At 37.6% G+C, this 144,179-nt stretch overlaps 1 protein-coding gene across 1 annotated transcript; it reads right to left on the reverse strand.

Moving 5' to 3' along the window:
* Nucleotides 1–25,144: 25,144 nt before the first annotated feature.
* TFAP2D (transcription factor AP-2 delta) lies at nt 25,145–82,225 on the reverse strand. Its single transcript, XM_012760837.2, has 8 exons — nt 81,659–82,225; nt 80,101–80,598; nt 76,476–76,536; nt 66,591–66,756; nt 66,295–66,413; nt 49,893–50,034; nt 44,617–44,730; nt 25,145–25,532 (listed from the first exon to the last, which is right to left on the reverse strand). Exons 1-8 carry the CDS (start codon nt 81,695–81,697, stop codon nt 25,313–25,315), a joined length of 1,359 nt encoding a protein of 452 aa, XP_012616291.1. The 5' UTR covers nt 81,698–82,225; the 3' UTR covers nt 25,145–25,312.
* Between the last annotated feature and the right edge of the window lie 61,954 nt (nt 82,226–144,179).

A 144,179-nucleotide genomic window follows, 5' to 3' on the forward strand; every position in this document is an offset into this window, starting at 1 on the left:
TATGGTCCTTAGTAAATACGTATTGAATAACTGAGGATTTTTAAGCTTAGCCAATAAATTTTGCTCTTTATTAAAAAGGGCCATGGGTATATAAGCTGATTTTCCCATATCTTCGAGAAGGCATTTTACAATTAGGTGGAAGGAATAAGTTCTAGTGTTCCATTGTACAGTTCGGTGTCTATAGTTAACAGTAATATGCCATATACTTTAAAATCGCTAGAAAAGAGGATTTTGAATGTTCTCACCATAAATAAATGATCAGTGTTTGAGGTGATGGATACGCTTAATTACCTTGAATTCATCATTATGAATATGTATAGATGTATCGAAACATTACACTATGCCCTATAAATATGTACAAAAAGTATGTGTCAATATGTACAATAGTATATGTCAATTAAGAATAAAATAACTTTAAAGAAAGGTGTCATAAGAAGTTTAACTCTGATTGTGAGAAACAAATACAAATAATATAAGAATGTTTACAACACAGCAATGTATGCATAAAAATATATGAAGCACCTGTTTCTTTCATGTTCTTTTAAAAAAAATTCATACTCTTAATTAGCAGGTAAAATGAGCCTTTAGTGAACAGCTTAGTAAAATTGCTTTTTTGCATGTTTGTTAAATTAAGCACATTTTTAAACATTAAAAGAGTTCATTTTTTAAAAGGAAAACATAGTTTATGTTGAGAAGTGAAGAAGTCTCTATAAGTGTAACTTTGTTGCTATTTAAATTTCTATATTCACATGGCCTGTTTGCTTAGAGTACAGCAAATTGAAAACCAGAGAATGAGGACTAGATTCTTTTACCTATCAACTTTCTGCAAACATTTTGCCTCTATTAATAATTCATCATTCTTGATAGACAAAGGCACTCCCAGATGGAAATCTTTACTGGGATAGGAATTCAGTGTAATTTTTAGAAAATCGGAGAGCACATGCAGCTAGCTGGAAAGTACTAACTAGTACCATGGAAAATGACCTGAGGGTAACTGGAAATCCCCTCAAATTTTCCAACGTAAAGTCATAAAAATCTGTTTCACCAGAGGGTTTATGAATGAACCATATAATTTTGTGGCTCGCAAATAACGACAGCTTCCCATTTGTTATTTACTTATACAGGTTGAAGCAGCAGACACATGAAGAAAGATCTGAGGAATAACATTTTGATCCTTTGGAGGAACCACATCAAATAGTTGAGGCAACCTGGGGTGTAAACATTCTGTATGGGAGGACACATTGTGGAATGGCTCGTGGAATAATAGGGATTGAAGACATGTTGGAAAAAAACAAAAGACATCTCTCCTAATGTCATTGAAACTGCAGGGAAGGCAGCTTGTGTTGCCTGAGAAAGCTCTGTGAGTCGGGAATGGCAACTCTAACATATTGTGGTCTCTGGATCTTACATTGCTTCTAAATAATGATCCGTGAGAACAAATTGATTTTCAATTATTCTATGTATTTGGGACATATGGATTCATACATTAAATAATAAGTTCAAACAGGGTAGTCTGGGTTCAGATCTAGGTAAATCTTGGGATTGCCCCATAAGTTCAAGTGTGAGTATGGAGACAGAAAAACCTCACCGTAATACCCATTCTGATTGTGTACACAATTTCTGTTAGGTAGGGAAACGAGAAGCCACCTTATGGCCCACATCTAACCCACCTGGTCATGAATAGGTGAAAACAAACAAAAAAAAGAGCTAGAGAAGATGTGGAGCATGCGAAGAAAGGGCATCTTTCTCTCCTTTCCAATGCTCCAGTGAGATTCCATTTTCTCCCAGCTGGTCACATTTTCTTGGGCCTCCTTCATCTTCTCAATCAGCCTTCCCATCTTCTCCTCCAAACCAATTCTTCCCTTACCCTGAACTTTCTGGTTGTACTTGAGCTACCTCAAGGAGATGGATATGCTCTTTCATGTTTCTTTCTCTCCTCCGACTCATTTTTCTCTCCTCTGACTCATTTCTCAGCAAATGGATCAAAGAGTACTCCTTGAAACCCACTAACCCTGTAAGGTCTTGAGGTGACCCTGTTCTGTGTGATTAGCTCATCTCAGATGAGTTGTTTTTAGGGGAGTTCTTTAGGGGAAAACTGTCTAGTGATTTCTATGGAGATTTTGCCAGTGTTAGAAAGTAATTTTGATATTGAATCTAAATATGCTTCAATAAAGTAAGAAATGTGATTTAAACTGATAATCCGGCTTGTGCAGTGGCCCACACCTGTAATCCTAGCACTCTGGGAGGCCTTGGCGGGAGAATCGCTTGAAGTTAGGGGTTAGCGACCAGCCTGAGTAAGAGGAAGACCCTATCTCTACTAAACACAGAAAAAAATTAACCAGATGTGGTGGTATGCCCCTGTAGTCCAAGCTACTTGGGAGGCTGAGGCAGGAGGATTGATTGAGCCCAGGTGTTTGAGGTTGCAGTGAGCTATGATGACATCACTGCACTCTAGCTGGGGCAACAGAGTGATACTCTGTCTCAAAAGCAAACAGACAAAAACACACAAAAACCCAATAATCCTTAACACAACACTTATACATATCCATAAATATTGGTCTAAAATTCATAAGCATTTTCTAGCCTACACAGATTTCACTTTTACCAAGAAGAGAAAGGCAAAAGAAAGGAAGACAGAGACAGAGAGAGAGGGAGGGAGAGAGACAGACACTATGGGCAGGAGGGAGGGAATGGGGAGCAGAAAAGAAAATCAAGGAATCTAAATAATCTCAATCCTGGGAATGCTGCCCTCTGAGTTTGACCTTATTTCTCTGCTCTCAGGTGGTAGTTGTCAAACTTTAAGATGCTTTAACAGAGAGTACAAATTGAATACAAATTCTCATGCTCCACCTTCAGAAATACCACTTCAGTTGATTCAGCAGGAGTAGGGTCTAGGAACTTTCCTTTTAAACAAAGACTTCAGAAAAGACTTCAGACTTCAGAAAATTCAGATTCAGGTGGTCCTGTGAAATTTTGCAGGGGGTGTTGAATACGTGCATTAAACTTCCTTTTGAATAAATATGATCATATGACCATTTCCAATTAATCCTGGAAATTCAGGGTTAATTACTTTCATGAAGGAGAAAGAAAGGATGTCTGAGTCAAGGAAAGGGATGAAAAACCTTTGTCAGGTGTCATGATGTCTAATAACCTACTAGATGAGACATACTGTAGTTATTTTTCTGTTGTGCTTTTTCAACTGATGTAAGTGATTTGATCGGATTTAGGACCATCTGAGCTCACAAAATAATGAGTTTGGAATTTCTCATAAAACTTTTAAGAGGTGGGGCTAATCAGATAGCAAGTTTAGCAAGTTATATCAGAAGCATGGTAGAAATGACAAACCCATCTAACAATGGGTTCTAGGGTCCAGTTTTAATGTTTCCTTGGGCGAATCTCTGAAGTGCTCTGGGAATCATTATTCTTATCTCTAAAACAAAGGGTGTGGAAAAGATGGTCTTTTGCTTCTCTTCTAGAGGTGAATTCTGCAGAATGACTTTGTGGTGGCCTTTTTGAGTAATGGGCAAATGTCAGGTAGTCCGTAAGCACCAAGTTGCTAAGGGAAAAAAATACTAGCAACACTTTTATTCAGCACCTACTAAGTACCAGGATATACACTTTATGCTTTATATGTATTTTCCCCAATACTCCCCCAAACCCAGCCATCTATATTTCTTTATTATCATTTTATAAATTATGAAAATATGATTCAGTAATGATAAGCAGCATAATGTAGAGTTTAAGAGCAGGAATTCTAGAGTCTTTAGCCCTGGGCTTGAATCCTGACTCCATTCCTTAATAACTCTGTGACTAACTATGGGAAAGGTATTTAACATTCTCTGTGACTTAGTTTCCTCATTTCTAAAATGAGGATTATAATAATGCTTCCCTCAGGGGGTGGTAATGCATGGTACATATTATGCAAGTGTTTGCTCTAACATTTAGTAAATGCTTTGTAAGAGCTGAGATTCAAACCCAAGTTGTTTGAATCTGGAACCTATGCTAATTCCTAGCCCAATGATCGAAATAAATTGGCTGAGCCAGTGTTCGAGTCCAAACAAACCCAGTGAGTCAAGATGCATCATTTGGACTCAAAAATAAATATCAAAGGTAATTAGCATGGGAGGATAGAACATATTCCCAAACTAGGATTGATGAACTGTTTAAGCCTATATATATATATATATATATATATATATATATATATATATATACACATATATATATATATATATATTTTTTTTTTTTTTTTTTTGAGACAGAGTCTCTCTTGTCACTTTGTTGCCCAGGCTAGAGTGAGTGCCATGGCATCAGCCTAGCTCGCAGCAACCTCAAACTTCTGGGCTCAAGCAATCCTACTGCCTCAGCTTCCCAAGTAGCTAAGACTACAGGCATGCGCCACCATGCCCGGCTAATTTTTTCTATATATTTTTAGTTGGCCAATTAATTTCTTTCTATTTTTTTTAGTAGAGACGGGGTCTGGCTGTTGCTCAGGCTGGTTTCGAACTCCTGACCTCGAGCAATCTGCCCGCCTCGGCTTCCCAGAGTGCTAAGATTACAGGCATGAGCTACTGCGCCTGACTGTAAGCCATTATATTTCACATAAAATTTGTGGAAAGTTTGAATTAAAACCATGATTCAAATAAAGTCATGCTATGATAAAACATAGCATCCACATTATAAGAAAATCCACACATACACAATAACACACACTGTCACTTTCAGTATATTTATAAAGTTGGAGTTAAAACTTTTACTTTAAAGTTAAGTAAACTAAGGCATAGAGTAGTGAAATTATTTACTGAATGCTGCATTAAGTGCTCTCATGGACTTTACAGTCCAGAAAAGCTCATAAGTGGATAGAGAAATGTAGTAAAGAATTGTAATGTCGTGATAAGGTCTTCAGTTCCTCGCCCATTTATTCTTTGTTTATTTATCTGACACCAATTTGTCTGTATTCTAACCTAGATTTCGTCCCTTTATTGAGCAGCTTCATTGTATTAATTATCTGCATGTCGGTAGGAGCCACCCTTCCATTTTCCCTAGTCATTAAATGCTTATCATTTTTAAAGTGTTATCCTACTTTTATTTTGCAGGTTTGTAAAAGTTCAACTTAGTCCTGTAATAGAACTAATATAGTTGTAGTGTATAGATACCCAGTTTTGTCTGTGAATAATATTATCTATCTATCTATCTATCTATCTATCTATCTATCATCTATCTATCAATCATCTGGTAGATTGGGCGACAGGTGATAAATTGCCTATTTATTAAATGAATTAGAGGGAGTCCCCATTTCCTCCACTTGCTCCAGCGATAGTGTTGATGAACGAAAAACTCACTCCCTCTTCCAGCAGAGGGCAGTAGAATACACTCTGTCGCTGACCAAGGTGTTGGGAATTACTGTTGATATTTTGAAAGGAAGTACACATATTTCAGATATGTTTGAAGGTAGAGTAATGTGAGAGTTTTGGTAAAAAAAAAAAATTATAGAAAAATGGAGGGTTACATTAATTCTTGTTATAAATCAGAATAAAAAATTATTTCTCGTTTGTTAACATTTTTCTTCTTCAGAGAATTGGTAAATTGGTCAGTGACTCAGAAGTGCTCATTACCACAATATCCTATACTTTGTACTTATCTTTGTTAATTATCATTTATATTTAAATAATACGAATACCATATTTCCTTGTGGAATGGGTTATAGAGAACATAAATCAGCCCGTATGTTTACTAGTTTATTAAGTAAGGTAAATCTGTGCCTTACAGTTACTAAAATACATAGTAGTTAGATAAACCTGTGTGTCTTATAATTATTAATATATTTATTAGGTAACTATTTAATAAAACATTAAAAATAACTTTAAAGAAACATTTTTAGAGCAGAGATTTTTTTTAGAGCTCTATTTGTATAGATAATTTTTTTCCCCAAACTTGTTTGCTCATGCCATTCCTGTAAACATGTTAGGATATGTATGCAGGAAACTTTCCCAGTATTCAGCCTTTGATCTCACCACCTGTTTGATCACATTTCATAGCCAGACACTCACATGTGTATATCTCCATCATCCACACAATCCACACAGCCCTTGTTCCTCCTTCCACTGTGATTATTGCTGTGTATGTGTCAATTTTCAATTTGGAAGAAAGAAACTAAAGGAATTAAGAAAATCTAAACATTTCTCCAGATTAGAACTCCTGGAGGTATCCCAGTGTTGAAGACTGACAGACAATGCCAGCTATTTGTAGCTGAGCTACTTCTTAGCCATGATGAAGGTGAAACTGGAATTTGGGGAAATAATGGGCAGAAAAGAAGAATGGGTCACAATAAAAGAGACAGGAAGAATTTGCTGAGCAAAGCCACATACACAGCCATTTTTAATAGCTATCCTGGATAAGACTCATATCATCTCAAATATTGTTATTTTTTGGAGGACTAAGGCTAGATTGTATTATATCTATGGTTCATTCCAACTCAAAATTGTCTAAATAGCTTCCCTTTTTCTGAGTGGTTTGATGTGACAATCTTCATCGTTATAACAATAACTGTTTCTTCTGTCCCAGGCATTGTTGAAATAAGAGAGATGAGATCCCTGATCTCATGGGCTTTACAATCCAGCAGGGCTCATAAATGAACAGAGAATTATAATAAAGAGAATTATAGTGTTGCCTCTCTATTCTTTATTTATTTGGCTAATAGTTATTGATGACGTTCTCTGTGTCAGGTACCCTGATCTCACGGACAAGATACAGGAAATAAATCACTAAACAAATAGATAATTTCAGACAGTGGCAAGTGCTATGAAAAGAAGTGAACAGTATAATATGATACGGAATGAGTAGTAGAAGCAGGATAGTGTGCTCTGATTGCACCTAACCTGGATTTAGGTGGTGAGGGATATCAGAGAATACTTACCAGAGGATGTGATATGTAAACTAAGACCTGGAGGATTCTTAAGTGTAAGAGTTTAATGTTTAAAGGGGAATGTGGTGGGTGAAGAGCATTTCGGGCAAGGAGGATAGTATGTGTGAGATGTAGATGGCATGACTTGCTCTCTCAGGTTGCTGAAAATGTTCCAGATCTGCCCAGGATCTCAGAGTGAGTGTGATGGGTGGTGAGGCTGCAGAGAGTGGCAGAACAACAACGGAAATAAAGCATCTCTAAGCTCTGTTAAAGTATTCAAACTTTGTCCCAGGAGCATGGGGGAACCAATATTCATTAAAATGAAATTGCTTTAAGTTCTAAAAAGTATTTTTCAAATATGCTTTGGTACAGGGCCCCATTTTCTATTTTGTAAATTCTTCCTTTTGGAATGGAAGAAAATTATTTTTATAAAAAAACCTGCGTTAAACATGTGTTTTCCAAAGAATACTTCTAATTTCAATAATTTATCCACCAATATTTAGGTGAACACTTCATGTCCAGGCACTGCTTTAGGTGACAGGAACAAAACGGATTAAATTCTCCCACACAGGGAGGTACATTTGAGGGCATAAATGAGCAGAGAATTCTTTTATTTAGAGAATAATTATTTAGAGAATAAAAGGTTTTATCAAGAGCTGTGAAGGGGCTGAGATTCTACTTTACTTGCAAGCTGACAAGTTAGCTTGCTACAGTTTCGTTTAAATTGACAGAAGACACGAGACTCCTAGATCAGAGACAAACAACGTTATTACTCCTGGTATTAACAGTAGCCAGAGTGTAAACATTTGTGTAAGTTCCCAGTTTTCACAGGACGACGTGAAGACCACCAGTTGATACCTAAACATGCGGTGAATTGTGTCGGAAGAGAAGAAACCTCAGTTTATGGAATGCAAATCTTTTATAATGCGTAATAAACAAAAGCATAACTAACTATCCTCTGCTCCAGAGGGAGATATCATCTCTACCCATGTAAGCAAGCCTGCCTTTTGCTCCAGACGGAGAGACTTTTCAGAATGCAAACTTCTTCGGAAAGACAACTCAAAACAGAAATAGTCAGTGCAAAATATATGTAGAAGCACAAGAGACTCACAGAGAATTGTCTTCCAACAGGTTTGTCTTTCTTTGTTTTACTCAACTTACAGCATAGACCACAAAATTATTGTGTGGCCAACATAAGTCCGAAAGTTCATCTGTTTCTTTTATTAGAAACAGTATGTCTGGATATAACCCATAGTGGGTCTGCACAGGTGAGATTTTTGTGACTAGCTAGCCTTAGTGCATTAGATCTGTGCAGTCTGATTCTGTCTACAGACATGGTTTCAGAATGGCTGTGAGGTTCAAGGGCTTCCCATACTCCCTTTTATGAGTGCTTGAAATTTGTTACACACCTTTTAGCATACTTCAAGCCTGTGTTTTCTGTTTATATTGAATTTGTGTGTTCATGTATAAAGATAAGAACTAGGAATGATAAAATACATTCAGAAATAAATTTCTCCTTAAAAATTACTTTGTAACATTGTCAAGGCGGTAGCTCTTAAGAAATAGTCCCAGAGAATTTTCTGGCCAAACTTTTAATAAATATTTAAGAGTAGGTATCCTTTTCAATAGCTACCTACCAGTGCCTTTAAGTGGTTTTCCATCACATAAATAATATCTTAACTATTATTTTTAATTCTAAAAGTCTACTTAATTTGAAGTTTAATGTTACAATATTTTCATACAACATATATTTAGTCTTTAATAATTATTAGAATGAGAGATGCTATACTTGTGAAACATAATGAAAACATCCACTTTTGGGGGTTGTATGTATAAAAGTATTTTTGAAATACTATAGCAGTCAAGACCAATGGTTTAAGATTTTTTAGAAATTGTAAAGGGAAACACAAAATTTTTTAGGAAAAAATATCAGACTTGCAGGATTAATTTTGTTTAAAATTATTGATCATTCCAAAGCAAAATTCAATTTCAGATACTGATTTTACTCAATTTCCATGCACTACAGTGTCTCAGAGCAGAAGTTAAATCTCTTGTCCTCTCTTTTTTGTGTAAACAAATCATGTGGTGTATCTAGACAGATGACTTTTACTTCAATGATTTAAATGGGAGTCGCATTTCTACTTTTTCTTTCAAAGAAGGCAGTGTTGGCATTTTTATACTGATGTCAATGATGTTTATATTGCTTGGTTTCACAGTAATATTCATAGTTAAAATGAATATTCATAGTTAAAAACAAACACAGCATGGGCTGGAGTTCCTTAGGCCAGTCTCAGAATTTTCCAGCTTATTTTATGCAACAATTTTGGTAATCTCATTCATGTAGTAATGTTAATCATTACCTGAGCCCTGTGTTCTCAGAAAAGAGCAATAGTTAAGAAATCCTCCCACTCTTGTGTCTAGGGCAATGACTACTGCAAAGACCCACCCTTCCTCATATGACTTGGATAGAATCACAGGTACCTCCCTTGCTTACCTATCACAATGCCAGGTGCACACCCTCCACATTCCCATTCCTTGTCTCATAAACGATTAGTGGACCTGTTTGTACCTGTTGGCTAATCCAAACAAAAGCCTGATTGGACCAAACTGTAGTCAAGCTTATCTTCCGTCTCCCAAACCCTGGACTTTGACTCACTGTCATCCTGAGCCAGCATGCAGCCCCTCCTGAAGCACCCCTCTGAGATCAGCAGACCAAAAGGAAAAGCATGTCCTCTTAACTATCCTGTCACTCCACCCACTCCCACCCCCCACTTGTTTACTCCTCCCTATAAAAGAAAGTCCTCTTCTGCCTGATCTTTAAGAAGCTGCAGATCTTACAGTTGGAGTGTTCTCCCTGTTGATGGGCCCTCTTTTTTGCAATGATGCTTTTGAATAAAGCTTCTCCTTAAGTAACCCCAGATTAGTTTCTATTTCACACCTGGTTAGTCTCCAACACCTTTCTTCTTTCCACCACTCTGCAAGAAAATTGTGTATATAGGTAAAATTAAGTTTGGTTCATAGACACGTTCAAAATACCTGACTGATGTTTCCACCTATACTTGGAATACATCTGAAATGTCAAGTTCACTTCCTAAGAAAGCCACACTGAAGATGCAACAAGATGTAGCTAAGGCCTGCAAGTCGACTGGTTGTCAGATCCACTATCAACAAGCCTCCTTCCTGGAAATTCGAAATCTTGGACACCAAACAGAGAAGCTCCATGATGATCTTTGTTTGGGTATCCTCACTGAGGGTCCCAGTAACCCTACTTTTTGAATATGAGGATCATCTTGCTCGTGTCCAGGTTTCTGGGGATCAAGGTGAGGGCTGTGGGTTGGGCAATTGTTCCTTGTCCACCTGGTCCCACCTACACATACCTGCTTTCCCAATAAGATGATAAAACATTTATTTCCAAGCTCCCCACATCACCAACCCCTTTTTCATCTAGAAGGGGGCTGGCAGAAAAAAAAAGGAGTCAGATAAGAGATCCAAAGGGTAGATGTTAAGAGACTTCATGGGAAAACAAGTGAATTGGGTTTTTGTTATCTTCTGTATTATTCCTCACTGGATGCCAATTGTACTTAGAATGAAATACAGGGTCTTCAGTGGAGCCACACAGCCCTGAACACTTTGGCAGCCTCCTCTCTACCTCTGTTCCTGGCTCACTGTGTGGCAACCTCACTGGCCTCTGACAGTTCTTGCAAACACACAGCCCTCTCCTTCCTCAGGGGTCCAGTACATGCTCTTCCTCCACCAGCAATGGACTAGTTAACGCCTACTCATCCTTCAAGTCATTAATCCCTTTCATTAGAAGGTTTGCCCTACCCTTCCTTGAGTAAGTTAATCTCTGCAATATTTTTTCTCCATAAAAGCGCTTACAACTTCTACCTTTGTTAATGACTTTTATTAATATTAAAAAATTATAGCTAAATAAGTATTAACTGTGAGTCAGGCTAAGTACTTAACATGGTTTATTGCCTTTAATTCTCACCACATTACTAATTCTACTTTACACAAGATTTAGAGAGGTTATGGGACGTTTCCAGGGCACACAGCTAGGAAAGTGGTTAGGCCCAAACTCCAGTTGAAGCAGTCTGACTCCAACACCCTCCTCCCTCCTAACTCTTTGCAAAACTGTCTCCAAAATGGCTTTTTCTATGCTAGGCTCTCTGGTAAGCCATTTACATGCACTCATTCAGTTAAGCCTCGCAATAATCCTAGAGGGCAGTACTATTAGTATTATCATCCTCATTTTACAGATAAGAAAATCAAGGCATGACAAGAAATTTGCCTAAGGTTATGCCCAATTTGAATACATATTTGAACAACCGAAGGACTTCATAGGAAAGTGGCCAAGACAAGATCACAATCCAGGCAACTTGACCCAAGTCTCCTGCTTTGAATCACTTCTATGCATGGCCTTCCTTGCTGCCCTCTCCCTTCAGATCCACGGACTCCAGGACTCTGTTTTGTTCAGCACCACATATTTGGCACAGTACTAAGCTCGGAGGAGCAAATCAATATATTTTTGTTGAATGAGTGAAAAGAGAGTTTTGGCTAAAAAATGTGTTTGCTGAGGTCAACATATATTTTATCATCAGAAATTATTCTCCAAAAACGTACAGCTATATTTCTTTTTTTTTCCTTTTTTTTTTTATTTCGGCATATTATGGGGTACAGATTTTAAGGTTTCAATAAATGCCCATTTCCCCCCTCCCCCCAAAAGTCTGAGTCTCCATCATGACCATCCCCCAGATGGTGCACATCTCACTCATTATGTATGTATATACCCGCCCCCCTCCCCCCTCCCACCTGCCCAATACCCTATTACTGTAGTACCTATGTGTCCACTTAGGTGCTACTCAGTTAATACCAGTTTGCTGGAGAATATATCTGGTGCTTGTTTTTCCATTCTTGGGATACTTCACTTAGTAGTATGGGTTCCAGCTCTAACCAGGAAAATATAAGATGTGCTATATCACCATTGTTTCTTAGAGCTGAATAGTACTCCATGGCATACATATACCACATTTTATTAATCCATTCTTGGGTTGATGGGCACTTGGGCTGTTTCCACAGCCTTGCAATTATGAATTGTGCTGCTATAAACATTCGAGTGCAGGTGTCTTTCTTGTAGAGTGTCATTGGATCATTTGGGTAGATGCCCAGCAATGGGATTGCTGGATCAAATGGTAGATTCACTTGTATCGCTTTAAGGTATTATATTTCTTATATTAAGTATGAAACAGTAACCCCACCCCCCCCACCACCACTTTTGATCACTGGTCCAAGGCTTTTGGCTACTATATGGAGAATTTCCGGCAGATGTTATCAGTTCACTCAGAGCAGAGATAAGTCCTTCACTGTCTTCTCATTTTTTTCTAATAGGAAGTCAACCTGTTTCCAGTACAGCAGTTTTTCATTGTCAACTAGGACAGTTACATATTGCTGGGTAATGAACTATATCCCCAAACATAATGAGTGTAAACAGCAAGCATTTATTATTTCTTGCAAGTCCGAGGGTCGGCTCGGCTATTTGGCTGATCTGTATTGAGAGCCCTTGTGTTGGAGGGTCTTGCTCATGCGTCTGTAGTCTCCTAACAGATTGGCTGGGAGCTCAAGTCTTTTCCACATGGCCATTTCTCCTGTAGCAGGCTAGCCTGGATTTGTCCTTTAGGTAGAGACAGGAAACTAAATGAGGGGAAGGAAAAGGAGAAGGGCTTGGGGACAGGGGAAGGAAGAGAGAGAGAGAAAAGGAGAAAGAGGCAATGAGCAAGTGTTTTTTTGAAGTCCCTGCTTGCAGCGTCTGTCACTATCTCACTGGGTAAAGAATGTCACATGGCTAAGTACGCAGTGGGTGTGGAAGAGCACGTAAGGGTGTGGGTAAAGGAAAGTGGGAACATTAGGGCCATTAGTATAATTTAAAAATGCAAATTAGAATAGTACTTACTTAGACGAACAATCTTGAAATCACAACAACCCAACATCCATCAGAGGTTCAGATGAGAGGAATAGCCTTCTTAAAGTCCTTACTGGTGGATATCATCAGTTAGTTACTCTAAATATAACCCAGGATTAAACCTGGCTAGTAGCAGGCCGAATAACTGGACTATTGATCTGACCAAAAAGGATCTTGTTTTCACTGAACTGAGTTTAGACATAATGCCATTTGTTTAGAAATCATTCTTTCTCCTTGTTGGTTCTGCTGCAATGGTTCTTAACAGGCAAGGCACAGGGGTGCGGATTGGGGTGGAGGACATTGAATATTGGTCCCTAAGGGACATTTGGCAATATCTGGAGACAAAGTTTGTTGTAACAGCTGGAGTAACAGTGCTAGGGTCATCTAGTGGATAGAGGCCAGGGATAGTACTGAATATCTTATAATACACAGAATAGCCTCTCACATCAATGTGTCATCTGGTCAAAATGTCAGTGGAAGCTAGGCATGGTGGCATGTGCCTGTAGTCCCAGCTACTTGGGAAGCTGAGGCAGGAGGATCATTGGAGCCCAGGAGTTCAAGATTGCAGTGAGCTACAATCAGGCCAGTATACTCCAGCCTGGGTGACAGAGCAAGACCCTGTCTCTAATAAAATAAAAACATAAATAAATGTCAATGGTGCCAAGGTTGAGAAACTCTAATCCATTGAAAGGATGTTGTTTATAGTTTCTCCAAGGATTCTTTTGGAAAAACTTTTTATTTCCTAATTATGTGTCAGAAATAGTTGTACTTCTGAGCAAATGTTTTGATTTAGTCTTAGACACAAACACTGAGAGTTGAATAAATGATCAACTTTTCCATTTTGCAATGGCTGTTAGAAAGCTCAGAGTCTCAGAGTCAAATCTGTTACCCACCTTGTGGCAAATACCCACATCTCTATTTTTCTTTTAATAGACAAGGTCTCGCTATGTTGCCCAGGCTGGAGTGCAATCAGAGTACACTATTGGGCTCAAGTGATCCTTCTGCCTCCGCTTTCCAAGTATCTGGGACTACAAGCACATGCCACCATAGCTACCTTCTATTTTTTATTAGCATCATTTCTGGCTCCGTTTTATAGCCTGACCATTAGTTTTTCTTTGCCTTTCCCAGCTATTTCTATAGTATTTTATTATTTTTTTAAGTTTCTGGAAGCTGTTTTAAATCTCATTTTTTGAAGAATCCAGGGATATAAATGCATACATGCATAAAACGAAACAAAGTATTTCTAGTCTGTAATCAAGGACTTACTCATAAATAAGTACAGAATGAGAATTGCTATTTGTAGCCACTGGAAGTAGGCATGAGCTCTTAGATATAGAACTTGAAATTAATTTGATTCTTAAACAAAGACCAATGAAAACAAAGAAGTAAATAAAATTTAAGGTTTGAGTGCTGAACTTTTTCAGCATCTTCTATTATGTATCTCGCATAGTGACTGGCATATACTTAGCTCTCAATACATATTTGTTGAATGAATAAATGAATGAATTTAATTAGTCTCCATTCTGATAATGATAGGAGATATTTTTCAAATTTTCTAGCTTCAAGAAACTCTTTGTTGACTACGTATGATTTGTTGCTGATAGTTAAAGTTTTAGCTTGACCAAATTGTGAAGAAATCTGGAATTTCCTCATTGTGGTTTTAATTTCCATTTCCCTGATGATTAGTGGTATTGAGCATTTCTTCTAATGTTTGTTGGCCATTTGTCTAACTTCTTTTGAAAAAACTTCCGTTCATGTCTTTTGTCCATTTTTTTAAATGAGGTTGTTTGTTTTTTTCTTTCTGGTTTGTTTGATTTCTTTGTAGATTCTGGATATCAGCCCTTAAGTGATGTATAGTTTCCAAATATTTTCTACCATTCTTTAGGTAGTCTGTTTACTCTGTTGATTATTTCCTTTGCTGAACAGAAGCTTTATAATTTAATAAAGTCCCATTTATTTATTTTTATTGTTGCTGTATTTGCCTTTGGAATTTCCAAAGTTACTTTTATATGTTCTAGGAGATATATGTTTTCATAACAATTAAATACATGCTTTCATACTGGGTAAGTTTAGCCAGACAATAGGAGGAAAATGTATATGGAGTATGCTCTCAACATACTACTGCTTTTCCTCAAGTTCTAAGGAAGTCACAAGCAATCTTTTCCAAACCCCTTTCCAATAAAAACCATTACAACAGTCTTCTGTTTCAAAGACATTATAATAGCTCTGTGATATCTAGCATAAAAGACTATAATTTCCAGTGGAATTATGTCATTCACTAAGAAAACAAAAACTTATCCAATGTAAAATGGAAGTTAACTCATTAGGGAAAACATTTATGAAGCCAGAAAAGAAATAGAGTTTTCCATATCCTTTCCGCCACCTCCTGAAACAAAAAATTCTTGACTATGCTAGTAAATGGGCTTCAAACAGATAATGAAACAATAAATATATTTGTTTCTCTTTCAGTGTTGTTTGAGGATATACTAATTTGTACAAAGAATGCTTTGCTGTGCATGAGACAGTAAGATGTCAGTTTTATTTTCTACCACTATTTCACTTAAATCTTTTTTTAAACAATTTTTTGCAGGCCTTATACATAGAAACTAAGCTTGATACTGACTTTCTATGTTAGCGCGTGAGATATTTTGCATCTACCATTCTGTCACTGTGAATCTGAAAATACTTCTAGGGCGTCCAGTAATTATGTTTGTTTCTATTTCTTCCAGAGAATGTTACATATTTTCTCTACAGACCTTGGAATAGTTCTTGAGTTACATATTCATGCATTTGCCCATGATTTATGACAAATGAAGGAACACGTGTCAACCATGTGCCAGGTAGGCACAGAGCTAGTTGCTAAGGATGCAACCATAGGCAAGATACATGGATTTTCTCCTCAAAACTTAATGGTATTTAATTTAACAATTCCAATATTTGCAATAAATATGAACAGCTAACATCGATTGGGCCCAGGCTATGTCTCAGGCGCTATTTCTGTTTTACATGAAACATTTCATTTAATACTTACAACAACCCAATGATGTAAATGCTATAATTATCCTCATTTTACAGTGTGGAAACTGAGAATCATCTGTCTAATAGGAGAGATAATTAAACAAATGATTGTAAAAATGTCTTTAATAAATGACATGACAGGCATAAATGGTGGTATGGCAGAACCATGCAGAGAAAAGCAGCCCGGTTTGGGGAATTAGAGAAAGTGGCTGCAGTAGGCAGAATTTTAAAGATGAACAAAGATTTTGCATTCTTATCTTTGGGACTGTATATACAATGTGATATCATACTTGTGATTACATTACCTTAGATGGTAAAAAGAATTTTACAGATGTAATTAATGCTACTAATCAATTGCATTTGAGTTAATCAAAAGGGAGATTACCTTAGTTGGTACAAGCTAATCATATGAAACCTTGAAAGCAGTGATATTTTTCCTCACTGATGGCAGAAAGTCAGAGAGATATATGTTAGTTGCATGCATTGTTTTGGGCTTGGAACATGAAGGGGGCCATGTGACCAAGACCTGAAAGCAGCCTTGGGGAGCTGCTCATGACCCCTGCTGGCAGCAAGCAAGGAAATGGGGACCTTAGTCCTACAACCACAAGGAAATAAATTTTGCCAACCATCTGAATGAACTTGGAAGTGGATTTTTTTCCTAAAGCCTCTAGGAAAGAGCAAAGCCTGGTTGATACCTTGAAAGCTTTATGAGTATCTAAGCAGAGAACCTACATGAGCCTCGTTGAACTTGGGTCCTAGAGAAATGTACACTAATAAGTGGATGTTGTAGGTCGCTAGGCTTGTGGTGATATGGGATGCAGTGATGTAAAACTAATACAGCTGCATTGAATTAGTGACTTTTAAGCTGACTGAATGATAAGTAGGAGCTGGGTGGTGAAGGAGGTTAGGTAGAATGTAAGGTTCCCAGCTAGGATAACCATATTGGATCATGTTGAGTTTCAGGAATTCGAAGAAGTTTAATGTGGCTAGACTATGGAGTGTATATGGTGGTGTGGGGGGATGATATGGGGTTCAAGCAGGGAAACAAGATGAAGCTGGAGGGAGCTGGAGAAGAGAGCAATGGCTAGGCCAGAAGGACATTGTACACCATGTAGAAGAGTTTGACTTTATCATGAGGGCAATAGCAAGCCATGAGGAGGATTACTTGGGATATGCAGATCAGATTTACCTTTCAGTAACATTTTCTGCAGTGTGGACAATGGAATAAAGAGCAAGACAAGGCACCGAGTCTAATTAGGAGGCTATTGCAGTAATGCAATTATGAGTTGCTGGTGCCCTGAGTTAGGAGATTGGCTACCTCATACAATAAATCTCTAGGTCTGGACAGATTAATTTATTATACTATTATGATGCTAGTTTTTCCAGGCCTAGTGATTAACTGTAGGAGATAGGGAAACAGTTAAGATGACTCATAGGTTTCTGTCTTGGGCAACTGTATGGAGGCATCTTTAGCAGTGATAGAAAATTTAGGAGAAGGAATTGATTGAGGAAGGAGGTTGATTAGGAATCCATATTTTGATATACGCTGAGTTTGAGGATGATGTTTTTCAGGAGATAACCACTGGAAATTGACTATATGAATCTGGAGTGCAGGAGAAAGTATGGATTTAGAATTCATTATCATTGTGCTAAGCTATGATAAATTATAGTAACAAACAGACTCTCCTGGCCTCAATTTCAGTGGTTTAACATAATTAAAGTTTAGGTTGAAGTAATGAACGCTTCTCCATATGGCCATTCAAGCATTCAGATACTCTTTCTATCTTGTGTCTCTCATGTCTCTAAGACAGTAGTTCTCAACCCGGAGTGATTTAGCAACATTTGGAGTTAATTTGGGTTGTCACAATGGGAGGAATGCTACTGACATCTCCTGCATAGAAACCAAGGATCTGCTAAACATCCTATAACACACAAGACAGCTCCCTACAATAAAGAATTACCTGGCCCCCTATGCATATAGTGCCAAGATTGAGAATCCTTGCTCTAGGGACTCATCATATACCTTATGTAGAAGAGGACAGACTGAAGAAAAATGCAGGGCTGATTTTTACCGGTAGTAGTGAATATCACTTCTACTCTTCAACTGGAGAGAACACTTAATTACATGGCTACAAACAGCAAGAAGCTTAATCTAGGCAGGAGTTGGCAAACTATAGCCCTCTGGGCTAATCCAGTCTACTGACTATGTTTGTAAATGATGCTTTATTGAAACACAATTACAGCCATTTTGATTGTCTATAGCTACTTCCATGCTAATCAGCAGAGTTGAGTAGTTGCAGCAGAGACTGTATGGCCTGCATAGCCTAAAATATTTACTGTCAGGCCCCTGATAGAACAAATTTGCCAACTCCTGGGATAGGGATAAACCCAAGACAACGGTAAAATGGACTTTGTTAGATGATAGTTGTTCTCTGTCACAAGAAAAGAAATGATAATTAAAATTATGGTAGAAGATAATATTGCCCAGGGAGAATGTTCATGGTGAGAAGATAAAAGATCCTAATATTTAAGCCCATAGTTAGCTTTTATGGACATACAAAACATCATGATTGCTCTTGGAAGGAAGTCTAAACATAAACTTATACATCGTACTTCACTGCTGTTTTTCAGATAGCTTTTGACATAAAGACAATAATAAAGGAAATGCAATGTTAAAGAAGAATAACTTTGAAAACTTATGTTAGACTCTAACTGGAAATAACTAATGCATCCACATTTTAAAAAATTATCTTCTGCTTTTTATGGGAGATTCTTGTATTATTTTGATTTTTTTTAAGTGCCTGGTTCTTTTTGAATTATCTATGATACAGATGGAAAGTAGCTGAAATAAAGTTTTTAAGTGTAGTAGGTATGAGTGTCTGTTTGCCAATTTGGATATATGAGAAATATCACTTTATTTTCTATAACATGACAATATCTATTTTTGAGCTTTCATGTTGAAATGTGACAGAAATTTGATCTCAGTCTACTCAGAGTCTCCTTGGGTTGCATCTACGTCCCAGGGTTGGGTGGAGAGGGCTTATGTAGTACCAGGGTAGGAAGAAACATCTGATCTGGGTCTTTATCTGTTGATGCTGGCATCTGCAGAGATGCCCATTCTTCTATAATGAGTAATGCCAGGCCTGGCCATGTGTAAACGATTATTTCTCATAAGTCTCTGACAGCTGTCTTCTAATTAGATTCTGCCAATGGGAGACACTGGTGGGAATTGGAAGGAAGAAGGAGGGGAAAAAGATGCTCTAGTGTATTTCTAGTGTCTGCTGGCATTCCTGGAGCAGAAGAGGGAGGTTAAGGCTCCAGCCTCCAGCTTCTTTTGCAACCCCAGCATTAGCTTGCTCTCCCCCCCACCCCCCACCCAGAAGCACAACCAGCACCAGTCTTGAGGAGGCTCTCTCAGAGCTTCAAACAACAACCATGAGTAAAAAGGTTCTCACATCCAAGTTCCTACATTCAAGTAACGTTACCTCCTCCTTTTTTTTCTCCCATGTCTGGGGATGGTAGCTGCTTTTTTCAATTATTAATATCTGGGTGACTAGGAGTCTCCTTTTTGCTCTTTCAGCCTTCTAACACCTGTTCACCCTGTTCTCCCTATTATAGCCTCTTTCTTGGAAATCTCTAGAGGGGTTTCTGAATTCCTATCTGGTTTCCGGCATGTGTCTTGGATTTTTCCTGTGTGTACTTGTGTGCAGCCTGCATTCCTGGACTTTGCATTCCTGCCAGCTACCTGGGTTGCTCCCGGGGGAGCCTGAAATATCCTATTGCTGCTTCTTTGTTCCTGCCTGAAGCCACAGCATCCTGGTCTGTTCCTGCCATGTTGAGGGAAAGTCTTTGGGAGAAATTCTGGGAGGCTATCTGAGAACCACCTTTCTAGACACACACCACATATGCTGGGCTTCCTTCCTCCCTGGAATGAGGATATAGCTCCCCCTTTGTCATGAGCTTCACACTCCAATTTCACCCCTAGTCCACGGCCTCATATGAGAGATGCAAAGACAGCTACGCTTTTAAAAATTCTGCTTTTTCCTCTTTCTTTCCCCAACCTGTAGACTATTTTCTGGTCTCCAGAGTGTGTATTCGTGTGTGGAAGTGTAAGGAGGAAGAAAATAAAAAGGTCCTGACTGATATGCTTTTAAACCTCAAGTCCCCCCCTAGAGCCTGATTTTGAAACTGAAAACTTTTATAAAAGTTTCACTTTTTTGTTGCCTGCAATCTTCTGGGTCACATTCCTTCCCTGAGGCAATGCAGGCAAAATGTTAGCTGCCCCCAAATGCAGGAGGAAGGAAGGAATAACCAGAAATACAAGGTGCATCTGCTAGTTTTCAAAATAGCATCCTGCCCCCAAAGTTTTTCATTCTCCCAAAACTATAAGGTCCTATTTTCCTGATCTCCACCTTTTCCTTTCCCTAATCACAACGCTCTTTCTTGATTTCCCACCCCTTGCTCTTCCACCACCTTCTGTTTTCTAGAACATGGTCTGGTTTGTGCTGGGCACCCTGTGCAAATTCGCTTGATGGCACATAATGATATCTAATGGCTATCTTCACAGGAGACCATAAAAAAGCTGAACAGAAAAAGAAAAAAAAAACAGATGCCCTATTCCACTCTGTGTCTTCAGTCTCTAGGACAGAGCCTGGCATAGAAGAAATACAATAAACTGATCTCTAGCTAAAAAATGATTTGTTTAAATTCTAAGTATTAAAGACAACAACTAACACTCCTATAGCACTAACCTGCCCCCGTTCTTCTATAAGCAGTCTAGATACACTAACTTTCTGATTCTGACAGCAGTTTTGTGAGTAGGTATCCATTATTTACCTTCATTTTACAGATGGGAAAATGGAGGCACAGAGAGGTCCAGCAACTTGCCCACAGTCACACAGTAGCAAGTGAAAGGGCCATGATTTAAACCCAGGTCGTTTGGCTTTACAGCCCATACTTAGTCACTGGGCTGTGCCACCACTCACACATTGACTTGGCTTTTGTAAGGAGATGGCACACTCATTGTGCAGAGAATTTTGACACATCTTTAAAAATCCCGCTGGTCTAAAATGTTTCCAAAGAGACATAAAAGGAAGAAAATATGGGAAAATAGATGGCATTATTTTACTCATTATTAACACAGGTAATTTACTGATCCTTTTATCTTCAGAGTACTGTGACAGAAGGGCAAATTCTTATCACTGTTGCACTTGGGTCAGGATGCTCATAGGTGCTAAAGTGTTAGAAAAATATGATTGAGGAATTAATGAGATGTGGCTCATAAGACCATTATTTTGTTGTATAAACCAATATTACTATATTAAAGACAGAAACAGGAGTTTGCAGAGTTTTTCCCTGAAGGAATGTGTGGACTCAATGGTTCACTTATTAGAGGCTACTATCATGGGAGAGCTCTCAAATCTCTGGCAGGGATGTTTTCCAGGAAGGCTTCCTGGTATCTCAAAATCTGTGAGCTTCCTTGTGTCTTGAAAGACAAGACAAGGCAAACATGGCCCACAGGATGGGAGCCAGAGACAATGAGTGCACTTTGCCCAGAGAAGCGCCCCAGTGGTTATAAACAACCTGTTTTATAGAGATGGGCTTCCTGCTCTCTCCTGTCTGTCTACCTTTAAGTCCACCATAACTAATCAAAGAAATATTGAGTCGCTATACCTCTTTTATCTCTGTTAATTGACAACTACCTCTTAGAACCTAGAAGCTAGCCCCTGAAAGACTTTGTACCTGTTTGTTCACCTAGATAGATTAGAAGCCCCTTGAGAGGACTTTTGACCCTAACCCACTACCTGTATCCCCTAGCAACTGCATTCCCTGATATGCAAATAGGTTACCCTGATGACTGGTAATTGATGTCTGTGATTATAAAAACCTGTATGAATCTAACCATATTGCTGGCGTTTATAGAGATCCGCCAGTCTCCTGGGTACTCTCTGCTGTGTTATATCTGATCTTTATATATATTAAAACTAGAAATTATACTTTAGTCTCTGTGTATTCTTTTATTTCTCTCTGTTGCCTATCAATTTCCTTATCCTCTGTGGTGACCCCTATCTTAGGGACCTGGCTCCGTGGAGAGAAGTAGCTAATCTCCTCTCCTCACCGGCTTGCCTCAAATACTCTTCCCCACATTAAAGAGTCTTGTTCTACCCTAGACATTGAAGAGAACATAACCCAAAAAGGGAGAGGGGAAAAGGAGCTGCAAAGCCAAGAAGAATTATCCCTATTTTTAAGGCATCTAAAAAGAACAGAAAAAGCATCTTTCCAGTGCTATGATCATTCCAGAGAAGAAAAATATGGAGTAATTCAGAATTTTCATTGATTTTTCTAGAGCCACTAAACTTAAGCCAAATGGCAACTTTAATGAAATGGCCTGGTAGTGGCATTTAAATTGATTATTGAAACAGTCTTAAAACAAACATGTCTTTGCATAGAAGACTCCTTATTCCATTAAGTTTTAAATATAAAAATTTTGTGTTGTCATTATTAATTTTGAGTAAGTATGAGAGATTTGGACAATTTTTCTGGGCCAGTAATGGTTTATCTGTTAAAGTTTTCCATCACTTTATTACTACTTATTATAGCACTGAAAATCAGACAGAATTTTGTGAGCTATCTTCCTTTACTACAAACTATCATGATTATAATTTCATTTTTATTGAAATCTTAATACCTAGTTTTCTTTATTGTTGTACATTAAATATATCTATTTGCAACTAATGTGCCATCTTAAAAATATTTTCTTATTCAAATAAAAATAATGATCCATAAATTACCATGGAGGAAGCAAGCCAGATTGAAACACAGAGTATTGAAAAAAAAATCAAAATTAAAAGGTCCTTTGGCCCATTTTGGACAAAGAACACACACACATTCATTTATTCATTTATTTAAAAAGTGTTGAGTACCTATTATATACAAGGCAAAAGTTGGTATGTTAACAATGTCTATTAGAATATGATAATAAATAGTGTTCTAAACATGACCAGTCCATCAATTCTTTTATGTCCTAATGGCTGGTTAAGTTAAATGACGGGTGCTATCCATTTAAGGCTTTTAAGACACCCCAAATCCTGGTAAATAATATGCACTGTAGTTATAGTTATACTTTTTTTCCCAAGGCTAATAAATAATAATACCCCATTGAGGTGTTTATAACCCCAACTAGTCACAACTAAAGGTGAATAAGTAAGCTTGTAATATAAGCCAGATCTAATTTTTTGTCTGATTATTGGTGAACATTTGACAGGTGTATAACTACATTAAATACCTAGCAGATATGCATATCAAAATGCCATATTAAATACATATGTATTGTTAATAACAAATGGAATAAAAGAAAGTTAATGTGTAAATTTCATTAAGGAAATAGTAGCCCACATTATCCATATGTAACTTTCCTACTACTTATTAAACTGAAATATTTATCATATTTATTTCATGTGTATATTTTACAATATGATAAATTGCATGTAAGATGGAAGCATTTATTTTGTGATGAAATTTGGAACTGCAGCAGAATTTTGGCTTTATTCTATTTTATTTAAAAAATGTCAAAGCCATGAATAATGGTATAATTTTAAAAATGGAACTAAACACATGAAATCACAATTCATTACTTTTACATTTCTTTATTTTAAGTTCTTCTACTGTGTAACTATAAACCCCCTTTATTATGGAATTCCTTAGTAGTGTTTTCTGTTAATTAAATTTAGTCCAGAAAATTTAGATTTTCATTGGTGTAGTTCCTCTTTTTTTGTACAAGATGGAAGATAATGGGCAAATGATTTTAAAAATTATTGCTAGGTAAAAATAGTTTTTGTGATCTTTACATGAAAATTCTTGAGCTATTTCCTCTCAATTAATAATAATAATATTAATGTTTCCCATGGGATTATAATATGGCAGAGACTTTTTAAAAGTAATTAAATATGTTCATGAGAGGAGAATATTTTCATTCGTAAGTAATAGGATTCCACAAATTATTAAAATGATTCTTTGTTTTTCTTCTTTTTACATAGATGATAATCTACATTTTTATTTGCCTAGAAGTTTAAAAATTGTTAACAGTAGAAAGGTTAGTTCAATGTGGTACCAGTCAGCTTTCTTGACACATTCAGGTTTATATGGACCAAACTCTCATTCAATTAGCCCCTGGCCTTTGCAGCCAGGAACTTCTGGTTTTCAGTGTCTTAATTAAAGGACAATGAAGTTATAAGAACAAGCTATGAAAAAAGGAAGCATCTTAAAAGCAAAAGTCTTCTCTGATCATTCTGGTTTGTTTTCTTTATTGAGCACAGACCTGAATGCTTTTGTGCCTCTCCAGGTTTAGAACACAGCTATTGGGTAGGTAGAAGCAGCACAAAAGTAGAAGGAAAAAACAAAAACAAACCCCAGCTCTCATTTTAACCATACAATCCTTGGCCACCAGCATTTCAGGAGGCCTCCCCGGGGTCCCTGTGCTCCTCTCCTGTCTCTGAGGGTCAGGACTTCCCAGAAAGATCATTGTTCTTATTCCCATGTTTTTCCAGGCAAGATGATGCCATTGTTTTTCACTGGAAGCCCAACAACGGCAAAGCTACCCTTTCCTGTACCCATCCTGCCTCAACCCACTAAATGCAATCCGTTTCCTTGAACTGTCATGTTGGTGGTACGCGGAGAATGGATAGAAGGGTTCATCTCTTTTACTTCAGCATTATGCTTTCTGAATATCTTCTTAGCTGTGGGCGAGGGGAAATGAAGCTGGGATAGGGTGGGAATGTCATAGATAGAAGGGACAGCATTTTCTGGAGTTTAAATACCGCCAAGGAACGGGCAGTGAAGTGGGCTAGGGGTGACCAAATTTTAGAACAGCTGTCAATTCACAGGACAAAGACTTATAACTGCCCTTTTTTTCAGTTCCCCAAACATTTATTAATGGATTAATTTCCAGATTGATCTATCTACTGGAAAGAGGCACTGAGTTACAGGGAGTTAAGTCAAGAAAGACTGGAGCTGTAAGCACTGGTGGTGGATTTATGCTTTCTGATCCCTAACTATAGAGTTGGATAAGAAAGTGCATCAGTTAGATGTGAAAAAGCATGTGCTGCCTCTCCAAAGTCCAGAAGTGCTTAAAAACTGTGATGTATATAATCCAGAACAATAAATTACGTGCACAAAAGGAGTTTATCATAACATAAAATTAAAAAGTGACAATTTCATCACACCGTAACACTGCTGTTTTCCTTTTTTTTCTTTTTTTTTTTTTTTGGTTTTGTCCTTTTTTGTTTCATTTTTCATTTCCATTTTTTTTTTTTTATGGAGGGTTGGGGGAGGGTAGCGATTTGGTCCACTGAAGATTAGTCACCCTCAATGATATATATATTAGAAAAAATATCAGCAGCAAGACTCTCTGGAATAGATTCTGTTTGATGTAGCTAGTCTGTCTTTTCTGTTTTGCCCTCTTTCACGGCAGCCTCTGAAGTTTTCCGCAGGGGGGCTTTCTCCGAGTTGGCATGTCCTTGGCCAGAATCCGCTGCTCCGCCGTTTTTGTGAGTAGTGTGTTTTTCCAAGTAGTTCAGCATTTCACTGAGGACTGTTTGGAAAGTGCTTAGAGCTGCACATATTGCTGGAGTCCCAAAGCCATGAGTGATCAAACTAGAAATGAGAAGTGGTAGGAAAAAAAAAAGAGATGAATGATTTGCAGTAGGATATGCAACAGCAAATCTCTCCATTGAATCCAGAACATTCAATTAAACAGGTGTTTGTTGAACTCCTAAAATGGTGCTGGACATTGTTGAAGACACAGCAAAATTCAATATATTTACCTTGGCTATAAGAAATTTAGGACAAATTTAGAAAAAGACTTGTTATTGATAGACTTGATATGTACAAATTATTATCAAGTCTGAGTATTTAACACATGACTTGATTCTCCTGGATTAGGAAGTAGCTAGAATATATAACTTTCTATGTATGGGAATCATCTTGCTTTCAAGAATGGCATATGTGCTTGTAAGGACATAGATCAGCCATGAAGAAATCATAATTGGCTGAGCATGCCTGATGGCTAGCTGTTCCTCTAACTTAATTCTCCTTCTCTTCCATAATAACACACTTTTGCCTGGGCATATGGCCACCCAGCTGGAAACTACATTTCCAAGCTTCTCTTGCAGCTAGGTTTGGACGTGGGACTGACCTACACACAATAGAACACTGTGGGAAGTGATACATGTAATTTCTACTTGCTTAAAAGGAAACTGAGTGTCCTCTATTTCCTATCAAAATTGCTATGTGTTATGTAAATGAAGATAATCACATTAGTGGCAGGGACAGAGCAAGATAGAAGGAAACTCTTCACCTCTAGACTCCTAAATGAGAGAGAAATAAAAATTCTATTTTATGTAAGTCACTCTACATTTGGGTATCAGAAGCTAAATAACTAACTAATAATCATAGGTAATAAACAAATTTAAGGAGTGTTATAGCAACCTCAGCATAGGTAGCCCTTCCAACTATGACAAATGCCATCTCTGGTTGTAGAAATACATAACTGTAGAGTCACTCTTCTTGTTAACAGAACCTACCCAGACTGTTTATTTGTGTAAATTTTTCCAAAGTGACAGTTTGCTCCCTGTAACTTATGTCTTATAACAATATAGAAAAACAAGCTTACCACATATTATATCCATGTTATAATATGTATACAACACTGTATATTTAAAAAAATAAAGCTATTAGCTGTTTAGAAGTCCTAGGTTGTAATAGTAGTTATGACATTAGCAGTTTTAAAGTCATATAGTACCATCCTTCCTAATACGTTAACTACCTATAGTTACTTCTCTTAGGGTATATAATCTTTAACAACAAAAATAATGAGATTTTAAAACAATGCAAATAAGGGGGTTCAAGGCAGCCTACTGATATACCTCAGTGAAAGTAATAGTAGGATCTATCATATGAGGTTATTGTTTATATTAATCCATGCAAAGGGCTCAGAATAATGCCAAACCTACACTAAGTGCTGGATAAGTGATAGAGATTGTTGGTTGTGGTATATTCATGGTGAGGGTAATATTTTCTGCATGCTCCTTATTATATTCCACAGGTTGTTACCATCTTTTTTCTGGATATATTACAAAGCTTGCCCTATGCCACAGTCATGACCGACACACATTAAAAAGAACAAAATGATGTCAGTCTGGGATTACTTAGAAAACAAGAACGGACAATGCTTGAACAATTATGTGCACCCAAATTTGCAGTATAAGACACCATCATAGCTCAAGTACTGTATTCACATCTTTGCTGCAATGTCTTGCATTGCCAAGCAGGAAAACTGATTTCAGCTCCATTTCTACAATGAGATAACTAGAGGGGAATCCATATGATCTGGGATCTATCAGAGAACCTGAAAAATAATTGTGATTGCTGGAGTAGTAAAAGAATTAATCATGGTGTTGCCCACCAAAAGAACTGAGTGAAACCATCCATGAATGCCTAGATGGTTGGCCCTAGACACAAACTGCCTCTGCCTTTTTTCTTATGTTTTACTGCTATTTAGAACTCCTTGCACCATTAGATGAATTTTATTTTCCCTATATTGGCATGTCCTTTTTGTTGTGACTCACCTTTTCCTCTATAGCTTAGTATACAGTATTTAATTTCACTGGGGAAGATATTAAAGTTAATAGCCAATAGTTAAGTTTTGAATGTATGTCAGGTCCTGTTCTGAGTTCTTTACCTGTATCACCTCATATAATCCTAGCTAAAACAATAAGGAGTTTCTATTTTGCAGATGAAGAATTGAGGCTCAGAGAAGCCTGAAATAATTTGCCTGAATAATTGGATATTCTGCATTGTCTCTATGCTTATGTTCCTTTCGGACCTCCTTTACTTCTTTCCTTTGAGAATCACATTTCTCTTGGCAGTTTTAGCTCAGCTTATCTGACTTTGTTCTTGGGCAGCCTTGTAGGTCTGGGAGATAATGATTCTTCTTATTCACTTTCCTGTTGAAGAGGAGGGTTTTTTAAAAATCAAGCATAAAATGAGTAGTTCTATATAAAAGCTTTAAGCTTTACTTATCCATGTCAAGGAAAAGGTTGTCACCACAATAAAAGATTCCTCTTAAGCTGGTATCACTTCTTGACTGATGGGATTCTAGCTTCCAAAATATATATCTGATCATTAGCAGGTTGCATTGTCATCTTTGCCCTGGACTGAGACCAGGTGCACCATGTCCTCACATTGGTTCTGGCCTCAGGCACTTTGCGATGTGGGGGAAGTTATTTAGATGACAAAGGTCTGACAAGAACATCTGCTTGCGTTCTTTCCAACTCTAAGCTTTGCTTTAAAAATACTAATGTTTATGGTCCTTTTCTTAAAACCAAGGACATCGGCAGGGTGTGGTGGCTCACGCCTATAATCCTAGCACTCTGGGAGGATAGCTTGAGGTCAGGAATTTAAGACTAGTCTGAGCAAGAGCAAGACCCCATCTCTACTAAAAATAGAAAAAATTAGCTGAGCCTGGTGGCGCACGTCTGTACTCCCTGTTACTCCAGTGGCTGAGGCAGGAGGATCACTTGAGCCCAGAAGTTTGAGGTTGCAGTGAGCTATGATGCTGTCACTGCACTCTACCCTGGGCAATAGAGTGAGATTCTATGTCAATAAATAAATAAATAAATAAATACATATAAAACCAAAGACATGGACAGAGGTTATGGAAGTTGAAAACTCACTTAGTTCAACAGAGGAGTTTAAGATTGATTACGGAATTTTTAACTTAAAAAAAGTAGCTACCTGAAGTATCATCTTTCAACATGAAAAACATTATGCAAATTTTGTTAATTACCTTAACTTAACATTACCTGCACCTTAAAAAATGTGCAAGGCACACTGCACAGGATGATAATAAATACAAGGCATAGCCTAGCGTCTACAGAAAAATTAAAAAAAAAAGAAATAGTAGGGTTGACTTTCAATCCTAGATGGGAAATAAACTAAAGTCATCTGTAAGGTAACAAACTATAGTAAAATCTCCAAAATCTCTGGTAATGAAGATTATTTTTGCTTTTAGAAAATATTATCTCTCAGGTACAGATTTGCTTTTTAAATTATACTTGGCATTTGCATATACTGTCATTAGATTACTATGGGAGAACACTTCATATGCTGATACCACCAGGGTTAAATAGTAACTATGATGATTTGAAAAAGATTGTCAAAATATAGTTTGTCTATATTCAAATTATTCACTGAGAATAAATTCCTTTATCTTCTGTAGCAATTGCAGGAGAAAACTGGTATTATATTAGATATTTCATGTTCGTGACACATTGGTAAAATTTTTGCTGAACAGTGATTGTATAGGATTCAAATATTGGTTCAGATTTCTTAATGTTTCCCAACTCTCCTTCCTTCACCCTATATAATCATGTTTTCTATTGCCTTATTTTTGTAAAGCTTATTTCAGGCTTATTCTTCTTAATCTACAAACCTACGATAGTCATTCCTATTTATGCACCTTTGTGTGTCTTCCTTCTTTTCAGCCAATCTAAATTTCACTCAACCTTCAAAGCTTCTTAGAGGATACTGACGAAAAAGAGTTAGGTTCCTGGTCCCTTGCTTAAGATATTGAAAAAGATATGCTCCTTCCAAAGGATAGAAACCTGCCAAAGTGATGAGAGGACTTAAATAGAATTTCGGGAAGAAAGGAGTAATATTCCCTAAAAGAATGTAAAACTAGAGCCCACAGAGAACAATGGGAAGAAAACAGACAGGTGAGGCTAAGCTCCCGGTCAACAAAGTGAGGAGAGGAGTGGGAGCAATATTGGTGGTATCACAGCATTAGTGAGAAACAAAGTACACCAGATATTTACTACAAGTGGCAAATAAGATGTTATAAAAATCTCCAAAAATTCATGGTTTGGGTCTCCTATTATAAATTGGTAATCAAAGTTATGGTCTAATTTTGGAAAAAAAAGTACAGGAAGTGTTAAACAAAATCAAAACAAACTATAAACCAACAGCAGCAACAACAAAAATGTACAGGGCTGAAGATAAAGCATTTGACAAAATTTAACATCCTTTCATGATAAACGCTCTCACCAATTTAGGTATAGAAGAAATATACCTCAACAAAATAAATGCCATATATAACAAGCCTACAGCTAACATCATACTCAATGGTGAAAAGCTGAAAACTTTTCCTCTAAGATCAGGAACAGCACAAAGGTGCCCACACTGACTGCTTCTATTTAACATTGTATTGGAAGTCCTAGCCAGAGCAATTAGGCAAGAGAAAGAAATAAAAGTCATCTAAATCAGAAAAGAAGAAGTTTGAATGTCTCTGTTTGCAGACGACAGGATTTTATATATAGAAAATCCTAAAAGCTCCACTAAAAAATGTTAGAACTAATAAATGAATTCAGGAAGTTGCAAGATACAGACATCAATTGCATTTCTATGCACTACCAATGAACTATCTAAAAAAAAAAAGTTAAGAAAGTAATTCCATTTACAATAACATCAAAAAGAATAAAATACTTAGGAATAAATTTCACCAAGCAGGTGAGAGATCTGTATATCAAAAACTATAAGACATTGATAAAGGAAATTGAAGATGACACAAATATATGGAAAGATTTCCTGGTTGCTTGGTGAGTACAATGTGCATTACTTCAGTGATGTATACACTAAAGGCCCTGACTTCACCACAATACAATATATAAATGTAGCATAGTTTTACCTGTACCCTAAGAATATATACAAATTAAAAATAAACGGCAAAAAGAAAGATATACTGTGTTCATGGATTGGAAGAGTTAATATTTTTAAAATGTCAGTACTGCCCAAAGCAATCTATAGATCTAATGCAATCCCTATTATGTAGACATTTTAATAGAAATAGGAAAAAAATCCTAAAATTCATGCAGAGCTACAAAAGACCCTGAATACCAAACCAATCTTTAGAAAGAAGAATGAAGATGGAAGCATCATGCTTCCTGATTTCAAATTATATTATAAAGCTGTAGTAATTAAAACAGTATGCTACTGGCATAAAAACAGACACATAGACCAATGGAACAGAATGAGTCCAGAAATAAATCCATACATATATGGTTAGATAATCTTTGACAAGAACACAAAGAATACACAATAGGAAACGATGGTCTCTTCTATAAATAATTCTGGGAAAACTGGATATCCACATGCAAAAGAATGAAATTGGACCCTTATCTTATACCATACACAGAAATTAACTTAAAATGGATTAAAGATTTAAATGTAAGATTCAAAACTATAAAACTCCTAGGAAAAAAAATAGGAGGAATCTCTTTGACATTGGTCTTGGCAATGATTTTTTAAATATGACACCAAAAGCTCAGGCAACAAAACCAAAAATAGACAAATGGGATTATGTCAAACTAAAAGAGCTTCTGCACAGCAAAGGAAACAATCACAAAGTGAAACAGCAACCTATAGAATGAGAGAAAATATTAGTAAACCATATATCCTATATGGTATTAATATCCAAATTATACAAGGAATTCATAACAACTCACTATCAAAAAAACAAATAATCTGATTTAAAAAATGGGCAAAGAAACTGAATAGACATTTTTCTAAAAATAACATACAAATAGCCCAAAGATGTAGGAAAAGATGCTCAACATCACTAATCATCAGGGACATGCAAATTAAAACCATAATGAGACATCACCTCATACCTGTTAGGGTAGCTATTATCAAAAAGACAAGCAGTAAGTGCTGGTGACAATATAGAGAAAAGGGAACCTTTGTACACTGCTGGTGGGAATGCAAATTGGGATAGCCATTATAAGAAACAGTATGGAGGTTCCTCAAAAATTTAACATTATAACTATAACATAATCCAGAAATCTCACTTCTGGGTATATATCTAAAGGAAATTAAATCAATATCTCAAAGAGAGATATATATATACCCCATCTTCACTGCAATGTTATTCATAATAGCCAAGATGTAGAAACAAGTGTCTTATATAAGACACTTTATACGTAAAATGGAATATTATTCAGCCACGAGAAAGAAGGAAATCCTGCCATTTGTGACAACATAAATGAATCTGGAAAACATTATGCCAGGTGAATGTGAAGTGCTTTAATTAACTTGACCCTGGTAATCATTTCACAAGGTATATCAAACCATCACATGATATATATATATAATTTATATATATAAATATATACAATTTTTATTTGTCATTTTACCTTAATAAAGCTGGAAAAAAGTTAACAGGTCTGAGATGGGGAACTATTATCATCAACATATACTCCACCTGACATTATCTTCTGGCAGCATTTGGATATCAGCCACCTGCAGGGGGCATCAGCCTAGGGGAACAGGGGCAGGGATTCCAGTGTAGGGAATAATTGAGTTAACCAGAGGCTAAATGTTCTTTAGTTTCATTTGTGAGTCTTTGATGACTAGTAGGATTTAGTTTTAAAGTTTTACTCCCAGAATGAAGAAGAGGAACAATGCAGACAAAGACCCACTGCTTATGGAAAGAGTGTTGTGTTAGCATATGAAAGATTAAATAATAATAAGATACTTTGCTTTCTTCTTAAAGAGATTAATCTTTAAAACAGGAAATAGTATAATTAAAGAAGTTGGGACTTTTTAAGTCTAGAAAACTTCTATTTCTGGATAAAGAAAACATAGGCTCGTGTTTCAGAAACAATGAACTTGTTAGGTAATCTTTGAGAAATACAGAAGATAGAAAACAAAGTAGTAAAATTAAACAGAGAAACATGCCTTAATAGTTAAAGCAGGGGGGAAAAGGAGACAGACTCTAGAAACTCAGGGTTATTAAATTATTTTTAACTAGTCCTCTAACAAATTTCTGTGATAGGAAATTTTTAAAAATTGAGTTTATCAAGTTTAAATTTGCATACGGTAATATCTCCTCTTTTTAGGCGTATAGTTTTTTGAATTTTGACAAGCCTACACATTTGTATAACTACCAACATTTCTCAAAAAGCTTTCTTGTGCCCCTTTTCAGTCAATTCACTCTCCTCACTCCCAGCTCCTGGCAATCACTGTTCTCTAATTTCTGTCCCTATAATTTTTACCGTTCCTCAGAGTATCATATGAACTGAACCATAAAGTCTGTAGACTTCTGTGACTGGCTTCTTCCACTTAGTATACTAATTTTGAGACTCATCTCTGTTGTGGTATTTATCAATAGATCGTTTCTATTTATTGCTGGTAAGTATTCCACTGAATGTATTTATCAAAATTTGTTCATGTACAACGTTATTAGTTAGTATTTAAAAGTAGACATGATCAGTGAAATGTTGCATAGATTTAGGAAGGAGCACAATAAAAGAACTGCATTTTCCTCTAGAAAAGCATTATTAGAGTCGTAGCAATGTAATTTAGTGTAAGATTTTAGAAATGCATCTGACAAAAATCTCTTCAAATATTATATGATAGTGAGAGGGAAGTAAGCTAGAAGATAGTGGAGAAGACGAATTCACAGCTGGTTATGCAATGGCACCCAAACTGTGGATGTAAGGGCAGTTGGCAACCTTGAAGGATGTCTCTAGTGGAGTGCTGGAAGGCTCTCATTAATCCCACTCTGCTCAACATGTTAATTAACAATGTGATTGACGGAACCATGGATTTTTAACTTAATGGCTTGAATTAAAATAGAGAGGAAAATTCCTGCATTGCATAACAGAACCAAAGTTCTGAAATTCCTTAGTGTGGTAGACAGCTTAATTGGTGGGCCAAAATCAATGATATGAAATTTAGGGGAGATTAAGGAAAGCATGTCTACTCGGGTAAAAAGCAAATTAGTGTTGCAGTATACTAAGGGAGAGATCTGACTCAAGAGCAATTCATAGGGAAAAGGCTTACGAAAGCAGTAAGTCTAAACTGAACAAAGCAAGGGTCAAAATTTGAGGTTTGGATCATAGATAGTCAGGCTTAAAAGCTACATCTACCTTGCACTACATTGTCTTCATTTTCTTGCTCTGTAACTAGATTCCAGCTCATTGATTTCATTTTCCTATTACTAATTTCACACTGAGGAGCAGAAAGTCTCTGACAACTGACTGTGAGCAATGTGATCACCTGCTGAGAAATTCCAGACTGCTGTAGTTTATGGCTCCTGACATTAGGGAAAATGTAACCTGTATTTAACAGTCATCCTCCTACTTTTATTCATGGTTTTAAAAACTATTTTGCCAGACCTCCCTAATTAACATTCTCCAAAGCATCTTTCTGCAACATAAACCATCTCTTCAAAACGGCTCAGTTCAGGAAGGTGGTGACTGTTTGCTTGATTCAGAGGTAAAGTTTTACTTTTTGATTTTCCCCCTTAACAGGTTTCCTGTTAAGTGTTCACATTTCAGCTGTTGGAAGGACACCACAGGGTAGGGCAATTCTTCTAGGGAAATTGTGTGTGTGTGTGAGAGAGAGAGAGAGAGAGAAATTGAGAGAGAGACAGAGAGAGAGAGAGAAAGAGAAAAAGTGTGCATGCATGTCTGTGTGGACTTGCACTGTTTTTGCCTTTTCTTACAGTGATATACTTTTCTTGACCTTGACCTGCACAAGTTTTCCTGATGCAGCCTTTAGCTTTTTAAAGGGACATATATTGCACCAGTTAAAACTGTATACTCTATCAGTTGTTAAAAATGAAGTCATTGAGACTCAGAAATGAAACAGGAGAAGAGGGTAGAACAGAAGGTAGAAGAGACTCCTGTTAGGAAAGGAATAAATTTTAATTCTTTCTTCTTTTTCCCCGTGTAGTTTTGCTAATAGGATGGTAGCAAACAACCCATCTTTAACTCAGTGTCTATACCTATAAACTGCTTAACGTTAATAATTAGGACCCGTCAGAAAACTTGCACATAATAGAAATTTCACAAACTTCACACGTTATGATCCCTTTTAAGTGCATTTTCTTTAAGTGCGTTTCTTGCTGGTGGTCAAGGCCTTACTCATATTTGTCTTTAAAATCTCCAAAGATTCAGTGCTTACTTGGAACATAAGCTAATATAGGATTCTGAATGGAATGTATCAGAGGAATAAGAGCTATTTTACTTTCCTTAGTCTAAGTAAATATGGTTTACATTTCACCAGCTTTGTTGTATGCTACAAAGCTGCTTACACATTACTCTAATTGTCTTTCAAAAATGCTTTATCTTTACTTTAACTGATTTGTTTAAACAGATTTAAATTAAACCACAAGAAAGCAACTTTCTAAAACATAGCCTAGAGCAAGCTTCTATGGAATCTTCCTATGTTGGCAGGAGTTGTGCCTGGTATCTAGTACCTGTCTACCTTCTAAGGAAATACTGATTGAGTATGTATTGAAAAGAAAATGAAAGTTTCTTTAGTATTTGCTACTAAAGACTGGATCACTCAGTTGTGTCTGCCAACCATAGATGATTTTTTTCTAGGTACAAAAAGCTGCAAGTAGTAAATACTATTATGCTACAAACTAGATGATCAAAAATCAAGAGAAAGTAGTCTGCCATCATCATTTGAATAATTCAACTAATAGCTAATTTCATTTTGTAGAATTTCAACTTAGTACTCGAAAAAGTTTGGCAAGCAAACTTCTCTTTTGGTCTGCTTCTTTTGGTGTGTATGAAGGTTGAAATAGAGTTTGGGTTATTATTCCTATTATTTTTTTAGGTTTTATCATTCCAGTGGCCATGTGTTATCATGAATCTTTTAGATTCTAGAACTGCATAGAAATGCAATTTCTAGAATTGCATACAGACACTACTCAGTTCTGCTTTTAGGCCTCTGGGAAGCATGCAAATAAGATTTAAAGGAAGACAGATCTTCCTTTCCTTCCCTCGGGGTTATTCACCTACTGCAGGTTTAGGTCCAAATGTGGTTCAGGAGGCTCAGCCTGTACCCCCCACCACAGTGTTAGTTGTGGAGGCCCCAGAAAAGGGCCCTCTTCTGCTCATGAAAACAGCCAGTAGGGAAGGAGTCTGGGAACCAGATCCTGGAGAACAACACCACAGGGTTGCGGGTCTTCTCTGCCAAACTTTAGGCCACGGAGAGAGACCCTCACACTGGGCAAAGTAGATTGGGCTTATTCTCCAGAAATTGATGGCATCTATATTTTGCGGCCTGATTGATTAAGGAAACAGGAAAGGGGAAACTAGCTGATGGTCCCCCAAAGGCTTTTACAATTTAATTTAATTAAGGAGCATAATTAAGATATCTAGTTCTCTGGTGGTAGGACGCCATTGAAATGTCCTCATTAGCATGGCCTCGACAGCATTCCCAAATGTTCCAAGGTTTCTTCAGCTAATGGTTCTCAACCCTAGATGTATATAAGAAATCATCCAAGAAGCTTATTTCAAAAATACCAAGGTATAGGACTGACCCCAGAGATCCTGACTTAATTGGTTTGGGATGGGTCCAAAGTATCAGTATTTTTTAAACAGTCGTTATTCAGTGTAAATGCAACCAGGGAGTTAGACGTGTCTCCTTGAGGCCAAGAGATAATGCCTAACTCCCATGTCTGCTTTCCTCCAGGGGAAAACACTTCAGCATTTCTCCAAGAACGGCAGAACTTTAGTTCCATAGAATGTTAGTAGGTATTCTGAGATTTAAAAAGAGTTTCTGGGCTGGGCGTGGTGGCTCACGCTTGTAATCCTAGCACTCTGGGAGGCCGAGGCGGGCGGATTGCTCAAGGTCAGGAGTTCAAAACCAGCCTGAGCAAGACCCTGTCTCTACTATAAAAATAGAAAGAAATTAATTGGCCAACTAATATATATATATATATAATTAGCCGGGCATGGTGGCACGTGCCTGTAGTCCCAGCTACTTGGGAGGCTGAGGCAGTAGGATTGCTTGAGCCCAGGAGTTTGAGGTTGCTGTGAGCTAGGCTGACGCCACGGCACTCACTCTAGCCTGGGCAACAAGCGAGACTCTGTCTCAAAAAAAAAAATAAAAAATAAAAATAAATAAATAAATAAATAAATAAAAAGAGTTTCTGTCATCAAGTTTTAGAAACATGGGCTTAAGTGTCCCTTTTAATTCAAAAAGGGTCCTGGGAGCCTTTGATACGCTGATGTGCACTGTCATGCTTGAAGTTGGGTAAAATACTCAGAGTTTCTTGAGCCAAAACTCACTTGACCATGAAAGAGATTCAAGAAGCTTCTCATGGGACTAGTGTTCTATGAAGCTCAATTTGGGAAAATGTGTTTATCACTACCCTGCATCTTTGTTAGATTGGCAGATATGTGCCCATCCACTGCCCTAAGGTTACATTCCTTCTGCTCTTCTCAGCCACTTACTTTGAAGTCCCGAGGGGGAATTGGTCCTTTTGACTCCATTTTACATCAATTCAACTCATTAGCAAAGCAGGCTAAGGATACAATCATTGCAGGCACATTAGAAGAGACCAAAGCCAATCCCATCCAAGTCAGCTTTTTTAAAGTGATAATACTTCACACCTGCACCATATCTATTACATATGGGAATGGAGTTTTTAGGGATAAGTTAGCCATTTCCTTACATTTCTCCCTATCAGATACATCATATTTTCTATTTGGAGTGAAAATGCCAAGCTTAGGACTTAATGCTTTTTAAAATGAATTGTATTGAACTTTTGACTTTTTAAAATGAACAAGTGGATAAAACATAAAAAGAAGATACGAAATCATATAGAAACACAGTGTAAGTCATAATTTAAAACAGAGGAGCAAATTGAGAATGGGGTAAAATATCAATGGTCTGGAAGGAGCTTTAAAGATCATCCAGCTTAACTGCATTGGCTTATAGATGAACATGCAGAGGCCAGACAGGTAAAGTGTCTATTCTAAATCTGTACATCTAGTTGATAACCAAGAGGAAACTGAGTTAGGTCCCCTGACAAACCATCATAAGTACCTCCCATCATCCTGTGCTGTTCCCCTGTGGATTCTTCCCCAATCCAAAGTTCAACAAAGAGAGAAAGTATTTAAATAAAAATTTACCAGATTTCTTCTCCAATGTGTTCATTCCCCAAAGTCAATTATTCACACATGCAGTTATTGCAGGGTTATGTTTGTAACCTTTAATTAGAAGCAATTGATTCTGGTTTCTACTGTTCAAATTACTAGTATCCTATGTGTTGAACCAAAATTTCCATAAAAATATCATCAAATGACCTGCAATGGTTGATATAATGCATGTATCTCCTGACAAAGATTCTTTGCTTAACCTAACTTTAGTTAGGCTCCTAAACCTTTTCCCAGGCCTGCCTGCACACTTCCTTGTAAAATTCATTTTTAACAAGAAACTTGCTAAAATCAGTTTAGCAAGAAACCTACACACTAGATATCTGATCCCCCTTGATATGTACTCAGGTTCTTCATTCTTTGCCATTCTTCAGGTGATGTCTGATCACCATGGTCCATCTTCAGCAAGAATCCCATTACGTAGGTTTAGCCAGAATCCTCTATACCCCTGAAATGTCCTCTTGGCAATTTTCCATCCCACACTGTCCCTTGGCTATCAATTCCCACTTGGCCCTGTTGTATTTAGAGTTGAGCCCAGTCTCTCTCTCCCATGGCAAAATCCCATTACAATGGTCCCCATACCTATTACAGTGGTTTTGAATGAAGTCATTCTTACCATGATTTAACAAGTACCATTGAATATTTTTCTCTTTAATACTCTTACAGCATTTAGTTCAGTGTCATGCAACTTGTGAAGTACAATAGACAATGGATTTAATTCTTTAATTTGATGCTTAATGTTAAATGAATGCAAATAGTTTAAGAAGAGCATCATAGTTGCTCTTGTCTGTCAACAATGTAAAAACTGTTGCCTGCTTTATTTTTAGTATGCATTTTTGCTAGTGAATGTTTTCCTTCAAGGAAGTTTGTTTTTTACTCTTATATAAATTCAGGCTGTCCTTTCTTAACTAGTGAATAAAACCTGAATATTACAGGTATATTTACCTTTGCATGTGAGTGTGGCACTCACTTTTGGAGTTTAAGTTAAAGTAATAAAGTTTAATTTCAACCTTACATAAGAAAGTTTCTTTGGGAAACATACGATATTTTTTTCTTTATAATCCAGGCCTACTGTTTCCAATATTCTTAAATTATGAAATAGTCTTAAAAGGACCATTGAACTGATAGAAACTCTGAAGGAGGCTTGATAATTTTATTTCTTAAATGCTAAGCCTCGTTGTATAATTTATTTTATGATCTTTCCTTTTCAAATTATAGTTTAAACTGAAATGTTTTCATTTTTCTTCTGACACTAAAGAATATTTTCACAAGATTAAGAAAATCTCCCACTACTGATGACCTTCCTACCCACTTTTCAATCCCAATAATAAAATAAAAAATTACAACTATACATACTTGGAGAAGACCAAATATGCTCACGTTTAAGTAGAGACAAGCATCCTCTTTTCACCATGTTGCTAAGAAAATAGCACTCGGAAAATACCGTTGAGTTTCCTGGAATACCTGTCATGTGTGGACCACTCAAAAGCATGGGAGTGGATAACACAGGAAGAGAACACTCAGGGAGATATAAGAGCTGCTGTTAGAAATTGGGAGGAAAAGAGAATTAAAGTGACTCTGTAAGGCCCCCATGGAGTGGGACGTTAGGGAGACAGTGTTGCCTCAATGGAAGGAAAGCATTTCTAATAGAGCTGTCAGAGATAGACAAGACCAATGTATCACTGAAAGTTTTCAAGCTTTGAATGGGTTACAACTTGACATGGATGTTAGAGACAAGATCTACATGTTGAAGGATAATGGGAAATATAAAGAGTCTTCTACAATGGACAATCAATGAAGAAAATTTTATTACTAGCAAACATACAGATGCCTGTAGCTGTCTATATATTTTTTTATTTCTCAAGGGTTATGGGGGTAGTAGGAGGGTCTGTTTCTAAGAAGGTGAGATGTCAGTATACTTTCTGACTTAGGAGAATGAAAGCATATTGATTATTTTACTTTTTTGGTCCATGCCCGGTTAAAACACCATGGCCCTGGGAATGAACCAGTGGAGAATACATTTAAGACCAATAGAGATATTATAATCTACATTTATCAACATATATTTATTGTATGCATGGTATGTGCTAAGTACTATGGGTAGAAAGATGAAAGACTTTCTGATTGCCCTAGGTAAACTACCAGGATGTTTAATCCTCTGCTGCAGACTCACTCTTACATATTAGAAGTCTTAATATGTAATTGTTTTCCACTTTAGCAATTCCTAAATTCTAAAGACGATCCTTTAGACATCTTTCCACTACCTGCCATTAGCATGGTAAAATACCAGAAACAATAAAATTTTAGCCTCCCAACATGGGTGCTGGGAAAAAAATCTCCCCATTTTTATGATAGGCAACCCTCTCTGAACTGAGCATTAAAGATAGTCTGACTTCTTATTCACATTGTCAAACATGCCTTTGCTTGACCTCAAATTCAAGGAGATTATGAGATCATAAGAGACAAAGAAAGGACAATTTATTAAAAATTCCTGAAATCTCGAAGCCCAGAAAACTAGGGCTCTGAGTTTCTTTTTTTTTTGTGTGTGAGAAAGAGTCTTGCTTTGTTGCCCAGGCTACAATGAGTGCCGTGGCGTTAGCCTAGCTCACAGCAACCTCAAATTCCTGTGCTCCGGCGATCCTTCTGCCTCAGCCTTCCCAGTAGCTGGGACTACAGGCATGCGCCACCATGCCCAGCTAATTTTTTCTATATATGTTATTGGCCAATTAATTTCTTTCTATTTATAGTAGAGACAGGGTCTTGTTCTTGCTCAGGCTGGTTTCGAACTCCTGATCTCAAGCAATCCACCTGCCTCGGACTCCCAGAGTGCTAGGATTACAGGCGTGAGCCACCTCGCCCGGCCATGGGCTCTGGGTTTCTATCTGAGCTGAGTCTGTTCTGTATGTGAAGCCACATGCCACCTCAGTCTAATTGCCATCACCATTCCTGGGAATTGTGAGTCTACGAGGTCTTCTGCAGATTTCAATCAAATCTCTTCCCCCTTCTGGTTGGTGTTGTGATGTCTGCTGTGTTCTCTACAACAATACACACTGTTGATGGTACTCAGTAAATTGTAAATAATAAATAAGCTTGCCTTCTGTCATTTTGATGGAAACAAGAAGCTTTCCAGGCTGTGAATCGTGAACAGGGTCACTGCCATGCACTCGTCCTCCCAGAACAGAGTGATATGCCACTGAAAACTGGAAGTAATCTGTGCTTTATCTGGACACATTCAATCTGCTGAAAGTAAGCCACAGTTCTCAAGGTACCAAATCTGCCACCCTACAAGGTATAATTTCAAGTGGTATGCATCGGGAAGGAGGTTTTGAGTAAATAAAATAGTGACACAAGTTGATGTTGCTAATTAGAGTATCCTCTCTGCCTATCTGATCACACTCCATCTTCGCTTCTTTCCCAGCCAGCGCTCAGCAAAAAAAAAAGTGTAAAATCAGATTCTGCCAATTGCCTGCTTTCAAAGTCAGATGAGATATGCTTCTGTTCTAGTTCGTTTTTCTCTCGAGCTTATGGTTCTATCAAAATTATGCTTTACTGCTGTCAGTGTAAATTATGAAAGAGACACACTCTATTCCAACACATTTTTACTCAGATTATTAGCAGAATCATAGATGTAGAATCTTTTTAATATGTTAGTATACAAGGCAGAACTTTACATGATTCTCAGTGCCACTTTAAAAGTGAATTAGAAGTGGTTTTTTTCCAAAGGGGGGAAAAGGCTAATAGTTTAGGAATACCTTAGAATGGTTCTTAATCACAATCAACTTAAGGGTTTTGAAACTGACATAGATGCATGAGTCCCATCCTAGAACTATTGAATCAAATCTTTACGTGTTCCAATCTTTGAGATTTTTAAAAAGTTGCAAGAGTGATTCTGCTGTGAAGCCAAGCTTAAGGAGTATACTTATAGAGTCTATTTCAAGGCAGGCAACAAGCTGACTTCCTCTATCCTATTGTTAAGCTATTCATTGATGTCTCTTTTAATAAATGCACAGTAAAAATACTACACACATTTAAATTCAACCTATATCAGGAGCCTTCATTTGGGTTTTAATTGGAAATGTCAATCACATATCTTTTGTTTGAAAGGATATAATTTAAAACATTCAAAAGAATGAATTTGGACCCTTACCTTACACCATGTACAAAAATTAACTCAAAATGGATCAAAGACCTAAACATAATTCCTAAAATTATAAAACTCAGAAGGACAAATAGAGGAACAAGAAGAGGATAATTTTAAGACATTGGATTTGGCAAGGATTTCCTGAATATGATATCAAGCACAAGTGACAAAGGTAAAAATAGACAAACTGGACTACATCAATCAAAAAGTGTGTATCAAAGACAAAAATCAACAGAATGAAAAATAAGAATAGGAGAAAATATTAACAAACCATATATCTGATAAAAGCTCAACATCCAGAATATATAAAGAACTCCTTCAACTCAACAACAAAAAAAACAAATAACTTGATTTTAAAAAGGGCAAAAAACTTGAATAGACATTTCTCCAAAGATGATATAGAAATGTCCAGCAAGCATATGAAAAGATATTAAACATCACTAATAATTAAAGAAATGCAAAATAAAACCACAATAAAATATCAACTCATATCCATTAGAATGGCTACTATTTTAAAAAGGTAAATAAATGTTGGCGAGGATATAGAGAAATGGGAACCTTTTTGCATTATTTGTGGGAATGTAAAATGGTAGAGCTGCTATGGAAGATGATATGACAGGTCCTCAAAAAAAAAGATACAATATGATTCAGCAATTCCACTTAAGGGTATATATCCAAAAGAACTGAAAGAAGGATCTCAAAGAGATATTTACACACTCACATTCCTGTAACACTATTCACAGTAGTCAAGAAGTGGAAGCAATTCAGGTGTCCTTCAATGGATGAATGGATAAACAAAATGTGATATAAATACATACAACAAAAGATTATGCAGCCTTAAAAAAGGAAATTTACACACATGCTACAACATGGATGAACCTTGAGGATATAAGTGTGGAGCCATCCATATTTTTAAAACTTGGATCAGTGGTGCAGGCAAATGATACATCATTTATTGAACACTTATTTTATATTCTTTATCTCATTTTAACTCACTAAGACTATACAATAAAGGAATTATTATTGTATTTAAAGCTAACGAAATGAAAGTTTGGAAAGAGTGTGTAAGTTACCTTAAACAACTCAGCTCACATGTGTAAGAGCCTGGATTTGAAAATTGTTCTATTAACATTAAAACCTTTTGTTCTTAATTTCTGGGCATAATATTTTCACCCAATTTTATTGCACTTCCTGTTGCTAACTCAATGGAGTGATAGGAGAAAAGTCCTATGAAATATATCCTATATTTGGTGCATTTTTGAAAGATAAATCCTAAGTTGAGTCCCCAGATATGTGTCTATTACATCTTAAAGAAATTTGTGACATATTGCAAAATAAAATATTTTGTTTAAAAGTCTCCAGTCTTGCACACTAAATTCCAACTTATTTAAACACCCTCCTAATTACATTATTTTATAAAATTGAGTACCCTCCTGAACAGCCTTATAATCTTTGACACATATTAAAAGTATTTTTTAAAATTTAATGTATATTAGTCTTTACTTAGGATTGTTTTTTAGCCAAATGATAATAACTAAAAGAGGATAAAATATTTTATTCTGATGAGAAATATCATGTAGACATTTAAATTCTACAATTTTAAAACTATAAGGCACCTGCGTAATTAGAATGTTTTTTCTCACATTGCATCTAGGTCATAAATTAACCAGAAAAAAATATTCTATTCTGTTCCAAAATATCTCAGAAAATGAAATTTAAAGTATGCTTTCAATAATTCATTCCATGCTTTTGTGTGGTCTAACTTAAGAACGATTTGCAGCTTCTATTTGTTTAGAAAGTATTGACATACTCCTGGAAAATCAGTCAATGATATCCTGTTCATGTCTGTCATGTCATCTATCCATTCAACAATTTACATACCCAAGATAAAGAACAGTTTAAAAGATTTCAGAATCCCCTTCCAAAAGTGCTAAGTATTGTTGGAAATAACACTGTTTCCTTTCATAAAGTCACAATTTCTCGCTAAATGCATGAAGATATATTAAGTTTTCTGATCTGAAATGTTTCATGTATTATTATTCTCTCGATTTGATTTTATGAGCTTGGACTTTTAAAAATTTCAGTCACTGCTATGGTCTGAATGTTTGTGTCCACCTCAAATTCATATATTGAAACTTGATTCCCCAATGCAACAGTATTAAGAGGTGGGGTCTTTAGGAGGTGCTTTGGTCAAGCGGGCAGATGTCTCATAAATGGGATTACTGTCCTTATAAAAGAGTCCAAGGAATACTGTTTCATCACCTGGGGACAAATTAAAAAGGTACCATCTCTGAAGCAGAGAGTGAGCCCTTAGCAGACACTGAATCTGCTGGAACCTTGACCTTGGACTTCCCAGCCTCTAGAAAGATGAGCAATAAATTTTTGTTGTTTATAAATAACCCAGTATAAAAGTTTTTGTTTTTGCTTTTTTATAGCAGCCTCCACAGAATAGAACAGTCACCATAAGAATATACAAGCCATATCTCTAAATGGAACTGTGATAGGAATACAAAAAGGTTTGGGTGAGTAAAGATGGCTTGACAATTTTAAAAAGAGTCTGAGCAAATTGGAAAATCGGTCTTACCTGAAATGTGTTAAGTGTCTCTGGATGTCAAGGTCTAGAATTGGAGTGGGTCTGGAGGATCCCAGTGGTGATCTATCTTGGCTCAGGAGGTCTTGGAATTCTTTACAAATTTGTCTAAAATAAAAGATTCAAAATTAAAATTGAACTCTTGAGATGGGGCTTTAATTGTATAGCTATAATATTTTGCCAAAGGTGTGTTCTCTTTTTTAAAAGAGGACTAGATAAAATTTCATAAAACAACTTCCAAAGTTCCATCTACAGCATACAGCTGAGGTCATGATGGTGACTTTGCTCCCAAGGACTATGGGATACTCATAAAACAGTTCAGATTTCAAGCAAATGACAATCCGTGGACACTGACAAAACCAATGTTCATTTTTAAGGTGAGCATTCATAGTTTAACCTCAGGATAACAGAAAATCCATAGAAAAAATCACAATTAGTAATTGCTTTTTTGGACATCATATCTATAAACAAGTTTCTTTGTTCGTTTGTTTTGTAGAGACTGGGTCTTGTTCTGTCACCCAGTCTAGAGTGCACTGGCCTCATCGTCACTTGCAGACAAGTTTAATTAAAGTTATATTTACTTCAGAACCATGATTCAAATAGACTTTAGAAAACCCCTTTGCCTCATATTGCATCATACTTCAGACTCATGGGCTAATTTTGCATTTTAATATTTGAAGTAGTTAATCACTTACCCAACCCATAATTTAGTCCACTAGCCTTACAAAAATGATAATATTATGTTCCATGTAAGCTGATTTCTTTTCTTTTCTTCTTTTGTTTTCTTTTCTTCTCTCTCTCTCTCTTTTTAATTATTTTGTGGTGTGATCAGAGCTCAGTGCAGCCTCGAAATTGTGGGCTCAACTGTCCTCCTGCCTCAGCCTCCTGAGTAGCTGGGACTTCAGGTGTACCACCACACCAGGCTTCCAAGTAAGCTGATTTTTGCAAAAAGTGCCCTCGAGATCATATTTCTGCTGCATTTTTTGCTTTACGTGGTAATGATTTCTGATCATTGGGTTCAGTTTAATTACAGCATTACCATGTACCTTGGATAACAATAAATTCCTTGTGTTACATAGTCTAAATGATATAATTCTAAAGAAGCAAGATACTGTACATAAGGAAAATAGGTGTGTGTTTTTTAACAACAAACTACTAAATTAATGGAGTAGCTAAAAAGTGAATGATTGCCAAGAAACTGCTTAAAAGCATGCAGCATCTAAAGTGAGGCCACTCTATATTCAAGGAATTATATGATAGTAATTAAGGTTTTTGTCTGTTTTTGTAATGAGCAATCACAAAATGTAAAAATGTAGCCTGGATTGTGATTATCAACATAGCCAAAGACAAGTAAGTACAAAACGGTCAAAGTGTCCCAAGTGAATATGGGCCCGGCCATTATTCTGCTCTAAAGCATTTGTGTCATTAACAAATGACTATTAAAAAGTGACAAAATATGTTGAAATACAAATAATTTATCACTGACTTAAAATCAGTGGAGACATTTATTATCAGATGTCTAAAATTTAGCAAATTCTGCCAAAGATCATTTATGACTTTTTGATGGACAATGAGGCTCTAGTTTATTTTTATTGCCAGTGTCAACTATTGTGTCATTTCACAGAATTTCTCTTATTCATTTTCACAGAACATACGTGAAAGTAAAGAGTCAGGGATAGTAAAAACAAAGTCCTTATCTGCTTAAATAAAACAGGATCTTCTGTATCCTCTTTCTAATGATTTGGTCAAATCTCTGAGATATAGCATTTAAATGCATCCTGTTAACAAGTGTGTGTCCACTTTGTTGTTGTTGTTGTTGTCTTTTGTGTGTGTCCACTTTTCTTGAGGATATTTGCATTGAACTTCCTACTTTTTCTGTTCTAAGGAGGACTTAGTTGTTTCACTCTGAGGTGTATTGCCTATATCTTAATCACTTTAAACACTAAGTGATGCCATTTTGATGCAACATAATCTGTTATGCTTTGTGTTATTTAATAGAACTAGATATATTGTTATCCTTGTTTTGAGGAAATTTCTAACTAAAAATTTTAAATATAGCCTCATGCTCTAATTTTTCAAACTAGCAATACGAATTACTGTGTGGTAGGACATCACTATGATCCATTCTTACAAAGAAAAGTTGGAGCTGTTTTTAAACCAGCTTTTAATTTTATATCACATTGAAATAAATTTTTAAAAATTAAAATAAAGACTGAAACATTGCTTTTGTTCTTGTGGTATGTTATGGGAATTATTTGGAAATTTGGATAATTTATAAGTTGACAAATCAACTTTGTTCCTGTGTACACAATACATCAAATTATAATAAAATTGATGAAAAAAATCAGAAAAAGGCAAAGAGTAGAAAAATTCAACTCAGGCTAAATAATCCATCTACACCACACACGAATCTCTATCAGAAGTAGTATTAGAATTATCCACCTTTTATGTTTAATTCTGCTGCTTAACTCACTCACTTTTAAGCTTCTAGAGTTGGAAGCAGATGACAATCTTGTAGAGTCTCCTTAGGCAATTATCATCATCTCATATGACAGCTACAGAATTATTATTTTTATGACTAGTCTCATCCTTATTTAAATTTTTATTTATGAAGCTAAAAAAATACTTTTACATCTCAAAACGACATGTCATAATTTGAGTTATGTAACACAAGATGATCTTCGATGAATCATACATTCTAACTTTATCACTCACGTCATTGTCCTTAAGGACGTAAGTTTTTAGCTGATGTCTGGATTTAAAATTCTATGTTTCACCTTTTGATGATTAATATTATGGTAACATTAAAAATTGTCAACTATTCTGCTTTATCTTAATGCAGATCAAATGTTAAGCATTTTTAGTTCTAAATTCAATGAAGAGGTTTAAATGTGTTTTCTACTAACCAAATAAACAAATGTTTTGTCTGGTACATTTTAGAATTCAAAAATTATATCTGTTTCTAGCCTTCTACCTAAATAATTGTCCAAATTACGACAAAATATCTGGTTAATCAACAACTAATAAACAGGAATTAGGAAGCTAATGGCACTTAATCGATGGGCCCTTCATACAACTGTGTACTCGGCAATATACTTAAATACAACTGAATCTGTTATTCATGAAGATAAGAAAGAAATGTGCAGGTCAATCTGGCAATGTGAATCAGCAATTGGATCTTTCATCCAATGAATTTTAGATTTTGCAAACTTTTTTATTTATTTTTTTTATTTTTGAGACAGAGTCTTGCTCTGTTGCTCCGGGTAGAGTGCAGTGGCATCATCATGGCTCACAGCTACCTCAAACTCTTAGGCTTAAGCCATCCTCCTGCCTCAGCCTCCCAAGTAGCTGGGTCTATAGACGTGTGCCACAACACCCAACTAATTTTCTATTTTTAGTAGAGAAGGGTCTTGTTCTTGCTCAGGCTGATCTAGAATTCCTGAGCTCAAGCAAACCTCCCAGAGTACTAGGATTACAGGTGTGAGCCACTGTGCCCAGCTTGCATATATTTTTTGATAAAGTACTCAAAGTCTTATGAACAAAGGTGAGCTAACTAGAATGCAATAAATATCCATATAAGCTGCTAATGTCAACTTTTAGCATTTTATTTGATGTAAATATCCAGGGCTTTACCATTGGTGACTAATTAGAAACTGTTCAGAACACATGTTGGATCTGTTGGTATGTTGCACAAATAGCATTGTATTTCTACATATCCCTTAATTTATCTAGTTACAATGATTACTGGTTGCAATGTATATGTTTGCTTTGACTGCAGAATCTCTGATTCTTAAATTTTTGTTTCACATTGTCTAATAAGAAGATGGGATGGATATAAATAACGAAAAAAGAAAAAATATAAAAACTGTATGGGTAACAACCAACCTAATGGGTGTGATGCACACTATCTGTGTGACGGGCACACTTTTAACCCTGTCTTGAGTATTACAAAAGCCATCCATGTAACCAAAAACATTTGCTCTCCCATAATACCTCTAGTGCTTTTAGAAGTGCAATACATAAATATAATCCTATAACCAAACAGGGACAGCCATAAGCAGTGCACAATCCCTAATTAAGGGACTCAAGTGCCTTGGGCAGCCCATGAGATGGTAGGTGCCCCATATAACCCTTAAATTTGTAGAAAGACCTATCTTACATTAGAAGCTGGTAGAAAAGTGACAATTTAGTTTCGATTTTATGCATTTTGAGCCCATGTAAATGTTAGCCAGAAGGTCACTAATTATTTTTTTCATCAGTTTCTAAGAAGCAATGTTTCTAATACCATCTACCTTAAATTTTCTCTTAAAAAGGTTTTCCCAGATAATAAACTAATTTATAAAGGATAATTTAAGTACCTAGAACTATCATTCTAAAATCTAGAGTTAGAAAATTATTTGAGATTATTAATAGCCTGCATGCAGCAATAACTTACTTCAATGCATACCACCTGAACGATTTTTCTCTAAAACTTTTGAATGTGACTTGGAGTGGTGCTTATAGTTCTGCCAAATTTTCACACAATACATGGTAGTAGTCCCATAATTTATCAAAAAACTTTCAAGTTTGAGGATATTTAGAAGTGATCTTGTGCAAGCTTCTTCCTTTCCTATTGCGTTAATACATTTGCCTATAATATTTTTCTCATTATTTTGGTTTGCATTTTAATTGGGCTTTTTACAATTTTCAGAAGATTTCAAATACATTATACCTTTTTAAACAACAATATTACTAAGGGGGTAGTGGTGAAGAAGTACAGGGATTATTTGCTTAATTATACACAAGAGAAGATGGGGGTATTGATGGAGATTCGTGGTCCCAAAGGTCTCCCTGTTACCCGTTTATGCAATTGTGCCTTCATCTTTTGTCATATTCCCCAAACATTCATCGTGTTTTGAGATATTTATTCTCATCTATTAAGGCATAATAAATGCCTTAGATCAAATTACACATAGCAACCAAAGGCATATTTGCCTAGAATCTACATTTCCTAAACCTACTTTTCCCCTAGAAATTTCTACATATGCTGGAGAAGTTTTCTAAGAAATTCCATAGTTTCAGTGGTAGCCCCATCACAAATGTAGGAAAGTTTGTAAGCCTTGTCATGGATACAGAAAAGTAGAGAGTCCTTGTTTAATATATATAGCTGCTGGAGTGTTAACAACCCTCTTGTTTTAGAGAGCTGGTACTTTCTAGACTGTTTCCCTCCTTCAAAGAAAATTTTAAAAACTGAAGATGAAAGCACACAGAGACTTCCCCATTCTGCTTACTTGGTTGCTAGGATCATCTTTTTCCTTGCTGTCTGTTCTTTCTGTTCCATATGTTGTCTGGCAAGATGTTCTCCTACTGCTTTGGCTGGAAACTCTGTTTCACAAGTATAGCCAAAATCCCGAGCCAAGTGCAAAGCCTCCCCTGTTGGCAGACAACACAAGTCAGTTTCTTACCAATATCCAACCTCAATAATAGTAGTATCTTACATTTTCTTCAAGCTTCACTCTTTATTGTGGCCAGATGGATCACTTTTCTTATTTATTTTAAACACTCCAAGAAAAAGGGCTTTTTTGGGTACGTGCAATGAGTAAGGATGAGGAGAAATTGAGGAACTCAGAAGCAACTTACCAGGAAGCAATATGTGGAAAATTTGAGGCCGGGGGAAGCAGAAACACAATCCAGAAGTTTTGACCACCCTCATGGCTCTGGCCACTATACAGATTGACTTCTAAGATTTTACATTTGATTCCCAAGGGAAAAGGCTAAATGGAAATGTCATTTTGTTGCTGCTCAACCTACAACCTATTCTCAGTATGTCTAGACTATTTAGATGTCTTTTCCATGAGACCTATTAAAATATATGGCAAAGGATCCAAATAACTTTTCAAAGAAGTTGGTGAACTTTGGAAAGCAAAATAAACGAATTATATCAATTTCATAATATTATATTGCTAGAAACAGTATTATGTGATTATAGAACTAGCATTATCATGGCTTATGGAAGGCTGCAGTATTATAGCAGTATTATAGCACTATTTATAATACTTACATACATTACAGTATTACATACAATGCTTAAATACAATAAAATCATAAATAACTTTTGTTCTTTCACAAAATCTTAAACCTAAGTAAATTTTTAAGAAATTGGGTAAAAATGGCTTATTGGCAAAGTAAGATTTAGTAATAGAAATCAATCAGAGAAACAATGGTATTTTTAAAGTTCAATCGAGCCAAATCTTACCTGGCCATTAAATATTTTTAAAAAAATCAGTTTTACTGCATGTGTACTAAACACCTATTTTATTCAAGACACAGTGCTAGGTGGGAGTGTTAGGCCGCAGAAATGTACAGCCCGTGTGGGGGAGAGACAACCGCCTAAAAAAGACGCAGAGTCCAGAGACTTGATGCAAAAGCATGAGGTTTTATTTCCAGCGCAGCGCAGGGGCAAGCGAGCTAGGGAAGCTGCCACGCCGGCCTTTTTTTCCTTAGGATTTTTATAGGCAGAAACCACACGCAGGTGGCTAGGGATCACAGGGTGGGGGGAAATTCCATGGGCTTTGACCTTGCACAAACATGTACCAGATGGGCTAATATCGGGAACTTCTAATCTTGGTCAATAAACTCCAAGGACTAACTGCAAGCGGTTTTCGGGGAGTTACAGAGTGGCGCCGGCGCCAGCGGGGGAGGGAATAGGGTTGAGCGAGCGGAGGGGTGCCAGCAGGGGAAGGGAGTAGAGTTGAGCAAGCGGAGTTTACAGAAGCAGAACGGGTTAGATTTTTCTCCACAGTAGTAATGGGGAATATAAAAGAGGACCAAAGATTGCCCTGTCTGTAGGAAGATGACAATCATAGCAATAATAACACCAATAACAACACAAACAATAAACCAAATACCATAGTAGCACTTTGTAATTTTTATTGCAACTAGATAAATATTATTTATAATCTATACATGTTTATTAATATTATGGTGACATTAAATATGAGATATTGTATTGCAAGTATCAAATGAGCATTAAAGTGTTTTGCTCAAAGGAGGAGAAGGTGGCAATCATGGAGAGGTGATCCAACAGCCACATAGTTAATCAACTTTTGCCATAAAGAAAGAAAAGTTGGGCTTGATGACCAAAATCATATAAAGCTCACGCCTGTAATCCCAGCACTCTGGAAGGCCAAGACGGGTGGATTGTTTGAGCTCAGGAGTTCGAGACCAGCCTGAGCAAGAGCAAGACCCTGTCTCTACTAAAAAAATAGAAAGAAATTAGCTGGACAACTAAAAAATATATATATATAAAAGATTAGCCAGGCATGATGGCTCATGCCTGTAGTGCCAGCTACTTGGGAGGCTGAGGCAGTATAGGATGGCTTGAGCCCAGGAGTTTGAGGTTGCTGTGAGTTAGGCTGATGCCACAGCATCCTAGCCTGGGCAAGAGAGTGAGACTCTGTCTCAAAAAAATAAAATAAAATAAAATAAAAAAGCTTGTTTGGTGATTGGCCAAAGTAACAGTCTAAGAAGTGATGGATTTGATTCTGCTTTATACTCAGAGAGTATTTGATGAATTAATGCCCGGAAGAAAGAAAAATAACATTATAGTATAGAGGAAGAGGAAGAAAGGTTTATAAATATACAAAATAGACTAGTTAATATCAAGTAAAATATCCTTAGTAAAGATACTATTTTTTCTAGAAAAAATGTTAGTCTTTCAGATTGAAGAATACATATTTACAAAAAATTACAGAAAATTAACAAAAATAAAAAACAGGAAGACATTTTAGGATGGTATACAGCTAAAAAAATATAATCCTGAGAGTAATTTCCCCCTTAAATTATTATTGCCTTTCATAAAATTAAAAATCCTAAGAAAAAATATAAATCAATTCCTGAGAAATTTTTTCAAACATACTATGAAAAATTTCAAACATATAGCAAAGTTGAAAACATTTTATAGTGAACACCCATATGACCATCCTTAATATTATACTAAACTGGCTTTATCACATATCTACTCATCTTTTTATACCTCTATCCATCATTGATTCATATTTTTTATGTATTTCAGAGTAAATTTTAAACCTCAGTACACATCTCCCTAAACATTTCAGCATACATATCATTAACTGAGGTTCAATATTTGTTTATAGTTTTTCCCTCTAAAAGCTTTTATCTCAAAAGTTTTCCCTTGATATATACTAAAAAAAAAAAAAAGAAGGAATAAATCTAAGAATTCTTTAATGATGATTTATTTGTATGATTTATACCAGATGACTATATAAGAACTAGTGGGATTTTTGCCCTTATTTATTTGACAGGTAAGCACATTTAGACAACGGAAAGGTCCTCTGTCACTTATATGGAGATATTAGTTAACATCCTGATTTGAAGTTTCAATGTGTGCAAATATTAATTAAGCATCATAATTATGCTCTTTTATTTATGCAAGTATGTTCAATTTTGTTACCAACAGACAGTAATCTTTTCATTCCTTTTTTTTTTTTCACCTATTCACTCATGCTGTAACCATTTCTTTCATTCCCACAATGTGAGACTTCCTGTTCTAGGCCCTGGCAAAAGAGTCTAATTCAATATAAAAACTATCACAATGAAATAACCATATTAGTGCACATAATAACCACCCACATTTCAAATGAGCAATCACAGGTCTTTAGTTGAGATGTTTATATTTGTGTGGTAGAAAACATTGTTTTTTTCCCTCCATTTTAAATAGAGAGATGACATAACTAAATAGAAAGAATCTCTACATTAATTAGTCTGAGTAGTGCTAGTTTAACGGAAGATCACAGCTTTGCATAAAGCTGAAATGTACAAGTAGTATGTTTAAATTGTTTATTATCAGTAGCTTATTGTCCTAACCAATTAGGACAAAAAACGTATGCATATTTGGTAAAAAAAAATGATACAAGGTTTTTTTTTTTTTTTTTTTTTTTTTAAGACAATGCTGTAATGCCATATGGGGTGGTGAATATTCTAGAAATTTCAAATTCAGTGTTAAGATATCTTAAATCTTGACCCATCAAATAATGTTATACTACCCGACCAGTGGATAAACTCACGTGAACCTTAGGACTGAAAGGTATCTTAAAACTAACATAATAACACCATCCATAGTGCCATCTTTGTACAAGTTATATATATTAATATAGCTGCACGTTGCTATTGTTCACACAGAAATAGGTATTTAAATAACATTTTAACAGAGTATATATATATATATATGTATATACATATACATATATATATATATCCCTCTACTGTTTGCACAGTAGTGAGAGAAGTGAAACAGTGCAAACAGGAGGATGGCAGCATGCCTCTAGAGTTTTGTGCTAAAACCTGATTCTTGAGATCTGTCCTATTTTATGCAAAGCTCTCACCGCGTGGTAGTTTTAAAAACAGTTTGAGTGGAACAGTTGCTATTTACATTTACACTGACAGCCAGATCCTTCCTTCCCTTAGTTCTGTTTACTGCTTTCTCCTGCTTGCGATATAACATTGTTACAGGATGTATAGCAATGCTACATCAAAAGAAGTGGCAAGTGAAGACACTCTGATATGTAGTTAAAATGTGTATATCATGCCACAAAAGCTTCGTGTATGAGGACCCAAGAATGAATAAATAAATGGATCCATGAATTAAAATACATGTGATAGAAACAATGACAAATCTATAGTTAAATCCTTTACAACAGATGTCTTAGTCAACAGGTTTAAGAAAAATAGAAATTTTAGGATCGGAAAAGCATATGAATAAGGCTCTAAGGGGTTTGACTGATTTGTGAAAATAAAGACCTACGAGCTTCCCTTTTTCTCTGTTTTTCTGTTTCTGTGCTAGGACAAAATGCTTATGTGAACAAGGAGCAAGTGCAGTAGCCTGTGATAGAAAGAGCAATCCAGGAAAGACTGAGAACGTTTTTCCTTCTACTTCCATAACAGTAAATAGGGCTACTGTGGTCTCATTTTTGTGAGAAAGGTAGGTCATCTTGTTCTTTTTTTCAGAGAAGGTTTAAGGTATTCCTTTAATGTACTGTGGCACTTGGCCATCACCCTCTTCTTTTTTTTTTTGTTCTTTTAACACAACTGAAACAGCACACTAACTTTACAAATACCTCCCTTTTACTTAATGTCATTTCAAGAATTATATGTTTTAGAAGTAGAACATATATGTTAGGGAGATGAGGTTACTGCTTGGAAAGGAGTATTCCAAGTGCAAAGTTTTAGGCTCCATGTGCTAATTAATACTCCCCTTCCGAAAAAGTGGAAACTACTAAGGGATATTCCATTTTTAATAGTCATACCAGCAAATGATGACTTCTATTAAATAACTTTCTTAAAAAGCAGGCACGAGTAAACTCCAGAACCTGGGGAGAATGTAAAAGGAGAATTTTCTCCTTGGATTCACGGAAGTCATTTTTCGACAATCCAAAGAGAAAAGTAAAAAATAAATAAATAAATAAATAGGAAAAATTTAAATGGCAATCATTGATTTTGGCCTGAAATAGAAAGTTAATGGAAAAACGTTTTTTGAAGAAAAGTTATACTGAGATTCTGGGTTCTCACATTATTTTATAAGATTTGAAGGCATTGTTAAACAAAGATAAGTATACCTGACTTTCAACCTTCTATACAGTCAATAAATGTTTTTCTTTTCTTTAAAACTATTATATTTTAGAAAAAACGTGCCTCAGACAACTAAAAACAAGATCTAATAGTGATTTGTATAAAGTGTTACTTCTACATTGTTATTCCCTAGGTAAGTCTTATTAACTGTCACTGTAACATTATTGCCTTAAAAACATTTTCGGTTTAACTTAGTATTACAATGCCCAATGTTATTAACTTAAAGCAACAATTCATATGTGTAAACTCCAGTCACAAATCTATGATTTCAATCTTATCTTCATGTAGAGGAGAGCAGCATATTCAAAACTAAGGGATTATTCCAAGAAGTACCCATTAGAAAGGAAAGTTGAGAACATTTTCAAACCTGGATAAAATATTATATTAAATAAATTATCTTACAATATCAAGCTTTAGCAAACTCTAGAGCTGAAGGACAAAGCAAACATATCTGTTATAGGTTTCCCAATCTATTCTTAAAGGAATGTACTCTACAACTCTATGCACCATGTGACCTATGACATAAATAGGTGCTTTATGATGTGGTAGCTTCCAACATGTTGTTTTTCAGAGTGATAGGTTGGTTCCCCATTCAATATCCTGCACTTAGCACAGCACCTGATTCACAATAGGTACCCAGTAAACCTTCGTTAAATGAAAAAGCTTTCAAATATATTATTGGTTAGTTATGACAGTAGTCTTGTGAGGCATCTACTCCAAAGAATAGAGTGAAAAACTAAAGCAAAAGAGACTTGCTAGAAAAAAATAAATTTATATAGAAAACCTATGAAAAATAGAGTATAATACCATATTAGTGGAGCCATTTAGTAAAATAGACTATACTTGAAGGCAGGGTTTCTCAACCTTTGCTACTCCCATAACCTTGGAATTTGCTTTTTTAAAAAAGTCTGGGATTTACTCCTATATAAATTAATCTCTAGTGCTAGGGCATGTGCATTTCTTGAAAACTCCAAAAGTAATTCTCTCAAACCAGGGTTCAGAATCACTGCGTTAAGATGAAGAGAAAGCATTAGTGATGAACTATACATCTTCCCAAAACATAAGGATTCCATGATTTGTACAAAGGGAAGGCAGCCACTATCAAGTTAATATTAAATGATAAGAGCCTGTCTAGTAGGGTACTTGCATGATGAGTTTTGCCTTATTTGGCTTATATGGTGTAAACTCTAGAAACATAAAAAGAAATGAGGTGATAGGAATAGAGATAGGATTGTTAGGGAAACAAGGAAGACATTAGTCTTTCTTATATTTGTGTAGGGCATTTAGCATAAGATAAAGCTTATTTTTCACATTGGTGGAAAAGAGATGGATTATCAATAAAAGGTGTTGGGATAACTGGGTGCCTAATTGGCAACAAAAACAACAACAAATAAAATTAAATCTATACCATACATCTATTATAGCAACAAAATGAAATTCAAATGGATCATATTGATCCATTTGAACCATTTGAAAAAACATTATTTTTTATGTTTTTTATTTAAACACAAAAAATAAAACCACAAAGTAATTAGAAGATAATATGGGATAATTCTTTTATAATTTTGGAATCCAAAATGCCTTTTCAATCATTATAATAAAAACTAAAAGCTATGAAATAAAATATGATATGATTATATCAATATCAAAAAGTTCTGCACAACAAAGACCTAAACAAACAAGCAAACAAACAAAAACCTAAAAACAGCAAACAGACAAATGAAAGCCAGAGGTGTGGAGGTTTGCAACTCATATCAGAGATATACTAACATATAATGAGCTAATTTTCTTAAAATATATTCAGCACTTAAAAATCTATAAAAAAGTACTCAATATTACTCCATAAAAACAAAGTAAATGAATAGAAAAAAGAGCTCATAAAAATCTAAGAATATGCCCAACTTCCTTTATAATGAAGGGAACTTTTAAAAAAAAAATAACCAATCAAATTATCAAAGATCAAAAATTGACAGTATTCTGTTTAGGCCAGAGTACAAGAAAGTACTACAATATCAATGCTTTTTACCCCATTGCTGATAGGATTTTAAATTTGCAACCACTATTGAGAAGAATCTGCCAATAACATGTCAAAATTACAAATGCAAATATCTTTTTAGCCTGCAACACCACTCTTAGGAATTTACTCAATAGATGTACTTGCATGTCTGCAGAATTACTTATGTAAGTGTGAGGTTACTCATCGCAGCACTATCTGTAACAGCCAAAGTCTGAAAACACCTACATGATTTTCAGAAGAGAATTGGTTAAATAAATTATGATACATTCATGCAGTAGAATACTATGAGTGTTTAAAAGAATGAATAACTTGTAAACACTGGAAAAAGAATGAACACTAAGATATAGTGTGAAAAAAATAAAGTGCAAAAAAGAATGTTATTTCTTTTGAAAATGAAAAAAAAAATGGATATACACATACACCCTCAGAAGGAAACAGAGAAACTCATAACGATTTTCTTCTAAGAGGGGAACTGAATGACTGAGGAACAGAGAGAAAGGAAGTATTTTACTGTATACTTTTATGTAATTTTTGAATTTTGTACTTTTTTATGCATTATCTGTTTGAAATTATATTAATTAAAAAGAAAATTTTCTCTCTGTCCTGTTTCTAGAAAGATTTAATTCTGAACTCAAATATTTGTTATAAATTAAACACTGACCCTTCCAAGATTTTTATTGTTATTCAATAGGAATTCAACATCCTTAGGAATAATTACAGTCTACAATTGGATTAGAATATCTACAAATTTTAATAAATGTAAACAATGTTAAAAAAAAAAAAGCATAAACTGAGTGTTTGAAAAGTACATTTCTTGAGCCATAAACTTTGAAAGGGAGAATTATAGAAAAAGGAAAAGAAAGTCACTAGGAAAGGAATGTGGAGATGAGCTTTTAAGTCATTCACTATTTTCAAGAGTGGGTAATGAGCCCAGAGGGCAACAAGGAAGGACCGAGGCAAATAGGCCTGAATACACTTGCCTTTTTGTGGCACAGTCACCATGAGTAGGAACAAGAATTGAAGGATACCTAAGCACATAGTCAGACACAATGGCATATGTGTAATGTCCTATTTCTCCTGCTTCTACATGCAAACACCTCCCCCCCCCCACAAAAAAATGAATGAAATTATAAAATGTGAGTCAGATGAGTGATATTAGGAAGTAAGCAAGTAATTTAAAATATAAGACAGTGTCTATTGGTCCATGGTATTGTATGATGTAATCTCAGGTTCATTTACACCAACTATTGAATATTGATAAATATCTCATATATTAAAAAGTTTTTATACATGAGATAACAATATCTAAGTGTTATCTAATTATCAATTATCAAAGCAGAGTCTCTTAGGTAGAAATTATTCTGTGCCTAGAATAATAAATTTACAGATAACATAATACCTACTGGTCTAAAAAAAAAAGCGTCTTTCCAAAAAGGACCCTAAAATGATTAACTAACACAGGTTCCACTAGCCTTCAATTTATTGAGCACAAATTCCACTGGCAGCTCTGAAATGCAAAACTGGGCCCAAGAAGACAGTGTCCATGCCAGAGTGTTTATGTGCAAAAGGAAATAGCAGGGCTCTTCCAGGTAATTGTCTGACTAAAATGAGCATCATTTAGAACTAGTATGGCAAGGGGTTAATGCACTATCCTTTCTATATCATACACAGTTTTAGAAGAAAGCCAACAAGCTTTACCCCAAAGATGGGATTTATGTAGGAATGTAATATCTGGAAAATGCTGTGAAAGAGCTTTTTTGGCTTGGTGGCTCTTTCAGACATACAAGCACGCCATGAGTCCCTAAAGGCTAGCCTTTTACCTCCAAATATCCAAAACCCAAATATCCAAAAGCCCATTGCTGGTACTTGCGTGAGGACAATGAGAATAATTTGATCTAGACTCTATAAAAAGAATGATCTGTGATGAGCATGCCCTAAACAGACATTATCATTAATACCTGGCAAAATTATTCTGATGTTTGAAGTCTACATGTCTCATGCAGTGAGCAATACTTCTTTCTAAAGCTGTAGACTAATCACATCAAGAACACTTGCTGGCTAGATCTCACCCGTAAGAAAGAGTTCATTGACAAATTGGTTGTTTTTTTTTTCCCCCCTTGTTTACTAGAAAGGCAATCATTGAAGCTCAAGATAAAAGACAGAAGGGAAATGATACAAAGTGGTTCCTTTCTAGAAAGGATTCCTTTCTACTACCTTTTGTAGTTTGGCCGGTGTGGAAGAAAGAGGTTTTGTTGGGTAATCTTGTAACTATTAATAACTAACTGAATTGGCATCCTTTTGAAAGTACAATGACGCCATTGATAATTATTCCAGAAAAGAATAAACCAAGATTTAATGTCCCTCTAACTTTGAGAGGTTAAGTAGCAGCAGAAGGTTCATCAGGATTTAAAAATCTTGCACTAGTGGACAAGATTTTTGGATCTTGGACACAAGAAAGCTTGAGAAACTTGTGCAGGATTTCTAGTAGCAGGGGAGGTTCAACTCAAAGTGAAAAACAGGCTCAAAGATTGATACCTTCTTTCTACTCCTCAGCTTTACCTTGGTTAAGTTCAGAAGTAGCTTAGAAACACAACTGTTCATAATCCACGCCACACAAAAAAAAATCCAAATGGAAAATACACTGTGGTCTTGCAAACCAGAAGAACTTAGTTCTTGTCCTTGCCATATTTAATTGCATAATCCTGTGCAGAACATTTAACCTCACTATGCCTTAGTTTTCTCATTTGGGAATAATGGTAACTAAAAGTTATTGAGCATTAGCTTTATGCCAGGCACCATGCTGAATGCTTTGCAAACATTCTGATTTAACCCTTACCTTATGAGGAAGGAATTATTACCACTGCTTTATAGATAAGGACCCTGATGCTCAGACAGGTTATGTGTCTTTCTGTAAACTAAGTGGTAGAAGTGGGTCCAAACATGCTTACCTGACTCCATAATCCACACTGTTAACTATAATACTATGCTCTAGTGCATTAGACTACTCCATCTTTATTTTCCTCCAGGGCTAAAGTTTTATGATTCTTAGTAAATTTTACTATCAAGCAGCATTGTTGTTTAGGGAAAGGAAACTAGAGGATAGATATTAATCTTTATTAAGTGCCTCTATGCCATCCTGGTGCCAAGTGTTTAATTTATGTGAATGTAATTAATCCTACAAAAGACACACAGGGCAAATGATGTGGCAGATATGCATGTTAAACCACCAAAAAGTTTTCTTTACATACTATAAAGTTATTTTTGAGAAAGCTGTGGCCAACTAGAGTCTAAATTTTCTAGCACATCCCACCCTCATCCTTGCAATTAGTTATGGCCATGTGACTAGTTCTTATGGAATGTGAAGAATAGTAAGTGGACCACTTCCTGGCCAGAGTGGGTAAGAAGTGGTATACTTTCACCATCATGCCTTCCTCATCTGTGTGCTAAATGAATAGAATGCTTAGGACCTAGAGGAGGGCACAGCTAGAGGTGGAAGAACTCTGGTCCCTAAATGAGACAGTGACAAGAAGAAAGGCCCTTGATGAGGAACATCCACATCAGACTGTGATGAGTGAAAAAGAAGCTTCTATTGTGTTAAGCCACTGAAAATGTGGGAATTAATAGCTGGCATTCCCCTCATCATTATAGATAGTATGGTTTTTACTTATAAATTAGGAAAATGAGCTCAACCGTTAAGTAACCTGTCCAAAGTCAGGCAGCATTTCAAAAATGTTATTATTCTGGGGGTAGGGAGCAGTGGGAAGAATACTAGGCCAAGAGCTATTAGATTATGTAAGCAGCACAACTAGTTCACATGAGGTAAAATGTGCAGGACACGGTTTGAGAGTTTATATATTTTGAAGCTAAAGAAAAGAGCAACTGTGACAAAGGGCTTAAAGTACAAAAGAGTGAGTAGAGAGTATATACAATATTTGGGAATGGTTTCCCTTTCTTTTGCTGATATACATTTACACTCTCCATTGTGTCATATTATTTAAATACACACACACACACACAAACACACACACAGAATTTGACCTCCTATCACAACAGACTGCAAGCCAAGGTATTTATATTTAAGGACTTAAATAAACTGTGCTTTCGGAAACCCAGGCCTTGCCTGAGAATATTACATGACCTTTATAAATGCAGCAAAACTATACCAACAAAGTCATCCCACTCAGGCAAACAGAACTTCCTTGTAGCAACACTCTGCAGTGTCAGCTATCTCGGAAAAATCACAGGTGAGGACAGAGTGATGGACAGGAATGACTAGATCATTGATTCCTTAGATTTGTTTTAACAACCAACAACTCTGCAAACATTGTTCTGAAATAAAATACAGAGGAGGCAGCTACAGAAGTTGCCAATTCAAAAGTAATAATCATAGCAAGGATGTTAGAACTAGAACAATAATATCAGCCAAATTTTTTTTTTTTTTTTTTTTTGAGACAGAGTCTCGCTTTGTTGCCCAGGCTAGAGTGAGTGCCGTGGCGTCAGCCTAGCTCACAGCAACCTCAAACTCCTGGGCTCAAGCGATCCTTCTGTCTCAGCCTCCCAAGTAGCTGGGACTACAGGCATGTGCCACCATGCCCGGCTAATTTTTTCTATATATATTAGTTGGCCAATTAGTTTCTTTCTATTTATAGTAGAGACGGGGTCTCGCTCTTGCTCAGGCTGGTTTCGAACTCCTGACCTCGAGCAATCCGCCCGCCTCGGCCTCCCAGAGAGCTAGGGTTACAGGCGTGAGCCACCGCGCCCGGCCTATCAGCCAAATTTTTTAATGTTTTTAATGTTTTCTAGAGACAGAATTATTTCTACTGTAGAAAGAGTCTGGAATTATCCCAATGTCTCCTCAGGGAAGGTCAGTGCATTGGATTAAGCAAATCTACACCATCATATTTTCCAGAGACTAACATCTCTCTGATATTATAGATACTAGAATGGACAAAGGAGAAATCAGGGTAATACAATTAACAAGGAGAAATGAAAAAAATAGGCTTATATTAAAGTGAGGTATAAGAAGGTATAAGGTAAAGTGAGGTATAAGATTAGGTATAAGAATACCTAATTATTAGCTATATATTTAAACTTTAGATGAAGACATGAGTAAAAAGGGAATAAGATCTGGTATTGCTTTCATGGGACTCAATTCAAATATTTCTATCTCATTCTAGATTAAATATATTCTATGTTATGTAAACCCCCCCCAAAATCCCCACTCTAAATATCTGCCTTACTAAAATGTTTACTTTTCAAACAACTTTATCAGGTAAAAAAAATCAATCTCACATTCTTCATCCCGTTGGTTACTACATTATTTATAACAGAGAAGTTATGAATTATTGAAATATATTATAAATTTGTATCAAATAACCCTATCTTATAAATCTCTAAAATAATTTCTAAAAATAATGACTCTAATATATGGATTTGAAAATGATGCTAGCAGCTATTAGTAGAGTGACTCTGTTTAAAAGGAATATGGGAAAAAATAAGTTTTAAAATAATTTTTAAAAAATGATTGAAAATCCAAAGCAAACATGGGAAACGAGGAATATCATGATGAAGCCTGTTATGTCAGTGACAAGGGTTGTTTTTGAAAAATAAATGCTCATTTACTAACTTGAATTCCCCTCATAAGGCATTTTACTTATTGTTCATTGATTGGATCTTTACAAAGATTATAACATCTCTGCATGGAAAGCCCATTTGGGTCCCAACACACAATTCTTTCATTCGTATTCCTAAAAAATGTCAACGATGGCCAGATTGTATTCAAATCTTGTCCAGAAAGAGGCAGAGGCAATTATTGTAAAGTCATAAAAGTTTGATCTTCATGAGATTTATTTCTAAGTCTGGCCTATGAAGAATAAAGTCAATTGGATATTTTCTATCTTGTGTTCAATATAGTATCAAATGAAACATCTGTAATGTATTGCACCATCAGGATGTTTGGGAAACTATCAGTCCAGTCATGGCTAGACTACTCCATATAAGTTTCAGGCAGCAGTTTCAAGAGAAAGTTAAGAGAAACTAAATTACTAGCTATTGGTGATTAAAATGCACACATTTAGAAATACAGAAATATAGAAAATCCAAGAGATAAAGGGAAGATCTCAGTAAAATGGTGAAAAATAGCAGTATTCTTTTCCGTAAGACTATATAGGTTTATACGACAACTGACTTACAATTTTAGATGACTAGGAATCTTGTTTTAGAATTTCTGAAAAAAATAATCTAACACGTTGCTGGCTCTTGCAAAAATGTTTGATTGATGGTAAAAAATATTACCCAAAGATGTGGTCAATTCAAGAGCTTGAATTGGTAAATATGGTGAAGTTTATACAGAGTAAAACTGTACAAATGGAACAAACATTAGACTCGAAAAGTTTCGAGATTTCAGAAATGCTGATGAGAAACATCACCTATTTACTACAATGTCCCAGAAGGTTGATAACTCAGAGTTGGGTCACCTAACATTTTGTATACATCTAACATAATCTGTAGGATTCCAGGGATCATGAGCTTTGTGCAGAACATGGCATCTTGTTAGCTGGAAAGGAGTCATCAGCTGTCACCACCAACCCAACTGAAATGTGGTAATAAAAATATAAAGGAGAGTCATCAACAATGAGGTCACTCTTCTTGTCAGCTCAGGGTTATAATGAAGCCTATTTCAAGTTAGGTGGAATGTCTTTGTTCATCAAATATTAGGTTCTCATCATATCCCAAAATAACCCTTAGTTTTTTAAACTGTGGCTCATGACTTATGACTCAGCAGTGAGTTATGAAATAAATTTAATGGGTTTATAATGAGCATTTAAAAATGTGGAATAGAACATTGCACAAAGTGATAAATCTTTAAAAATTATGTGTGCGTGAGAGATTGGGTTTGAGGGTCATAATATGCAGGGAGTTGAAAGATGAAAAAGATTCCTTTGTCCCCAAATCTCTTTTCCAGGATTTCATCAAAGTGCCTAAAATACAACAATAAAAGATTTATTTCTCTTCATCATGAAGCTTTTGGGGATTTCAAAAGCACCCAATTAAGAAAAACTGTATCTGTGAAGAATAAAATCTTAAATAGCATTAGCCAAGGCTGATAGTTATCTGTGAACAGAAGCCAAATGAATAGAACACAAGTTAGGCACTTCTGTGACTGTAGAGTTATGCTGAAAGAGTAGATGGGAAATCTCCAGAGAGCATCCTAGAATTTCATGTATTTGACTTGCATCTATTCTGTTAGTACAGATTGATGATTTCCACACAGGATACCCCAGTGCTCTTGGCTACCATGAAAAACAATAAGAAGGATTATGAACATAAACTTTTATGGCTTTTCCATTTGTACTGGCCAGTACTTTCATATAATTTATGGAGAAAAATCTTTCTTGGGGTCTTTAATTTTCACACCAGTTACAAATTTCATGAGAACTTATAATCAATCCATCCTGACTAGTGGAAAGGACCCAAGGAAAATTTAGATCAATCATACTTAAACATCATTATACATCAGAATCACTTGGAGAGTTTGAAAGAATATAGATTCCTGGGACATAATCCCATATTGAGCTTCAGTTGGTTTGGAGATGGGGTCCAGGCACTTTCTAATAAACCTCATTTGATTCTACTCTGGAGTTGGGTTTGAGAACCACTCAACTCCTACCATCCATATAATCCATATAGTTCTTGAATTCCCTCTATTATATCATGAACAAGTATTTTGTTGTATTTTTAAACAACTATAATTTTACCAATGTTTTTACTTAAAATGAGCAGGAATCAGTCTCCCTTTAGAATCAATCCATTAGTCATTAGTCATTTCTTTTACTTTGCTCTTCTCCTAGAATCCCCCAAACCATATGGGGAGATAATAGGTCAATCCCTCTACCACATGCCAGCCCTCAGTATCAGTACACACAGGGAAATATAGCACAAGACCTACAACATAGCAACACTGATTAAATTTTAGTTGCCAGTAATACTATTGTCATAGTTGTTATTTTCATTGTTACTATTAGAGAGCAAAAATGACTGTTAAAAGCAAAATCATCAAAGCAATTTTGCCAAGACAAATGTCAAGAATACACTACTTTTCAATGTTGCACAGTAAATGCTGTATATTGATAACCTAGAAAAATGCTAGATGTCTGTTTTTATGTTTCACTCACTACTTCCTACAGTGACATATAGACAAGTAATGGATGCAAGAAAAGCGTCACAGGTGTGTTCAGGTGAGGTTTGGCCAAAAAAGCCCCTGCCTGTCATATTTAAAACAATAGCATTCTGCCTTATAGAAGAACATTCCTTTGGCATTCAAAAACTTCCTGCAAAGTTAAAAAAAAAAGTTTCCAATAATACCTCTCCTTAAAAGATTGAATGAAAATGTGTAAAGTTTAGTCCTTATAGAAGAAACAAAAAGGAAAAGTGAATTGGGAAAAAAATAACTTCTGGGAATATATTTATTTCCACTTCTCTTTCGATACTACTGGTTGACCTTAACCTCTCTCTGACTCAGCTTAACCACCCACCGAACGTCATTGTGCTTTAAGAAATGTCTACTAGGATTAATACCATGTGATTTCAGGCTCAGTATCATGGCAAGACTTCTGTGAACCCTTCATAAAGGATTATTTATCCTATAGATCAGGTTGTACCGAATTACAATGAGTTAAATCAGATTTATCTAAACTCCAAAATAAACAATAATAAGAATGACAATAGCACAGCCAGTTTTTCTTGTTACTGTTATTTAGGGAATACCTGGAGAAGTACTTAAATCTTCCAGTGTCTTCTTCCTTATTATGCCAAGATTAGCAAATTAAATGGTATTTTATGAATTATCTAAGTCTTATATTAAGTCTACTTTAATCATCATTGGCAAGATTAATCAGGAAATTTACCTTAACTGTTAACTGTGTTGGTTTATAGCATGGAAAAAAGTTAAACAGCATAATATCCCAAAGCTGAGTTTTGAAGAACTGCCAACCTTCCAGCAATTACTTTACCAAACTAAAAAGTCATACCTTCGACTAAGGAAGTCAGGAGGGTGACGTTGGCTGCTTTCCGTCTTCCTGCTGGTAAGTTTAAGCCAAGCCTATCCAGTTTCTCTCTCAGGCAGCGGCCCCCATTCTTGGATTTTGCTCTGTCCGAAAACAAGTAAAAACTAGGTTTGGAAATTTCACATTCTGATAAAAGCTGTGAGAAGACTTGACCATGTGGAGACTACAACATCAGATGGAAGACATAAGGGCTAAGGGTTGAGGGTGTGGTATCAGTACAGATAGCAGACAGACAGCGCCAGAATGCACTTGTGTCTTACCTTCTCAAAATGCCTCCCAAGAGTGAAGCATTGAGGCACTCAGGCGGTGAGAGGCGCCTCTTTACCTCAGCAATGGTCACCTTGTATTTGGAAGTAGAACTGAGAAGGGACAAACGGCCAGGGACAGAGCAAAACAAGTCTGTGGGGTTGACCACACAGGTACCACCTTGGGGGATAAAAGTATAAAATATGTTAGTGATAGCAGGAGAAGATAATTGCACAACAGGCTGTTAATATTAAGAGATTATTCTGGATTTGGGAATACATGATAAGAACTGTACTTATACATCACCCTGATCATCTGAGAGGGCCGCTCTGAATATGTCCTTTCAGATACTACTCAGGGTTGTATCTTTCCAGCATCACACAAAAAATGTTTGTGAGGGTAAAATTGTAATATTAGAGAAAATTGGCATTCTATAGAGCATAGACTGGATCCCCAGTGTTAATGTTGACATCATGCATGACGAGAAATGCTTCAATTAATTAAAAACCCTGAATTCCAACCCCACAAAGGATAGGTTTTATTTATTCATGGTTGTGTGTTTATATACACATAGACACACACAAACACATATACGCAATAGATAGAAACTTTTTATCCACAACTGTCTTTTCCAAAATGTTTAAAAACTGCCGTCTCCTTTGCCTCATCCATCTACCATCTAAGGGACCACAGTCACTCAATCCCAGATACCACTAAAATCATTTGCCCATTGCCAGAAATTTCCAACACATAGAGGTGACAATGGGTCAAGTACCTCTACTATATGCCAGCCCTCAGTATCAGTACACATACACAAACGCAGCACAAGATCTAGAACATGGTAACAATAACACTTACTAAATGTTAGTTGTCAATAATATTATTGTTGTAATTGTTATTGTCATTATTATATTAGGGAATAAATCAAAGATAACTGTTAATAGCAAAAGCACCAAAATCACCAAAGCAATTTTGCCATGCTGGGGCTCCTAGAACAGAAGATTTCTGTCTCTAAGGTCCAGCAAGCCCTTTGAGCTTCAATCTCCTCCAAGAACAGCAATGTACCTTCTCTATCTTCAGACAACCAATGAGGACTGAAGTAGACTTGAAGACCCAAGGGTGATAATCTCCGAGGAGAGTTTTCTACTGCCCAATTCCTTGCCCACTGAAAAAGCCCTAAGCTGTTGTCCACCCTGCTAGCATAGTGAGTATATATGGTCTTGGGGTCCGAGGCTGCCTCCTCATGCGCTGAGGAATCCGAGGGTAGAGTTTTTAGAGTTCAGTGGTAAGTTTAAATTCAAAGTTAGTTGGCTTTTCTGAGCATGCATTTGATTTCTTCTGTTAGCAGCTATCATAAGACCCATCGCAGGAAAAGGGTCAAGAAGGGAAAGAACATAGATGGGGGAAGAAAAATGGACAGAAGAGTGTTGATCAAGATATTTTTACGCAAAGTGTGGTCTTCATTGGGGAGCATCTGCACGTCCTATGAACTTGTTAGAAGTGTGAAATATCAGGCCCACCTCCAGGCTTTCCAGGTTAGAAAATGCATTTTAACAAGACCCATAGATGAGCCATGTGCTGGTTAAAATTTGAGAAGTACCAGAGTGGACTCTTCACTTGCCTCTCAAGTAGCTCCTACCCTATTTTACTAAGCAGCACAGTGAAATGTTGCATAGGTGGAATCTCTGGCATTCAGATTTGGGTGTGTTCCTCGGGCATCATGGCTAAATAACATAGAAGAACATTTAAAAAGGCAAAGGAACTCCAGACCTAGGGCAGGGGAGGGTATAATCTAGCCTCACTCCACCTTCAAAATGTTTTTACCCCTATACTTTCTGGAATTCTTCCTGGCTTATGGCACCCAAGTTTCCCCTGAAAGTGCTGGAGACCAGCCAAGATCTTTCTCCCTAAGTGTTCTTAGGCTAAATGCTTCTCTCCCAGAATGGGAGAGAAGATAGTAGAAATGTCAGGGGAGACAACTATCTCCAGGCTGGAAGTTGGGTCCCATATACTTGGCCAAAACCCCCACACATGTGCCTGGAAACCTACCCTCAATTTGAAATCTGAGAGATCATAACCTCATTTGGCAAATTAAAATCTTTTTTTCTTGCATTCAAACTGGTAGCCAATACCATGAAAACTTGGAAAACTGTGCAAACACCTGCTTTAGGAGCTGGAAACACAAGTTCTCCCATACTTCCCCACTTTGCATTCCCAGAGAGTTTTAAATCAGAATATAATAACAATAACAATGCAAACATTTTCCCAGATTCTTGGACCCAAGGCTACTATTTCCCTTTTGTTCATGTTTTCTCTTTGTACCTATAGATGCAAAATGCATATTAAAATTAAAGCTCTTAAGAGAATTCTCAAAAGTTGAGATGAACAAGAAAACGAGGTAGGTATCAATGTATCTTGGTTTTAGAGTAATATTATGAGAGTCATGACTGATTACTTTAGAATTTAGGTCAGTCTGAAATGAAAATATTAAACAAGCAAATGTCTATATCCAAAATTCACACAGCTCTCTTGTAAAAACCAGGCCTCTACCCACAGTCACTATGAATCATAAGCAAATTTATACTCTTACATAAACCACCCTCTCTTGTACACTAGCTAGTATGCAATTGAGGACACAGGAATCTTATTCAATCAGTTCCAAGTTTACTATAAGTGAGAGAAGGGAATGTTTGGGTATATGTACATATTAGTTTTTCAGCTTCTAAGGGAAGGGAAGGACACAATTTTAGACCTCTCCTATCTTTACTAGTCTTCAGTGCATTAGAAACCTAATTTAGGGAGATGTAGAAGACTTATTATTTATGTAAAAGAAGGAGTTAAATCATGCTCTCTCCCTTTGGAAAACACCCCCCTTTTAGTAAAGCAAACCCCCTGTGCTGAAAGCCAGCTGCTCCCAGGGAAACCACTGAATCCTATACCTAGCATGTGCTGACTCCCTGGGCCTTGAGTCTTTTTTTCCTACGTCCAGGTTGGGGTTCTGGCTTATGCTCAAGTAGGCATTTATTAGGTAAGTTACACTGGCTGCATATTAAGAGTATGCTTTATGCACACACAAATTGCCTGGAGGATTTATTTTGTATTCAGGATTAGCCATCAACTCTAGGGTCTTTTATTTTTTATGTCACAGCATCTTTAAAGGGAATTTCTGTTGCTTTGATACTTGGCATTGCTGCAGCCTTGGGGAACTCTCTCATTCTGGCTAAAGATTTGGCAACTTGTAGAGTTTACAGCAACATGGGGAACCTGGTATCTTTCTTCTCAAAATGTTTATTTTTGTTTTAGGGAGGTAGAAAAAAGTAATAGGTCACTATACCCAGAGTTTTGCATTTGGAATGAAGGTACTGAGGGGGTGGGACTTCTTTAAGGGGATCCAGACTACAGATGGTAATGATGAAATCTCAAAGAAGGAAAGTCATGAAACAGTGGGCTACATCAAGCAATTTACAGTAGTCATCCCCTGTGTTACCAGTTGAAGTTGCTCATGGTGCTTGTGTTGCACATTAGCTCTTATTGAAATTGTGTGATAGTTATTCTAGATCTAGCATCCCAGTTCGGAATGTCTTTGAGGCTACAGCCAGCATAATCATGCAGAACTTCTCCAGAGTCCATCTCTTTTCCATTCATAATTCACAGGAGCAATACTTCCACGGAGGTCCTTATTTTCAAATTTGGAGACAGGGCTCTTTATTTCCCTTGATGCTGCAAATTCGGATGGGTAGCTATGGCAACAGTGTTAGAAATCAGGAACTATCTACTCAAGGTCCCTTGTCTAGGACATGGATTTCATAAAAGGGATAACTTTACCATAGCTACAGGAAGAAGTCAGCCAGAGACACTGTGAGTGTGAAAAATTCAGGCACATAGATGCAAATTCTCAGCTGCCATACCTTGTCAGACCCCGTGCAGCCTGAAGCATGGGTTGGGGCTACCTTCTTCTTGGTGTAGCCAGGAACATCTGGCCCTACGTCTGCAGGTACAGTGTGGGGCACTAGAAATAGCACTGGGCTGCAAGTATGAACTTGGCAAACTGGAGATTCATGCAGCCTTGGGCGAGGAGAACACTCTAGGCCTCAGTCTGTCCGTCTGAAAAATGAAGATGCTCCCACCTGCTCTACTTATCTCCCCAGCTTGTGAGGCGGTGCAAGGGGAAAATGGATGCACGGGCGCGCGCCCATCAGCCCGAGTAAAGGTCACCCGGGCACGTCGCACGCAGAGTGTGAGCTATGAAGCAGGACAAGACGGTCCCCCACAGTCTGTGCTGCAAATGGTTGGAAAAAAGCCAAGCACTGACGCCTGGGCGAGCTTTTCCTCTTCCCAGGCTATTAGGTCAGAGGAAACATCCGGGCACGGCTGTCTCTAAGGAGCTAAGGCTCCCCAGGCGCCCCTAAACCTGCCTCTCAGCCACAAGCTCGCCCCCCGCCCCCCTCTAAGAGCACACCCGGCCGCGGCCCGAGGCCCCGCGCGCTCTCCAGGTGCGATCAATACCTCCTAGCGGGCTTCCGGGCGCCGGGCCGCTGCGCGCAGCCTCTCCAAAGCCACAGCGCCGCCCCGCTCGTCGCCGCGTCGGTGTTGACATAATTAGACCAAATCTTGAGAGCAAAATAAATGTTCTGTTCGCCTTACAGCCAAACAGATGTTTACAATTCAAATGAAAGAAATACAAACGGCAGGGATTTTTCTTCTCCCCTTCTTCATCTCCAGTGATCGCTCGTTTTTTTCTGACACATTAAAAATGTGTAAGCGATTACAGGAGTTTCCTGTCCCTGTTTGTTCTTGCGGTTGCATTTCTGCGAGAGGTGCGCGCGTGAGCTGGGTGGGTAGGATCATTCTCCGCCGCTTCCCCTCTAGCCTCTCACCCTTCCCCATCCTCCTCCCCCGCGTCACCCCTCCACCCACGGCAGCAGATATTAATTGCAATCAAATAGCAAAGGAGCGCGGGCTTAATTGCAATCAATTAGGCCTTTGATGAGTTGTCTGCAGCGAATCGCGCTGTTTGGGGGAAGGGTATGTACCATTACAGGTATAACTGGATTACCAGGGCTGAATGAGCCTCTCCCGGAGCAGATTCCAGGCAGAACAAAAGAAAGCGAGGTCTGCTCGAGGAGACCGGCTGGTTGAATGTGGTGGTGGGTATGTACTAGTGCGTATGGAGGGGATTAATCCCCATTCCTCAGTGCAGAGAGCGCTTTGACTTCTGATGATTTTCAAAGCAGTCAAGCACTAAGAGAGAAGGCCGTAGGCTATGGGAAAGCATCTCCCCTCTCCTGTTGCCCACCCTCACCCCAAAAGATTCCCAAAAAACTATGCCTCTAGAATGCTTTGGTACAAGAGTTTTCGACTTCCTCGGAAGGAGATTGAATTTCAAATCTGCAGCATCTGCATTTACAGGTGAGGCTCCAGGTGTAATTCTAGCTCTATTTTCACCCACAATGGAAGAGCCATGGAATTGAGTTTTGGCCAGTTCCAGTTGAGAGAGAAAGAGAGAGAGAGAGATTCCCCGTAGTCACTCTCCAGGGACATTGACAAAGGAAGACAAACAAGGCTTCCCACCCTGCTCTGATCTTACTGCTTCCAGGAGCTGCTGAAAGAGCCGGCGCCTCTCTCCAACCCGAGTCCGAGGCTCTGGGCCTTGCGAAACCCGAGGCGGCAGAGGAAAGGCAATCTGCCTGCCGCACAAGCAGCCCGAGGGCCTCCAGGAAGGCAGCGACAGGGAAGGCGGGCCAGGTCCACCTACCTGTTCTTAGCAGACCGGACAATTGGAGCTAAGGCTCCGTTTCAAGGAAGCATATACATTTTTTTGAAGAAATTAAATCAGACCTGACAATATTTGTACCGCAGCATAAAATGCCTCCGCCTTGGCGTGCCAGACACCTCTAAGCGATCTGATAAAACTCCAGCTCGCTTACGACGTGCAAAGTTCAGGTCATATTAATTCCCCCAAAATGTTTTGATTTCAAAGTAGTTTGTATTTTGTGTTAGCCACGGGCAATCGGGAAAGCGCTCCTGCCTGCCGGTGGCCGGGTCGGCTCCCTTTCCGCGTGGCCCAGAGGCGATGGCGGTATTTAAGCTTCTGAAATTAGCCTGGGGCTGCAAGGCAGAATGATCACAAAGCGAAACAAGGGCGCTTCCCCTTTTCACTTTTTTCATTTTTTTTTCCCTCTCTCCCTCCTCCCCACCCCCACCTTTTTTTTTTTTTTTTTTTTTTTTTTTAGTTTGCCATCATCCCGATTTCACAAAAGAGACCAGGGCCAAAATGTCACTTTCCACCGCGCTTGGAAAAGCTAGGTCTTCTCATCTCACCTCCATCCTCTTATGAAGGCCACAGCCCACTACCCAGTTCAACCCCTACCCTGCGACTCCCCAGTCTGGATCCGCTTTCATTATTAGCTTCATCATCATCGTCGTCGTCGTCATCAGCATTGTTCACTTATTATTAAATACTCAGAGCAAGAAATGAAAGGGACCGTTGCCTGACAAAGGGGAGGGGGGTGCATAAGGGAGCCTTAGAAGATTCCCGGGGAAAAGAAGAGTGGGTTTTCCTTTCTTTCTTTCTTTCTTTTTTTTTTTTTTTTTAATGATTAAAAACACAGACGACTCCTGTAAATAGAAGCCTCATTTCTTCAAGAGATGCCTTTTGAAACCCGGTATCTGAATATTCAACGAAGGCAAAGCTCCACTCTGTACGTACAACATTAATATGATCTCCGCAGAATTTGCTACTCAGTAATATTAACATATCAAAGCCGACGCCCGAGGCGAAAGAAGCTATCGATACGCGAGCACAGGGTAAAGTAAAGATTATTGGTTCTGATGGTTGGAGTGGCGGAGCTGCGGGCAAAATCGCGCACACCATTAACCGAGAGTGAGCGCGAGGGGAGCCGCGCCTCCAAGGCGGCGGCAAATATTTTATCTAGGTGGTAATTACCTCGCCGCTGCCCCCTCTTCCATGTGTTCTTCGGCTACCAGGCCTTCATTACAGGCAAAACCAATGTAATTGCCACTTAATAAAGTGAGTCAAGACAATGATATTTGGGTCTTTACAAGTAAAAGTGGCCCAATTGAAAAAAAAAGAAAAAAAAAAAAAACTGGGACGACCCCACCCCCAACCTCTTCACACCACTGCCAACCAAGGCAGTCTCCCTGATAAACTCATGGAAGCTATACAGGCACGTGCCTTTCTTCAAGAAGAATATTTGGGAGTCTTTGGAAGTGACATCTATGTTTTTTTTTTTTTTTTCCCTCCCACAGCAAATTCTGGAGATCATTAGAAATGAAAATGTATCCAAGAACTTATCTGGGAGAGAGAAAACGGTGAAAAGTTGTGCTTTTCAATAAATCGTGTTTCATGTGGAGACAGGAACAGAAATAGACATTCTTATCCAAGCTGTTAGACAATATTGGGTTATATGAGGAATGTTGGTAGGGCAGAGTGCTTGAGTTAATATCCTCCTGATTTTTGACAAAGGTGATCTGAGTTATTGGCATCAGAGGACCTGTACACTATCATGACAATAGAGAAAAGAGGCTTCCTTAGCATTTTCTTTAAACACAGGAAGTCCCGAGATAGGGAACTGAATGGCTCTGTGGATCTTACACCACCTTTTAAGACAACATTTCTTTGCCAACCTTTTGTAATTTGTCAAGAATGTTGATTGTTTCAGACACACACCTTCCTCTCCAGGGCTCAACCAGGTTAACTGGCTTTTCCTCTAAGATAGGTGAAATGGAATAAACTCCGCAGCTAAATTCTGAATTCCTTCAAGGTGAGGGGATTAGAGTTTAGTCAAACAATGCAGGTATAAACCCCAAGTTACATTCCCTCTCTATTTAAAGCTGTGCTATTCTCCTATGAGGTCCACATTTGGTTTAAAATAGCACATTCAGTGATGATTTTTAGGTGAAACGAACAGGCACCGAATTGTACAAGAACAATAAAGCATCACCTAAGGAAGACTATGTTTGTGGCTCTGACAAAGTAAGACCGCAGCTCCCACCTGGTAGATATTTAAGAGCTTTGGTCTTTCTTGAGAGGGTGGGGTGACAAGGTGAGAGGGTGTCCCTTAAATCACCACCCAGAAATTAACGATTCCACAGCTACCCCCTCTCCAGCTCCTGTCCTTGGCCTCGAATAATTTCAGCTATCGTATGCTCAGATGCAATTTCCAAGCATTTGAGAAGGTGATTTTGGAGCGAGTGCGAAACTGAATGTACAGCCACAGTAACCCGAGCCGGCTCTGGGAGGCGCGGCTCCCGTCCCTAATTAGTGGCGCTGTCCTTCAGCACCACCGACGTCTCTGTGCGCCCGGAGGGCTCTGCTTCACCTTTAGGTTTACCCGCCCAGACAAACCCTGATCAGCTCCTCTCCCCTGGTCCTTTTTTCCCTGTGTATTTTGTTGTTGTTGCTGTGGTTGTTTACCTCCTCCAGCAGTGTGTGTATTTTGTTTCAATATTCACCAGTCTTGGGCCTATTTCGTGTCATTTCAATATGGCTGAGTACTAGCTGGGCTGACACACTTAGTACGGCTCATTTGAAAAATCTTTGTGGAGCAACACCAGTAGGTGTTTGCTTTTCTTTTTCTTTTTTAAACTAGCTTTTAAATCTCTATAGGGTGAAATAACGGAGTTGAATGGCTCTTTTAAATTTAATGTAAACTCCAAAACCACTATGACAATAGCCAAGTTCTGAAGGGAAAGCACTCTTTGTTTCCTTTCCCTCTCAATTTAAATGGAGTTTCGCATTGGACACTAGGTTATGAAATCTGCAGTTTAAACACGAAAGAGTCCACTGCTTTCTACCAGTACATTACTCTCACCAGAAAAGCAAAATTTTCAAGAAGCTTTGAAAGAGATGGAGAGGGACTACATAAGTTTTATTTGGTATCATCCGAAGTGACTCAGTTTTTAGTGGTTAGGTTACTAAATACAACTGCGGCCCTGGAGCAGGAATTAGTCTTGGTGAATAGGCCATGTCTTATTAATTCGTATGAAGTTGGGATAACAGCTGGTCCCTCTTGCTTGCGTGCTCCTCGGGTTACTCAGCTCTCTAGCAAAATAAACTTCAGAGGCTCTGGGTACAGTTAAGTGGGGAAGCCAACAAAATCTGCACTGCCTTGAGGCCCTGAGCATGTCATAGTTCAAAACCTTTTGTCAAAATGGACCATCTGAGATACAGCCCCCTTCAGTGCCCGAACTGAAAGCAACAGCTCTCTCCTCTCCTCTTGCCTTCCCTCCCCTTCCAATTCCACGGGTAACTCTGGATTCAGATGTTTTCCTCAACAGATGGGAACAAGAAAGCTTTATCCAGTACAGTTAACACCACCTCCTCCTCCCACCCTCCCTTGAAGAAAGAAATGCTCTGGACATTTAGAAAAATAAGGGCAGCTACAATATTGGTGTTTCATTAGCCTCCCCTAAAGCCTCAATGATCTAGCCTTTCACAGAATCCCTCAAAGCCTCAAGCTAACACCATCACCTCAAACACCCAGGCTGTGGCTGGCACATTTAGGGCTAAAAGAGAACCGAAATTCTGCTTGAGGATGTTGTATTGGTGTTGGGGGAAGGGGGTGTGAGAAGTTCCTCTCCCTTTTCCTTTTCTTTTTTTTGCCTCTAACTTTGATTCTGTCACTGTTCTGTGAGGAGGAACAACAAATATATCCTATCCAAAGTCTTTTGGGCATAGTCTGGATTCAAGCCTCAATGAAAGAAGAGAGACTTTTTAATGTAAGTACCTAGCCTGTGTGGGAGTAGAATAATTCACTAAGAATAATTGTTTTATTAATTATCAGACAAGGAATCTGATGTTTAAAAGCACCACCAGATCTTCAAAACAATGTAACAGATAAGAGAAGAATGTTTAGCGTTAACACATTGTTACTTACCTCTTCTTATCACTCCACCTTGGCCATTGAGAACAAGCCCACACTGGGCTTCCACAGAGCCCTTAATAAAAAATAAAATAAATAAAATCACTCAAATAGATACTGATAGGTATGGCCACGTGGGTAAAGTCTTTTAAACTGGCCCGTCCCTGAACCCCATCTCAATAGACATTTTAAAGCAAACATTGAGCTGAAGCAAGTTTGTCAGCAAACACAATTTCAAGGAAAAAAATCTCAAGAAAAACCACAGTCTAAAAGTTGTATAAATCTTAAGGTATGCATTTTACAGCACCATACAATATTACACTTCAAAGTGCCTGAGAGCCTTTCATCTTGGCATAAGAGAATGAGAAGCCCTTTGAGTCCCCATCAAGACACATAGCATATATACAGACAGTGTATACTCAGCACTTTCTGAGTGGAGTAAATTGCACCTAGAGTGTCAAGCCTGGGACTGTGGGTTTCTTGGGGGCTCAAAGGAGCATTTCATATGCAGGATTCAAGATATCTTCTGGAGATACCCCAAACATAGGGACATCCTATAATGCTACGCAAAATGGGCCTTATGAAGGAAACACCTTCAGGTTCAGTCACTGTAGATCTTCAAGCTCCTCATGGATTGAGGAATCATTTGAGTTGGAAAGGTGGAAAGGATTTGCTGATTTTGGGTTAAGAAAAATAAAAATTTCTCTCTGTGTCTTTTTTTTTTTTTTTTGATTCGAAATGTGTTAAAGGCTCATTTTCCTTTACAAACAAACGAGGTATTGGACATGAAAGAGGCCTTGAAGGGTGTTAACCTACCCAACAGCCCGTGAAGAGTTAAGTAAATGCGGAGAGAGTCGGTGCATAATAAAAACCCACTTTACAAAACAACCTTTACAACCCTGGCTCCCTTTCGCCTCCCCATTTTCACCATATTGAGGCAGGCCTGTAAGACCCCCCTTTTCAACCTACTCACGAGCTCTTTCTTATTTTAAATGTTCTGCCTTAAAGTGATTATCAAATCAATATGAAAAAAAAAAACTTGGAGACTGAGCATAAATTAAAGCGGTGATGGGAAAAGGTGTGACAGTTTTCTTTGTTGGCCATAGCAAATCTTTTTAGGGGACTCAAAGATGGAACTGAAGCCACAAGACTGTTTGCATCTGTTAGGCAGACTTAGACCGCCCTCCAAACCATTGGACTTTCACTTAAAATTCTGTGCAGGGAAAAGTATATTTACATTTGTTGCATTTGAAATGAGGCATATGCTGATGAATGTTTTAAAAAGGAAGAAATAAAAGGAGAGAGACGGGTTTCTCCCACACACTCCCTCCCCATTTCTCGTTTTTTAAAAGTAGCTATGACTCTTTCTTTCTTTTTCATTTTGCCAACTTGGTCCAAGACGAGTGGAAGAAAATAACTTGCCAGATTTACAGATTTGCTACATAACATTCATAGATAGGTAGATAGACATATAAATATGGATACAGAGTATGATATATGTACATATGTCTATATCTATGTAAAGATATAGACATATATCATACACCATACTCTATTTCTTCTAGTGTCTTGGAGTGTTTCCCTCAGTATGAGTAATATTGCCTTGATATGAGTAATAAAAGGGAAAAGAGATTAAGTATATATATATATTAAAAAGGTAGGCTGGAGAAAAGATTTCAAAATATCTTAAATGTAGATGGTAAAGGGCCTCGAAGCTCTCCAAGGGAGTGAACTGCTCTCCCTCCCACTCTCTGGCGCACCGTTAATATGTTTATTTTCTTAGAAGAAACAAATCTTTGGTCCCTTCACTTAACAAACTTTTCCCCCTCATAAGTAAAACATGTTGTTTGGTCGGATGACATTGCATAAATGACCAGTTGAATGGCACTAAGTCGAAAATTGGATAAACTACGGTGTCCTTTTGCATGGGATTCGCTCTTTGTCTGGTGCTTGCAAATGTTCTAATCCCCTCTTTTGAAAAATGCCCGGCTTTGTGCCTAGCACAGAAAAAAAATTTGTACAGATACAAAAAAATCAGCAGCAGACGCGGCTATTAAAAGGAGTAAATAGGTTTTAGTTGAGCTAAGCATTGAATGGCAGATTTTTTTCCCCTTGAGACATAAGGGGATCCTTGTGAAAAATGTAAAAATACCCTGAGCGTATAAAATTTTTTTGTGAATATAAATGTAGAAAGTCAAGGTTTATGTATCCAAATCTTTTTTCTTCTTCACCGATCTTGCCGGTATGGCTCTTTGTTGGAACTGTAAGGGCTTTCACTTTAATTTAAAAATAATCCCTTGCTCAGAGGTAAATGAGGGGAAAAGATTTTCCGTGCGCAACAAGGGATCGCTTACGTCTCCAACTTGTGCTCTTGAAATACCTCTCCATTTGTTGTGGAGAGTGTGCAGAAGGTGGCCGCTTTGTGCAGAACGAAAAAGTAGGAACTCGCAGGTAGAGCTGCACTTTCAGTTAAAAAGAAATACAAATTTGGGTCTTCTGAATTCTTTTACTGGACATTTGTAGGTTCATTTGTTTAAAATGTGCCTATGACAATATGATTGGATAATTATAAATTCTATTGTTGGCAAAGAATGTGCAAAAGTGTGTTAAGAAAGAAAGTAAAAGAGAGATCATTTGACTGAGTGAAGGCCTCTACAGTGTATGAATTACTTTCCTCTTTCCATCTTTCTTCCTTTCGTTCCATTCCTCTCTCCCTCTCTCCCTCCCTTCTTTCCTTCCTTCCTTTCTCCTCCTTGCCTTCCTTCCTTTTCTTCTTTCACTTTCCCTTCCTCTTTCTTTATTTTTCTCCCTCTCTTGATTCCTTTATTTCCTGATTTCTATCTTTTTAGGGGTTGCATCTTATGTAAAATGTAATGGCCTGAAGAGAAAAAAAATAAAGTTGTGAATCATCCATCTGGGATGGGGTTTGAGTGCACATCAGGCAGAGAGAATTAAACTCAATCCTAACCGTGGTGAAAAGTGCATTGTACAGAGTCTCTCATTTCTGAGGCTTCCATTTGAGACTCTTTACTTTCCACAGCAATCAGGTGTGTTTGGTGAAACTTTTGCTCGAGCTCAGGGTTCCAACAATTTTCTAATTTTTCTAATAAGAAACCAGACCCCCACTTATAGTAAGACCCCCACAAGCTCCATTTGGGACAAACGCCCGGGGAGGCGTGGGTAGATTCTGTAAAGTGCAGAGACTGAGGGTGCGATTGGTCATCAACTTATCGGGTCTTACTCTGAGTCCAGTTGGCTCAACTCCAGCCTCCTAGATCTCCCCCCACGCCATCCCCTCTGGGTCAAAAAGTCAATGCGCAAAAGACTTCCGCGTTGACAGACCAAAGGTTGGGGTCTGCAGCTGGCCGGACTCCAGCGCGTCCAGGTGAAATGCCTGGATCCAATGAGAGGGACAGAATGGAAACACTCCTCCCTAATTGTTTTGATAACTTTCCATAAGAGGGGTGTGTGTGTGTGTGTGTGTGTGTGTGTGTGTGTGAGAGAGAGAGAGAGAGAGAGAGAGAGAGAGAGAGAGAGAGAGAGGAGACGGCTTACAGTCAGAGCATTAAAGCATTAATGGAGCGGGAGGGGGAGGACGAGGAGGGGAGGGAGCAGACAAATTCGCTGCATGCTTATTTACCTGCAAGTCGTCTGCTCCCGCGGCGGCCAGCCCCAGGCTGGGCCCTGGCAGGAGTCTTTGATCTGGGTGCATTCCATACTGAGAGCCGTGGCTCATGAGGGAGAGGTCGTGCCGACGGTAGGCATCGAGGCAGCCCAGCTCCCGCCTCTGCTCGTCCAGGCAGGACGACTTGAGCGCCCGCGCATTGTGCAGGTTAATAAAGTCGGTGGGCTCCCCGTGGTGGATCTGCTGGTAGTACTGTTGCGAGTGGTGGAGCGAGTTCAGAGAGTAGGCGTCGGGGGTGACGGCCGGGTGGCTGTGCTGGAACTCGTAATGGAAGGACTGGTGGTGGAGCGGGGTGTACTGGTGGTTAGTGGAGAAGTAGGGGGACGCAAACTCGGTGCCGGTGGTGGAGTAAGTTAAAGGAGAGGAGGAGGAATAGGCGACAGTGGAATTGGCTACGGACTCCAGACAGCCAAGCTGCATCAAACGGTAGCTGTTTGATCCGTCGTGACGTATCTGGAAGGAAGAGGGGGAAAAGGGAGAGCAGAAAAACTTGAGGTTTGTCATTTTGCAACCAAGGCGCCTCTCTCCCAGAGCCAGGAGCTTTCTCTGGCGCCCGGAGGAGAGCGAGTGCGCAGGGCTCGGGCCGTGCCGAAGCTGGGACTCAGTGCCTTTGCCAGAGAGCCTTTGCGAACAGGCGAACTGGGGGTGGGCGGCCTCGTCCTCACAGTCGAGAGAGCGGAAAAAAAAAATCCCCCACCCTATATAGGTGCGGGTGACACCACGCACACACACACACACGCACACGCATACACACACACACGCACACACACACACACAGCCCCTGCCCAACTTGTGCAGGGAGCTGGGCGTTGGGAGCCAGGTTTGCAGCTGACTCCGGGCCGCGGGAGCAGAGCAGCGGGTCGCACGCGGAGAGCGCCGGCCCGCGCCTCGCCCCTGCGTCCAGACCCCAGCGCCGAAATCCCGCGCCTGTCCATGCCGAGAAGTTCGGCCCGGGCTGCTCAAAATCATTATCCACATATTTAAAAAAATAAAAAGAAAAAAAGAAAAAGAGAGATCCAGTCTGTGCAAATCTTTCAACTTGCTCATCTTTAGTCATTTGTCGGAGGGAATCCGACCCCCCCCCCTTTTCTGCTTCCCTTGCCTTGAATAAGCCCATTCCAAAAGGGGTGCGCGTTGTTCCCCACCCCCCTTGTCCACCTACTGCCCCCCCCACCACCAGTCCCTTTTTCTTTGCCTTTCTGAGAATCTTTTTCCCCCGTCTCTATCTCTTTCTCTTCACCCCCCCCTTCTTTCTTTATTATTAGGATTATGTTTTCCCGCTCATTATGGCAAATGTTTCTTAACGTGGCACAGAGTTGCTCTCCCTGGCGACAGATGTCATAACGAACTTTCTCCCCTTTCCTTCCTTAACTTCCCCCGAAAGCCAGATTATAATTAAACATAACGGTCCAATATAGATTAGAGACAGGGGAAGCTGCCACCGCCGCCGCCACCGCCGCCGCCGCCGCCACACACACGCGCGCTCAAAAAAAAAAAAAAAAAGTAATAATACCTCGGCATCGTGGACTAGTCCCGGAAAGGTAGTTGACATGTTGGGTTTCTCCGAAAGCTTACGATGCAATTTCCCCCTCCAAAAAAAGAATCGGGAAAAAAATCCAAACTTCTTGTATTTTCCAATTTTTTTTTAAAGGAAAAAAATGTTCTATAGATAGAGATCTAAATTGTAATGGTTTTGCCCGGATCAGATAGCTCCTTGCCTCGTACCCACTTAAAAACCTGTAGGAACAAAATTTTCCCTCTGCACAAAAGCAGCTCCCTGGAACAGATTTTGTACTTGCTGAGTATTTCTTTGGCTGATGTCGTAGGTCCCTTGGTAATATAGAAGTTTTGAAAATTAAGCATCAGCACTGAGAACTGGGAGGACAATAGGCAGAAGAGATTTATCCCAGGAGACAAGGAATAAATATTGTATCTTCGCCTAATAAGGAACTGGAGGTTCTTTCAACATTTTTATCCATTTTTTCCAACCTTTATCATGCTTTTCTATACCGACTGAGGTGGGGACTCATCTGTGTGGAGAGCATTTGCACACATTTTATTGTGAAGATAGAGATCTAGCCCCAATATATGTATATTAGAGATAGAACTATATATTAATTAAAGCTTCCTTTTATATGGGTAAGTGTTCATTCCTATTGGTTCCACTCCCTGGATGCTGAAAGCTGCTTTTTCCAACAACCATCCGAATCAATTTTGCCCAGATTGGGGTGTCTGTCTTTGCCTAAGTGGAAACAATGCTGTTCTTTCCATATTTACATCGAATTTGGGTTCTTTCCCCCTTCTTAAAAGGCAAAACCAGGTGGTGGCTTACACTTTTCCGCAGCTTTTAAAATAAATAACGTGCTGATGGGCAGTCTCAAGTTTCCATCCTAAAGAAACTGTGTAACTGACAATGTATTTAGGAAAAATGCAAGAGAATAAAGACGTGTGACAAGATTCTACATTTAGGTAAAATGTTGTCTTTCACTCCCCAACCCAACCCATTTTCCCCCTCTTTTGTGTTTTCCTTTTTCCCTTTTGGAAACCGTGCTTGCTGAGAGGGGCGAGTGGAGGCATAGACCATTTAGCAGTGGCACTAGGTATTTGAACACCATTACCCCAAAATAACCCTTAAATGCTTGGAAGTTACATTTTACAAAGAGAAGGCAGGAAGGAGGCAGCATACACCTTATCTCCATCTCTGCGGTGGATTTCTTGACTTTCAAACAGTTTTTGAGCTTTACTTCGTTCAAAATTCAGCTTCCTCCACCAAGTCCTATAGTGCCTGGAGGGGGTGGCGGTGGCTACAAACCCGCAATACTGAGGCTTTGTGAGGTCCGATCCCCAACCCTGTCTATCTCCTAAGAAAGAACTGGCTGGCCCCACAGACTCATCTCAGAGGTGGAGGGGTAATTCAGTCTTAATTGCCATTTCATTTGGTTAGCTTTTAAGTGTTTAAGCTGAGAAGGTGTCTTAATAATAAGCCGCAGGCAAACAGGCATGTGGCTTCTTTTTTTTTTTTTAGGTCGGGGTTTGGGAGGGTTTATTAGGATCTGCTCATGCAGGCTAACTGGGGCTGTCACTCAGCGCTCTTTGCTTTATACAAATGGACAAAGGCACACGACAAGAATTGAAATGCATTGTCTGAAGTGGAGATCCATGATGCTTCCTCCCCGCACGGGGGTCAGTAGCCAACACTTGCTCTCTATTTCAAGGTGTGCCAGCGCCCTCCCCTCCTTCTTGAAATCCCATAGTTTGGTCTCATGAAGTCAAGAGACTGAGAGCCCAATGAAGACAAAAAGGAAGAATGTCCAACTTGATCTTTAAGTAAAAGGGGTAAAATGAGTACCATTGGCACCCAGGGGCTGAATCCCAAAATGCTTGCAACGGGAGTCTTTGTTTGCCAAGTCTGAGCAGGGCTGTAGAGCTTACCCATTTATTGCCACCGAGGAAATAAATAATTTAATCATCTATAGGATCCAGGGCCTGCCCCCAGCAACACCCGCCCCAGAGAAAGCACAAACCTACCCCACCCCCCCATCACCCAAGGAAGAATGCGTAGGGCCCATAGTTTATCTTGGAAATGGCCAGATTCGCTTTTCCTGGTGGATGACGTTGGTTTCCCAGTTAGTCCGAGTAAAATGGAAAAAGGATGGCCCCTTCTCAGACAAGCTGTAACTTCCTCCCCAACCCCCTACTGTCAGATACATCTTCATTGAAGGCGAAGTGTCCTTCTCTTTCTGGCTTAGGTCCGGGCAGCAGACGCAAAACCCTCTCCCAGGGGAACAACCAGGAGGCTCCGGAGGATGCGGCTGCCTGCTCTGCCTGCTGTCCCAGTGCGTTTGGTCCACGTGTTTGTGCCTGTCTGGGAGAAGAGCCACACGGAGCCCCCACCCCACCCCACCCCACCCCACCCCCGCCCCGCAGCACTAGGAAGATGTAGCCTTATGTTACTGTCAGTAATGAGCTCTGGCCTGGAGCTGAGTACATCCCATGGAATGAGCTCCAGTCGCCCACCCCTGTGACTACTTCAGGACATCACCCAGTAACTGGAAATTGTATCTTCCCACCCCATCCTCTATCCCCACCCCAATTTCTCTAGTGACTTTTAGGTACCCAAACAGAAAGCATCTAGAGTTTCACTCACTATGCTTCTTTGAACTCCAGTGGACTTGGAGGAAACTAAAGATCACAGAGTAAGAGAAAAAAAAAAAAACAAAAACAAAAACAAAACAACCACTTTTATTTGTACTCAAGAAAGATAAAGCAGAAAGGATAAACTGTATCTCTTTTAGTTTGGGGATCTCCTTTGCCAGGGCCCTTGACTCCTTTGGAAAACATTCCTTTTACCCCCATGTCCTGGCTTCCTGCATCAGCACCTGAACTGTAGGGAATCTTCACTTGGCCAACTGCTCCTTCCTGCCTCACCCCAAGTTACAAATAAATAAATAAATAAAATTAAAAAAAAAAAGCCGTTTCTTCCTGAAAGAAAAGTTGGGGAAATCATCTGTGCCATATGCACATACTGGTCATGCTCCCTTCCATCTGCTCTGGGGTTGCTCAGCGCGCCCCTTTTCTAAAGAAACTCACTGAGGCAGGTGTGTGGTGTGTTTGGTGCCTGTGTGTGTGTAATGTGTGCACAGAATTTATGTCTGTCAATCAGACCCTCCCCCCCTTTCCCCCTCCCATCCAATTAATAGTCTTGAGCAACTAATAAGTACCTTCCCGCCGCCGCTTGACCCAAAGACTGGGCTTTTCAGCAAAGTGAATTCCTCTTTCTCTGTTTTGCTTCTTTCCTGAAGAGCAATTGGCCAGACATTCTCCAGCGGGTGGGGTAATTGAATTAACTGGCCATGGCACTTTGGAGACAGGGTGGACTATCCCCAGGGGCCCCCTCGGTCAGGGAATCAGGGAATCGGTAGTGCCCATTCTAGCCTCAGGCAGAGGCCAGGCGGGCATGTGCCTAGTCAAAATAGCCCATGAGAGCAGGGGGAGGGGGACCCAGCCAGCTGGGCACCCTAGAAGCTGGACAGGTTGTCCCTTAACACCCATCACTTCCATTCTTCCTTCTGGTTCCATACTCCACAATCCTCCAGGAGGGATTGTCCTACCATAGTCGCTTTAGGAATCCCCAATATTCCTATGAAATTCCTAAATATGAAATATTTATCACTTCTGTCTTGGTTAGAATTCATACATAGAAGAGAAATTTTGGGAGTTGCAAGTCTTTTCCTGAGCTTCTAGGGCAGCACTATACAAGTCATTCCAGTTTTCACAAATCTCAAACATCTCCACTGGATCTGCCACCCACTGCCAGCTTGAGACTGGTGAACAATCTCAATCTAATTTGTTCCTATCCATAGCTTACTAAACATATATTTTTTCAGGGTGTTTTTTTTTCCTACTTAGGATTTCCTTTGCTGTTGCACATTGATTTTATTTATTTTCTTGTTGCCTGAAAAGACTTATCCCACAAAATTGCCTGTATAATAGTAAGTGAAGTAGAGTAATAATTGCAATAATTTGAGCATTTTGAACTAAAAATATTTCCTTGGGTATATTTACACACATGAATCAATCAGAGTAACTCCCTCCCTCCCTCCCTCCCTCCCTCCCTCCTTCCCTTCCTTCCTTCCTCCATTTTTAGAGGAAGGTAGAGATGATATTGACTCCATTTGACTTATGGGTGAGCAAGCATTGTGTGTACATTGTCTAATACTGAAATTTAGTGTGTTCTGCTCCAGTGGGGCATGCAGCTCCATAACCAAACATAAACTTGCACAATAGAAAACAATTTCCATGGTCACAAAGCCCCTGGAATTGAAAACAGTGGAGCACTGAGGATCCGATTTATTAAATAGTAGGCAATGTTCATTCCATGAAGCAGAACAAGGGATATAGATCTGAAAATCAGCACCTCTCCTTAGTGCTCCCAGCCTCTTCCCTTTCACTCATTATTGTGGATGAACATAAAGAGCTGAGGTGCATTTAGAGAATCCAGTTTAGCCAAAGGATTTCTGGGTCCTATCTAGGAGTGTTCTTGTTCTGCCTGCTTTCAGGTGCCCTTCCATTCCTTCCAGAATCCCCAGCCCTCTGAGTGCCTCTACCTGGAAAGGCTTCCAAGTGGTGCTGAGTCTCAGGTCTTCAAGAGCCAGCTACAGAGAGGGCTCTCAGGCTCCTCTTGGCTCCTGAGGGAGGAGGCTGAGTTTCGCAGTCACTCAGGATGCTAACACCCAGAAATGTTGTCTTCTGGTCCAGGGACCTACTCTGGTGTGATTTTTGCAATCTCCTAACCTCTCCCAGTCACAACTGTGGTTAAAGGGTGAGGGCAATCTTTCAGGTGGTCAAAAGAAAAATAGATTGAGTACATCAGGCAATATTCCAACCCCTAGTTCATTCATTTTTCTTCATTAGACAAGGTGGAGACAGAAAAGTGTTCCAAACACCAGGGCTATTCTGGGCAGGAGGCAGAAATCTAGAACTCGATCTAGTGACATGGATCACAATATTTGGGGGAAACGGGCCTGACCACCGTGGGTATTCACGTATGAATCGCTTGCCTTTTTTTCTGGCTCTGGGTCTCTTGCAAAAGGTTCTTCTTTTCCCCTTCCCAGTTATCAAACCTGATAACTCTTAACAAATTACCAAGTAATCAAATTTGATAAATCTTCTACTTCTTGGTGTTTCGCCCCCACTCCCCACTCCCCCTTCCACTTTCCACTCTAGAAGGCCACATTGTTTTACTTAATTACAAATGAGAAAAGGAAGACCATTTTTAAACCGACCTTTAGGATGTTTAGGGAAAATTAACATTTCGGACAGACTCTCCAGTCATTTCAGTTTAAGGGTTGTCATTGATTTTTTTTAAACTTCTCTCCCCTCTTCCTCCTCCTTCTCCTCCTCCCCCCTCCTCCTCCAGACCCTACCCCGCCCCCTGGGCTGTTTGTCAAAAGCCTAAAGCGGATCTGCCTTGCGCCTCAGCCTTGCAGCCGAAAGGCAACACGGATTCCATAATCGTACAGAGGAAATGCATTTACAAGCAATTAAAAAGCCTTGCAAACGCATTAGTGGAAAATTAAATGGGAGACCTCTCTCGTCTGAAGTCTTCTCTTTGATAACAGGGAAACTCGGAGCTCAGGTCTTCATCTGAGACCGCGGACTCCTAGTCCTTCTGCGACAGCTGCCGGGCCGGGCTCAGAAAGGGCGCAGGAAGGGCACAGAGTCGCCTGCGCGCTGGACGCAGCCCGGGCGCGCTGCAGAGCCCGCCTGGCCAAGTCCCAAGGCGTCAGGGGACCGTCCCTCCCAGGCAGCAGAGCCGGAGACCCGCGAGGGCGCGCTGCCTTGAAAACCTCCTGCCTGGCTGCTCTCCCTTAGTCAGGAAGCCAGCTTTTCAGGCTAAGACCTTGCTCTCTCTTGGGAAACCCTGTCCCTTTCGGCCAAGAAGAAATGCTTGAGTTCCGAAGGAGGCTGTCCTCTCTCTCCTCTTTCAGTCGTTTAATCTTGTAGCGCTATAGGGGGTTTTGGAAGTCTGTCTGCCATTTACCAAGTGCTTTTAAAAGTATCGACTTATTTGATCCTGAGAACACTCTCCTTCCTTCCCACCACTCAAGCAGGGCGGACTAGTATAATTATTAACCCTCTTTGTAGAGAGGAAAGTATAACAGCAAAGTAGCAGCAAACAGCTAACATTTATTGAACACGTATCACACGTGCCGGGCCCACTTCCGAGCCCTTTGCGAGTGTTACATCATTTCATCCTTTCCGCCCTGGGAGGTAGGTATTAGTACAAATGTGTTCCTTTTGCAAAAATGAGGAAGAGGGAGCTCAGTGGAGGTGGGCTCAAGACCCCACCTCTTACCCCCAAGCCGCCCTCCCACTCAACAGGTAGGTGAGCTGAGTCACACAAGGGCTTTGGCCTCAAATCCAGATTTGGAGCCCCCAGCCCCCTCCCCCGCCCCATGCCACATCTGGTCTTTGCTGTTTCATCTAAACTTTCCCAGGTCTTTTATTTCTACCATTTACCCCCCATTTCTCCATTCCTTTCCAAACAGCTAAAAGAAAACGTCCATATGGAGGTCTGGTTCACGTTTCTTTGGCAGCAAGAAACAAGTCATCTTGACACCTTTGAGGGGAAGCCAAAAATTGAGTTTCCTAGATCTTACCTCTAGCTTTCCTGGTGGCCAAGACAGGTACGGGGCTCTCAGGCTTGTACCCTCCCCTGGCTGGCCCGCTTCGGGTCTGTCCTCTGAGCCAGTGGGTTTGGCCAGCCCCTCATTGCTGGCTGCCTGCACCCTGCACCGTCTTGTGCAGCTGATGCTTTGTGAATCCGGCTCTCACACCGGGAACCCCTAGTGACAGGAGCAGCAACAGGAGCACTGGCTCTGGAGCCACATGGCCTGGGCGTCAGTTCCACATGGGCATCCTACTTGGGCATCGACTTTACTTGAACAAGTTATTGAATTTTTTACCTGTAAAATGGGAGAAATAATGCAGATGTTTAGCTCATCCAGCTGTTGCGAGGCTTAAGTGAATATAATATCGCTTAGATTTGCACATACTGGGAAGTGCTTAATAAATATTGGCTATTACTATCTGGAAGGAGGGAGGTTGCTAAGAAGCCACTATAATGATGCTATTAGTAGGGACCCTTGTTTCCCTAGGGTTCATTTTGCAGACCTTAGACAAATGGCACCAAAGAAAATCAGGCTGGAGGAGACTTCAGAGGCCATTAGATCCTACACTTTACTGCACGCTATGGTCACATAGCCAATCAAGCCACAGGCCCAGGGCTAGAGCTAGAACTCAGATACTTGCATCCACTTGGCCCAAAGCTGCTCATTCAGGAGTCAAGGAATGGACATCTCAGTAGCCACCCCACCCCGTTTATTTTTATGGCTAATTAGTATTCCTCCTGGCTTAGTTAACATTTTGGCCTTTTAAATTTATTTATTTATTTATTTATTGAGACAGAGTCTCACTCTGTTGCCCGGACTAGAGTGCCGTGGTGTCTGCCTAGCTCACAGCAACCTCAAACTCCTGAACTCAAGCGATCCTTCTGCCTCAGCCTCCCGAGTAACTACAGGCATGCACCACCATGCCCGGCTAATTTTTTCTATATATTTTAGTTGGCCAATTAATTTATTTCAATTTTTAGTAGAGACAGGGTCTTGCTCTTGCTCAGGCTGGTTTCGAACTCCTGACCTTGAGCGATCCTCCTGCCTCATCCCACCAGAGTGTTAGGATTACAGGCTTGAGCCACCGCGCCCGGCCAAGGCCTTTTACATCTTTAAACTTTATTCTTTATTTATTATTTTCTCTCTCTCTTTCTTTCCTCTTTCCCTTTTTCCCTCTCCAGCTCTCGCTTCCTACTTCCCTCTCCCCCTATTTGCCCTTAGCTTCTTCCTCAATCCTATCCACCTTTAATGTTTACAGGGTACCCCTCCACTTTCCTGAGATTCTGCTCTGACTTAACTCCCTTCCTTCTAATTTCCGAAGGTTTCTGCTTCACTCTTGCCTCAATATCCTGAGTATTGTCCCTGTGAAGTGGGGGAAGGTGAGGGTGTTTCTCCATTTGCAATACTTCATGTCCTGGTCACCCTGGTACATGCATCCTCTCCTACCGTCTAGCCAACCCCTGTGGATCTGTCTGGTTGCTGACCCCAAGCCTCTGCCTCTTCTCCCTCCTACCAGCCTTGGGGAGCTTTGAGGCAACCAAAGCCTCCAGTTACTTTCTTTTTTTTTTCCCCTAAAAGAGCTTTGTCTGCTTCTTCTGTCAATTACCCCAGTAGCCTCTCAGAGGCCCCGTTTATTTTTCCATTGACCTTTTCTTCCTTATGTACTGGAACAATGCCTTATTATTTTATTTATCTTAATCTCTGGTGCAATCGCCCTTTTATTCTTCAACTTGGCTGTGCTAGTGTTTGCCTTTACACTTTCTCGACTTCATTATGTAATCTTGCCGAATCTCCACACTCTGTGCATGCTGTTTAGACCTCACGTCTGTCTTTTACTTACCCTTGAATAGTTTTGTTTTGAAGATCCTGGCCCATTCATATTTGCCTTATTTCTTTGTTTCATACTATCTGTTTGCTGTTCATAGTGCCCATGGATATTGTTCAGAAATTCACACCAGTTCTGCTTTATTACACATCTGACCCAATAGGACATTCCATTAAAAAATGTTGTACATATCCTATGGGCATTAGACGATTGCTAGGATGAATTTCTCTCCTTGGATTTTCTTTTGAGCAAGTGGACAATGGCTGGCCTCTTTCGGGTCTATCCTCTGCGTCAGTGGATTTGGCCAGTCCCTTGTTGCCTGTTGCCTGCACCCTGCAATGGGCAACAGTCAGTATTCACTGACTGCCACTTATTAGCTCTATAACTCAGACACACCACTTAACCATTCTACTGTTTCTCACAGCCAGGCTATATTAAATAATATATGCACCAACTTTGAAATTTATATTGTGTTTTAAAATTATTTAGTATGTTTTATTTCTGCAACCCACCTTCCTTCTGGTAGCTCAAGTCTCCTCATTGAGTTAATGTCAACCCTAATAGTGATGAAGAGCATTGCTTCTCTTCTATGAATTATCCTTTCTAACACTCAATTATGGTCCGTCTGTCTTTATCATAGACATTTCTACCAACTTTCATGTCAGAGGACTTTGCTTCAAAAGGCTAGAATGTGACACCTTTTGCTCAGGCCTCTTTTACATTTTGGAGTCATGAAAAGTCTGGAAGGAACCAAGGTGTCTCCCTACCGAATGTTCTCTCTGTCTCTCAATGTTCTCTGGAAAGGATGAAGGTTGTAATCCCAGAAACAGACTATCAGCACTCTTACCTTTTGGTAATACTCGCTTGATCAATTTCCTCTCCCACTCTCAATCATCGTCCCCTTTCCCTTTCTTTGTCTTCAGATACAGAGCATTTACTGAAGAAATTACTGTAAAAAAAGAAGACAACCCACCATAGTGATTTTTTCTTTCTCCACCCCTTCAGGGCATTTTGGCAATCTGGCTCAGAGTAAGTCATATCATGGGAAGTCGATTTTAAAAACTTCAGTGAAGTGGGGCCGTATAGGTTTGTGCTTTGCTATCTTCACATGTGAAAATACCACTTCTTGCACTCTCTTTTTTGGAGAAATTGCAGTCTAAATTTAGCACCAGAACTTCTGTCTAGTACAAGACACTGGAAACACATATAGACTGTGATGTATTAAATATGTACCATTTATTAGAAATATCAGTAATGAATGCAGACATTCTGATAAATAATACAGCATAAGGTTCTTTCTATGATTGAATACTATCTACTTCTCATATATTTATGTGCCAGCAGTTAAAGAGAACAGATTTCTTTCCCTAGTTAAATTCATTGAAACAGCATTAGTCATTTAAAAGTGTGTTCCAACCTGAATGCTAAGATTTAGGTGGTGACAAAACTAAGCACATGTAGGAGCTCTGCCCTGGAACTTTCAATTTTTACTTAGAGGAGGTAGCTCTCCCATTAATTATCTGGACTCTGGTGTTGGAGGAGGGGATTTGGACAAAATGTTAGAAAGGCATCATTTTAATGTGCTTAATTTTTAAATTTTTATTTATTTATTTTATTTCAGGATATTGTGAGGGTACAAACATTTTGGTTACAGTTTATATCATTGCCTCTCCTTAGCGAGGGTTAGAGGCCTACCCTCCCCCCACCCCCCCCACAATGTACACCGTGTCCTATAGTTGTGAGTTTAACCCCCCTTAATGTGCTTTTCATTGGCAAGGTCAAGTGTGTCTCAGATGTGGTTGACAGCAAAATTCAAAATCCTTGAAATACAGAAATTGTATTCCTTGACAACACATTTGTTTCCCCTCATTATATAGCTTATGGTGGCCTAAATCACCCAAGCTTCAAGGAGGAGTGGGGATTTCAGATTATTCACTCTAACAATTTTTTTCTCCCTTTTCAAAATCAGCTAACCAAAGGTCATTTTCAAGACTGCAATTTTCCAGAGAACATGAAATCTACTCATACTTCCACAGATAAATAGGACTACTGACTTACTAGAAAATAAGTATAGAAATTGCATCTTGTCTTTCCCTAAGATGTTGTAACTAACAGGAAGATAGGGGTTATGGTATGACTCTTACTCTATTGGAAAGAATGCCAGTTGGGTGGCTTGGAGTGACAGAGTTAGGGATCTTATGACGCTATAAAGGCTACTCTTAAGAAGTGATTGATTGACTAGACATTAATACACGCTAAAGGGTAGGGGGATGTTTCACCCACTTTAGTTAACTTTCATGCAACTTTGCTCTAATGCGGAATATAGACCCTTCTTAACACCTAATTACAGAACTATTTACCATGAGGTCAGTATACTGTATTGTAGGGACAGAAGATGAAAAGAGAGACCATAAACACAAAAACACAACATCCAGAGCTTCTTTACCAGCAGCAAAAGTGGCAAAATCTTTTTGATTCTATTGAGGAATTTCTCTAACCAATGTGAGTCTCTAACAAATAGGCATGCTCAATATCAGATTGTCTATAACTGTGCTGTCTTATGCAGTAATGACAGCCACGTGTGGCTTCTGAGCACTGTTATGGACTGAATTGTGTCCTCCCAAGTTCCTTCGCTAAAGCCCAAAGTCCCAATGTGATTATACCTCCTTGAAGGAAGTAATTGAAGTTGGCTGAAGTAATTAGGGCAAACCCTAATCCAGTGAGACTAACGTCCTTATAAGAAGAGGAGGAGACACCAGAGGAAGGTCGTGGGAGGACACAGCTAAAAAGATGGCTAAGGAGAGAAACCTCTGGAGAAGCCAAATCTGCAGACACCTTGGTCTTGGACTTTCAGCTTCCATAACTGTGTGAAAATAAATTTCCATTGCTTAAGTCATCTAGTCTGAGGTATTGTGTTATGGCAGCACTAGTTGAATTTGAGAAAAACAACAACAACGACGACGATAGCACCTGATATCCAGGAATTAGTCTAGTACTATCAGCCAGGGCATAATGTTGCTACAAGCTGGTCTGCCACTCACAGTTAGGTCTTGGTGTTCTCCCGTTGAATATAAACTATCCTGTAGAACATCAGCATCAGGCAAGGCCACTCTGTGACCATGATGAATCAAGATGGAAAAAAGACCACTCTAGTTATGTCTGAACACAGACGAAACGTGAGCATTGTCTAAACCACAAAATACCAAACATCCTCCTTTCCTGGCGAACATGAGTGATTGCTGCTTTTTTTTTTTTTTTTTTTTTTTTTTTTTTTTTTTACCAATAACAGCTTTAGCTTCACTCTTGTCTTTGTTCCCTATATGCAGTTTTTTGAGATGCCCAATTAGAGTTTTCCCTACTTTCTAAGAGCACTCAGTACAGTGTGAACCTCTGCTTCCATCGACCATTACTGAAATCAGCCAACCAAAGTCCAAATCCTAGAATAAGTCCTTTCTAACACCCTCTTACTGAGATAGTCCACGCTTTCTCATGATGTGTGTCCTCTTGCTGCAACAAGTTATGAGCTGAATTTTGACTGCAAGTGTGTGCTTGGTGGTCTTTGGTTAAAAAGCACTGGCAATTTGAAATGAAGCTAGTCCAAATGAAAGATGTACTCTAAGTGTACAATACTTGATTTTCAAATACTTAGCATTAAAGAGAATGTAAAATATTTCATAATTTTTATATTGATTATAATGATAATATTTTGGATATAATGATAAATAAAATATAGTATTAAAAGTCAATTTACCTGTTTTTTTTTTTTAAATGTGACTAGTAGAAAATTTCAAATTGCATATGTGGCTTGCATTTCATTTCTGTTGAATACCATTGGTTTATAATGTCCCAAGGAAAGCCAATTATTGACAATTTCGACCATGCACACACACGTTACTATTTTTTAAAGGTGTTTATTAATAATGTTAGGAGACACTCCACTGTGGGTAACTAGTAACTCCCGAATCTCTGTCGCTTAACACAGCAAAAGTTTATTTCTCTCAAACACACAATCCACTGTGAGCTTGAACATCTCACCAGACAGCTAATCTCCCTTTGGCAGCCCAGGCATCCAGTGGGATTTTTATTTCTGTGTTATCATAAGGTGGAAGTGGGAAGAGAGTGCTAGAGAGTCTTCCATAAGTAAATAAGTTCTTTGTCCCAGAAACATCTTGGCCAGAGCTAGTCCTGTGGCTCTGCTTAGCCATAGGAAAGGAAGCAGGAGGGTGTAATTTTCCTCTATGCCCAGAAGAAACAAAGAACTGAATATGAGTAGCAATAGAATATCTACCACAAAGAAATGTAAATAGAAATACATGTTGTAAGTCTCTAGTTTAACACAAATGTGTAACATATTTGATATATGCCTGAGTTGTTTGGTCTGGGGGCCGGAACTCAGAGGACTTTGGTACTTATAGTGAAAATACAGTAAAAAAGATTATTAGACTTTCTAGCTCCTAATTTTACGATAACATTTTAATGTTTCCAGCTACTTAGTTGCAATGGGTAGTTACCAATAGCTCAAAATTCCTGACATATTTTTCTAATACTGAGATAAATTTTAAAACATATTTAAAACTTTGTTTAAAAGCAGTGTGTAGTTCTACTTTTTGCTCTTTGAGGTATCTCCATAGTGCTGCTCTCCACAGAGGTTGTAGAAGTTTGGAGTTCCACCAGCTCTGACTTGGGTGGGGCAAAGGCAATATATGTAACATAAACATTTGTACCCTTGTAATATGCTGAAATAAAAAAAAATAAATTACAAAAATTACACAAAAAAATCAAGTGTGTAATTAGATTAAGTAGAAAAGAAGACACTTTTCAGGATCATTGATTTTTTTTTAAGTCATTGATTAGGCTTTTTATCTATATCTTTATATCTACCTCTCTCTCTCCACGCACGCACACACACACACACTCACACACAAACACACACACACACACACACACACACACACACACACACACACACACGACGTTCTTCAACAAGATTTCATAATAAAAATAAAATGTGATCCCGGAGATTTCATGGGTTAGAACCCTCCCATCTGCAGGAAGATCCCTAAAATGCAGGCGAATTTGCCCTTCTCATCTTCAAATTTCTCCTCCTAGCATCAGGAAAGTTGTTTATAGTAAGCCCAGGGGAGGGAGGAGGGTCTGACAAGCTTTCTCCTCCCCTTTTGTGGCTGAACTGAGAAGCCTTCTAGTATGACTAATTCTACCAATATGGATCATAGGTTAATTTCTGGAGGAGGTAAGCCTATGGCTGTGTGGAGTAGAAGAAACCGGGGGAGGGGGAGGATTCAGCACTTGATCTCACTCTTCCTCCCCTACCCTCTCTCCTTCCCTGTCTCCAGGGTCTGCCATGGCCCTCCTAGACTGCCAGCCCCCAGCGCACAGCCTTAGAGAAAGGAGCTGTGCGGTTCAGTACCAGAGCCACGTGCAATCTGCCCGCCAAAACACAAAGAACTGAAATATTAATTAAAAAAAGCCAATCTGCTCAATCCTCCGCCCGCAGGCAGGCTCTAAAGGAAAACCGCATATGCTTTCCCTTTCTCCTCAATAAATCTTCATGTGGGCATTAAAATACCTAAAAGGATTAGTCATTAAATGCTTGTACATTTGGCTTAATTCGCAAGAAACTGTATGTCACAGGGTTACATCAGAACTTCAGTTTAATCTAATTTGCAGTATTTGCGTAAATGCCTTATTTCTTCTAACGATTGTTACAGAGGATAATATTAATATCCCAAGTGTCCAGAGGGAGAAGGTTAACACACCAACAAGGAAATGAGCTGGATGCCGACTGATGTATAAAACTATCAAAGCTTCTTTTAAGGTGAAACACACACACACACACACACACACACACACACACACAAAAGAATAATTGGGAAGGTGGCTTTGCCTCCTCAAGCTGCATTTATTATTATTATTTATTATTTGATCCTAAGGTAATAAGGAAAATGCTTTATTTGAAAAGGATTTTTGCACTTCAGTTGGATATGCTGTCCTACATATTGCATTCAAAAGCTGTCTATATGGTGACAGTAAAACAACCCTTCAAAGGATTTAATTGCGGAATCACTCTTATTTTCTTCTGAGGAAGTTCTTTGTAGCAGCAGCATTCAGTCCAGTTATATGAGCCAAACCTTATACCTCCCCCCATCCCTACCCACCCCCAGTTCTAAGCATTTCTCCTTCCACTGAACGACTGGAGCATGTATTGTTTGCATTGTGCATCTGCATCTGGCCCTGATAATTTACTCTTTGGTCCACGAAGTTATTTTTGCACATGGTTTATGTAACTCACTGTACAGTAAGTTTCCAGGCAGAAAGGCATCAAAGCCCCAACACTATCTAGAAACACGGGTGTATTCATTAAATATATATTTATTCATGACTTACTCTGTGCAAGTAGTCTGCTATTTTTTACTCATGGTGTATTTCCTGAAATTATTTATTGCATATTTTGGAAACATTCTAAAATTAATGAAAAAAGCTGTCATTAATTCTTCCCCTCTTTGGCCAGAACACCCTGGAGGACAAGCCAATTAAGTCATTAAAAAATGCATTTTTTAAAAAAAAATTCAAAGTTTGTATTTATCTAAGTGAAATTAGTTTTTGAGAATACAATGAGATATTTGAAATTGTATATATGAAATTAGCACTTGATTGTCCAAACTTTATCTCTAGTTGAAGTCCAAGTAGTCTTGGACTGGTAAAGAGCTCATGCCAACCAGGAAACCAGGAAATGCAGGTTTTCCTTTGTCCACGATACATGGCATGAGATGGACAATTAGTTTTCCTCTACCAACCAGGTAGGTTAACAGTTATTATCATATTGACATATTGTGCAGGTGGTTAAAAAAGACAATAAATGGACAAATTTGGAGCATTCCTTGGAAGAGAAGAAGGTTTTTAGGGAATTAAAAATATCAGCATTTACAAATGAGCCAATGTACATTACTATTCATGATTGGTGGGCGGATGTCTGTATATTGTGATTAAAAGGGCACTGGAAGAGAGAATTTTTTTTTCCTACTCCTGCGTAGTCACTAATTTTCATATATATTGCAAATCTCAGCAGCTCTCTTGGTCTCAGATGCCTCATCTCTTATATTAGGTAGGTATGCCAGGGATCTTTAAGATTTCTTCATACTCTCTGGCCATCTGTCATTCTCACTGAACATTTTCAACTCCTAAAGTTTTCATTCCAAGTCCTGTCATGCCATTCTTACCTAAGTCGAAAGTTGTCTTCTTTGAGTCACTGTTTTTAGTTTGTTAGTGCATAGAGATTAAAAAATGTGGAAATTTTAGTCAACAAGCAAAGCTGAAATCATGAGAATTATTTCAGGTTTTACTCATTTTCTTGGAAAATTTACAGTTTGTTATGTGTACGCACACCAAACCTTCTTCATACTGTATTATTGCTGAATAATTCTTTGTGAAAACATATATTATTATTATTATTCTTGATTACTAATTACAAGTCAGGATCATGACTTGATTTATTATCACAAAAGATTTGTTTTAACTTGAAGAAACTCATTATATAAAATTAAACTGATTGTGATACACAATATTAGATTTTTTACCCTTCTTTTTTTTTTTTTTTTGAGACAGAGTCTCACTTTGTTGCCCAGGCTAGAGTGCTGCGGCATCAGCCTAGCTCACAGCAACCTCAAACTCCTGTGCTCAAGTGATCCTCCTGCCTCAGCCTCCCAAGTAGCTGGGACTACAGGCATGTGCCACCATGCCAGGCTAATTTTTTTCTATATATTTTTAGTTGGCCAATTAATTTCTTTCTATTTTTAGTAGAGACGGGATCTCGCTCTTGCTCAGGCTGCTTTTGAACTCCTGACCTTGACCGATCCACCAACCTGGGCCTCCTAGAGTGCTAGGATTACAGGTGTGAGCCACCACGCCTGGCCAATTTTTTACCCTTTTTTAGACGTAAGTTTAACATGTTAATTTTCAATAGTTCAATTATATTTAAATACTAAAAGTAGTTATTAAAGCACCTCTTACATTTATACACCTATAATATTAGATAGCGAGGAAGGTATTGAAAACTATATAAAGCACCATTTTTGGTATTTGCGAAACTTACAATCTAGTTGATGGAATGATATATATATATATTCATATATAAGAAAAAAATTAAAAACACAAAACAAATGATAATGAATGAGAAAATGTGATAACAAAATGTGGCTTCATGAAGTGGAGCAGACAATGGTGTAGGTTAGATTTTTCGGGGGATGTGGCGGAGAGGGACTTTTTAAAGCAACATGGTCATAACCTAGGCATTGGTATGTGGCATTTAAAATCAAAGTTTCAGAATCATAATAATTTATTCACATATTAAACATCTAACTTTTTTCCACAGATTTTTTTCCTCCTACTTTTATATTCGAACATGCCTATCCTTTATATAAAGCCTTTTCCTTTCTGGGAAACTCTTGTGTTTTCTTTGCTCTAAAGAAGGAAATGATACATTCAAAGCATAAACCTGAACTTCCCATGGGACTACTTGGATGATAACTAGATAAGAGAGTTACATTAGGGCAGAAGTGCAGGTCATAGCATATCAAACCAAAAGCATGAGGCTAGAGTCAAGTTTGCGGATTTTGTTTGTATCTGATCATTTTCAGTCCAGCTTTAAAATTTAAAGTCTCCCTTAAATAAGAATAATATTCTTGCCACTCAACAATAAATTGAGCTTCTTTTAAAGCAATAATCTAGCAAACAGAGTACTGCAGATTCAGAAATTATATTTAATCCAGAATAAATTGGGATGAATAGCTCCTAATTAAAATAATGGCAATTAAAATATGTGAAACATCGAGCTGACTATATGAGCTTTTAGGCTAAGGATGTTGCTTCTTAACAAGTGCATCAATCTAAAGAATTGGGAATTATAGGGGAGAGAAGTTTTGGGAAGGCATATCTATGAGACTATTTAATGTCATCTGTTGTCTACTAAAATGCATAGCATTTACATCTAATTTGTATTTTAATAATTATTTTGAGAAAGTTCCTGCTATGAAAAACATGTTTTTGCTCATATATTCTGTTTGTTACATTTGAAACATATTTACACACTTTGAAAAGAAATTTAGAGCATAGGATGCCATTATAATCTAAAAAATATATACTATATGCTATGTAAAAGCTTTGCTTAAATAATGTTTGAGCTGTAGTCTTAGATCTTAAAATATATGATATGCTTCTGACTTCATTTCCTCTTCAAAAGAAAAAAAAAATAAAAAAAAATATATGATATGTTCAGAATCCTAGACCCAGAATACATATATGAAAACTTAAGACCTTAGTCTAAAAATAGAATAACTCATCAAGGAAGGTTTGAAAACTTGTTCACAAAATCTTTTACAGTCTTTCCATCAAAGAGCATGTATGTGGCTTTTGACTTTTTAATAATGGCAATTCTGACAGAGGGAAGGTGGTTTCTCGTTATGGTCTTAATTTGCATGTCCCTGATGATTAGTAATGTTGAGCATTTTTTTCTATGTGTGTTGGCCATTTGTTTATCTTCTTTTGAAAAACTTCTGTTCATGTTCAAAGTCAAAAAGCAATAGAAACTGGCATGGATGCAGAGAGAAAAGAACGCTTATTCACTGTTGGTGGGAGTGCAAATTGGTACAACCTCTATGGAAAACAGTATGGAGATTCCTCAAAGAAATAAATGTAGACTTGCCATTCGATCCAGCAATCCCACTACTGGGTATGTATCCAAAGGAAAAGAAATCATTTGATCAAAAAGACACCTGCACTCAAATGTTTATTGCAACATAATTCATAATCGCAAAGATGTGGAACTGACATAATTGTCCATCAATTCGTGAGTGGATAAAGAAAATGTTGTGTATATGTATACCATGGAGTACTACTCAGCCATAAGAAGGAATGAAATAATGTCTTCTGCAGCAACCCTTTTGGAACTGGGGATCATTATCCTAAGGGAAGTATTTTAGGAATAGAAAAACAAACATCACATGTCCTCACTAATAACTGGGAGCTAAACAATGGGAACATACAGGCACAAGAGGTATAAAGGACATTGGAAACCAAGAAAGGAGGAGGGTGGAAAGGTGGTGAGGATTAAAAAGTTATCTGTTGGGTACAATGAACACTATTCTGGTGATGGGCACATTAAGAGCCCTGACTTAAGCCTTATACATGGTATCCATATAACAAAAACATTTGTACCTTCTTAATATTTTGAAACTAAAAAAAAGAATTGTGTGTGTGGTGTATTCCCTAGCCTTGAATATAGGCTGATCTTAATGATTCTTTTGAACTAACAGAATGCAGTGGAAATGATACTCAATGTCTTCCAAAACTGGAAAAATGTCTACTTTGTGGGCCAGGACAATGGCTTTTGGTGTTTGTTTTTTTTTTCCAGCCCCAGAAGTCCTATAGTATTCCAAAACTTTGAAAAATATATATAGCTATATATGGAGGAATGAGTGATTGGTAGAGTTTTGTAATATATATATATTCTTCAGGCAAAATGTTGAAGTCATTTGAAGTGGTCAGTTCCCTTCTATTTCTTCCTATTTTTGAATGTTTATGTCTTTGTCTTTCCTTTGATGTTCTCTACCAGTTATAGTAATGTCCTTATTTCCTCTTTAGTCTAGGTGAAGGGAAAAAAAGAAGGTGCCTGTCTTCATGAGGTGTCATACTACCTTTTAGCTATTCGATCCAACAGCTGACTGTGTTGGTAGCTACCATGGTGTTCCACTTTCACTTGCTTGAGGAAACCAACAAACCGACCTATCTTTACATCATTCAGTCCCCACAGAAATGTAGTTCTCAGTAATTATTGATTTGGTACGTACTACATTACAGACACTATGCTAACTACTTTATCATAAAAAGAAGGTCTTTTTATCATAAAAAAGAAGGTTATGTGTTGCCATCTTCAAAATTTATCTGGTCTTAAATGGATCCTCAAGCAAAATTACATCTCATTTCAGCTTGTGGAAAAGAGTAAGAAATGGATATAGTTCACTTTTTTTTAAGAGCACTATCAGAAAACTACAAACAATACTTCTACTCACATTCCATTGCCCAAAACATAGTCCATGGATATATCTAGCTTCAAGAGAGGTTGAGAAACATAGTTTTATGTGGAGAAACCATGGGACCAGCTAAACTTCTAAATTGTAAGTGGAAGAGCCAACATTCAAACCTTTACATCCTGACTGCAGGGCCAAGTCTGAACCATTTTAGTATCTGCTCACATACCACTTACAATTGTTACCAGGAGTACCTTTGAGAAATACAATGATAGAGCACAAACATGTAAGAGTTTGTTCTTCCACACATCTGATGTGGGGTTAATATCCAAAATGTATAAGAAATTCAAACAACTCAGTAGCAAGAAAACAAATGACTCAATTAAAAAATAGGCAAAGGAATTTCTCAAAAGAAGATATATAAATGGCCAACAGGTATATAAAAAATGCTTAACATCAGTAATCATCATGGAAATGCAAATTAAAACCACAGTGAGATATCACTTCACACCTGTTAGAATAACTATTATCAAGAAGCCAAAAGATAAGTATTGGTAAGAATGTGGAGAAAAGGGAACCCTTGCAAACTGTAGCACAGCCATTATAAGAAACAGCACAAGGTTCCTTTAAAAATTAAAAATATAGCTACCATATGACCCAGCAATTTCACTTCTGGATATATATCTAAAGGAAATGAAATCAGAACGTTTGAGAGATAGCTGCATTCCCATGTTCATTGCAGCATTATTCACAGTAGCCAAGATATGGAAGACACCTAGCTGTCCATCAATGGATACAGAAAATGTGGTATTAAAAAAAAGAAAATGGGCTGGGTGTGGTGGCTCACACCTGTAATCCTAGCACTCTGGGAGGCTGAGGTGAGAGGATGGCTCAAGATCAGGAGTTCAAAACCAGCCTGAGCAAGAGCGAGACCCTGTCTCTACTATAAGTAGAAGGAAATTAATTAGCCAACTAAAAATATATAGAAAAAAATTACCCGGGCATGGTGGTGCATGCCTGTGGTCCCAGCTACTCGGGAGGCTGAGGCAGAAGGATCGCTTGAGCCCAGGAGTTTGAGGTTGCTGTGAGCTAGGCTGATGCCACAGCACTCTACCCCAGGTGAAGAGTTAGACTCTGTCTCAAAAAGAAAAGAAAAAAAAAAAAAGAAAATGTAGCATATATACATAATGGAATGCTATTTAGCCTTAAAAAAGAAGGAAAGCCTGTCATTACAATCACATGGAAGAACCTGGAGGACATTCTATTAAGTGAAATAAACCAGCCACAGGAAGACCAAAACCTCATGATCTCATTTATATGTGGAATTTAAAATAGTCAAATTCATAGAAGCAGGAAGTAGAATGGTGGTTTCCAGGGACTGGGAGCTGGGTGGAGCTGGGGTGATGTTTACCAAAGGATACAGAATTTCAGTTAGGAGAAATAAGTTCAGCAGATCTATTGTACAACATGGTGATTATGGTTAATAACAATGAATCATATATTAAGAAGGTAGATTTTAAGTGTTCTTACAACAAATGATCCGTATGTGAAGCAATGCATGTGTCAATTAGCTTGATTTAGCCATTTCACAGCATGTACATAGTTCAAAGCATCGTAAATTACATAAAACTTGTCAATTGAAATGCCAATAAACAATAAAAAATAAAAGTAAAAAACTTCAGATGTTAAAAAATATATATTGTAAAGTGACAGAAGTCAGTCTGAAAAAGCTACATATCGTATGATTCCAACTATATGACATTCTGGAAAAGAAAACAACTATAAGGACCAGTATGTCTCATGTTCTGAGAGACATAAAAAGATCAGTGGTTGCCAGGGATTCAGAGGGAAGGGGAAGGGATGAATAGGTGGAGCATAGGGCATTTTTAGGACAGTGAAACTATTCTGTATGATACCATAATGCTGGATACATGACATTAGGTATTTGTCAAAACCCATGGAACTATAAAACAAAAAAGTGAACCCTAATGTAAACTTTGGATTTCCATTAATAATAATGATGTCCCAGTACTGGTTCAGCATTGTAACCAACGCACCACACTATTTATTACAAGATGTGAATAAAAAGAACAAACTGGGTGGGAGGAGCAGTAAGTGGGAAAGAATATACAGCAACTCTCTAAACTTTATGGCCAACTTTTCAGTAAACCTATAACTGCTCTAAAATATAAAATCCATTTAAAAAAGAATTTATTTTCACTATAAATCCCAAGTCAGGGCCAAGATAGTACAATGTGTCTTACGATTTGTGTGTAAACACCCTGCTTTTAATTTTTCTGCTAAGTTACTGTAAATTAGTTCTAAACATAATGGAGGTAAGAAATAAACTCTAACTGTACTCTCTTGGTCCTTACACATGGAGTTAGGGTAAATGTAAAGGGGGTGATGGAGCAGATGGCTCTCAGTGATTTAGTGGCACACATTAAACTCAATTAGGAAGCAATAATGGGAGTTTTGTGCCATATAGAGAGAATTGTGTATCATAATTTTCCATGGCAGGAAATGTTCTCTAAGCTCATTTGGTAGAAAGATACAGAAAAGACAGGAAGCCAACATTTATGTGCTGCTTATTAAAGACAAAGCACTCTTCATGTGTTATCTTTTTAAATTCTCATGACAGCTTTTGTATCAGATGAGTAGTTGCTCCTTCGTACGCATTCTCCCTTATCCCACAGTTATACCGATGTTGCATATGGCTGTCCAGCTGGAGACCTCATTTCCCAGCATCTCTGGCAGCTAGGCGTGGCCATATGATTAAGTTCCTTCCCACTGAATGTGAGCAGAATTGATGTGTGCAACTTCTAAGTTCTTCATGTAAAACGAAATGATGCACTTTCCTTGTATTTCATTCCTCATTCCTATGGTATGGTGGTCATCACCCAGCTTTGACCAAACAGATGAAGACAATTCCCAGACAATATTCAGCACTCCAGGTTCTTGCCATCTTGTTTCTCTTTCACACCCTGCAGGAACTAGACATATTCAGCAAGGCAAGGCACGACTCCTGCCAAAGGCACTGTGCCATCCTTGCCATGCATTGACACATCCAAATAGATAAATAAATAGCCAGGGAGCCCAAATGATGCAGGCTACAGGTAAGCCCACTGGGGCACCAGGAAGGGAATAGGAAGGTGTGGAATGATTTTTCCAGAGGAAGCTAATGAGAATAATTAGCACAAGATGTTTATAGTCTGTTTGGGAGATAAGAGTGGTGTAGAGGGCGGGCGCGGTGGCTCACGCCTCTAATCCCAGCACTCCGGGAGGCTGAGGCAGGCGGATTGCTTGAGGTCAGGAGTTCGAAACCAGCCTGAGCAAGAGCGAGACCCCATCTCTACTATAAATAGAAAGAAATTAATTGGCCAACTATAAATAGAAAGAAATTAATTGGCCAACTACATATATATATATATATATATATATATATATATATATATATATATATATATATATAGTTAGCCGGGCATGGTGGCGCATGCCTGTAGTCCCAGCTACTCGGGAGGCTGAGGCAGGAGAATCGCCTGAGCCCAGGAGTTTGAGGTTGCTGTGAGCTAGGCTGACGGCACGGCACTCACTCTAGCCCGGGCAAGAAAGTGAGACCCTATCTCAAAAAAAAAAATAAGAGTGGTGTAGAGACCATGTGTGTGGGTAGAGAACATAATTTTAGGGATGTACTATAAGTCTATTAACTTTACCTAACATTGACACTCATTACTAAATAAAAAAGACAGGCAGGCTCCAAGCTGCCTGTTGAACTGTGAATCACGGTGGAAGAAGCATAGGAGTGTCAAGGGCAAGCCATTCATTATCTATTTAATTTAATTTTAAGCTAGCACTATTTTATTCAGGTAATTCTGACTAGAAGATTGTATACTATGGTTCCTTCAAGGATTGCCACATACCACACTTAACATCTTTCATACCTGCTCTCTTTTCTGCAAAACCCTAGATTTCCACCATTCACAGCATGGTGTATTAATATTTAAAGGCGTATTTTAATAGCTATGCTTCTTAAGATGACCTAATCATCAATACACAGCAAAATTTCATTTGTTTTCCAACTCAAAATAATTTATGAAAATGTAACTTTTCTCACATTGTCCTATAGATTTGGGACTAACCCAGAACTTGGACTCCATCTCGATACTTATTTTTCTTTTGGGCTGTTTGAGTCCTAAGTGTTAGTATATTTTTCTCTATCTGTAGAAAGTGAAACTTGAATTATATCTACTGCATCTTGAAAACTTGGCTATAATTACGTAATAAGAAAATTGAGGTTTTTTTTGAATAGGGTAGATGACACTGAAGTTTTTAAATTTTATTTTGAGCTGACACTGAATTATATGGAGAACAGCTTAGATGTGGACATAATATGTCAGAAAAATTTCATGTCTAATTTTTATGTGGTGTAGCGTGGATCTTTGAATAGTGCTTCATAAATGATGTGCTAGTTGGAGAGACAATATGCTTCACACATATGTTATTCAAGGTTGGAACAATTTTCAGAGCCCAATCTTAAATTATTTCTGAGAATGTCCTGTGGAAGGAAAGTGAATTAGAAAGGATTTGATAAGGAATATTCATTTGCATCCCATGTACAGCAGAAAACCTGTTGAATGACATTTAAAAGAGGATTAAAGCTGATTTCTTACAAGCTGTAGGATAATCAGATTTCTAAGCTAAAGCAGAATTAGGACTTCTAATTCATTTACAAAGTAACTGATGTCATTGGCCAGGGCCCTCACAATGCATTTGATTCTGGACATATGATCCCTGTATCTTTTTATCTCCTTTAGGACTTCACTTTTACCCAATATTTTTTAATGAGAGGAGACTAATGATGTGTTGCTGTTGACATACAAACTCTAGAGTGTTTTTTTTTTTTACAGTCAACATAAATTAGACCATGCCATGGTTCCATAGGCTGTATTATATTTATTCAGACACCACAGATCCTTGCTTTAATAACTATTAATTTAAGGACATAATCACACTGTTGAATGAAACATGTTCTTATAGTAGAATAAAAATGTGACCATTTTTGTGTTGTCAACGCAATGTGTACTTTTCAGATCATGCCACTCTCCTTTTGGAAGCTCTAGATGCTGGGGTCTGTTGGATCTCTTTGGAGATAGCCTGATGTTTTCATTTTATTTTCCCTCTGTATTGGTCAAATTTTACTCTGTTCATTTTAAAGTGAAAATAGACCATCAGTATAATTGCTGGCTATCTTTTTATAGTGAGAGTCCTTCCCCACATTCTTCTCTCTTTGAAAATTCTGTTGCTCTTTGGTATCAGTGGGAGTGATACTTAGGATTACTGCTCAACACATATTCATTCCCCTCACTCCCCACCGAGGATGGAGTGTACGTTTCTGCCCCATTTAGTGTTGGCCTTGGCCACACAGTTTGCTTTGACTGATGCAATGTTACAGAGGCCTAAAATATGCTTTTGCAGTTGTGCTTTGCTTTTGCATTCTGCCATCACCATGAGAATATGTCCCTGGTGGCTGCTGGACCTTTAGCCTAAACCCCAGGATGAGACCCATAGAGCAGGCTTAACCCAGCCCTTGCTCTACAACCAAGCCCACTGAGTCCATCTGAGATCAGTAAAATTCCAAGTCTTATGAGTGAGAAAAATAAATATTTGTTGATGTAAGCCACCAAGATTATGAGGTTATTCGCGATGGAGCATTGTTGTGGCAATAGCTGATGATCATACACGTACAAAGCCATTGAAGCCATTTAGCTAACATTTCACAATAGATACATGAAGACAAGAAAAAAATAATTTTCAAAGTCTAATTGAATTGTTGAGAAGATGCTAGGCCTATCACTTTATTTGAGAGTAAATAGCTTATTTTACATTATTATGCATGATACTTAAAGTCAGTTGGGCAATTATTGTACATCCTGCACTGTGCTAAATCTTTTATATGGAATAGCTCATTTAATCTTCACAATAACAGAGAGGTAGGCCAAGTTCTTGCCATTTTAGAGCTAAGAAAATAAAGGCATAGAGAAGTCAAGAAACCTGACCAATCATTTAGCTGGTAAGTCATGGATCCAAAATTCAAACATAGGCAAGTGGACTGAAGAGCCCATGTTCTTGACAATAATGGCAATGAAGAAACACCTCTCTGGGCAAGACAAATGCTCTATCGTGCTCAATGTGTTAAGACAATTACAGGAATGCAAATAGTATTTTGTGTGAAAGCATCATTGTCATTATTTACCTTGTACTTAAAAAAACTCATAACCAGATTTCTGTTATCTAGCTGTAGGTTTATCATTTTGTTCTCTTCTAAATCTATATATCTATGTGTCTACTTTATGTTACTACTTGGTGTAATGTGTATCATAAATTTACTATGCACAAAAGTGATGTATTTATCCTAAAAATATCTCCTTCAAATTTCATGGTTCATATCTTGGCTGTGAAGTTTTAGCATTTGGTGATAAAGTCACCATAGCTTTCATATAAATGACAAACCCTGATATCTTCTCAAATTTTATTTTCTTAATATTCCTCTATCCTTCTACTCACTTTAGTTATCATTTGTTGAATTTACTCCAAATTCTTTCCCCAGGTAGCAGTCCTTATTTCACACCAAGGTGAAGTACTATTTTCACTTTTGTTTCGAACTATTTTTCTAGAAGATCTGCAGAATTATTCTGAATCTGCAGACCTTGGCTCTACCATCTTCAAGAATGATCACTCTCCACAGGGACAGATGACCTTCTGAAATAGCAGCATGGAAGTCACATTTCCCCAATGATACTTTGCCTTTCCTAAAATAAGTTTCACAAAAAAATTGTTCTGAGTTAATTTTAAGGTTCCCTCTCTGATAAGGATGCCAAGATTGCAACAAAGTTTTGCTGGCTTAGTCATGCAAATATTGAGGAAGCATAGGCATATATTATAGCTACTTTGAAAACACTCTTGACAAATACCATGTAACATGAGGATTATAAGCATGTGTTTGCCAAGGTGTATGTTTGATGGTGGTGGTAGTGGGGATGGAAATGGTGATGGTGATGGTGGTGGTGGTGATGGTGGTTAATTGCAGAGCAAAGTAAAAAGCATATTGTGTTTTTACTTGACTATGATCATCTTTCAGTCATGACATAAATGAATACGAATCAGGTGGGATTCGTATTTACTTAGATTAGTTAAAAGCAGTTATATACAATCTAAAGCAGAACAAAAACTACCATATAGATTGGATTAGGGCTAGGATTTGGTTAAGGACAGGATCAGTTAATTATGACTTATCATACTTCCTGTTGCTTCAGTAGGAATGTCTTGGATAGTGGATGTAGTGATGAAGTACATCTTCCAAAGTCTACAAGTAGAAAGATAGACACACACACACACACACACTTTCATACTTGGCTTTTGTTCCCTGTCAACTGGACTACAGATTCTTTTGGGCCAAGGTTTCACAAATTTGTGATTTTGGGTCTCAAGGCTTAAAACCAGTAGTGTAATAATATCCCTCTGGATAGATTTTTTTTTTCACTCCCTTTCCTGGCTTACCATAAGTACAAACTGAACACAATTATTAAACAACAACAACAAAAAATCAATTCACATCCATCTTAATGGCAAATACAACTTTTACATTTAATATCTTATGGTTTTTAAAATTTTTTTTTTCTAGGGACAGGGTCTTGATGTGTCCCCAGGCTGGTCTCAAACTCTTGGCCTCAAGTGATCCTTCCACCTCAGCCATCAGAAGAGCTGGCATTACAGTCTCCCAAAGCCACTGTGCCCAGCTATGTTTTACATTTTTAAGAAAGACTTAAAGCCTTATATAAAAATACATGGGATATGATAGCCATTATATTGTAGTTATAGGATGGAGGCTAGTGTACCAGTTCAAGGTTTTTACCACAATTGACCAAGGCAAATGCATATAAGTATATAATCAAAAGAAAGAGGGGAAATTACATTTTTTCTAACCCAGAAGAGGGATAGAATACTGCAGAGATAAGATACTACAGAGGTTGGAGAAATGATTCTCAGCATGGATCTTTGTATCGCTGCTACTTTAATTGAGGATTGGTTTTGGGTGGAGCTAGAGGTTATACACATATAAGGATGTTTTTGGTGCAAAGTTATGTAAAAGCGTTCTTGTACTGATTTCTTTTTCTAGGAGCAGCAGGAGTCTTGGATCATCTTTTTTCTGTCACTCAGGTTTATGACTAACTAGAGAGGAAAACTCTGTAGGAACTAGAGGGATATTTTTCTCCCTTTCCTTTCTCTCCAAGGAGATTTTTCAAAGAGTAAAAAAGTCAAAACCCCTGGATATCTACTACTTACTTTTCTAACTGTAGCTAATTTCTGCCTGTGACCATTGACCTTATATCCTTTTTATTTACCTGTATGCACCCCTGGATAATACTCTGCAAAGAAGGAAGGAGAGTACTTTGATGGGTAAATGAAAACGGTCTACTAAACAATAGATTCAACAGCACCTTTGAAAGAAAGTAGTATAATGTCTGGAGGAAGGGTGACTCACTAACACAAACAGAAGTAGCAAGTCGCTTTCTCCTTCCACAAATTTCAATCTGCAACCTCCATTTTGAGAAGCTTAAGTGCAATTCAAGAGCTCATTTGAAGCCAGATTTGGCCCTCTGGGTTAGGAACTAATTTCATAGTTTTTTTTTTTTTGGTGCTCTTTCTTTGCTTTCTTAAATCTCTCCAGATCTTGCTGAATTTCACTTTTTCACTGTCATTCCAGCAGCTCATATTCAGAAGCTTCCTTCCAGGCTAAGACATCATCAGAAGGTGGCCAAATATCTCCCCTCAACAAAATAATGACTGCATTTTCTTTCATTTAATGTTTACTTGCATTATATGATGTGAAGTTGCTAACAAATTTATTAATGTCTCCTTAATAGCTGGTTTTCAGTTTAAAATTTAAATTCAACTATTATTTAGTTCATGACTTTTACTATTTCAGACTCTTCTTATTTAAAATATTAAACATATGCAACAGTAATTGCATAAGATAACTCATAAGGGTAGTGTCTAGGTAGCAAATCTTCTTCCCTAAGAAATAGTAAAATGAGGGAAAAAAAGAAAGTCTTAAGTTTTATTCTACTTTGTAATCAAATGCCTTTGAGAAAATGTTTTAAATTTCTAAGAAAACACGTGATTATGAGACAAGTAGTTTAGGCAATAAACTATAAAAATACTTTATAAAATAATAATAATAATAAACCAGAAGATGGGAACTTTCATTTATAGTGCATGGACTAGGTAGGTGTTATATGTTTTGATGTGTTATCTAATTTTCTTTTCTTTAATTAGTGAAGTCCAAATTCAAATTTATTTAAACTTCTTTTTCTTTTCCTAGGTCTTCATAGAGAAAAGAATGAATTCCAGCTTAAATCCATAGCAAAGATAAATAATAATTGATTATGTGACATTTTCATCTTTTAATATTTCTCACTCTCGAGGAAAATTTTTTAAAATCATTTTAAATATGTTATAGTATCCTATTATTTCCAAAAGAGTTATATGCTAATTATAAATAATTAAAGAAAGACTTTGGAGGATTCTTTTTAGACAATGCTTCATGGATCTCTTTGAGACATTTAACAATAAGTTTTATTTATTTTATTTTATTTTTATTTATTTATTTTTTTTGAGACAGAGTCTCGCTTTGTTGCCCAGGATAAAGTGCCATGGAGTCAGCCTAGCTCACAGCAACCTCAATAACCTGATCTCGGAGCAATCTGCCCGCCTCGACCTCCCAGAGTGCTAGGATTACAGGCATGAGCCACTGCACCCAGCCAATAAGTTTTGTTTTTATACATTATCAAATTGTAGATTTTGTGTTATAGTTACTCTCTTTTTCTTAAGTTCATTCATTAAACAAATACTTTTCAAGATCTTACTATGTTCCAGAATATAGCAGAAAAAGGGTTAGGAACTGCTAGAGGCTATCAAGGAAAGGTTGCAATGTTATACAGAGAGGACAGAGAAGATCCCATTTAATTTGACATTTGAGTAATGAACTAAAAGAAGGGAGGGAGCAAGCCATCTTGGAGAGGAATATTATAGGCAGAGGAAATAGCAAGTGCAAAGATCCAACTAAGAGAGTGCCTGGAGTGTTTAAGTAACAGCAAGGGGGAATGTAGTAGGCCTGAGACATTATAAGGGGCCTGATAATTTTGATGAACCTTTTTGTGGTGTGTGTGTGTGTGTGTGTGTGTCTTTGCTTTTCCTTTGAGTGAGCTGAGAAAAGATTGCAAAGTTTTGACCTAACTTGCCATTAGAGGAACATTCTGGCTGCTATGCTGAGAATTTTCCTGAGGCAAAAGCAAGGGCAAAAGAAGTTAGGAGGCTCTTGCAATAATTTGGGTAAGAGACATCCAAGACATGATGGTGTCTTGGACCAGAATGGCAAGGGTGAAGGTGACAAAAAATGATTGGATTCTGGATATATTTTAAAGATCTATCAAATAGGATTAAGGATCAGAATACGTGAGAAAGAGAGAAATCAGGCATGAGTCCAAAGTCTTTGTCTTGAGCAGCTGGAATTGTGGAGCTATAATTATTCCTGATGGAAAGCTTGGGAGAAAAAACAGATTGAGGAAGAAATTTATTACTTTGATTTGGGATATGTTGAGTTTAAGAAGCCTATCAGATTTTCAACTGGAGATGTTAAAGAGGCAATTAAATATACAAGTTTGGATATTAGGTGGCAAGTTGGGTCTCAAGGTATAAATTTAGTATTAATTTGGAGATTACTAGCATTTTCATGTTTTAAAAACCATAGACCTGGCTCAAATAATACTGATAGATATAAGAAGATAAGTGCAAAGCCTGAGCCCTGGAGATAGGGAAGATGAATAGAGATCAGCAAGGGAGGAAGAGCAGAAATAAAGGGAGGAAGGAAGACAACTAGGAGAGCATGGTATCTTGAAAGAAAAGTGATTTTAGAACACATTTTAAGGAAGAAGAAATGGTCAACCAAATCACATGCTACTGACAGATTAAGTAGGATGGGGGCTGAGAATTAACAACTATAATTTAGCAGGTAGAGGTCATTGGTGACTTTGACAAGACGTGATTTGGTAGAAAAGTGGTAGGTCTGATTGAAGTGGATTCTAAAAGTGAAATGGAGCAGAAGTTATAAGCAGGAGCAGGATCAAGAGAGAGTTTTCATTTTAAGATGAGAGAAATGATCACATGATCGTACATTGATGAAAAAGACACAGTAGAAGGACAGAGAACATAATGATTCTGCAGAGAACAAGGAGAATTGTTGAATGAATGACTGTTCTTGTGTTGGTGTGAGAGACTGGTATCTATTGTACAAGTGGATGGGTTGATTTGCCCAGGTGCACAGCCAGTTCATACCTAATAGAAGGAGGAAAACATAGCAGATCCTGATAGAATGTATGTGGGAGTTGGTGTATATTCCCTTTTGAAGACAGTATAAAGTAAGAGGGGTTAGAGGGCTGAGCATGGAAAATGAAGTCTGAAATATACATCTATGAGTGTGCACTGAACGAACCAGGGAAATAGAGTTTGATTGCCAGGCAGCACTGAGGAGCCTCTTTAGGTTTTTGGTCATGCATTAGAAGTGAGGTCAATCAGCACGCTTTTCTTCCACATGCTTTTTTTCAATCCAGCTTGGATGTGATGTTTAGGTTAATTACTAAAAACTATTTAATATGTTCATGGTAAATATCATGCACCGGAGATACAAAAATAACTAAGACATAGTACTTGCCCTGGAGGAGCTCATAGTCTACTCAGTTTGAAGGACTTGTAAGCCAACAATAAAAATATATTGTGGTAATTCCTATAGTAATGGTACAAAGTTTATTTATGACTGAGTGGAATTTATTCTTTTATATACCAATTAGTCATACAAAGTTCAAAAGAAAAAAAAGATCACTAGGACATAGTTATTCACTTTGACATTTGGCATCCCAGTGTGAAATGTATTTATGGTATTTACAAATGACTGTGAAGTATATGCTTTGGGGAAATTGTTAGACTCATGGAAAATTAGGGCTGGAATGCAACAAATGGTTCAATCCCTTAATTTTATGAATGAAGAAACTTGGTCTCAGAGAAGGAAGGCAAATTGTTTAAAAGAAGGTGTCTGGATACTCTCAATCCAGGGTTCTTTCTGCTGCACCAGGACCTCACTCAGCCCAAGGCTTTGTAGTAATTCTTACCTGTTATTTCAACTGGACCTAACACTGGACTTTTCTGTTTTGCAAGACTGCCCACCCCTCATTAGTTTGAGAACAGACATTACTCTGGTTTATTTCAGAGGCTAAATCCCTAAAGAGCTAAAGCAATGCAGAAATGAAAAAGAGAGAAAAGAAGAAAGTAGAGAACCCTTCAGGATAGAATCAATGCAGGACATTTAAATTTTATCTAGATTTCTTCTTTTTCTTAATATAACAAGTAATTTTTGAACGTTTATTATTTATCATCAGGCATTGTGTAGCATGCAGAAGAATACAGAAAGAAAGAAGGTCCTCATCTTTGAGAACATTAAAATCCATGGGCTAAGTGGGAGAACCTATTTACTCTTCAACTTTGTTTATCTTCTATTTACCATCTTTTCCATACATGGTCCAGACTTACAGAAACTCAGTAAGTGAAGGGAAGCATTAGGCATAATGAACTCAGTTAGTAACTTTTTCCTTATATTTCTGAAAATATCAAGTATCAAATAAGTTGGGGTAAGCAATCCATATGAAAAAGAGGACATTTTTTTCTAAAGGACATAATAAGAACACATAGTCCAACCAATCCCATTAGTCAATTAATTAACTAATTGTTGTATCAGCATTTGAGTGTCTGCTATATACCCTGAATTGTTTTAGAAGTGAAATTTTATGTGTCAATCACCTATGTATAATATACAATCCATAAAACATGAATATTCACATCTGGTAATGAGTTTAAGTTGACAAAGAACAGTTCTTAAAATTTCCTGTTTGTATAGTTGAATAGGCATCTTTGATTTCTATGTTTTGAGTCACATAATGCCTGTTAATGAAATGAAGTGAATACAGGTTGGAAATATATGTGGGTGTATGTATATAAATATGTATATGTGTGTGTATGTGTATATATACATATATATGGAAAAAGGATAAAAGGGCGGAAACAATGTTATTGATTACTTGGTTTGGGGTTTGGTGAGGGAATACTGGGATTTAGAAAGGACAGGGACAAAAAGAAGTGCAAAAAACCCCCTTCTTAATGATTATAAGTAGATATCTGGATGAGATGTTTATTATTATTTATTTTTAGCTTGCATTTCGCTATTTACACACAACATAAGAAAATTGGAAAACCACATCCATCTTGTGCCATTCTTCTTGCTTTTTCTTAGTGGTGAACAATCTTTCCTAGTTCTCCATTCCTTTAATTGGTCCTTGGAGAGTCCTCTCAAACCTTTGCAATGACATCCAGTGAACATTTCTGAGTGGTGCCAAGCCAGAATCTCTGTGATAGCTCACAAATTACAGATTGAACTAAAGCTGTACTACTTCCTTTTGCCATGTTTAATGCATGAGTTTTCTTAGTTGGTATGGCTAAGCTGATGACATACAATCTTTTTTTATTTTTTCTTCTTAAAGCTTCATGAGTTACTGTGAATATGGCTTAAAATATGTTCTTTAAAAATGATTACGTGGCAAATCTTTCCTTCCATTGTTTCCTCTGCACATGATTTGAAGCCAAATGATTACGCATGAATGACATATTTCTGAAAACATAGAAATAGTCTGCAGAGATGGACTAAAAATAACAAAAAATTTTTTAAAAGATACTTAAAAGTCACTGATTCTTCTTTGACAGCTCCACATAAAAAAGTGAGTTGTGAAATATTTGCAGATCTCTTCAATATCTCATAAATGGAATAAAAAGCATATTTTGGTGCTTATGTTAAATCAGTCTCAAAATATTTTTAATATTTTCTAGATAGAGCTTTAGATGGAGGAGAAAACTTTAATACTTTTCTTGATAAAGAGGAGGAAAACAAATTTTCAAAAGTTACTCAGGAGTAATTGTTATTTTCTGTTTCTTTGCATTTCAAAATTTTTGAGCATATTGTGCATTAAAATTCAGTGACTGTTACTTTGAAAACATTTATTTTTATTTTATTTTTTTATTTTTTGAGACAGAGTCTCGCTTGTTGCCCAGGCTAGAGTGAGTGCCGTGGCGTCAGCCTAGCTCACAGCAACCTCAAACTCCTGGGCTCAAGCAATCCTGCTGCCTCAGCCTCCCGAGTAGCTGGGACTACAGGCATGCGCCACCATGCCCGGCTAATTTTATATATATATTAGTTGGCCAATTAATTTCTTTCTATTTATAGTAGAGACGGGGTCTCGCTCTTGCTCAGGCTGGTTTCCAACTCCTGACCTCGAGCAATCCGCCCGCCTCAGCCTCCCAGAGTGCTAGGATTACAGGCGTGAGCCACCGCGCCCGGCTGAAAACATTTATTGACTCATTAAATAATGCACTTCTGTCTTCCTTTATACTTCTTTAATTTTTTAGCATTTATCATATTTGGAAATATTTTATATGTATTAGTTATCCTGTTTACAGCATTTCTTTAATGACTAGAAGGAAAACTCCAAGCAGCCAGGGATGTGGTCTGCTTTGTTCACTGTTGTATTCTCAGTAGCCAGAACCAAGACTAGGGAAGAGGTGAAGTCAGCACTGTCTGAACAAAGCATGGTGAATTCTTCATTGGAAAAGAGGAATTTTGCAGAAGGAGTTAAGAGCTGTTAGACAAAATAAAATTACAGTCTACTGTATTTGATATATTGGTTTCCTAAGCACCTTCCTGGGGGGACAAACATACAAATGCATATGATTACTTTTTCTGATTTATGACTTTAAGAACCATCTTAGTTGCAACATAAAATGCATTCACTCCTCCCAATGGGAGACAGATATTGTCATTTCTAGCTATTGTATCTATCCCTAATTCCAGATGATATGTTTTTCTTGAGGTTGGGTCCAGATGTGACTGCACATGATTGGACAATGTATAAATTACGAATTTGGTTGCCTTTAATATTCTCTTGGGCAGAAAAAAACAAGGAATCTTTGTCTTGGTAGGGGAGTTGGTCTCTTGGTGAGCCTACCAGAAGACTCTGCCTTGTTCATTATCTTTCATGACCACAATTGAAGTAGATGAAGAGAGATTTATCTTATAAAGCTGCAATATTTTAGCCTCCTACTCTCTGTAGGTGTGGTTTGTTGAGGGAGGGGGAAAAGGTAGAAATGAATTGCCTGGGCCTAGGAAAAAAAACAACAACAAGCCTCTGTTTTGCAGACATGGACTTTTTTTTTTTTTTTTTTTGAAACAGAGTATCACTCTGTCACCCAGGCTAGAGTGCAGTGGTATCATCATAACTCACTGCAACCTCAAACCCCTGGCTCTGGGTTCAAGTGATCCTCCTGCCTCAGCTGCCTCCACCCCCACCAAGTAGCTGAGGCTACAGGTGTGTGCCACTGCACCTGGCTGATTTTTCTATTTTTAGTAGAAACAGTGTCTTGCTCTTGCTCAGGCTGGTCTGGAACTCCTGACCTTAAGCGATCTTCCTGCTGCCGCCTCCCCGAGTGCTAGGATTACAGGCATGAGCCACTGCGCCCAGCCTGGACTTTCTTTTTATTTCTCTTTTCTTGGAAATACATGGCCCTTAAAATTCCAATCTATTACTTACTTGATTGAGTTTCTTTTCCACCCTCTCAGCTACCTACCACTTTGCTCTTATCCAGTTATGGTCCTTGAATACAGACCACCATTAAAACCCTCATTCTTGCCTCCCTTAGCATTTTTTTGTTCCTTAGTAACTAGCTTCAGAACTCTGCCCATTTTTCTGATCCTCTTACCATTGGCTTTAGTTTTTGCCATTCCTTGGGTCAACAAGAATGAATAGGGCCATATCTCCTGAACCTAGATTTCTTCTCAGTAGATGGTGTTTATAACATAGTTTCTATTTTTGTCTGGCTAGATGACTTGCAGGGGGGGTTTGGAGAGGCCTGTCATATTAAGCTTCCCCATTTTTCTGGCTCTTCCCACATCATAACTTAATTTTCCCCAAGTCCTCCCCTCCCACACCTAATTTTTGTTTATGCCTTATTTTGCTTGAAATTGCCTATTAGGCTTTTACAATTTCTGGAAAATGCATGATTAATCTGATCCTCAGCAGTCTTGGATTTCTTGCTCCAAACAAAAAAGGAACTTTTGTAATAAAAATTCTTGCTTTTCAAGAGGTGTATCAATATGAAGAATTTTCCTTTTTGTAACACCTTACTGAAGCATCAGAGCAATTTGACTTCATATTTTTTCACCATATCTCTCACATTTTCCACTGTAGATATCAGCATAACATTCAAGATATAAAATCCTATGAAATATATGATGATAAGATCATCCCAAAGCTAATTATACTTTTTATGGCCATGGAAAAATAAGGAAAACTTTCTACCCCTTTTAATAAAACAAGTATAAAATTGATATGGAAATCTGACATAGATTGCATCAAATGGAAAAATACAGAGTATTGATGCCAGATTTATGAATTAAATATTAACAAAAATATTTCAAGATTCCAAGAGTATACTTAAAAATGCATCATGGCTGGTGGGTGTTTATTTCAGGAACTCAAGGGTAGTTCAATAATTGGAATACTCTTAATATAATTAAATATACTAATAGAGCCAAAGAGAAAAAAAAAAAACAAAACATCATTTGACAAGAAGGCATTTGGTGAAATTTATCAATTATTCATACTAAAGATACCCAATTGGAAATTGATAGTTACTTCTATCAATATAACCTGATTATATATCTAAGTATATATTTATTTATATATACACACATGCCTTAGCTCTAGAGTGCTAATGGGGCTTTCTTAATGGGTAAACACTAAATGCTTTTCTTGTTTGCTAAAGTCAAGAAAAAGACAGGGATGGTCACTACCTACTATTTAACATGATATTGGTCAATAAAATTAGATTACAAAAAGCAAAGGGAAACATAAAAATGGGAAAGGAAGAAATAAAACTATCAATATCTTTTTGTGTTTTTTGAAGATGAATATGATTATTTATCTAGAAAAGCAAAAAATGAATGGAAACACCACCACGGACAAGAACATTTAATAAAATACAATTTAAAAACATCATTCAGAAATCAATAGCTTCTGTATATACAAACAATAACCAGTTAGAAGAAATAGTGAAAAATATATTGCATTTACAATGGCAAAGAGAAAACATCAATGCATAAACTTTAAAAAATAGGTAAAAGCTATTATGGAAAACTATACAATACTCCTAAAGGCCTTAAAAGTAGACTTGAGGGAGTAGAAAGATAACCCTTCCTTCTGAATTAGAAGAATCAACATCTTAAGGATATCCATTCACCTTAATTTCCAAATATGAAACACCCCAGTTCCCAAATAACATCAGTTTTGTTGTTGTTGCCTTTTTATTTTAGTAGACAAATTGATTATAAACTTCATCTGGGAGAAAAATAGGCAAGAGTAACACATAAAATCATGAAAGATAAAGGCAATTTGGGAAGGAGTATAAACTTACCAGCCATTGAACATTAAAAAAAAACCCTTAGTAATTAAAACACTGTGGTGTTGCTGCTTAATGAAACCAATGGAACAGGATAAAAAAGCTTACACAGGTGCATAGAGAAATTTAATGATAATTTGTGTCATCTCAAATAAATCATGCTGAGACACTGGACAAGCATATGCAAAAGGATGAGATTAGTTGAATTTTTTTTTTTTTTTTTTTTTTTTTGAGACAGAGTCTCACTCTGTTGCCTGGGCTAGAGTGCCATGGCATTATGCCTAGCTCACAGCAACCTCAAACTCCTGGGCTCAGGGGATCCTTCTGCCTCAGCCTCCTGAGTAGCTGGGACCACAGGCATGCACCACCATGCCCGGCTAATTTTTTCTATATATTTTTAGTTGGCCAATTAATTTCTTTCTATTTTTAGTAGAGACGGGGTCTTGCTCTTGCTCAGGCTGATTTTGAACTCCTGACCTTGAGCGATCCTCCCACCTCGGCCTCCCAGAGTGCTAGGATTGCAGGTGTGAGCCACCATGCCAGGCCATTAGTTTAATTCTTTATTCTGTAAACCAAGATTAATTCTAAATGTATCCTAGAAGCAAAGGTAAAAGATTAGACCATACAAGTTGTGGAAGAAAACTTAGGTAAATTCCTTTATTAAATGGATTAGAGAAAACTTTCCTTATGACTTGAAATCTAGCAGTATTAATGAAAAGATACATGTTTTTGTTTATTTTATTCAGCATATTATGGGGGTACAAATGATAAGATTATGTGTATTGCCCTTGCCCTCCCTCCCCCCCTCGAGTCAGAGCTTTAAGCGTGTCCATCCCCCAGATGGTGCACATCACACTCATTATGTATGTATAAGACTAATAAATTTCTGTAAATACATACAAAAATATTTTGCACAGAAAAAAAGAAACCTAAGCAAAAAAGGCATAAATATTTGCATCTTACATCATAGACAAAGGGCAATTATTCCAATATAAAAATAGCTTATCCAAATTGAGGCCAAGAACATAACAGAAAAATGGACTAAAGATACAAATAGAAAACTCATTAAATTTATGAAAAGAGACCTAATGTTGCTCATAAAAGAAATTTAAATTAAAATTACAAAAAGATATTATTTCTAAAAGTTTGAGGATATACTATATTGGCAAGGATGTGGGGAAACAGGCACTTTCATATATTACTGGAGGGAATACAAAATTACATATGCATTAACCCTGTGATGAAGAAATTATTTCTAAAAATTTATCCCACATGTACACTGGCAAAACAAACACACAAAAGCAGAAGGAAATTTTGTGTGTATATATAACTATGTGTATATATAGCATCTATCTATCCATTTATCTCACATATCTTTTCCCAGTCTAGGGCTTGCCTTTTTGCTATCTTAACTTTTTTTCTTTTTCATAAACAGCTGTTTTTAATTAAAATGAAGTACAATTGATCAGTCTTCTATGGTTACTGCTTTTGTGTCCTTTTTAAGAAATCTTTGACTATCTCAAGGTTATGAAGATACCAGGTCTATCCAGTGGAAAGTATCCAGCCATGCAATATGAAAAATAGAGACATTTATTGAAGAAGATACAAGATGCAAGAAACATTGTACATAGGACAATAACTCCTCAGTCTCCTTCCAAGTAGGCATCTGGGAACCTCACACAGTTCTCCCAGCGTTTCTTAACCTTACCCATGCACACGTTCAACATTCTCAGGTGTTCTGCTTATTGCAGGCCTTCTAGGACGTGGATCACTTTCAACAGATTTTTGACCATCTTTGCAGCACTTGTGGCACACTTTTATTTGCCCTGCACTCATTGCATCCTCCCTGAAAGCCTTCTGAATCATCCGAATCATTTCTGGGGAGGAATGTTCAAGGTAAAGCAAAATTTGATGCATAGTCATTGCTCTACTTGCTCAGTAGTTTTGAATGCAATGACCACATGGTACACATGCCCATTCAGCGGCATCTAGCACCCCATTAATGCAGTGAGGGTGTCATTGTTGACACATGCGCATTCCAGTCCACTCTTCTTGGCTACCAAGTTACATCAATGCGGCATAAACCTTTCTGGTTATATTAACAATGGCTGGATACTTTCCAGACAGACCTGCTATTCTCTTATGTTTTCTCCTAGAGGTCTATAGTTTAGCTTTCACATTTAGGGTTATGAGACTTCTCAAACTAATTTTTGCAAAGATGTGAATCAGAGGTCAAGATTCACTTTTTTTCTCATATAGACACATGTGACCTAGAAATATGTATCGGAAAGGTCATCCTTTCCCTACTGAATTGATAGTCTCCTCAATGGTCTCCTTGCTTTCAGTTTTCCCTCTTCTAGAGTCTAATCACCCTGTAGCAACCAGGGCAATCAAAAAAATAATTGTACATTGTGTGATATTATTTCCATCTTCAAAGCTCTCTAATAACTTCTTATCACACTCAGTAAAATCAAAGAATCCCTTAACCAAGAAGAACCTAGATTATCTGGTTCATGCATCACCTGACTCCCTCTGAGCTCATGTTCTTACATGATTTCCATCGCTCCTTCTGTTGTAGCCACACACACACACACACACACTGGCCCCTTGCTCTTCCTTGAACTCTCCAAGTATGTTTGGCCTCAGGGTCTTTAAAGTAGGATTTACCTGTGCTCAGAGTGTCCACCTCCTGGTATTTGCATGACTCACTGTACTACAGCACCTCCAGTGTCATTTCCTCAGAGAGTTCTCCCCTGAGGCTATTGTTCTAAATGGTCTAAAATAGCACCATTTTTTCTATCCCTACTTGGCTTCATTACCTGACAACATATTGTTCATTTATTGTCTTTCTGATTCCCACATTAAAATGTAAGCTTCATGAGAGCAGGAATTTTGCTTTACTTATCTCTGCCTCTCAACCCTAGAATAGCACCAGTAGGTAGTATAGTAGTAGCATAATATATATTAGTATAACATAGTATAGCCTACATATAGTATGATTTGTATATGGTATACATAATATAGTATATAATAGTATAATAGGCTATAACGCTTTAGTCATGTACTCAATATTTGTTAAATTAATTTGTTAAATAAAGATTGATGACAGTGTTTAAAACAAGGCAGGGGTGCAGAAAGAGGAGGGTTGAAATGCATTTCTCTCCTTTGAATTTCTAATTATTTCATATCATGATGCCTCTGCTTTCTACATGTGCTTTTGCAATTATTAATACAGTAAAATGCAATAAATTGGGGTTCAAATACTGATTCTGTAATGTAACAGCTCTGTGATCTTTCAGACTCTCTTAACTTCAAGTTCCTATATAACGGGAATTAAAAATATCTGCCTTGCTGTGTCATGGTTGTTAGTATTATAAATAACCCAGGTAAAATACCCACCAAAATGCCTGATATCTAGTAGGATCATAAAAACTTTATTTTTATTATTACATCATTTCCCACTTGTAAATTAAATGAGGATAGAACTAATTAAAAAATTATTTTGTATCCATCACAGTTAGGATTTTTTGTGAAGAGCCCAATAAATGCTTGTTGAATAAATAAATAGGTACAGACAGACTTTTAAGAAATGAAATTACAACAGGAGCCTGTTTCCTTCTTTCTCTCTCTGTTCTACATTGATTTACTGATTAATAACAGAATTAATCTGTGCCTGTGCTCATTAGAAAATTCTCTGGAGAAAAATCCCAATTTTGTGTAGTCTTTTAGTTCTACCAAATATTTTTGACTTCTTATTTCTTCGATAGGTTTAGAGCTAGACCTTTTTGATTCTTCACTATGCACAATTGTATATTTCAATGATTTTTTTCAATAGGCAAAATACTTCTCCCCCTTCCCTTTTCACTTCTAAAACCTCACAAGCTGTTAAAATGTCCATCCCTTCTGCTCCATTTCCTCACCAAAATCCTATCACATACCATATGAATTTTTAACCCTAACACCTGTCTACCCACATGGTTCCAGAGGGGTGGATTAAAAAATATATTAAAAAACAATAAAGCCCACACAAATCCTTATGCAACTAGCTCATAAATTTTATACCATATAGTTTGTCAACACTGTCTATTGTATCTGTAAACCCAGTGATCAGAAGAACACAAATGAAATGTACAAAGATCACCCCTTTTCCACATTTCTTAGTTCCTGATCAATGATTTTGTTATTTTTCCATTTGTATAGCTTCAAAAGCCTTGCATTTTATGTATTTGCCTCATTATCCAGGTGTCAAGCAATCCTCTAGGCTGCAGAGAAAGCCGATCTGCTTCCGCCTTAGGGTGTGGTTTGTGACAGAAAAGAACAAGAAGGAAGTGTGTTATTGCCAATTTTAATTTGACTCATTAACTACACAAATGCTTGATATTATAATTTACTGATTCTTGTATTGGGTGTGGATAGGGAAACCTTTAAAGAAAGCTTCTGTATGAAGCCTTAGCTCTTGTGAATATTTGAAGTTCTATATGCTGCGAATCAGTTAAGGCCCCTGTAGGGCACCTGGAATAATTGACAAGCTTCTGTCCTTCCAGCCTTCGTTATTCTCCCATACTGCCTCACGCTAACCTCATTTCTTGCATCTGATGATTCCGTTGGCAACCAAGGGGAAGTGATGTGTGCAAGTAGCCCATCATGGAGGAATGAAGTATTTTGTTTTGCACATTGTTCACAATGACTGGTACATGGTGACAAAAGAAAAAAAGCCGCCCAACTTTTAGTTGGTTTTATCATTAATTAAGATTTTCGACAGAGAACCCAATCTCTTGCTGTTAACACCCAGGCACAGCACTCTGGCCCCCTGGACAAGTACTGATTGCATGCCAGGGTGGATCTCTCAAGAGATGCTGAGGTATATCATTCGAAGGCCAATTTAGTAATGAGAAGATGACTACTTTGATGGGAAAAAGAGAAAGACCTATCTTAATCTCACTCTATGCTAGATATTTTATTTAGGAAATTGCATTTAGTTACTTTTTCCCCCCCTTTGTTCATTTTTTTTTTTTTCTTCTTGTTTGGGAAGTTTTATGTTTTAGGGACTTGCTGGCAAAGCAAAGGAGTGAGTTTATCAATTATTTAAGTACTCTGGTCTACATTCTTCTCCCTGCTTTAAAGATCACCAAGAAAGACTAAAATAAAAACAATAAATTTGATAGAGCACCTTTTTATGGGGGAAGCAATGATTTTTATCGCTGATTAATAAAATTCCAATAAAGCCAAGCTTGAAGATCCTAATTAAGCTATTTCCTTTGCTATGCTTTATAGCCTCGCAGAAAAATCCAATCCTAATCTTGATTGTTTATCCTGAGAAAATATGTCCTCTTTCATAAGATGTTCAGGGGCTATAATGGTTCACAGATACCACTGATTCTACTTACCTTTTGGAAAAACAGCTCAAGAGACATGTCTTGTCCAATGCCATGCCATATTTCACTGCATCTAAAGTGTCTTTAATATTTTCCTTCATTTCATGTACCACCAAGAAAGAAAAAAATGATGTCAATTATGTATAATACAGTGCTTTTTTATTACTCAAATGTTTATTTTATAAGTATTGTACTGCTAGTAGTTTTGGGGATCTATTTAGGCAAATTTTATGATTCATCATACACATGCATATAAAGAAAATGTATAAATAAAATTAATTATTTAAAATATTATTAAAAATGTTCACACTGAGTCTGTCCTGGATCATTTTTACATGGAGAGTTGTCAAGGTCTTTTTTCCCTCCAAAAGAATACTTCCTCCTGTGTTATCAAGAGTTTTGGTGATGCAGTATTTTCTTAAAGAAATATCCCATTAATGTTGCCAGGCTCTTCGCTAATAGTGCTCTTTTTTTTTTTTCCGGCATATTATGGGGGTACAGAATTTAAGGTTTCAATAAATGCCCATTTCCCCCCCTCCCCCCACAAGTCTGAGTCTCCAGAATGACCATCCCCCAGATGGTGCACATCTCACTCATTATATATGTATATACCCGCCCCCCTCCCCCCTCCCACCTGCCCAATACCCTATTACTGTAGTACCTATGTGTCCACTTAGGTGCTACTCAGTTAATACCAGTTTGCTGGAGAATATATCTGGTGCTTGTTTTTCCATTCTTGGGATACTTCACTTAGTAGTATGGGTTCCAGCTCTAACCAGGAAAATATAACATGTGCTATATCACCATTGTTTCTTAGAGCTGAATAGTACTCCATGGTATACATATACCACATTTTATTAATCCATTCTTGGATTGATGGGCACTTGGGCTGTTTCCACAGCCTTGCAATTATGAATTGTGCTGCTATAAACATTCGAGTGCAGGTGTCTTTTTTGTAGAGTGTCATTGGATCATTTGGGTAGATGCCCAGCAATGGGATTGCTGGATCAAATGGTAGATTCACTTGTATCACTTTAAGGTATCTCCATATTGCTTTCCACAGAGGTTGAACTAGTTTGCAGTCCCACCAGCAGTGTAGGAGTGTTCCTCTCTCTCCGCAACCACGCCAGCATTTATTGTTTGGAGATTTTTTGATAAAGGCCATTCTCACTGGGGTTAAGTGATATCTCATTGTGGTTTTGATTTGCATTTCCCTGATGATTAGAGATGTTGAGCATTTTTTCATATGTTTGTTGGCCATTCTTCTGTCTTCTTTAGAAAAGTTTCTGTTCAAGTCCTTTGCCCACTTTTTAATGGGGTTATTTGATTTTTTCTTCCTGATTTTCGTGAGTTGTAAGTATATTCTAGTTATCAGTCCCTTATCGGATGCATAGGATGCAAAAATTTTCTCCCATTCTGTAGGTTGTCTGTTTACTTTCATGACTATTTCTTTGGCTGTGCAGAAGCTTTGTAGTTTGATCATGTCCCATTTATTTATTTTTGTTGCTGCTGTGATTGCCTTTGGGGACTTCTTCATAAACTCTTTGCCCAGGCCGATGTCTAGGAGAGTGTTTCCAACTTTTTCCTCTAGAGTTCTAATAGTTTCACACCTTAGGTTTAAGTCTGTTATCCAGCGTGAGTTGGTTTTTGTGAGAGGTGAAAGGTGTGGGTCCTGTTTTAGCCTTCTACAGGTGGCTATCCAGTTTTCCCAGCACCATTTATTGAAGAGGGATTCTTTTCCCCAGCGTATGTTTTTGTCTGCTTTGTCAAAGATTAGATGGCTATATGAGGATGGTTTTATATCAGGATTCTCACATCTGTTCCACTGGTCAATATTCCTATTTTTGTGCCAATACCATATTGATTTAATTACTACAGCTTTGTAGTATAGTTTGATATCTGGCATATTAATGCCTCCCATTTTGTTTTTGTTGCCTAGAATTGCTCTTGATATTCGGGGTCTTCTTTGGTTCCATACGAAGCGTAAAATTATTTTTTCTATATCTGTGAAGAATGCTGATGGGATTTTAATAGGTATTGCATTGAATCTGTAGATCAGTTTGGGTAGTATAGACATTTTGATGATATTGAGTCTGCCGATCCACGAGCATGGTATGGATTTCCATCTGTTTACATCCTCTGCTATTTCCTTCCTCAGTGTTTCATAGTTCTCCCTGTAGAGGTCTTTTACGACCTTGGTTAAGTATATTCCTAGGTACTTTAATTTCTTTGTTGCTATTGTGAAGGGAATTGAGTCTTTGATTTGGTTCTCAATGAGATTGTTGTTGGTGTATATGAATGCCTCTGATTTCTGTGTATTGATTTTGTATCCTGAGACTTTACTAAATTCATTGATCAGTTCCAGGAGTTTCTTGGTTGAATCTTTGGGGTTTTCTAGATACAATATCATATTTTAACAGTCTAAAGATTTTACCTAAAGAGAAAATAGACTTGGACTGAAAAATAAGCACCATAATGTGCTTATATGTAAAGTAGGGAAGGAATGATTTACATAAATGAATCTTCCACCTAATTGGTAGCTAGAGAAATTGTGGAAAATATTTTCCAAGTTAATCTATGAGCAACTCAAAATAATACTGGTTAATAACCAGAACACTATTTATAATTGAAATAATTTAATAAATTATTTTATAATTGTATGATTAGATGGCACTAACCAAGAATATTTTTAAGATTTTTTTTCTGAAGGAAATACTCCTTTTAGTATGAATTTTAAAATAATAATATTTTGCTGAAATATATTTGACCTTGCAAACAACCTTTTTTAAAAAAACAATTTTTCAAAATGTTTACTACTTGCTTAGCCTTTAAACTGATCATTTAACATGAGCATGAGGCCTGCTTGTCATTATATATTTTACCTGACAAGTTAGTGTATTGGCATTTTTTTCAATCTACAGTATTTTCCAAATAATTTATATAGATCTGTAAAATTAATAATTTCTTACTAGAGGTCATCCTCTGCAATTCTAGCCCTAGTATATGTGAAAATCTGGATGTCTTACTTCACTTCTCTAAGGCTACTTTTGCACGAGGAGCTCAAAATCATCCTGAACAAGAACTAGACCCTGTCTCCAGTAAAAATAGAAAAATTAGCCAGGTGTGGTGACTTCCACTTGTAGTCCCAGCTACTCGGGAGGCTGATGCAGGAGAATGGCGTGAGCCCAGGAGTTTGAGGTTGCTGTGAGCTAGGCTGACACCACCACCCTCTGGCCTGAGTGACAGAGTGAGACTCTGTCTCAGCCCCCACAAAAATGATATCACTGCGTAACATTTTTAAGGAGGATTAAATGTGAATAAACTTGATGAATAATAGGTACAACTTAAAAACTTTCTTTTCTTCTTCCTTTCTTCCCCCCCCCCCGCGCCCAAATTCTTCACTTCACATTTCATTTTCTTTTGCCAAAACCATGGTAATTGTCTTGAGACTGACTTTCTTGTTTAAAGTCACTCAGCTTTAATCCATGTTAAACAGTTCCACTAGAGTACTCCACACAGGATGAAAAAATAATTAATATTTACTTTTTGAGTAACAAAGTGATATTATGCGATGTATTTTAGGAAAATTAAAGTTCAAATCCACTCAGTCTGTCAGTTAAGATGATCTCAATATGGTCTCCACATGTCTTCTACCATAATCTCATTAATTCTCCTATATAAGCTTATACTTTGATGGATTAATTTGTTATGAATTAAAATTCTATAGGCACATGACTTTTCTTTTCCTTGGCTCATTCCTGGACTGTCTTCTTTATTCCTCTTTGTTTATTTTAGTTTTTCTTAGTTCAAATTTTACATTCCTTTGTGACGTCACCCAGGGCTCCTCCAGCCTACAGAAATATTGTCTCCTCTACTACTCCTGTAGTGCATTGATTTGAAGTATCTCAAAGTATACTGTCGTGCACATGTATTTATAGAATGAGTATTATATTAGTATTAAGTAGTATAAGCTAACTGTTGTAGTAATAACCAACTTTAAAATCTCAGTAGCTTTACATAACAGAAGTATAGTTCTTGCTCATATAATAGTTGAAGAGGAGTATTTGGGGGATGGATTTCCACGAAGGGATTTGGAGACCCAGGCACCTTCCATGTTGGGGCTCCATCATCCCCTAGAGCTATGTTGCCTAACATGGTAGCAACTAGCCTGCATTTGGCTGTCTAGCACTCAAAATGTAGCTAGTCCTAAATGAGATGTACTGGAAGTGTGAAATATACTTCAATTTTAAAGACAGAGTATGAAAAAAATGTAAAATATTGAATCAATAACTTTCATATTGATTACATGTGGAAATGACACTATTTTGTATATATTGGTTTAGGCAAATCGTATTATTAAAATTTTATTTCAACTTTTTGATTTTGGCTGTTAGAAAATTTAGAAATCTACATGTAATATTTCTATTAGACAGTGCTATCCCAGAGGCTTAGGATTCTCTCTGATCTTCTGCTGCTGATAGAAGACAGAGGAAGAAAGAGAGCGCAGATGACTGTAAGTTTTAGATGAGCCAGACCTGAAAGAGACATATATTGCTTGTGTCCACAATTCCTTCGCCAGAACTTAAACATATGGCCACACTTCCCTGAAGGAAGGCTGGGAGATGAATATAAGTATGTCCTGGAGAAATAGGAAGTCGATTTTGGTGACCACATAAGCAGTCCTTACTGCAATATATACTATGTCTATGTACATGTATTTGTGCTTGTGCATGTCTATAGGCATGCACATGTCTGTATCTGTGTAAGTGAATAAAATGTTTTGCCACCCCTTTGAGAGACCAGTTCCTCGAATCTTAACATTTTGGAATCTTTCCCTTCCAAGTCTCACATGATCACGTTAAACACACAGAGTCTCACTAAATACTTTTTGACTGATTTGACTATTAGTGAAAATAATGGAGGCAGGAATGAGTATACCTGAACTGGGAGATGCTGAACATACTGACCTCACTAGGTTGTGTGAATATACGTGTGTATGCATAGGTCAGGAGGTAGTGAAGTGTAAATCAAGGAATTATTTAATAGAGGAGAAAGTTTATGGAAGGTGAGGATACTAGGCAGAAGAATATATTCTTGATGCTATGGACTATAAAGTGATTTAATGACTGGCATGCAGTGGGAGATGCTGAGTTCATTATTTAAAAAAAATACCTGATGCTGTGTTCATTGTTATATTAGAGTGGGCAAAAGTCTTGAATCAGCGAGGCCACGGAGAAGGCTACTGATGATTTATTGAGGTCAAGTCAGGTTTATTTAAAATATGTGTTAGGAGAACAGAGAAGGAAAGATGCTGCATTACTAGCCTGCTATCTCCTCTCTTAAACTTTGTTGCTCTTCTTTCTCTAAAGAAAGACATCAACTCTGTTTTTTTGAGATGGCATACTGCAGACTTCTGTTTGTTTATTCTTCACATGCAAATTACCTCTTGTTTTCCAGCCAGTCTGCTCTTTTCAAAGTCGACACAGGATAGGTGGAAGGCTTATGGCATTGTAGCCCCAAATAACAAGGAAATGCTAAAGTTTCTTCATTTTTAGAAAAATCCCATGTGGTGTACCATGAAATCAAGCTGTGACTATTGGTGTCAGTCTCTTTTGTAATACCAATTGTTTCAGAGTTTTTCTCCACTGGAGAGAATAGTGAAAGTTCGTACACCTGAGAAAGGCAACACTCTAAGATCCTGTGATATCCATGTGGTTGGTGGAAGTGTCAGTGACAGTCATACGTACCTGGTGTTAATCCATCTCCATTGTCTTGAAAAGAGATGTTATCTTTGGTCTTTGGTGATATCTAGAGTGGAGACAGTGGAAAATCTGCCACTAACTTAGCATTTGCAACTGTGTATGTGTAAGTTGGTGCACATGCATGTGTGTGCACATTAATAAAGAATATTCTACACTGTATAGTGGTTATGAATGAGGGATTAGTAGGTAGAAGTAGCTATGAATAGAGGGCACATCTATTCTTTACCATATTGTGAAAACATCTAAATATGATTTGTGTTTTAAATCTTTTATTATCAATGTACATACCTTAATACTCTTTTTAAAAAACACTTTCTACTGATATAAAGATTGCAGCACCCATATGTCATCTGTTCTTTATAGCAATCCTTTGTGGAAAGCAAAATACAATTATTCCCGTTTAACAGGCTAAGAAAACCAGGATTCAAATGAGATGAGAAAATGAGCTCCTCTGGTTCACACTATGTACTGATTGGTAGTGGAAATGAGACTGTCGATATGAAACAGAAGAAGAAAAACAGGTGTAGTCCAGTCTTAATTGGAACGTGATCCAATTAATTGGAATGTAGATGACTTGCTTCAGAATCATCCAGATGCTTGTTAAAAATTCAGATTTCTGAGCCTAAGGAAGATCTATGAAATCACAATTCCTAGATACAGTGCCTGGCAATCTGCATCTATAGTAACTATCCCAGGTTCTTTCATGCATAAGTAAGTTTGAAAAACACTGGAAAGTCAAATTCAACTGGGTCTTGGAGTTTAATAGTCCTAGAATTGACTTGTAGCTATTTGATACTGAGTGACAATTTTCTCGTATTTAAAATATAGATAATAACATATATGACTATGAACAACTTTTCTTAATGTACAAGAGGAAATGCAGTGAAAAAATGGTGAGTGTAGTTTCATGCCAAATGTGGGTTTGCCCTTTTCTTGAGAAACACATGCAAACTTAAACTGTTTATATTACCCACAGGAGAATAAAAATGAAAAGAAAATTTAGTTAAAAAAAATAAAGAAATGTATAAAAAGAAAATAAACTTGCCTGTAGGTCATACAAGCTTATTTGGCTAACTTAAGAACCCATTTGAAAAACATGGGCTCCAAACTTAGAAGGAAACATAAAACTTCTGAACTTCAGAGTTTAGGCTTTCTCTAGCATAATATAACTCTGATTGCCTGCTTGGTTAAATATTTTTTTTGAAAATTTAATTCCCCTGGCAATCCTAGAAGCAGAACATGAATAACTTTCAAAAGGAAAAAAAAATCTTTGTTGTTTGCATAGCACAACTTTCCATTCAGTTGGAAAAAATTACTAAAATTTCCCTTGAAAAGCAGTGATTGAAATGTTCTGAAAAATTCAAAGAACTTTTTTGAAAATATCAGCTTCAGAACAAAATTTCTCAAGGTTTTTATAAAACCAAAATACCAAAACCCTGATGGGTGCTCTCTTATCTCTGGCTTATATGTTGTCAGCTAATCCGATGCTCTGAATATTTTGGGGAAAAGAATTTTACATATCATGGAGCCAGATTTTCCAGTGCTTCAGCTTCATGCTGGGATTAGGTGAAAGACTAATGAAAACTTGCTTATTTCTGCCAGTCAGAGAAGTTAAGAAGAATAACAAACCATTCTTGAACTCATATTTTTGGGCCAGACACTGTGCTATGAACTTGGAAAATAACAGATGAGTAAAACAACAGATTCCTACTCTGTAAATATCAACAGTTCCATATTTCTTAGGTCCTTAAATATGAAATTTCTGATTTCAAATCAAAAGTTTATTATATCTTAAACAAGAAGTAGTACAATTAATCAAAGTATGTGCCTAAATTACTGACATAGTTTTACCATCTTAACAGTAGCTTGTTTATGTTAGCATCGGAGAAGCCTGGAGAGTAAGTGGCAATGAAATTGTGAAAGGTGTTTTCTACAGCTTGTTGAGAATTGATTATTTTTACCTTGTAAGAAGTGGTCCGAAGCCTAGAAGCAGTGGTAGCCCATTGTTGCAAGGTCTGGTGAATGCAGTGGATGACGGAGAACTTCTGTAGTTTGAGTAGCATTGTGTTTTTTTTACCACGTGTGGTCCTGTGGGAGGATCGGCTTGTCTCTATTGACCAATCTCAGCTGCTTAATTGCAAGTGTCCTCATCATTTCATCCAATTGGTTGCAGTAGACATCCACTGTAATCAACTGACCAGGTTTCATGAAGCTGTAGTGGATAATACCAGTACTCAAGCAACAGATGGATACCATTAGGTTTTTTTGATGAATATTTGGTTTTGGACTGTGTTTTGACACTTCATCTTTACCCACCATTGTGCCAAACACTTGCAATTGTCAAAAAGAACCCATTTTTCATCACACATAACAATACAGTGTAGAAATGATTCGCCTTTATGTCATGACAGGAAAGAAAGGCAAACTGAATTAAAAAAAAAAAAAGGCAAGCTTCAAGATGACTTCTTTTCTGATATTCATTTAATTCATGTGGTACCCATCTATCCAGCTTCTTTACCCTACCATTTGTTTCATATGGTCCAATATTGTTGGAATAGTAATGTCAGACTTCACTACCAATTCATGTACAGGTCAAGATGGGTTTGTTTCCACTACAGCTTTCAGCTCGTCATTATCCACCTTAGTTTCAGGTCACCCAGGTGGCTCATCTTCAAGATTAAAATCACCAGAATGGAGGTTCTCAAACCATCGACATACTGTGTGTTCATTAGCCTAACATTCTTCCCAAACACTTCGTTGATATTTCGAGCTGTCTGCACTGCATTTGTTCCTTGACAGAACTCATCTTCAAAAATAACACGAATTTTTGACTTATCCTTAGTTTCTTAAAAATTGCTCTAAAAAAATTTGAAAGATAATCACAAGCCAAATGTGCATTTGAAATAATGAGGATGTGCCTTCACAATAATAAAAAATGAAGTGTCAAAGTGAAATGTCAGAGATATCACCTGCCAAACTTAGTACTTAAGGAAATTGGACATTGCATACTTAATAACCTAATATAAACTATAGAAAATAATTTTAGATGCTGAGAAACGTATGTCATCATCTATTATTTCTTTAGTATTCCTCAGGTGCTCAAAGGATGGAATTGTTAACATGATTGGGGGCTTTAGAAATAAAAATTTTCCTGTAATATCCATTATACAAAGAGATGCTTGGTGAGTGGCTTAGATTTTGTCATCTGCAGATGACAAAAATTGAGGATGCTTGTTAGTTCTGACCCTGACAACCTGTGAGGAAGGATCAGCCTTTTTGAAATTTCACTCAAACTTTAGAAAGAGAAATTATTGAGAAAATATTTAAATCATGTTGGGATCCATTTTGGGGAACTATCTGGCTAGCTCAATGTTTAAGAAGGTGGACCAATGAGGGGAATTGTTTTGATTGATTGCTTGTGTGATGGGTAACAGTTCAGAGACTTGTATTTAGAGAATAAAGTATATATAAGTGAGAAAAATATTACTTTGCATATTCTGGATGAGATATCGACTCACTTGAAGAAAATGCTAACATCAAAGCTGCTAGGTTGATCACCATTGTACTGCTTCTGTCTATCAAAAATTTTTTAAATATAAATTTAATTCTTTAAACATGCATTTCAGTTGTGTCACCATGATTATTTTATAGAATACTTGATAAATGAAAAGAATAAACATTTGCACAGTTGATAACAAATACCCAACTCAAAAATAGATCCCACAGCCTGGACTCTGATTTAAGAAACTGGAGCTGAGAAGTGACTCATGCATGAGAAGCCACATTCTGGTTTTTCTGCTGCGAATGGCACATGTGTTATAACTATCTCACAGGGATGCTGGAGAAACTCAAACAAAGGAAGGAAACTTCTTTGAAAAATGTGAAAGTAGCATGCAAATTTTGTCTATTATTGTAAAGTCCTTAAAAATAGGTGTTGCACTTACAATTTTTCTGTGAAGTTGCATAGTAACCTATTATAGCTGTACCTGAAAAGGGGAATTCTGCCAACAATGAAGTCAAATAAACTAAAACATAAAGACAAAAAAAGAAAAACAACAACCAAATTAAAAAATTGATATTTTCAAAAAAAACATTAAAAAACTGAGATATCCTACAAAGCCACATTTCAATTACATCACGTCGAAGAATTGTTTGCTAATTGTTTTTCAGCTCTGAGATGGGCTCGGTTTCAAAAGTCAAAGCAGGTTCCAAGAAGCATTATTTTCTCAAGGTACTCTGGGAAAAAAGAGTCAAAAGTTTACACAATAATTACATACCTCCCTGGATTTGACAAGAGAAATCTCCCACACATTGCTTTTTTTTGACAGAGGGTAACATCTATTCATATCTGGTTTAAAAAACATAAGCTTGGGCCGGGCGCGGTGGCTCACGCCTGTAATCCTAGCTCTCTGGGAGGCCGAGGCGGGCGGATTGCTCGAGGTCAGGAGTTCGAAACCAGCCTGAGCAAGAGTGAGACCCCGTCTCTACTATAAATAGAAAGAAATTAATTGGCCAACTAATATATATATATACAAAAAAAAAATTAGCCGGGCATGGTGGCGAATACCTGTAGTCCTAGCTACTTGGGAGGCTGAGGCAGGAGGATTGCTTGAGCCAGGAGTTTGAGGTTGCTGTGAGCTAGGCTGACGCCACGGCACTCACTCTAGCCTGGGCAATAAAGTGAGACTCTGTCTCAAAAAAAAAAAAAAAAAAAAAAAAAAAAAAAAAAAAACATAAGCTTGAATATAGTCTCTTCTGGTGGGTGGGGATTGAAATTAGTTACTTGAGTTAGTTACTTAACGTGGAATACCTTAGGTTTAGGAATTACTTAAGAAGCAATCTGTATGGATGCCTTTCTCAAGTTATACTTATTACCATCCCATTGATGGTATGGATTTATGGTGTTCAGAGCACACTTATTGAAATGCTGGTCCAAGGGAATAGTAATCCCTACCTATTCCAGAAATCTGACATGCTCAAGGCCTGTCACAATACTTAGTGATGCCTTACTTTTGGTTTAGAAATATTATCTGTCTATCAGAAGCAAACCCTCTCAATCTGCCCACCAACCCTCCCAAATATCTTGTTATTTTCAACTATCTGTTAAATCTATGCTGATCACTTGAAAGTCAGATTAATGGGCAGAGTGTTGATTACTTATTAAAGTCTTTGTACACATGACATTGTGTTTACTTTCCCCTAACCGTTAGTTTTTGCCCACTATTTTTTAAGCCTTATTATCTTGTCTTTCATTCATTCAACACATATTTTGAGCAACTGCTTTATTTTTGGAACCATGCTAGGCCTGGAGATACAAGAGACATAGACATGGTCCCCACCCTGAAGGCCTGTGGATATGGCACTGAACAAGAACATGTTTTCTTTGCTTTCAAGGAGCTTCTTGTCTGCTTTTAGGGATTTGGTCCATCTGCCTGGGTTCTATCCCACTGCAAGCTCTAAACGCTGATATTTTATCCATGCCTCAGCTATGACTTACAAAATTAATTTCTAACTTTGAACGTCTTCATGCTGCAGGCCCGATTGCTGACAGCCAGCTTGGCATTGACAATTTCTCAAAATTTCTTTCAATGACCCAGGGTGTGAGTAGGCAGGCCTCTTGGGGTCCCTGTCTTGCCTTGGGCTTTTCATTTGTCCTGGCTGAATAACCATCACAAGTGGAGCAATAAAATGTTTATAGGTTATATAATTTCATCAAACAAGTTTTTGGAATCTACTTTCCTGATCTCGTCAAACAGGCTGACTGTGTAAGATGATTTAGGAGTGCCAATGTGAGATTTTTGGTGATTTGAAAGCAGTTTTTGTGCTTAGCAATGATTTTGATGTTTTCTTAGTCTTTTAAATTAATACTAAATTTATTAAAGTATTAAACTCAAAATCTTGCTTTTATTAAGGTTTTTGATTTTCATATGTTGTGAATTTTAGCAATCGTTTCCAAGGGGGCTTTTGATCAGCGTTCAATCAACTTTAGAACAGAATAAATGCCTTTAATAATCAGTTGATATTCAAATATAATTAGTTGAATTACTAAAACATTTAAAACTGTATTTACAAATTAAATATATTCACTTTTCATTTGTAAATACTTCAGATATTTGACTTAACAAGTAAAACCTTCCCAACTACTGTATTCAGATAAATCTCACAATTAAAATTTGAAAATACAGTGAACTGCACTTCATTCTCTTAATCATTTTAAGCATGTTTACAAACATAATTATATGATCTCATACCTTTCAACTTGAAATCAGAAAGCAGAAAAAATTAATTATATATTTTGCATATCTAATTAAACATCTATATTTACCATTTAGTCACAAGACTGAACCTTAAAGATATCTAACTTTGTAAGCAGTTTAAATACCATATCTACAGATGAAGCTTTGCACAAATTACTAACATGGCTTTAACTTACTTAATAAATCTACTTAATTAAAAAATATTTCTCAAAGTTAAAAGATACTTATCTACTGGTGAATAACTTTCTTCCCAAGAAACTTATGGCTACCAATTCTAGAAAATTTAGGACCAGAGAATTTTGGCCAGAGGTTGGTAATATAGCCCATAATCCTGGGTACAAATTATACCATTAGTCAATCTTTTTCTGCCTGGATTGAGTAAATAGAAAAGTCTATAAATTCCTCCATTTCTGGTTTGAACTTGAGCCCTCCTAACACAAATCTGGTTTCAAAGATACCTTAATGTTATTCCATCTGATAGTCCATACCCTTGTATAAACCTTCTTTAATTTTTAAAAATACGTAGTTGTGGTAACATAACCTTTACCATGATAACCGTTTCTAAGTGTATGGTTTAATGATATTAAGTACACATTAAGTTCACATTGTTGTGCTACCATTACCACAATTTATTCACAGAACTCTTTTCATCTTGCAAATCTGAAAATCTGTACCTATTAAACAATAACTCTCCATTTTGCCTTTTCCCCATAGTCCTGGCAACAACCACTCTACTCTCTGTCTCTATGAGTTTGACTATGCTAGATATCGTATATAAATGGAATCATACAGTATTTGTTCTTTTATGACTGGCTGATTTCACTTGGCACAAGGCCTTCGAGGTTCATCTAACGTTTTAGCATGTGTCAGAATTTCCTTCCTTAGTAAGGCTAATGTTGCATTGTAGATATATACCACATTTTCTTTATATGTTCATCTTGCCATAGAGACCTGGGTTGCTTCCACCTTTTGGCTACTGAGAATGAACATGGATGTACAAATATGTCTTCAAGTCCCTGTTTTCAGTTCTTTTGGATATGTACCCAGAAGTGGAATTGCTGAATCATGTGGTAATTCACTTATTAATTTTTGACCAACTGCCATACTATTTTAACCTCCTTTAATTTTACTTCCTGATAAGGTAGAGAGAACTCTGTTCATACAACACACCTTCACCAAAGCTTCTGTTGACTTTATTATTTATTTTTTTTAAAAAAACCTCTTGTACTGGATTACTGAATTTACTTAATCATGTTTTCTGAGTATAGGACCATATTGACTCGATCCTACACATCTCTCATGGCTTCCACTTCATTTAGAAGTGGAAAAACGGTGTAGGGCATTGCTGCTTAAAGCGTGGCCTGTGGACTGGCAGCATTGATGTTAGCAAAGAACTGTTAGAAATGCACAGTCTCAGGCCCTACATCAGATCTACTGCATCAGAATCTACATTTTAACAGGTCCTTATGCACATTAAAATACATGAGAAGCACTGACTGAGATGATTTCTCACAGCCCCTTTTATTTTTAGGAAATCTGTAAGTTTTAGAATGAGCTCAGATATTATCCCCTAATGTTTGTCAAGTAGTTTTACTCCTGTTGGGTGGGTGCTGGATGTCAATGGATTAAGACTGCAAACCAAATCTTTGGTTACAGGTCATAGCAACAGTGAGCACTGGAACATTATAGGATGCAGGATGTCTGGAAAGTCTATTATTTAGATGACATTAGGCTAGGGGTCAAGGACCTAGAGAAACACAGAAATGAGGGCAAAATATCTGCTAAAGAAAGTACCAATATGTAGTAAACTTGCCAGGGGCAGGGATCATGCCTTATTTAACTTTGCATCGTATTAGAGCCTAGTACCCTAGGTGGCACATATTAAGCATTGAGTAAATATTAATATTTGCCCAAATGAGTATTTGCAGAGCTAATGAAAACCATCTGGGATCTAGGCCTAGGAGTCTGTAGTCACAGCAGTTGAATGGAAAAGTTATGGAATCTGCATAGTGGTGCTGTTAACCCTTCTGACGAATGAGACCATTTTTAGGGTAGACCCTGGGCAGTTGTATCTGGCTGTACTTTGACCTAAAGCAGCTCGGCCATGGGAGTCTGGGGATTTTAAGGTCTGAGAATGTGAAGCTGGACTTTAAATAGAATAGGGTATTCTTTGGTCTTTAGGAAATCACTTTTTAAAACAGACTAAATGGTTGCAAGGAAAGGTGACCTAGCTTTGACGAAACCCAATACATAAATATCAGAACTGCCAAAGGAGATGAATGTTACTGTCATAAAACTGCTTTAAATTTCTATCCCTGAACCTCATTTTAAAAATAGTTTTATTTTAAAATGTTCCCTTCTTTAGGAAGAACATCAACTCTTTCAGGAAACTGCTCTGGGAACTCTGTACTAAGATAAACTGGGAACTCAATTTATTATATAGTGTTTCTGAAAGAAGACCTATTGGACATATAGTTCAAGGTTACCTAGCTACTAATTCCAATGAAAGAGAAACACAACAAGTGCTTGTAATGTTTTCTTTTGATAACGGGGAAAAAAAGAGTAATGTTTTTCTTAAAGGTTCTGTTGTTACATGTTAAAAGTAAGCTTAGACAGTCAGAAGAGAGACTCATGGGAAAAGATGGAGCTAGGATCAGAAAGGAAGAGTTTCTTTAATTGATTCATGTGATAAACGGGACAAAAGGGAATCTATTTTTTGATTAACTTGGAAAGGGGCTAAAGATTTGCCCCAAGACAAAGTGTTGATACCTTAAGGAATGTTGAAATCAGCCCACCCAAATTTTGAAGACTTGACACTTCAGTAACTTTTCAACTACAATGTAGGGAATTTGACTTCAAATTAGAATTCAGGATAAAGTGATACAGAAAAAGTTAAGGATCAATAAAAATGTAATAGTTATATTATAAAATTTCCCTTTTAAAAAATTCTCTAAAATATGATGTTGATATGTATCCATTCAACTAGTAATCATTGAATATCAAAAACTGTGCTGAGGGCTTTGGGAGGTTAAGATAGAGAATAATGTTTTAAGCTACAATTTGGGGTAGTGTATAAGAGCTACACCTGTGCTAAAAACATAGCACTATCTAGGTATGGATGGAGAGAAGGATATTGCTTCTTTATTTTATTTTAAGACAGAGTCTCGCTTTGTTGCCCAGGCTAGAGTGAGTGCCGTGGCGTCAGCCTAGCTCACAGCAACCTCAAACTCCTGGCCTCAAGCAATCCTTCTGCCTCAGCCTCCTGAGTAGCTGGGACTACAGGCATGCGCCACCATGCCCGGCTAATTTTTTCTATATATATATTAGTTGGCCAATTAATTTCTTTCTTTTTATAGTAGAGATGGGGTCTTGCTCTTGCTCACGCTGGTTTCGAACATCCTGACCTGGAGCAATCTGCTCACCTCGACCTCCCAGAGTTGCTAGGATTACAGGCGCCAGCCACCACACCCGGCCAGGATATTCTTGCTGGGACAATGATGAAAGAAGACTTGGCATCCCAACTGAGCTTTCATTAGAAGATTTTTATAGCTAGATAAGAGAAGTGTTTCATTTATTTTTTCTTTTTTTATGACTCCTCAGAATTCAACTTAATAAAATGTTTTAGATAAAAGGAACGAATAAGCAAAGACTCAAAATAAGCATTTATTTAGCCCCTCTATGTACTCAGTGCTATACTCCAGCACTAATTTTTAAAAAATGACACAAAAGTGTAATGAGAACAAACATGTGAGAAATAGTGAGCACACTCGATTCATAGATTTGCTTTCCTATACAAACTGGGGATTGATGATAGAGATCCTTAAATGCCAGGCCAAATCTGATTCTTGAAATAGCTACATACAAGCAGCATAGAAAGTTATATTCCAGTTAAGTGGAAAATCAGTTCTAGTTTGAATTTGAATTTTAAAGCACATATTGGAGGGACCACCACCTGGTGGCTGGGTACACACATTGCATTATATATTACTGAGAGATAACAATAAACATTCTGAAGTTTCAAATAGCAAACCTTTATTTGTAAAGTGACGAATAACATGATCACAAAATAAGAGGTGATTATTCATTGTGTAAGAGTCTTTCTCATCAGATTCCCTTTAAAATAGAGAAGTCCTTGAGTGTATCTAAAATATGTATATTTTTTTCTCTTATAAATGCTGATATATACTTAAGTGGAAAAATGTTGAGAATTCTCACTATTTTTTTGTCCAAATTACTTTAACAGTTAATAATTATAATTCCACCAACTACCTAATGACAACATCAGAATTTGATGCTTCATTTACCCTCTTCCACGCGAACGTTGGCTGGATGCTGATGCCACTTGTTGAAGACAGCAGAGACCCCATCAACCTGCATCCCTGAATTACTACATGGAGCAGAATCTTCCTCTTCCTTCCCCAGCCCCACCCCTACTCCATACCAACCACTGATTTTTACTTGAATGAAAAATCAACTTTCTCACCTGTTTATCAGTTTGCCTGTAATAGCAGCTAGCTTTGATATACTATGTAATGTGACCAGATTGATTTTGAGTTTTCATTTTAGCACTTTTGACAGTATATTAGTCAATAACATACAGCATGCAAACTCTGAATCCAGCTGAAAATATCCGATCTATAGTTGGGTTTTCTGGGCTGGGGGATGTATGTATGATCATTAACAGATTCCAATAAATTCATAATGGAAGACTGCATGTGAGAATCTTTTGTTTCACAGATGTGGATACAAATGAGAGAAAAGGTGATATTAAACAACTTGCCTAGTGTATAAGTCGTGGTTTGTGAGGGTGTCTGTGCATGTGTATGACAGTGTGTATGAATCTTGATATCTAGGCTGGTGTACTTTCTGTTATTTAAACAATTGTTCAATCTAGCCTAATTCTTTTGTTTTAAAGTACCTGCGGTAAAAATGACAAAGCAGATTGATCATTATCTTTCTATGGAAAACGACTTTTTATACTTAAAACATAATAATCATCTCTATTTTATCTTCCCTGGTTGTAATAATCCCAGTTCCATTAAATTCCTTGACTATATTTGTCAAAGAAAGCTTACCAAATGTTTATAAGTTTTTCTTTTGGTGTGAGCCTAGCTCTTTGATTGACTTTGTAGGCCTCATATGGTCATGTGAATGGTTTTGTACACATCATAGCTTATGACAGGGCTGAATAAGCAGCATTTAATGGCAGGTGGGGTATAGTGTAGATGCACATGCAGAGTACCATGCAGACATTAAGTGACCATAAGTAGGCATGTTTTCACAGCTGGAACATAAGGGTACAGATAAAAACATCCTAGGGTCAAGACTTTAAATTAGCATTCCTTATGTTCTGAGTGCCTGATATCAATCTGACTCAAACTTTGGAAGAGACTGAGCCTGTAGGATGGGGAGAATAGTTTGAATTTTTGAGAAAAAACAGTGTAGCAGAAAAGAGGCAAAGTTTCAGCATGCATCTGGATCATTCAGTCCATTTTACATGATTGACTACACCTGCCCCTTTTGGTCCAGCGTTGCTTTTTTATTTAGACATAACCCCCAGTGTTTTCTGTTTTCAAATGACTGAGGCAATGAGTGTATTAGGTCATTGAATATGAAATGTCCGATTTTTAATCAAAAGTATAGTTTATTATGTCTCAAATAAGAATCAGTACAATTAATCAAAGTATGAATCTATAGCAATTTACATGCTTTTACCATCTTAACGGTAGTTGGTTTAATGCCAGCAGGGAAGACACCTGGACAGCCAGTGGCAATGCAATCATGAAAGGTATTTTCCAGAGCTTGCTGAGAATTGAATATTTTTCCTTGTAAGAAGTGGTCCAAAGCCTGGAAGAAGCATTAGAAAGTTGGTGTAAGGTCTGGTGAATACAGCAGATGACAGAGGGTTTCCAAGCCCAGTGTCTGTAGTTTGAACAGGATTGTTTGTGTGACATGTGGTTGAGGGCTGTCTTGCAGAAGGACTGGCCTGTCTCTATTGACCCCCTGATGTTGGATGCTTAATCACAAGCATCCTCCTTTCATCTAATGTGTTGCAGTAGACATCCACTGTAATCAATTTATCAGGTTTCATGAAGCTGTAGTGGATAATACCAGTGCTGGACCACCAAACAGACATCATTAGCTTTTTTGATGATGAACATTTGGTTTTGGACTGTGTTTCAGCACTTCATCTTTATCCAGACATTGTGCTGAATGCTTGCAATTATCAAAAGGATTAAATTTTTCATGCGTAACAACATGGTATAGGAATGGTTCACCTTTATGTTGTGACAGCAAAGAAAGGCAAACTTTGAGATGATTTCTCTTCTGTTGCTTGTTTAATTCATGCAGAACCCATCTATTCAGCTTCTTTACGTTGCCCATCTGTTTCAAATGATCCAATATTGTTGGAATAGTAATGGCAAACCTTGCTGCTAATTCATGCTAGGTTGAGATGGATTTGCTTCCATTACAGCTTTCAGCTCATCATTATCCACCTTGGTGTCAGGTCGCCCACGTCGTTGGTTCATTTTCAAGATTAAAATCACCAGAACAGAACTTCTCACACCATCAACATACTGTGAATTCATTAGCCACATCCTTCCCAAAGGAACCAACTTCGTTGATATTTTGAGCTGTCTGTGCTGCATTGGTTCCACAACAGAACTCATTGTCGAAAATACCATGAATTTTTTATTTATCCATGGTTTCGTAACAATTGCTCTAAAAAGATTTCAGAGATAATCACAAGCCACATGTGCATTTGAAAGACTGAGGATCTACCTTCATAATACAAATGAAACAAGAAGTGTCCAAGTGAAATATCAGAGATATCAACTGTCAAACAGTATTTAAGGAAATCAGACATTTCATACTTAAAAATATTATCTTTTTTTTTTTTTTTTTTTTTTTTTTTTTTTTTTTTTTTTTTTTTTTTTTTAGTCCTGGTCACTATCCTTGGGAACAACTGAGAAGCCTCTTATAATAAACTATCATGAAGACTTTGGTTAGAGATTATTTGTAAGCATAGAATCTGACCAAGGAGGTTTAGCTTTTGAGTTCTGTTGGGAACACAGTGGAAAGTAATATGGCTTTAGGGTATGGAGGCATTTGTTTTTGGATGTCAGATGAGCGCCTAAGACAGAGTTTTAGCTCTTGCTGTCTTTCAGTATGTCACCCAGAGAGTTGACAGACAGACAGATGCATCATATTTCTCATGTTTTTGTTCTGAGAAAAAGCACTGCGCAAACCATATCCTGCTACAATACTTCATGCCTGGCACTGTAGCATTTACTAGGAAGCTCCCCCTTCCAGTGACCAGACACCTCTTTGCTATGATCATGCTGTCAGATCCAAGCCAAGGACCCAGCTCTGCCATGTGGACCACGAAAGGAGAGATACTCTTTTTTTTTTTTTTTTTTCACCCAAGTGGAAAAAAATGTCTGTGCTAAGCCCTTCCATGTTAGAAATTCACTCCTGCATATCTTATGCCTCTCAATGACACCTCCAAGGATTTCATTTCTTTAGACCTTAAGAGTTCTTTGAGGAAATAAAGAGTGCAGATTATCAGGCAGTCACTTGAAGAACAATAGATAAAGGCAGAAGGATCAGAACACATACCAGTGCCTGTGCACATCAATGCCTTATTATGATATCAGATCATGGTAATTTTCAAATGTTGTAATTTGGCAAATTGGATCTTCAAATAGCAGAAGAAGTTCACCTTAAAAAATTAGCTCTTTTACACAGAGACTGATTACTCTTTTTTTTGTACTTTATCTTCCCTGAGTGTTTGTTGTGCGTGTGTTTAATGTCCTACCCTTTGTTTTCCCAGCCCCACAGAAAGTGTGCTACTGTCTGCTAGTTTCTTACGATGGCTTTGCTCACTGAGGCAGAGCCAGCCATGGAACTGTTCAATACATCTGACCGGCAGCTATCCTCATGTGTAGCCAAAAGACCCCGAGAATGTCCTTCTTCTCCCTATTTCTA

The sequence above is a fragment of the Microcebus murinus genome, chromosome 5 (assembly GCF_040939455.1).
Source record: "Microcebus murinus isolate Inina chromosome 5, M.murinus_Inina_mat1.0, whole genome shotgun sequence".
Classification (NCBI taxonomy): Eukaryota; Metazoa; Chordata; class Mammalia; order Primates; family Cheirogaleidae; genus Microcebus; species Microcebus murinus.

Coding starts and splice junctions, on each gene's coding strand:
- TFAP2D (XM_012760837.2), bottom strand. CDS start 81,697: ATGTCAACTACCTTTCCGGGACTAGTCCACGATGCCGAG. Junction 76,537..80,100: donor CGGGAGCAGACGACTTGCAG/GTAAATAAGCAT, acceptor TTTTTTATTAAG/GGCTCTGTGGAAGCCCAGTG. Junction 25,533..44,616: donor AGACACTTAACACATTTCAG/GTAAGACCGATT, acceptor TCTCATTTCTAG/TTTGATCACTCATGGCTTTG.